Here is a 144,179-nt window from a genome sequence, read left to right as displayed (position 1 = left end):
AAAAAGAGTGACGTCTTACAAAACATGTTCTCTGACTACAATGGAATTAAATCAGAGATCAATAAAAGATATCTGGGAAAATCTCAAATATTTGGAAATCAAACCATAAACTTCCAAATAACCTATAAGTAAAGTATAAACATCACAAAAAGAGTTTTAAAATATTTTGAACAGAATGAAAAAAATCCCACAACATAAACAAATTTATGGGATGCAGCTAAAGTAATGCTTTTAGAAAACTTATAACTTTAAATACCTATATCAGAAAAAAAAAAAGAAAGGGTCCAAGAGCCTAAGTTTTCACCCTAAGAAAGAAGCAAAAGAAGAGCAAACGAAATCCAAGAGAAACAGGAGAAAGGAAACAATAAAGATCAAAGCAGAAATCAATGAACTAGAAAACAGCAATAGAAAAAGTCAATGAAACCAAAAGTTTTTTTTTTTTTAAAGATCAATTACATTGACAAATCTTAGCAGCCCTAGGAGGTAGGTGCTATTAATTCAACTAAATAGATGAAGATACTGAGGATGGGAAGGTGAAGTGACTTTCTCAAGGTCACAAAGCCAATCTGGGGGGAGACAGAATTTGAACCTGGAACTGACTCGAGAGCCCTAAGAATAACTAAGACACCTGCTCCCTATCCTGGGGGTTACAGTCCCTCCCCCACGCTGAGGCTGCATATTCGGGCACTGGGGTAGGTGAATCAGCCATCTGGGGTGCCATGTGGGTTGGCAATATGGTACAAAGCAAACTATCTCTAATCCCCACTCTCCTTTTTTCCCACATTCTGGAAAATCCTTCCTGCAAAAAGGGCTGGGAATTCCCGGCAACAAAAACTCACCTGGCCCCCCGCTCAGGTTCCTGACCTCCGCACAGCTCCCCATTCAATCCCCAATCCTCAGGTCCTGCGAAGGATTCTGATGTCACCTGGACTCTCTAAATGCCACACTGAATGGGCACCGTTTTGCCAACCGTGGTTCGCCCACTTTTCAATTGGGAATAATGACAGTCCCTCTCACTAGTGATCATGCTTGAATGAGTCCTACAGAAGGTCCTGCAGGGTTCGACGCTGGGACATATTAAAGGTGATGAGATTTCCACCCAGCTCCCCTAATTGACCAAGGTAACTGGGACCCCAGCGTTAGGAAAGACACACCTTCTTTCCTTGTCTCCAAGCTCACTTGAATTTTGTGACTTCGGGGTCTGAGAAGCACCTACCAAAGAGGCTGGATGAGCCTGAACGCCTGGCTCGAGATGTGGGGGCTGTCGCGTCCAGTGGGTGCTGCGCTTCTCTGCCTGGGTGAGCTGGGGGGCTCTGCTCCCTTGGAGTCATATTCCCTTTGCCATCAGGGGCCTCGGGGCTCCCCGAGTCCTGATACAGCTGATGGGAACTTAATGTCCTCATAAGCGCCTCTGTGTGGTGGCTTCTCCACCTGTAAAATCAACCTCATGGATTTCTCCAAGGGCTAAAATGATGGAACAGATCTGGTGCCATGGAAGTACCCAATATATGTCACAGTCGTAGTAATAGTGGAACAGATTTTCAACTTTCCAGTTTGGCCATGACACTTGGCTGGCGGCTCTGGCCATCCTGGAAGCCTGAGTGGGGAGGCCCGGAGTAAAGGATATTTCCAAGCATTCCTCCAAATTCCTCTTTGATGTGGTTCTTGGCCCCAGGGAAGGTGACAGGATAGCTTATATACTGCTGAATGTCTGACCACTTCTCACCCAGCCCCTCATCTGCTGCATTTATTCAGACATTCTAAGCGTGTTTCTCCACAATCTCCATTAGCAATCTGCGCTGGGCCAGTCAGGCGGCCGCTCCAGCCTGGCTCTCTTGTCTAACTGGCATTCATATAGGCAGAGGCAGCGAGCAGGTTTTAAAAGGAAAGAAATGAACACTGTTGAACATCTAATATGCCCCAGGTAGTGTGTGATAGGTGCTTTATTTCCATTAGTGCGGCCTCTTATTTCAACTCTCTAAGGGAGAACTTCTGCTGATTCAAAGATAAAGAAGATGGGGCTCGGAGAAAGGAAGTGACTTGCCCAAGGTCACCCAGTTAGCTAGGAGCAGGGCTGTGGTTTACACCCAGACCTAAGTGGTAACTGTGTGTGTGTGTGTGTGTGTGACTTTTCTGCTCTCTGGATGCCCTGGGTTGTGTTACAATCTTCTGTTGATTACTGTGTCTTCCTCACTAGGCTTTGGGCTCCCTGAGAGTAGGCACTGAGGGTGGCTGGTTCTGTGAGACAGCCCCCTAGCAGCTCTGCTTTTAATTTTCCAGGGCTTCTCATTTGCCTCAGACTTTGGCAGGATTCTCAAGAACAAATTAGGTTGAAGTCACGTTAATCTGCACTCTGAAACAGCCATCTGGTACATGCCGGCTGTTATTTATTCAACTGCCTGATATACTTGTCATGCCCTGTCTCTTTCCACAAACAAAATGAGGGACTTGCAAGAGGGCATTAACAACAAGTTGAAGAGATTCTGAATTGAAAGGGTAAATGAGAATTGAATGAAGAATGAAAATTTGAGAACAATGGGGATTAACATGGTTGCTGTGATCAAGGGTAAAATGTGTCAAGAGCTTCCCTGCAGCCAGGGCAAAGAGGGAAACAGGATCATGCCCCTGCACTACCAGAGAGAATTTTTGATTACATGGATCTTGGTGCCTACAGATCAGGGCACTCACTAGCTTTGTGAGCACTACAGCAACTTCTTTACAGAGGCTAAACCCAATCTAGAAATCTGGAAGGCCCCTTCACCACATGTCTAGTCAATCATCAAGGTCTGCTGACTCAGTTCTAGTTAGTCCTTAAACCTCACCCCTCCTTTAAGAGTGCCTTGGTTTGGCTCTCATTGCTGCCCCTGAATGATCTTCTAGTCTCCAGCCTGGCCACTCACCCTCTGATCGCCTTTTATGTCTGTGCTGGTTTGAAAGGAAGTATGCCCCCTAAGAAAAGCCATGTTTTAATAAAAATCCCATTTCATAAAGGTAGAATAATCTCTATTCAATACTGTATGTTTGAAACTGTAATGAGATCATCTCCCTGATTGATGAGATTTAGTTAAGCATGGTTGGATTAGGGGATGACATGTCTCCACCCATTTGAGTGGGTCTTGATTAGTTTCTGAAGTCCTATAAAAGAGGAAACCTTTTGGAGAGAGAGACTAAGAGAGAGCAGAGAATGCTGCAGCACCACAAAGCAGAGAGTTCACCAGCCAGCGACCTTTGGAAATGAAGGAAAACGCCTCCCGGGGAGCTTTATGAAACCGGAAGCCAGGAGAGAAACCTAGCAGATGACGCTGTATTCGCCATGTGCCCTTCCAGCTGAGAGAGAAGCCCTGACTGTGTTTGCCATGTGCCTTCTCACTTGAGAGAGAAACCCTGAATTTCATCGGCCTTCTTGAACCAAGGTATCTCTCCCTGGATGCCTTTGATTGGACATTTCTATAGCCTTGTTGTGATTGGGACAGTTCCTCAGCCTTAGAACTGTAAACTAGCAACTCATTAAATTCCCCTTTTTAAAAGCAATTCTGTTTCTGGTATACTGCATTCCAGCAACTAGCAAACCAGAACAATGTCTGATGACAGAGTTCTCTGCCTTATGAGTCTTGGAGGAAGGCTGAGCTTGCCTCCCACTAGAGAAGCTGAAAATGCCAGATACCCACTTTACAGCCTGTCTTGCAGCTAAGACACAACTGGGCTCCACCATCAGGTACAACATTACAGAAGACCTTCCCACAGGGTGGAGAGAAGGTCCAACTCCAGTGATGCCAGTGGCACACACTGCTGCGGGGCGCAGTGGAAGCTGCAGCAGTTTGGGCATGATTTTTGGCTTTCACCTTAGGTAAGTAGTCTCAGGGTCTGATACTTCACGCCACCTTCCCAGGGAATTGTTGAGTGGCCATGCATCCCTTAGATGAACTACTTTTCTGCCCGTAGCATTCAGAGTTGGTTTGCAGAGCTTGCAACTAAGAGCTCACCTGGTTCAGTGTCCTCAAAGACCCTCCTCCCAATCCTTCTTCCCCACCCCATTCTCCAAGGGAGCCACATAAAATGTATGAGCCACTGCCCACGATGGGAATCATCCAAAGGTAACCACCCACCTGGTGATTCTTGTTAAAAAAAAAATACAGAGTCCCGGGGCCCCACTCAGTCTGTTTAGATTAAAAACTTGTGAGTAAGGAACCTAGGAATCTGCATTTAGCAATATTTCCAGGTGATTCGATGGACCACAAAAGTTTGAGCATGACGGATCTACAGAGTAAGCTTCAGTCTCTCTTCCAGGCACCCAAGACCCTCCGTGGCTGGTCCTGCTTGCCCCCTTACTTAATTACTCTTCACCCTTGCCATTTCCTTTCCTTCTTGTTCTCTTTTCTTCCAGCAAAGGTGAATCCCTTCTAGATCACTGCACGTGTGATGCTGTTTCTCACTTCTATGTTTCACTCCTGAGCTACCCTATGCCTCAAATGCCCTTCCTAACATTTCTCACCTGGCTAATTCGTCCCTGGATTCTTCCCAAACCTCAGTGAACATTAAAACAAAATTGGTCCAGTGAACCAAAAGCCTCCAGTGAATTCTCCAAGGCAAAAGTTAAGCATATCACCTTTTCTGACCATAATATAATGATTGTAAACCGGTAGAAAAAGTTAAATTAACAAAAACCTGTACCATTCCGAAATAGAAAAGGAAATTAAAATTGCATAAATATATACTATTTAGAAAACACTGAAAACGAGAATAATATGCCTAAAAATGTATAGAACATTAACAAAGCTGTACTAACATATAAACCCATAGTCCTAAATAATTTTCCTATAGAAAAAGAAAGAATGAAAATGAAAACATGAATCAAGTATGAGAAGTTGGAAAAGAAAGCAAAATTTTGGGAAAATGTGTGTGTGTGGGAGTACAAAAGCAGGAAAGGATTTAGAAAATGAAAAAATAGTAAAATTAAGCAAACAAATCCAGGAGAGTGCACATATGTATTTAAAGTATAATCAAGGGAAAAAAAAAACAAACACAGAAAGCAGTAAGTCAGGCATGAGATTAGAGACCTCTAAGAGAAATGGTTAAACTCTTCAGTGTCAGGAATCCTTTAAATTCTTAAAAGTTATCAAGAATCCTAAAGAACTTTTGATTACATGGGTTATAGTGATCTATGTTTACTCTATTAGAAATAAAAATAGAAATTTATAAACACTAGAATACTCTAGTATACATTTCATTAATCTTCTGGAAAAGACATCAGCAGTTGTCATGCAGCTTCCAGAAAACTCCACGGTTCACTTGTAAGAGAATGAGAGTGAAAAAGGCAAATATTGTCTTAGTATTATTACAAAAACAGTTTTGACCAGGTTCCCAGAAGTGTCTAGACCACACTATGAGAACTGCTGTCTGAGACATACCACCAGAATCATGGGGAAAAATAAAATAGGAGAGCATTTTATGTATGCCTGTAAACTTCAAAATTTTGCTAATCAGTACTTTTCTGGGAAAATATAAATAATCAAAAGTGACTGAAAAAATAGACAACAAAAGGTAAATTGAATGAGTATAAAGAATTCCCTTCAAAGGGTCCCACATCCAGTAAGTATCAAACGCAACTCTCTGAAACGATCAAGGCACAGATAATTCCAGAGTATAGGAGATGGCATGTTTAATAACTGATTTCGCAAAAATAAGAAGACTGCAAGCCAACTTATGATTATAGCCATTTAGATCTCATATGAAGTCCTAAAATGCCACCTTACAGTATATTAAAAACAATATCCTATAACAGGGCTTATTCCAGGAATGCAAGAATGATTTAATATCAGGAAATCTATTAACGTAATATATCATTTCCGTAAGTAAGATGAGAAAAACTTAGTAGACTAGGAAAAGACAGATACTTCTTTGCCACGATAAATCCTGAGGATCTCAACTGACTCCTAACAGTATTCCAAACCATAGCATTTCAGAGTAGAGTTTGCTAGCATGTGGTTCCTGGAACACAGATTCCCAAAAATGGTATGGGGTGTTTGGGGATAAGCCTTTCTCTCCCTCCCCATTGGACTGATTTGCAGTCCTGAGCTGGTCTTTGGAGCCAAATCAGCCCTAGTCTTGGGCCTTTTGTTCACCAACGTTTGGGATCCTGAGAAGCTAAGTGGCCCTAAGGCCCTTGAGGTAGGGATGAGGAAGCTACCTTCCTCAAGGGCAGCCCTGGGAGCAGAGCCAGGTCAGCCAAAGCCCAGCGCTCCTTCGCTGGAGCTGACCTGCATCTTATCCTAGGAAAGCATTCGGGCTAAGTAGGACACAGACAGCCCTAGGTTCAAATACTGGCCTTGCTTTCGCTGCCAGTGCCCAGTGAGCAGGCCACCTCTCGGAGCCTCGATGATCTCATCCGCAAAACAGGAGAAAGAGTCTCTGACAGGAGTTAATCAGAGTAATCTGCCTAGCAGGAAGCCTGGCACGCAGAAGGTACTCAATATGTGACATCCAGACCTTTACAATCTTAAACGTGATTCCTAGGCACAGATGTCAATGTGAAAAGCAAATCAGTGAATCTTTAAGAGGAAAACATTGGAGAATGATTTTGTGACCTTGGGTTTCTTAAACAGCACACAAAACTTTCTTCAACAGCATACAAAAGGCACTAGTCATAAAAAAAATTGACAAATTGGGCTACATTAAAATAAAGAGCTTTGGTGGGAATTTGGTCTGTGAGCGGCCAGGGAGCCGCAGAACTGAGCTGGGGTTGAGATGCGAACAGAGTGAAGACCAGACCACGTCTGCAACAAGCAGACAGCTTTGTAAGCAGACTTCCCAAATACATCCATCGTTTGCAAACGGCCCCGGGGCTCTGGAGAGTGCTGCTGCGGGAGGCGTCTGTGCTGCTACTGATGCCTGGGGCTGCTTAACAGATCCCCAAACACATCTTTCTGGAATCATCCATGTTTTTCAAAATTAGCTGTTTCACTCTAATAGATTTTTCTTTGCTGGTTACCCAAGAGAGTTGGTGCGCCATCAATCATAGCAGCTCAATGTCAAACAGGATTAGAGTATAATAAGTCTTATGATGATGCAGGAAAACTCATTTTGAAACCTAGGCCTTATGTTTAATGAAGGGACGTAAAAAAAAAATACCTCTTTCAACTAAGTGATAAGTAAAAACCCCACAGGATTCCTTTTCAGTCTGAAATATGCAAAGCTTAGCAGCAGCCGACAAGAAATCTGCGCTATATACCCAGCCTGTCTTTTGGTAATGACTCCCATTATCAGTATGTCTCATTACCTGTTTTTCAGGATTGGTGTCATTTTAGCATTTCCAAGCCTGTAAGGAGTTTTATAGTGGAAGTCGGCTTCTGGGTTACTGAATTAAACTTAGAAACAGACTCTCATTCAATTTTTATAATATATATATACATATATATAAATTTATTTATTAATTAAAAACTTAATAAATGAACTAAAACATTAACATATATAATCAGTAATTCACAATATCATCACTTAGTTGCATATTCATCATTTCTTATAACATTTGCATCAATTCAGAAAAAGAAATAAAAAGACAACAGAAAAAGAAATAAAACGAAAACAGAAAAAAAAAAGATTATACATACCATACTCCTTACCCCTTGCTTTCATTAGCATTTCAAACTAAACTTATTTTAACATTTGTTCCCCCTATTATTTATTTTTATTCCATATGTTCTACTTGTCTGTTGACAAGGTAGATAAAAGGAGCATTAGACACAAGGTTTTCACAATCACACAGTCACACTGTGAAAGCTATATCATTATTCAATCATCCTCAAGAAACATGGCTACTGGAACACAGCTCTACATTTTCAGGCAGTTCCCTCCAGCCTCTCCATTACATCTTGAATAACAACGTGATATCTACTTAATGCGTAAGAATAACCTCCAGGATAACCTCTAGACTCTGTTTGGAATCTCTCAGCCATTGACACTTTGTCTCATTTCACTCTTCCCCCTTTTGGTTGAAAAGGTTTTCTCAGTCCCTTGATGCTGAGTCTCAGCTCATTCTAGGGTTTTTCTCAATTCCTTGATGCTGAGTCTCAGCTCATTCTAGGATTTCTTTCCCATGTTGCCAGGAAGGTCCACACCCCTGGGAGTCATGTCCCACGTAGACATGGGGAGGGTGATAAGATTGCTTGTTGTATTGGCTGGAGAGAGGGGCCACATCTGAGCAACAAAAGAGGCTCTCTTGGGGGTGACTTTTAGGGCTAATTTTAAGTAGACTTGACCTATCCTTTGTGGGGTTAAGCTTCATATGAATGAACCCCAAGACTGGGTGCTCAGCCTATACCTTTGGTTGTCCACACTGCTTGTGAAAATATCAAGAATTCAACTTGGGGAAGTTGAATTTCTCCCTGTTCTCACCATTCCCCAAAGGGGACTTTGCAAATACTTTTCCACTCACTGATCGAATCACTCTGGGATTCATCAGGGCATCACTCTGGACAAACCAACAAAATCTCACGTCCTACCCGAGATTCCAAGTACTTATGGTGTTCAATCAAACTATCTACATAAGTTATATTAGGAAATGCATTAGTCAAATATAAATTTTGTACCAAATAAACATTTTTTTGCTTTAGTCTCACACATAAGGTGAGATTTTAAAATATTAATTACCATCTATTTTCAGCATCCTGCAGTAATGACATTCCTTTGTTCTTCCTCGTGCAAAAACATTTAATTTTTATAATATATTTTTGCAAACTACTCTGAACAGTAAACCAAAGCCAATATTAAGCCATGGGGAAAATGCCGTGTGTGCATTTGTCCCCTTGCACCAGTGTTTTATCACCTTGCCACCCCCCACAGCTCTCTTAGTAGAGGCATTATGTATACCTGGGCCTCTCATTCTTTTTTGTGCATGCATTTTAGAGAAAGTAGGTTTACAGAAAAATCATGCAGAAAATACAGAGTTCTCATAAATACCCCTGTGCTGGTTTCAAAATATTATGTACCCCAGAAAAAGCCATGTTTTAATCCTGACTCAGTCTTGGGGAGCAGCCATTTCTTTTAATCCTGATTCAACAATGTAGGTTGGAATCTTTTGATTCTATTATCTCATGAAGATGTAACACACCCATTTGTGGGTATTAACTTTTGATTAGATGGAGAAGTGATTCTAACCCATTCCAGGTGGGTATTGTTTAGTTTACTGGAATCCTTTAAAAGAGGGAACGTTTTGGAAAGAGTCAGAAATGACAGAGCTGACAAATGGAAGAAATGACAGAAAGGACAGATCCTAGAGAAACGACAGAAGCCTCAGAGTCAAAAGAAACTTCACAGAAGAGCTGACACAGATGCTGACACTTGGAGAAAAGAGACATGGGTGTTGGGAGATGCTTGGAGCCCAGCAGATATCACCATGAGATGTTAAGCAAGCCAGAACCTGGAGAGAGTCAAGGGATGCCAAGAGATGAAAGCCAGCCCTGAAGAAGTAAAGTGAGGAGCCCCCACAGGAACAGAGGCTGAAAGCAATGCAGCCCAGGAGCAAGGGACCAGTGTGCCTTCCCAGCTGACAGAGGTGTTGCAGATGGGTTGGCATTCCTTGAATTAAGGTATCCTTCCCTGATTGCCTTAGTGTGGACACTTTCATTTCCTTAGAACTGTAAACTTGCAATTTATTAAATTCCCCTTTTATAAAAGCCGTTCCAGTTCTGGTATACTGCATTCTGGCAGCTAGCAAACTAACACAAACCCTCTCAACAGTTTTCTCTATTATTAACAGTTTGCATTAGTGTGGTAACTTTGTTACAACTGATGAAGCAATATTATTATAGTTACACTATTACCTATAGTCCATAGTTTATGGACTATAAATGGGTCCACCGTTTAGGTTACACTGTCCTAGATTTTTGTTTTTTTTAATGCTTATTCTAGGAACATATATACAATCTTATTTCCCCCTTTTAATCACATTCAAATATATAATTCAGTGGTGCTAAATACATTCACAATGTTGTGCTACCATCACCACCATCCATTACCAAAATTGTTCTATCATCCCAAAACAGAAACTCTACACCCATTAAGCTGTAAGTCCCCACTCCCTACACCCACTTCAGACCCTGATAATCTCTATTCTAGTTTCTGACTCTATGAATTTGCTAATCCTGATTATTTCATATCAGTGAGATCATACTATATTTGTCCTTTTGAGGCTCTGGCTTATTTCACTCAACATGGTATCTTCCAGATTCAACCATGTTGTCATATATCAGAACTTCATCCCTTTTTTATGGCTAAATAGTATTCTATTGTCTGTATATAATACATTTTGCTACTCATTCATCAGTTTACTCATGTATGGGTAAACCCAGTTCACCCATTTATGGACAGTTGGGTTGCTTCCATCTTTTGGCAATTGGGAATAAGGCTGCTATGAAAATTGGTGTGCAAATATCTGTTTAAATACCTGCTTTCAATTCTTTTGTATATACAGACCTAGAAGTTGGACTGCTGAGTCCTATGATAATTCTATATTTAACTTTATGAGGAACCACCAAACTGTTTTCAGTGGTGGCTGCACCATTTTCATTCCCACCAACAATAAACAAGTGTTCCTATTTCTCTCTATCCTCTTCAACAATGATTATTTTCCTTTTTAAATTTTTTAACACATTTATTATTCCCCTGATTGGGGGGGGGGTGCACCATTCTTGGAAGTACTGCAATACCAGGTTGATGCATGGAGTGGACGGAGCAAGCTCCTATTCCATCTCCCAACTCCAAAAATCCATTCAATATATTGTCCTTGGATAGAGGACGTATCAGATATTAAACTGGTAAGAACAGATACTACACTTGATCTTAGCCAAAAGGCCGAGAAGCGATTTTTCCATTTTTTAATAGTAGCCCTTCTAGTGAGTGTGAACTCGTATCTCACGGATTTCATTTACATTTCCCTAATGGCTACATTGAGCACGTCTTCATGTGCTTTTGGCCATTTTTAGATCTTCATTGGAGAAACTTTTATTCTTGTCTTTTGCCCATTTTTAAGTTGGGTTATTTGTTTTTTTGTTGTTGTTGTTGAATTATAGGATTTTTAAAATATATTTTGGATATTAAACTCTTATCTGATATGTGGTTTCCAAGTATCTTCTCCCATTCTGTAGGTTGTCTTTTTTTTGGCATGGGCAGGCACCAGGAACCTAATTTGGGTCTCCAGCATGGCAGGTGAGAACTCTGCCTGCTGAGCTACCATGGTCCACCCTCTTTAGGTTGTCTTTTTACTTTCACAATGAAATACTTTGATGCATTAAAGTTTTTAATTTTGATGAGATCCCATTTTTCTATTTTTTTTCTTGTGCTCTTGCTGTAAAGTCTGAGGAACCATTACCTAACACAAAGTTCTGAAGATGCTTTCCTTTTCTTGTAGGAGTTTGATAGTTTTGTTCTTGAATGCAAGTCTTCAATCTATTTTGAGTTCATTTTTGTATGAGGCGTGAGGTAGGGGTTCACCTTCATTTTTTGGCAATCAACATCCAGTTTTCCCAGCACTATTTGCTGAAGAGACTATTCTTTCTCCATTGAGTGGACTTAGCACCCTTGTCAAAAATCGAATGGCCATAAATGTAAGGGCTTATTTCTGAACTCTCAATTTGATTCCATTGTTTCATACATCTGTCTTCACACCAAATATCATGGTATTTTGATTACTATAGCTTTGTAATAAAGTTTAAAATTGGAAAGCGTGAGTTCTCCAACTTCATTCTTCTTCAAAATGTTTTTGGCTATTTGCAACCCATACCCTTCCATATAAATTTGATGACTGGATTTTCCATTTCTGCAAAGAAGGCTGTTGGACTTTTGATTGGGATTGCATTGACTCTATAAATTGCTTAGGGGAGAACTGACAACTTAACAATATTTAGCCTTCCCATGAAGAATGTCATGGCTGGGAAATGTCCTTCCATTTATTTGTCATATTTGATTTCTTTAGTTTTATAGTTTTCTGTGTAGAAGTTCTTCACATCCTTGGTTAAATTTATTTCTAAGTATTTGATTGTTTTAGTTACTATTGTCCTTAGTCTTAGTTTTGATTTCCTCATCAAATTGTTCATTACAGGCATACCTCAGTGATATTGTGGGTTCAGTTCCAGCTTACTGCAATAAAGCAAATGCCACAATAAAACAAGTCACATGAAGTTTTTGGTTTCCTAGTAAATATAAAGTTATATCTACACTGTATTGTTACCTATGAAACATGGAATAGAACTATGTTTAAAAAATAACGTACATACCTTAATTAAAATGTGACACAGAGACAGGGAGTGAGAACATGCTGTTGGATAAATGTTGCTGATAGACTTGCTCGACTCAGGGTTGCCACAAACCTCTGATTTGTAAAAGATGAAATATTTGCAAAATGCAAGAAAATGAAGCACAATAAAACAAGGTATGCCTGTACCTGTGTGGAGAAACACTAATGATTTTGGAGTGTTGATCTTTTATCCTACCACTTTGCTGAATTCATATATTAGCTCTAGTAACCTTTTGTGGATTTTTCAGGATTTTCAGATCATGTCATCTGTAAACAGGGGAAGCTTTATTTCTTCATTTCCGATCTGGATGCCTTTTATTTATTTTTCTTGCCTAATTGCACTGGCTAGAACTCCTAGTACAATGCCAAATAATAGTGGTGACAGTGGGCGTCCCTATCGTATATTTTATCTTGGAAAGCTTTGGACTTTCACCATTATATATGATCTCAGCTGTTGGATTTTCATATTTTCTCTTTACCATGTTGAGGCAGTATTCTTCTATTCCTAGTTTCCTGCATGTTTTTATTAAGAAGGGGTGCTACTAATATAAATCAACCTCTTTGGATAACTCATTTAAACAACCCAAACTTCTGGAGTCTAGAATAGGAATGAGGCCTTGTAATTCTCTATAGCTTACAGAAAACCAGGATACATCTCAGACTATGGTGGCTGATAAGTAAAAAGTATTGGTAGAGTTCCTTGAGGATCTGAAGGGAGAAAAACATATATATATGGAACTGTTAAACTCTCCCATTGGGAAAACTCCAGGTACTCTCCCAGCCATTGGCGATTGCAAGAAAAGAAAGAAAATAGGCTGAGCCCTGGATTTTGAGGCTTGCTCTTATGAAATTTATTTCTGTAGGGGAGAAGTTAAGACTACCCATAAGGAGGCCTAAGAGTTGCTTCCAGGAAACCTCTTTGTTGCTCAGATATGACCTCTCTCTCTCTCTAAGCCCCACTCAGCAAGGAAAATCATTGCTTTCCCCCTACGTGGTATAAGCCATTCAAGGGTGAAAATCTCCCTGACAACATGGGGCATGACTCCCAGGGATGAGTCTGGCCCTGGCACTGTGGGATTGGCAACACTTTCCTGACCAAAATGGGAAAAACAAGTGTAATAAAATTAAGGCATCAGTGGCCAAGGGAGATCAAATGGAGTCAGGAGGCTGTTCTGGAGACTGCTCTTATGCAAGCTTCAGTCAGATAGTGCTAGTTGCCATGGTTTGCTAACCCCCAACCAACATCACTCCTGTTGAATCTTAAAAACACCTAGGGGCTTCCAGTTCAAGATGGTGGCTTAATAACGTGCGTGTTTTAGTTCGTCCTCCAGAACAACTACTAAATAACCAGAAACAGTACAGAACAGCTCCTGGGGCCACATCAGTAACCAGACACACAGCTGGGGTGTGGACCAGCTGGACCGGCTGCGAGCACCCCCCCCCAACCGTAAGTTCCCAAAGCTGCTGCGGTGGCCAGTGCCCCTCCCCCACAGGCTGCTTCCCAGAGGGGAAAGGAAAGGACTTTACCAGCAGCAGGGGCTGAGCACAATCAAACGCCAATTGTGGAACTAATCAACAAATTCTGAATACTAAAAATAGGCCCCCAGCTTAGGTGAACCTGATCAAAGTGGAGGTTGCTCATTTTTGCCCCGGTACCAAATGGGCAGGACTGACAGAAAAAGAGGGGAAAAAAAAGAAGGGAACAGAGGTTTTTGTGGCTGTGTATCTACAAAGGCTTGACTGCCTCTCGACACAGCGGCAGGACTTTTCAGGCTGCAACTGCCCCAGGCATAGGCAGAAGTAAGCTCTTTTGGGGGCTTGTCTGGAGCCTGTGCCTTCCCCAGGGGAGGGGTGAAGCTCCACCCAGGTGGAATTCCTCCATTAAGGAATTCAGACACCAGGGCTTGATAATTTGAAGCCATTAAAACCAGCCTACAACCTCTCCTCTGTCTCCACCACACCCCCAGCAAGGACAGTTTGCCAAAGTTAAAGGTACCGCATCATCTTATGCTGGTGGGACCAACAGTCAGACAAGCGCCACACACAGGGCAGGATAAGAAAAACAGAGTCCAGAGACTTTACAGGAAAGTCTTTCAACCTGCTGGGTCTCACCCTCAGGGAAAACCTATGCAGGTGACTCTTTCCTCCTGATAAGAGGCCAGTTTGTTCTGGGAAAATCTGGCTGGGGTCTATAATATCTAAGTAGACCCTCCTAAGTGTGTGTGAGGGGGGAAGGCACCATACAAGCAGGGCAAGAAACAAGAAAACAAGAACTGAAAAATTCTCCTCAGTTAAACAAAACTTAAGCTAAAGATCCAGATAAAGCTGAACAGAATGTCAAAGAACAGATAGACAACAAATTCATCCAGCAAGAAAATCCTAGATAAAAGAAGTGAAAGCAATCTCCAGAATAAACTAATTAAGGTAATTAAATGCCTAGATGCTAGCAAAAAATAACAAATCACACTAGGAAAATTGAAGATATGGCCCAGTCAAAGGAACAAACCAACAATGCAAATGACATACAGGAGTTGAAACAATTAATTCAGAATGTACGAAAAGACATGGAAAACCTCATCAAAAACAAAATCAATGAATTGAGGGAGGATGTAAAGAAGGCAAGGAAAGAACAAAAAGAAAAAACTGAAAGTCTGAAAAAACAAATCACAGAACTTATGGGAATGAAAGACAGTAGAAGAGATGAAAAAAACAATGGAAACCTACAATGGTAGATTTCGAGAGACAGAACATAGGATTTCTGAACTGGAGGATGGAACATCTGAAATCCGACAAGAAACAGAAACTATAGGGAAAAAATGGAAAAATATGAGCAGGGACTCAGGGAATTGAAAGACAATATGAAGCGCATGAATATACGTGTTGTGGGTGTCCCAGAAGGAGAAGAGAAGGGAAAAGGAGGAGAAAAACTAATGGAAGAAATTATCACTGGAAATTTCCCAACTCTTATGAAAGACTTAAAATTACAGATCCAAGAAGTGCAGCATACCCCAAAGAGAATAGATCCAAATAGACATACTCCAAGACATTTAATAATCAGAATGTCAGAGGTCAAAGAGAAAGAGAGGATCTTGAAAGCAGCAAGAAAAAAGCAATCCATCACATACAAGGGAAGCCCAATAAGACTATGCACAGATCTCTCAGCAGAAACCATGGAGGCGAGAAGACAGTGGGATAATATATTTAAATTATTAAAAGAGAAAAACTGCCAACAAAGAATTCTATATCCAGCAAAATTGTCCTTCAAAAATGAGGGAGAAATTAAAACATTTTCAGACAAAAAATCACTGAGAGAATTTGTGACAAGAGACAAGCTCTGCAAGAAATACTAAAGGGAACACTAGAGACAGATACGAAGACAGAAGAGAGAGGTATGGAGAAGAGTGTAGAAAGGAAGACTATGAGTAAAGGTAAAAAGAAGGAAAATTAGATATGACATATGTTCTAGTTTGCTAGCTGCTGGAATGCAATATACCAGAAACAGAATGGCTTTTAAAAGGGGTGATTTAATGAGTTGCTAGTTTACAGTTCTAAGGCCGAGAATTAAAACAAGTCTATAGAAAAGTCCAATCAAAGGCATCCAGGGAAAGATACCTTGGTTCAAGAAGGCCGATGAAGTTCAGGGTTTCTCTCTCATCTGGAAAGGCACATGGCGAACGCAGTCAGGGCTTCTCTCTCGGCTGGAAGGGCACATGGCAGACACGGCGTCATCTGCTAGCTTACTCTCCTGGCTTCTGGTTTCATAAAGCTCCCCGGGAGGCATTCCCCTTCTTCATCTCCAAAGGTTGCTGGCTGGTGGACTCTGCTTCATGGTACTGCAGCATTCTCTGCTCTCTCTGAGTCTCTCTCCGTGTCCAAAATATTTCCTCTTTTATAGGACTCCAGTAAACCAATCAAGACCCACTCAAATGGGTGGAGACATGTCATCCCCTAATCCAGTTTAACAACCGTTCTTAACTAAATCACATCAACTAGGGAGATGATCTCATTACAGTTTCAAATATACAGTACTGAGTAGGGATTATTCTACCTTTAAGTAATGAGATTTATATTAAAACATGGCTTTCTTAGGGGGCATATATCCTTTCAAACCAGCACAACATATAAAATCCAGAAGGCAACACAGTAGAAGAAAGTACTACCCATGCAGTAATAACACTGAATGTTAATGGATTAAACTCTCCAATCAAAAGACATAGTCTGGCAGAATGGATTAAAAAACAGGACCCATCTATATGCTGTCTCTACTCAAAGGACATGAGGCCAAGGACACAAATGGACATTTACACACCGATGTTTATAGCAGCATTATTAACAATTACCAAGAGATGGAAACAGCCAAAATGTCCATCAACAGACGGGTGGCTAAACAAACTGTGACATTTACATAAGATGGAATATTATGCAGCTGTAAGACAGAATAAAGTTATGAAGTATGTAACAACATGAATGACCTTAAGGACATTATGCTGAGTGTGATTAGCCAGAAACAAAAGGACAAATACTGTATGGTCTCACTGATATGAACTGACATTAGTGAATAAACTTGGAATATTTCCTTGGTAACAGAGACCATCAGGAGATAGAAATAGGGTGAGATATTGGGTAATTGGAGCTGAAGGGATACAGACTGTGCAACAGGACTGAATATAAAAACTCAGAAATGGACAGCACAATACTACCTAACTGTAATATAATTATGTTAAAACACTGAATGAAGCTGCATGTGAGAATGATAGAGGAGGGCTGGGGACATAAATGAAATCAGAAAGAAAGATAGATGGTAAAGATCGAGATGGTATAATCTAGGAATGCCTAGAGTGTATAATAATAGTGAAATGTACAATGTACAAATTTTAAAAATGTTTTTGCACGAGGAAGAACAAAGGAATGTCATTATTGCAGGGTGCTGAAAATAGACGATAATTAATACTTTAAAATGTCACCTTATGTGTGAGACTAAAGCAAAAAATGTTTATTTGTTACAAAATTTATATTTTGACTAGAGCATTTCCTAATATAACTCATGTAGATAGTTTGATTGAATGTCATAAGCACTTCGAATCTCAGGTAGAACATGAGATTTTGTTGGTTTGTCCAGAGTGATGCCCCGATGAATCCCAGAGTGATTTGATCAGTGACTGGAAAAGTATTTGCAAGCCCTCTTCAGGGAATGGTGAGAGCGGGGAGAAATTCAACTTCCTCAAGTTGAATTCTTGATATTCTCACAAGCAGTGTGGACAACCAAAGCTGTAGGCTGAGCCCCCAGTCTTGGGGTTTGTTCATATGAAACTTAACCCCACAAAGGATAGGTCAAGTCTACTTACAATTTAGGCCTAAGAGTCACCCCCAAGAGAGCCTCTTCTGTTGCTCAGATGTGGCCTCTCTCTCTAGCCAACATGACGAGCAGTCGCACCACCCTCCCCCTCTCTGCGTGGGACATGACTCCCAGGGATGTGGACCTTCCTGGCAACGTGGGACAGAGATCCTGGAATGAGCTGAGTCTCAGCATCAAGGGACTGAGAAAAACCCTAGAATGAGCTGAGAATTAACATCAAGGGATTGAGAGAAACTTCTCGACCAAAGGGGAAAGAGTGAAATGAGACTAAATGTCAATGGCTGAGAGATTCCAAACAGAGTTGAGAGGTTATCCTGGAGGTTATTCTTATGCATTAAGTAGATATCACCTTGTTGTTCAAGATGTAGTGGAGAGGCTGGAGGGAACTGCCTGAAAATGTAGAGCTGTGTTCCAGTAGCCATGTTTCTTGATGATGATTGAACAATGATAGAGCTTTCACAATGAGACTCTGTGAATGTGAAAACCTTGTGTCTGATGCTCCTTTTAGCTACTATATCAACAGAAGAGTAGAACATATGGAATAAAAATAAATAATAGGGGGAACAAATGTTAAAATAAATTTAGTTTGAAATGCTAGTGGTAAATGAAAGCGAGAGGTAAGGGGTATGGTATCTATAATCTTTTTTTCCCTCTGTTATCGTTTTATTTCTTTTTCTGTTGTCTTATTTCTTTTTCTAAATTGATGCAAATGTTCTAAGAAATGATGAATATGCAACTATGTGATGATATTAAGAATAACTGATTGTACATGTAGAATGGAATGATATCTTAATGTTTTGTTTGTTAATTTTTTTTAATTAATAAAAAAAGTTAAAAAAAACAACAAAAAACACCTAGGGCTCGAACTGAGACTCTATAAAGGTTTCATGCACTAGGTTTGCCTTCCTGGAACATATAATTCCCAGAGGGTTCCTAGGTCAGATAAATCCTGAAACTCAGAGGACCAGCCTCCCCAAGATTATCAATTAATTTCATCCCCTGTCCTTTAGTGTAGACACCTTTTCTCAACATGAAAATGTCAGAACAGTCAATGCTAAAGATCCTATAGATTGGGAGAAAGATTAAAGGAGAAGGAGGTATAACAGAAGAAATGTGATCTAATAAATGAGTATGGCTGCTGAATCACTATATTAATATTCCTTCTAGCATCCATAACTAGAAGGAAAAATCTCAGATGATGGAATAGGTAGCCCATGACAAACTCTGGAATCTGTTCTGTACTTGCTGAAGTGTGCTTTGAAAAGTATTGTTTTTTCTTTCTTTGCTTTGTATATATGTTATATTTTACAATAAAAATGTTAAAAAAAATAAGGGGTGCTAGATTTTGTCAAATGCCTTTTCCGCACCGATTGAGATGATCATGTAGCTTTTCTCACCCTATTGTATTAATGGGGGGTATTACATTAGTTGATTTTCTATGTTTAACCATCCTTGCATACCTGGGATAAATTCCACTGGATCATGGCATATGATTCTTTTGATGTTCTGTTGGATTTGGTTTGCTAGTATTTTGTTGAGGATTTTTGTATCTATATTCTTAAGAGATATTGGTCACAATTTTCTTTTCTTGTGGTGGCTTTTTCTGGCTTTAGTGTTAGGGTGATATTGGCCCCATAACGTGAGTTAGGAAGTGATCTCTTCTCTTCAAGTTTTTGGAAGAGTTTGAATAGAATTGGTATTAAATTTTTCTTGGAATGGTAAAATTCATTCAGTGAAGCCATCTGGTCCTGAACTTTTCTTATTTTATTCCATTAATTTATTGTTGGGAGGTTTCTGATTATTTATTCAATTTCTCTACTATTTATTGGTGTGTTGAGATCTTCTGTTCCTTCTTGAGTTAGTGTAGGTAGTTTGTGTTTCTCTGGGAATTTGTTCATTTCATAAGGTTATCTAATTTTGGTGTACAGTTGTTCATAATACTCTCTTATAATCCTTTTTATTTCTGTGGAGTTAAAAATAATGTCCCCCTTTCATTTCTGATTTTAGTTATTTGTGTGCCCCCCCTGTTTTTCTTTGTTAGTCTAGTTAAAAGTTTTTCAATTTTATTAATCTATTCAAAAACCAACTTTTGGTTTTGCTGATTCTCTCCATTGTTTTAAAAACTTTCGGGTGGGCCATGGTGGCTCAGCAGGTAAGAGTGCTTGACTGCCATGCCCGAGGACCCGGGTTCGATTCCCGGTGCCTGCCCATGTTAAAAACAAAACAAAAAAACTTTCTATTTTATTTATCTCCACTCTAATCTTTGATATTTCCTTCCTTCTTCTTCTTTTGGGTTTAGTTTGTTCTTTTTTTTCTACATTATCCAGATGTGAGGCTAAGCCTGTGACTTGAGATCTATCTTTTTCTTTAATGTAAGCATTTAGAGCTATAAATTTCCCTTTTAGCATTGCTCTTACTACATTTCATAAAATAACATAACATGTTGCTTTTCCCTCACAGCTTTCAGAACTTTTTCTATGTCCTTGGCATTCAACAGTTTGGCTACTGTATGTCCAGGTATAGTTCTCTTTGAGTGTATCTTGTTCGGAGTCTGGTGGGATTCTTGTATGTGCATATTCATGATAATCATTAACTTTTGGGACATTTTCTGCTGTTGTTTCTTTGGATACGCCTTCTGCCCCTTTCTCTTTGTTTTCTGCTTTTGAGACTTCCATAATATATATACTGGTACATTTGATGGTGTCCCACAGGTCTCTTCATCTCAGTTCATTTTTTCATTCCTTTTTCTTTTTGCCCCTCAGCTTGAATCATTTCAATTGTCATTGTCTTCAAGATCACTGATTCTTTTTTTCACCAGCTCCAACTTGCTGATGAAACACTCTAGGGAATTTTTCAATTCAATTATTATAGTCTTCAATTCCAGTAATTCTGTTTTATTCCTTCTAGAAATTTTTCTCTAATTATTGACATTCTCATATTTTTCATTCATTGTTTTCCTGATATCCTTTAGTTTTTTGTGTTTTCTTTTATCTCCTTGAGCATATTGAGGCACATTTAAAAAAAATCTTTGTCTGATATATCCAAAGATATATCATGGATGGTTTTTGGATTCTTATTTTGTTTCTTTGGATGGGTCATCATTTCCTCTTTGTCTTATAATCTTTTGTTGCACACTGTACGTTTTAGTATTTTCAAGAGTTAACTCTGGAATATAGTCTCTGAGCCATCTATTCCTTAAGTTTGTATCCAGCTAGTGTTATGTTTACAGGAATTCAAAATACCTCCATCTTATGAAATAGACTTTCTCCCACTCCTGGGTATTCTATTGTAAGACTTATAGCAGTAATCCTTTGCCCCAGGCTGCTTTGACTTACACCATTTTAGCTTACCCAAGCTGCTTCTGCTTGCAGAACAAGCTTTAAAGGGCAAGGCAGAGATGTGTTTCATGGCTCAGGTTTTCAGGCTGTCACTTGATTGATTGGCCCTGATATACAGGCACCCCAGTATGTGTCTAGGGGTTAGTCTGCTCCTGCCAGAACAGGGCCAGGGACCTACAACGGGAGTCAGCACACCCTGCACTGGGAAGGGCTGGTGCAGGGGGCAGCAAGGGTGCCACACGCTTCCTCTACCACTTTTTTTTTTTTTTCATGAACAGACACCGAGAATCGAACCTGGGTCTCTGGCATGGCAGGCAAGAATTCTGCCTGCTGAGTCACCACTGCACCACATTCTCCTACTATTTTTAAAGCTCTATTTTCTGGATTCAGCAGTTGCCCCATTGCTCCAACCCTTTAACTCTTTTCCAGAGTTCTGAGAAAGTTGGTGTTCACAGTTTTTGCTAGTTGTGCCAAGATTCTGTGAGGGAAAGACATCCTGGAGTGTCTTAAGTTGCCATCTTCATTGTTTTAGAGCTTCATCTGGGCAGCACACTAAAAAAAAAAAAATCCTACTGCAGGAGAAAAGCTGGATGTGCTAAGACAGAGGGAAAACTGATATTGAAACAATAGATATTTTGTGAATCAATTTTTAAATTAAATCTGATACTGAGCTTCAGCCACTATTGTGGTTCTACTAATTAGTTCAGTGTTTTTATTTAATGCTCAATATACGTTATATGTTAAAACAATTAAAAAATGTCTCACAGGTTTCTGAATATACAAATTCAGTTATTAATTACATAGTATCCAGGTATTTGACGGTTCTATGGTTCTGGATAATTGAATTTTACACTTGGAAGACATGTCAGCACACAGGCACTGGCCGCCCCACCCCGTCATGCATGGTGACTCCACATGCTTCAATTCTTAGAGTTCACAGCTGGGTGATGACATTTTTCATATGCAGAATAGCTACATGTACTATAATTGTTGTTAAAAATTAAATCCATGGGATCATTTTTCATCTGAAAGCATTAGAGTACCTTTTTATCTGTTTATGAGAAGATTTTGAAAAGGTTTAAATAGTGTTAGAAGAAGCCCTTTAAATTTCATTTAACCTAAAAACTTGAAATTTAAATAACAGACAAAAACCGCTTTAACAAAGCTGCTGCTCACGTTAAAATGTGTGCTTCTTGCCTTTTACATTTATACAACTTTATTCTTTGAACTGCAGGAATAAACCCTCTGCTGCTAAGAAGCCCAAGAGGGTATCTCAATAATATTATGTTCTATATTATTTTATTTTCTGTAAATTTTGAGGTTATATATGCATAAAATAATTATATATAAAAATGAATAAATAATTCACACATAAAAATTAAGAACATCTATTAATACAAAGCTACCATTATGAGAGTCAAAAGGTAACCTAGAGAGAGGGAGAAGATTTTTTGCAAAATTATATCCAACAGAAGATTCATATTCAGAATACATAAAGAACTACTGGAAATCAACAATAAAAAGACTCAATAGAAAATTGGGTAAAAGACATGTGCAATCACTTCATAAAAGAGGATATTCAAATGGCCAAGAAACATATGAAAAGGTGCTAAAAGATCATCCCCAGGAAAATTCAAATTGAAACCCCAATGTGATACCTCCACTAACCACCAGAATGGCTAAACAGCAGCCTGGGGCTGGCTGGGAACCGAGGGAGAAGACATGTTCTCCCCCTTGGAGCATCCTTGGGAGGACTCCACAGGGAAGATTGAGTGCCATTCAGCTCTGCTGTAGGGATTAAAGAAAAGAACATATGGTGCGCCTACTGGGCTCACCAAAAGCTCGTGGTTACACTGGAAACTGGGCATAATTATCCCTATTTTATACGTGAATAAACATAGGCTAAGATGATTTAAATAAAGTTGCTCTAAGACACACAGTGGTTTTTGAGCCTGGGTCTTTGAGCTCTTGCTATTTTTAACGCATGAGATTGCATCCACCTCCCCTCCCAAGGGAGACAAGCATGCTCCAGAGGCTGAGAGGTCTGGAGTACGGGCAGAGGAAAGCTCTGGAATGACTCTCCCTCACAAGGGCTGAAGAAGGAGGTGACCTTAAGACATGGAGTTGAAGCTGCGTCATCAGGGCAGAGGGCTGCATTTCCACCACTTTGAGGAGCAGTCGGAGAATTTGGTTGTTTGGGGAGAAATGGGGGATCTGCTGGTTTCAAATGCAGAAGGAAGTAAACAGGTGGAACTCTAGGAGGTGAAAATATACAGAAGCTCCCAGAGGGACTGGTGTGGGGAGTGCCCTGGACATGAACCCAGAAGCCCTGATTCTGAACCCCATCTCTCCTGGTGGTGGATTTGGGTGTATGCCTTCTCTCTGGGACCCTCTCTTACATCTCTGGGGCATGCAGGCCTGCAGATTATTGCAGTAACACCACAGACTTTCAAATCATCCTGGGCAAGGTCCAGGTCCAGGTGGAGCTGAGTTTTGGAGTGGCTTATCTGGGGTAACCCCTGGCAGAGAAACAGTGATGTCCTTACACATTCCTGTCTATAGGACCCACCCTTGCTGATACACTTAACTTTGGGATGCCATCACACCTTCCTTGGCAGGACTTCCAGATTGAGAAATCATTTTGCCCTCCACCAACCCAAGGCTCAATCTTTAGACTCTTCCTTTTCCCACACTCCTGGGTAATCACATCCAACCTCACAGCACTGAGCAGCACCCAGACACTGAAAGCCTCCAAATGTACATCTCCAGCTTCAGACCCTTCCCTGAAGTCAAGACTCGTATATCCAATCGCCCACCCCATTTCCAACCAGCTCTCTACCAGGCATCTCAGACATGTCCAAATCTTAAATCTGGATTCAGAGGCCCCACCAAACTCACCCATAATCTTCCCCATCTCAGTAAATGGCAACTCAGTCCTTCCATGTGCAGAGGCCCCAGACATGTCATTCTGGACTTCTCTCCTCCTCATCCACCCCACATCCAATTACTCTACAAATCTCAACAATTTCGCCTTCAAATCTGACCCCATCTCATCACCTCCTCTGCTAACGCCCTGGTCTTAGAGGCCATCATCACTCATCTGGACTACCAACCCAGCCTCCTAACTGACCTCCTCTTTGTTCCCTTGAAGCCAGGGTGAATAGGCCCTTTCTTGGCTCAAAAACCCTCTAATGATCCCCTACCTCCCCTCCATTACTTGAATGGAAACCAAAGTCCTTCCCAGCCTTCAGCAACCTGGGGATTTGACTTCTGCTATTTCTCATCTCCTCTCCAGCCACTCTGGCCTTCCTAATGTTGCTGGAAAAGTCAAGCCCACTCCCACTTCAGAATCCCTCTGCCTGTACTTCTCTTCCTACAAATACCTTCCTGGTTCCCTCTCTTCCTTCTAGAAGCTTCTGTTCCAGTGTTACCTGCTCAGTCAGCCTATGCCCCTACCCATCACCTCACCTCACCCTCCTTTATCTGTTTTCATAGTTCTTCCCACCGCTCAGCATTGTACGTGCTCATGTTTGTTTATTGTCTGTCTCCCCTGACTAGACTGTCAGCTCCAGAAGAGCTGGGACTTTCCTTTGTTCAGGTTGTAATCCTGGTACCTAGGAGAGTTGCGAGCAGGTAGCAAATCCTCAATAAATATTTCTTGAATGAATGAATAAATGAATGGCAGAAGAAGCTGGACGTTAGGGATGAGTGGCTACCACTTACAAAGGGTACCACGATGCAGTGCACAGCTGGTCAACAAGCACAGACTCAGTTCAGCCTCAAGCTACATTCTGGCTCATGCAAACTACAACCACCTTTAACCCGGGGGCTGCCATGCTTTGCCACATCATCTCAAACCCGAACAGTAGGTAATCCTTATAGCATCTACTGACGTGGGCATCAAAGATATCTGCATTTTAGGATAACATCATCAACATGGCAATGTAAGCTATCCCCTGGAAAAGACTCCCCAGAGATTCAGTGAAAAAAAAAAAAAGGACACATCCCACTTGCTTTGGACTCTGGAGGACAGTAGAGACTGGAGGAAGACTCCACAAATGCTGAAGAAAAAAGAAAATGGCAGGTAGGAAATTTCCATCCTGGACCTGCTGGTCCGTTCCCCTCCACCTCACTTGGCCCTGCACAGATTGGGAGTCACTCAAAGGCAGCAGCCCGGGTCCTTCCCATCACAGACACAGACTACAGAACCACACACAGCACTGACGCATATCCAGGTGAGGGACCCAGGTCTGGAGACTCAGAATGGAAAACAAGCTGCTGAGGAACGGTGCATACAAAAGCGCCACTCCCTGGCCCCTGGGGTGCTGGTAGAGAGCTTGAGGGCACAAACTAGAACTACAGCTGATCAGAGGTGCACTCACTTAATCCAGTTACTGTCTGCTGGATCACTTAAACACAAAACAGACTATTCTGGAGTGGCCCACCTTTCTGGACTGACCCCGCTGGCTCTCTGGGGTAGGATTCTCTAACAAGCAAGAACCTGGAGGCAGAGAGCCTCACAGAAAAAAAGGCGCGGGTGGGGAGTTAAACTGAATTCCTTTAAGATAGGGTGGGTTCCAGAACTGAAAACTGTAAGGAAAATGGGACACTGAATGAGAGAGATAATTTAAGCAAATTATAGGAACTTGGAAGAAAATTTGCATAAAACCAAACAGAACAGATCAAGATTCCCAGAGAAGCAATAGATGAAAGGAAGCTTTCTCTTGGAGGTTAAAGAATTGTACAAAAAGTACAATCTTAAAAACTGTACCATATACAGGGTAAGACTCAGATGAAGAAGAACTGAGAGAATTGAACAGTTACAAGGGATATTCTAAAGATCTAGAATAAAATTGGACCAAGAATCAAAGAAGAGGCTTAGCAGAAAGCCAATCAACAATAAAATACTAGAAAAGAGCGAGAAATTGACCTGAAGAATGAATACATCAAGATAATCAGATGCCTACCTATCAGGAAAATTTACAAGCCATACTAAAAAGCAGAAAGATATGGTTCAGTCAAGGGAACAAATGAAAACTTCAGAGGAAACACAGAATTTGGAACTAATCAAAGAAGTTAAAACAAATCTCCTAAAACAATTCAAGAAGATCAAAGGGAAATATGAGTAAAGAGCTAAAGGATATTAAGAAGATACTGTGTAAGCATAAAGAATAATTTATCATTTATTTAATAATTAAAAAGTATAAGAAGAAATGTAACAGATATGAGTGAGGCTGATCTGGTTGGGACTAAGGTAAATCTGAATACAGGATAAAGAATGATACTGCTGTATTCTAAAGCTCCACCTTCTGTGTGAGACCAAAGGAGGAGATGCTTATTTTGTCCAAAATTTAAATTTTCTGTAGCACACAATTTGGCTTAATCTGTCTGGCCAGTTTGTTCATACAACCTAAACACCTGAAGCCTAGAGTAGGGAATGAGATCTTGTAATTCTGTATTGCTTAATGTAGTGCCCTGATACATTCTGGAGTGTGTTGGGAAGATACTAAAAATGTATTTGCAAAGTCCCTTGAGGACTGGAAAAAAAATATGGATCTATCAAACTCTCCAACCTGAGAAATTACTGATACTCTCTCAAACGTTAGGGACTCCCAGGTTGATAGGCCAAGTCCTTGATCTTGCGGTTTGCTTATATGAGACTAATTTCTGTAACTAAAGCTAAGCCTACCTATAATCATGCCTAAGAGGAGCCCCCAGAGAACTTCTTTTGTTGTTGCTCCCCTCTCCAAACTAAACTCTGCAAGTGAACTCATTACCCTCCCCCTTATATGGGACATGATTTTCGGGGGCATGGGGTCTCCAGGGCAACATGGGACATGATTTCCAGGGATGAACCTAGCCCTGGCATTGTGGGATTGACAGTGCCTTCTTGACCAAAAGGGGGAAAAGGAATTGTAACAAAATAAGGCTTCAGTGGCTAGGAGTTTTCAAATAGAGTCAAGAGACTATTCTGAAGGTTGCTCTTAATGCAAGTTTCAGCCAGATATTGAAAAATGACAAGAAATGCCAAGCCCCAACCAGCAGCACTCCTGAAAACCCTAAAGAATATTCAGGGCTCTGCCTGAGACTCTGTAAAAGTTTCATTCATTAAGTTTATTTTTTGGAAACCTAAAACCTCCAGATTGTTCTTATGCCAGAAAAGTCCTGAAACCCAGAGATGCCAGTATCCTCAAGAATATCAAGCAGTTGCAGCCCCCTATCCTCGCAATGTCAACACCCTTTTCAACACGAAGAAGTTAGAGTGGTCAATGCCCAGATATTCCTAAAGATTGACAGAAGGGTTAAATGAGAAGGACGAGTTGTAACAGAGGAGATAAGATTTAACAAATGAGTATGACTATTGAATATTATATTGACATTTCTGTTTAGTCTTCATCGACTTGGAGTAGCTAGAAGGAAATGCCTGAAATTGTGGAAATGTAACCCATACCATACTTTGAAATTTGTTTTATAACTACTTGTTAAAATGTACTTTGAAATGTATCAGTTTTTTGCATATATGCTATATTTCACAATAAATGTTTTTTTTTTTAAAGAAACATAAATGAAATTATGGGGATGAAAGGCACAATAGCAGAACTTAAAAATACACTAGAGGCATACATTCTAGTTTGCTAGCTGCTGGAATGCAACATACCAGAAACAGTTGCAAGTTTACAGTTCTAAGGCCGTGAAAATGTCTCAATTAAAGCAAGCTATAAAAATGTCCAAATTAAGGCACCAACAAGAGATTACTGTCACTCAAGAAAGTCTGATGAAGTTCAGGGTTTCTCTCTCAACTGGAAAGGCACATGGTGAACACGGCAACATCTGATAGTTTTCTCTCCAGGCTTCTTGTATCATGAAGCTCCACTGGGGGCATTTTCCTTCTTCATCTCCAAAGGTCTCTGGCTGTGTGGACTCTCGTGGCCCTCATGGCTCTTGTGCTCTCTTGTGGGTCTCAAGCTCTCTCCAAAAATGTTTCCTCTTTTAAAGGATTCCAGTTAAGTAATTATAGACCCATCTGGAATGGGTGGAGTCACATCTCTGTCTAATCAAAAGATTCCAACCTACATTATTAAATTACTGAGTTGCTTCCACAAGATTGGATCAGTATTAAAGCTTTTCCAGGGTACATAATCCTTTCAAACCGGCACAGCATACTTCAGCAGATTTGAACAGAAGAAGAAAGAATCGCAAACTAGAAGACAGGACACCTGAAATCATACAGTCAGAAGAACAGATAGAGAAAAGAATAGAACAAATTGAGCAGTCTTTCAGGGATTTGAGTGGCAGCATGAAATATGCAAACATCATGAGCGTCCCAGAAGGAGAACAGAATGGAAAAGAGGCAGAAAGAATATTTGAGGAAATAATGGCAGAAAACTTCTCATGGCTTATAAAAGTGTAACATACTCCAAACAAAATAAATCCTAATAGACCTTTTCCAAGATACATATTAATCAGAATGTCAAATGCCAAAGATAGAGAATTCTAAAAGCAACAAGAGAAAAGCAACTCATCACATACAAGGGATCCTCAATAAACGTACATGCTGATTTCACATCTAAAACTATAGCGGCAAGAAGGCAGCGGTATGATATAATTAAAGTACTGAAAAAAAAAACTGCCAACCCCAAATTATTTATTGGGCAAAATCATCCTTCAAAAAAATAGAGGGAGAGTTTGAAATATTCACATATAAACAGAAACTGAAAGAGTTTGTCAACAAATGTTATCCTACAAGAATTACTAAAGTGAGTTCTGCAAATTGAAAGGAAAAGACAGGAGAGAATAGCTTGGAGCTGTGTGAAGAAGCGAAGATCACCAGTGAGGGTAACTAAAAGGGTCAGTGCAAAACCCCATAGCGCCGTATCCTCAATATACAGCTCTACTTTTTAATTCCTATAAGAGTCAGACTGAAATTGAACAGAAAAAGGCATATTTCCTGATAATGGACACACAAAATAAAGAGTGGTAAAGTAGGACAAAAACAACATAAAAAGGGGAAACAGGGGGATATGGGAGCAGAGAATGTGTATGTTATTGATGTTGAAGTTGGTATCTTTTCAAATGAGTAGGTTATAATGTAGGCAGTGTAATATAAACCATAAAGAAAGTATTTAAAAATATACAGAAACAGAAATGAGAAAGAGACCAGTCATATACATAAAAAGATAAATTATGCAGTAAAAGAGGTCACAATAAATGAAAAGAGAGACAAAAAAAGATATGACATATAAAAATCAAAGGACAAAATGGCTGAAGTAAGTATTGCCTTTAGAGTAATCATACTGAATGCTAATGGATGAAAATACCCACTCGAAAGACACTGATTGGCAGAATGAATAAAAAAGTATGATCCACTATATGTTGCTTACAAGAGATCCACCACAGACCCAAAGAAACAAAGAGGTTGAAAGTGACAGGATGGAAAAAGATATTCTATGTAAATAATAACTGAAAAAGAGGTGGGGTAGCAATACGAATAGACAAAATAGACTTCAAGTGAAAAGTTGTTATAAAAGACAATGAATGACATTATACACTAATAAAAGGGACACCACTAAGAAGAAATAACAATCATTAATATGAATGCACCTAACAACAGTGCCCCAAAATACTGGCAAACATTGGTAAAACTGAAGGGAGAAACAGCTACCTCCAAGATAACAGGCTGAACATTACTCTCATCAATAGACAGAACATCTAGACAGATCAATAAGGAAACAGAGAACTTGAATAATATGATAAATATGCTCTGTAACAGAAACATGCAGAGCACTGCACTCCTAACAGCATGACATACATTCTTCTCAAGTGCACATGGGTTATTTCCCAGGTTAGACCACATGTTGGCTCACAAAACACGTCTCAATCAATTTTAAAAGGCTGACATTATACAAAGCATCTTCTCTAACAATAATGAAATGAAGTTGGAAATCATTAACAGGTGGAGAACTGAAAAATGCACAAATAGATGAAAGTTTTACCAGTGGGTCAAAGAAGAAATTGCAAGAGAAATCAGTAAATATCTTGAGATGAATAAAAATGGTGAGGCAACATATCAAAACTGATGGGATGAAGCAAAAACAGGGCTGAGATAGAAATTTTTATCTCTACAGGCTTACATTAAAAAAGAAGAAACAGCTAAAATCAAAGGCTTAACTGCATAACTGAAGGAACTAGTAAAAGAACAGCAAACTAATTTCCAAACAAATAGAAGGACAGAAATAAAAATTAGAGTAGAAATAAATGAAATTGAGAATAAAAAAACAAGAGAGAGAAATATCAAAATCAAAAGTTGGTTATTTTAAAAAAATCAATAAAACTGACAAACCCTTAACTAAACTGACAAAGAAAAAAAAGAGAAGACACAAATGAATAAAATCAGAAATGAGAGGGGGTACATTACTACTGACCCCATAGACATAAAAAAAGATTATAAGAGGATACTATGAACAACTGTAAGTCAACAAATTAGACCACCTAGATGAAATGCACAAATTCTTAGAAACACACAAACAACCTACCCTGACTCTAGAAGAAACAGAAGACGTCAACAGACCAATTACAAGTAAAGAGATTGAGCCAGTCATCAAAAATCTCTGAACAAAGAAAAGCTCAGGACCAGATGGCATCACACGTGACTTCTCCCAATCATTCCAAGTATTAATACCAATCCTGTAAGAACTCTTCAAAAAAAATTAAAGAGGAGAGAACACCACCTAACTTATTCTATGAGGTAAACATCACCCCAATACCAAAACCAGGTAAAGATACTGCAAGAAAAGACAATTACAGACCAATTTATCTTAAAAATATAAATGCAAAAATCCACAACAAAATACTTGTAAACTGAATCCAAGAGCTTGTTAAAGGAATTATACACCATGGCCAAGTGGATTTTATCTCAGGTATGCAAGGGTGGTTCAATGTAAGAAAATCAATTAATTTTAATACACCACATTAACAAAATGAGGGGAAAAGAACATGTCATCACAATTGATGCAGAAAAGCATTTGACAAAATACAGCATTCTTTCTTGATAAAAACACTTAGAAAAATAGGAATACTTCCTCAACATGATAAAGGGCATACATGCCAGTTTGGATCTATTGTATATCTCCAGAAAAGCCATGTTTTCTAATCCTCATTCAGTATTGCTGGGTGGGATCTCTTTGATGGTTTCCATGGAGATGTGACCCACCCAATTATGGATGATTCCTTTTGATTAGGTGGTTTCCATGGAGATTGTGTCTCCACCCATTCAAGGTGAAGTTGCTTATTACAGCCCTTTAAGAGGGAACAATTTTGGAAAAAGCTTTAGTGCTGATAGAGCCCACACAGCCAAAGATCTTTGGAGATGCAGAAGGAAAATGCCCCAAGGGAAGCCTTATGAAATGAGGAGAGAAAGTTAGCAGAGTTCACCATTTGCCTTCCCCACTGAGAGAGAAATCCCAACTTCATCGGCCCTTTCCTTTCTTTGGAGTTAAGAATCTTTCTCTGGATGCCTTAGTTTGGACATTTCCATGGCCTTAGAACTGTAAACTTGCAACCTAATAAATTCCCTTTTAAAAATCCATTCTCTTTCTGGTATAGTGCATTCCAGCAGCTTTAACAAATGGAAACAGCATATATAAAAACCTCACAGCTAACATCGTACTCAATAGTGAAAGACTGAAAGCTTTTATTGTAGGATCAAGTATAATACAAAGATGTCCACTATCACCACTGTGATTCAAAATTGTACTGGAAGTTCTAGCCATAGCAATTAGGCAAGAAAGAGAAAAGAAAGGAAGAAATAAAACTTCTACTTTTTGCAGATGACACGATCCTATGTAAATGACCCCCAAATTTTACAACAAAGCTACTAGGACTAATAAATTCATCAAAGTGGTAGGGTACAATATCAACATGCAAAAATCAGTAGTGTTTCTTTATACTAGTAATGAGAAATCTGAGTGGAAATCATGAAAAAAGTCCATTTACAACAGCCAACTAAAAGAATAAAATATCTAGGAATAAATTTAACCAAGGATGTAAAGGAGTTGTACACAGAAAGCTACAATACACTGCTAAAATAAATCAAAGAAGACACAAACAAATGAAAGGATATTCTATGTTCATGGATTGGAAGACTAAATATCATGATGATGTCAGTTCTACCCAAAGTGATTTAAAGATTCAGCACAATCCCAACGAAAATTCCAATAGCCTACTTTACAGACATGGAAAAGTCAATTATCAAATTTATTTGGAAGAGTATGGGGCCCCAAATAGCCAAGACATCTTGAAAATTAAGAACAAAGTTGGAGGACTCAAAGTTCTTAACTTTAAAGCATAACACAAAACTACAGTGGTCAAAAACAGTATGGTACTAGCACAAGTATAGATATATTGACCAACGGAATAGAATTGAGAGTTCAGAAGTAGAGCTTAATATCTATGGCCAACTGATTTTTTTTTTTAATTTCATTAATAAAACTTAACATGCAAACATTCCATAGATGGTGTACAATTAATGGTTCTCAATATCATCACATAGTTGTGTCCTCATCACCACTACTATTTTTTTTTAGCATTTGCATCACTCCAGAAAAAGAAACAAAAAAGAAAAAAATCTACACATACCACACTGCCTACCCCTCCCTCTGATTGATTACCAGCAATTCCGTCCACCCAATTCATTTTAACCTTTGTCTCCACTATTATTTGTTTATTTTTATCCATTTTTAAACCCATCTGTCCATATCCTAGATAAAAGGAGCATCAGACACAAGGTTTTCACAATCACACAATCACATTGTAAAAACTATATCATTATGGAGTAATTTTCAAGAAACAAAGCTACTGGAACAAAGCTCTACAGTTTCAAATACTTTTCTCTAACCACTCCAGTACACTATAAACTAAAAAGGGGTATCTATACAATGTATAGGAATAACCTCTTGGATAATCTCTTGACTCTGCTTGGAATCTCTCAGTCACTGACACTTTATTTTTTTCTCATTTCTCTCTTCCTGCTTTGGTCAAAAAGGTTTTCTCAATCCCTTGATGCCGGGTCTTGGCTCATTCCAGGATTTCTGTCCCATGTTGCCAGGGAGATTTATACCCCTGAGAGTCATGTCTCACATGGGAGGGAGGGCAGTGAGTTCACTTGCTGTGTCAGCTAAGAGAGAGAGGTCACATCTGAGCAACAAAAGAAGTTCTCTGGGCATGACTCTTAGGCCTAATTTTAAGTCGGCTTAGACTATCCCTTGTAGGAATAAGTTTCATAGGGGCAAACCCCAGGATCAAGGGCTTGGCCTATTTGATTTGGCTGTCCCCACTGCTTGCAAGAATATGAGAAATTCTCCAAATGGGGAAGTTGAATATTTTCCCCTTTCTCCCCACCCCTACAAGGGGACTTTGCAAATACTTCTTTATTCACTGTCCAAATCACTCTGGGATTTATCAGGGTTTCACACTAACCTGGACAAACCAACAAAATCTCATGCCCTATTCAAGATTCCATGTACTTATTGTTGGTCAACTGAGTTTTGGCAAGTCTGCCAAGTCCATGCAATTGGGAAAGAAGAGTCTCTTCCATAAATGGTGCCAGGAGAACTGGATATCCATATGCAAAAGAATGAAAGAGGACCCCTAACTTACACTATATACAAAAACTTGAAATAGATCAAAGACCTAAATATAAAAGCCAGAATCAGGAAACTCCTAGAAGAAAATGTAGGGAAGCATCTTCAGGAATGTATCAGACAACGGTTTCTTAGACTTTGTATCCCAAGTACACACAATGAAAGAAAAAAAATAGATAAGTGAGATCTCAAAATTAAACACTTCTGTGCATCAAAGGACTTCACCATGAATGTGAAAAGAAAACCTGCTCAATGGGAGAAAATATTGGAAACCACATATCCAGGAAGAATCTAGTATCTCGAATATATAAAAAAATCTTAGAACTTAATAATAAAAAGACAAACAACCCAAGTAAAAATTAGGCAAAGCCTCTTGCCACTCACCACTTTCTCTGTGAGAGTGCCTGCATGTCCTTGCATGCATACTCAATAGATTTTCTGCCTGCTTACTCTCTGTGCTGTACCCTTGAATTCTTTCTTGCTGCATGGCCAAGAACGTAGGAAGCCAAATCTGGTAACATATTTTGGCAAGAAGACACTTCTCCTCTCCAACTGTCTGGACTGGTAAGTCATGGCTATTGAGGGGAGGCTTGGCATCGTGCTTTTGCTTTTTCCTCTCACTTGGCTCATTGCCATCCTCTCCTACGTCTTCATGCAACTCCATGTCTCTAGGAATCTGGGGGATCTGATCTGGCTCTCCCAGGACATAAACTTGGTCTCCTCTGAGTTTTCTGGCTTCCTACTTGGAGGTGGCAGAAGTCCCATCTTCATACTGTGCAGACCCAAAGAGACGCAGAGCGGCAGGTCATGTTGCCTTGAGATATGACTGGGGGCTTCTCCCTGTTTGGGTAGGGGGCCAATGGAGGCCAAAACTAGTCCCTCCCTAACCTGCTTCTCCTCAGCTCTCAGAGACATCCTCACACTCTTTCCTCTGGGGATACCGACCCGCCCTCCTGTTAGGTCTGTACCTCTTTTTACATCTTTGATAGAAGTCCTCTCCCTTGCTTCTGCGACAGTCTCCTTTCTCCTGTCTGCCTTTAGATACCTGTTGAGACATTCTGCCTATTGTAACCCAGGACTCTGGGCTAAGGATTCTTGTACCAAACGAGGTGTTCTCCTTGACATTCTAGGGCGCCACCTCTGGTCTATGCTCATGGGAATTGAGTATTTTCCAAAAGGCGTGTCTCCCTTCCAGGCCTTGATCATTTAGTCCCTATTGAAACCCACTGCCACTGAATACAAAGCTCCCCTTCTAGGGCATCCTTGCTTTTTAGCCCTCAGGAAACAGGAAACTAGAGAACAAAGGTATGCCTGGGAGCATTGTCCTCCATTTCTCTCAGATGGAGAAAATGACCACCTTGGGAGTGTAGGTCTAGACAACTCCTGGCAGGAACAGGCGGGGACTCTGGTGACATGTCCCAGGGATGCCCAGCGACTGTACTTCCCATGTTTCTAAGAGATTGGGCTGACGGAGAGGGAAATGCTCAGCTCTGACATGTGCTGGGATGACAAGCTTCACACTGGCGCTAGTGAGGCTCCTCTATTTGCTTTTCCAGAGAAAAAGGAAAACTCCAACAGTTAATGTAATGTGAAAAATGGCGAAGCACAGCCTTCCAATGGGACTCCAGTGACAATACTATCCTCCAGTTTGTAAAAGACGGGGAAAGTACTCAGAAATTCCCTATACCTAGATGTTTATGGCTTTATCAATACAAAGAGCTGAGATGATCTTGATGCTTCAATTTCCATTAGAGGAACAGTTTCCTTAATGATATCCTTTTAAAAGTTGTTTGCTAAAAGGCATGAAACAATGTACCACCAAGCCGGTTAATTGTAATAAGCTAAAAGAGGTCACTCAGCAGAAAGAGGAAAACCTGGTCCTGTTGCAGGGGAGGTTAGTGGAAGCCCTAAAGAAGTCTACTAATGTAAGCCCAGATTCCTAGGAAAGTCAGAGTTTGCTGGGCACCCATTTCATTGGCCAGTCTGCTCCTGACATTCAGAGAAAGCTGAAAAAGCTCTCCACGGGCATTTAAACTCCCACTATTAAAACTGCCTTTCCTGTCCTTAACAGTGGAGACAAGGCCAAGGAAGAGGAGAAGACAGAGGTAAGCAGAAAATCAGAGACCAGGCTCAACTTATTGCAGTCCCTATTAAAAGCACCCTGTTCCCTTGAGGTCACCCAAATTGTGACCTTTAAGGGCTTGCTTCAATTGCGGGTCAGAGGGCCACTGGCAGAGAGGGTGTCAGAAACCTCAAAACAACCCTTGACCTCAGGACCCACCAGTGTCTTGCCCCAAGTGCCACCAACATAAGCACTGGGCCCAGGAACTGCACCATCTCCTGAAGGGGGGCAGGAGAGCCCCCTGAGCCCTGCTTGAGGCAAGTGAAGAAGACTGAGGGTGCCTGAGGCCACTTAGAGTTCCACTGACTTTGTATCTGACCATCAACCTAGAGGAACCTCAGGTGACACTTGGCATGGCAGGTAAGACTGATTTCTTAATTAAATAATAGAGCCACTTGCTTGGTTTTCAACTGTCACTTTGTACCGACCTCCACTTGGACTTGCCTAGTTATGGGAGCTGACAGTAAAGCCTGAATTAGAACTTTCAGTACTTCTCTCCACTGTAAGCTTGGAGACATCCTAGTGTCTCATCAATTTTTCATTGTCCCTGAATGCCATACCCCACTTCTGGGAGGGATCCTCTTTACTCCTTTGTGCCACTTTAAGACTAGTAAACCCAGTTAGTTAGGCCCCTACTAGATCAAAGCCTCTTGGCATCCCAAAGGAGATCTTTAAGTAAATAAATGCATCCTAATGGAATGAAGGCATCCTGGAGCAAGTAGCTCTTGCCTGCATTCAAGTTCTCAGGTGTAGAGCTAAAAGACACATTTTTTGTTTTTATTCTTCACCCTGGCTCTCAATACCTATTTGCTTTTAAATGGCAGGGACTTAATGATAAGATTCACGCCCTGCTTACTTAGACAGTCCTGCCTCAAGGGTTTCAAAACCCGTATCTTCAAGAATGCCTTAGCAGCAGACCTTACTGACCTCCAGCTGTCTCAGAGGATAGTCTTGCAATGTGTTAAGTTTGTGAACTAACATACGAAAGTGAATTTCGTTTGTTGTAGTCATTGCTGACTGAATGGATATGGAAAGTTATAGAAAGTTGTGAAGGTAAATCTTGTTTGTAGTCATTGCTGACTAACAACCTTAGTTTGGAGGTAGAAAGTCCAAGAAAGTAAGTTTTATTAGTAGTAAGTTTTATTCTTATAAACTACAAAGAGTTTATAAGAATGACTTCTGTCATAGTCAATGCTGCTCTCTGGTAAACTGCTCTTGAAGAAAGGTTATAAAAAGTTTTTCTTAACCATCGAGTACTCTGTCTAGAAAGCAAAGATTTTATATCATATCAGAATTATGTCCTTGTTGATGATTATGTTGACCTTATCATCTTTTATTTCACAAGACAAGTATTTTCACTCTTAAAGGAAAACTGTTACAATTTCTCACTGTTCATGTTATATCCTAATACTGATCTGTATGATTTTAAATGTTGTTACTCATGGTTTTAGCCATTTTTAGAAAAATTACAATTAAAACAACTAAATTTACTTGTCAGTTATACTACTGTTCTCTAAAGCTTCCAAAATGTAAATTTCTTGTAGCATACTACCTAATTTACCAGGTTTATTCAGTTTCTTTAAACAACCTAATTCAGCTTTATTTGACATGGAACTAGAATAAAGACTGAAATCTTAATCAGAAAACGAAAATATTTGCCAAGTCCCTTAAGTGACTAGAGAAAAACGTAGAACTGTTGAACTTCCCCACTGGGGGAATTCTTGCTATTCTCTTAAGCAACAGGGGCTTCCAGTGTAATAGGCCAAGCCCTGGATCTTGAGGCTTGCCCTTACAAAATTCATCTCTGTAACAGCAAAGCTAATGGCAGAGATAAGCCCACTTATAATTAACGCCTGAGTCACCCTCAGAGAACCTCTTTTGGTGCTCACATGTGGCCTCTCTCTCTCTCTAAGTCAAACTCTACAAATAAACTCACTACCTTCCTGCCCTATATTGTGGGACATGACTTCCAGGGGTGTAAGTCTCCCTAGCAACATGAGACATGATTCCCAGGGATGAGCCTGGCCCTTGCATCATAGAATTAGGTTAACCAAAAGAGGGGAATGAAATTTCAGTGACTAAGTAATTTCAAATAGAGTCAAGAAGTCATTCTAGAAATGTTTCTCATATGATTTCAGTCATAGTTTGCAAACTGCCACAGTATGCCAATTCCAGTGTTCCAAAAAACTCTGAAGAATAACCTGAACTCCATCTTGCTCCTGCTTCTGTTCAGACCATGTATACAATTTCTCACCCAGTTTATTTCTTCCAGATCAAAAGTCTTTTGCAACAAACTTCTCCTCGCCAGAGGCTATGCTCCTGCTCCCCACGCCCAACCAGCCACACTCAAGAGCAGAGCCAGAAATTTCTATGCTCCCACAAGCAGGGACTACAACCCCCTGACATCTTGAAGCAGCTACAGAAGATGGAACACCAGCTCAAATTCCCTTAAGACTAAGAGCTAGAAATCTCTGAGGGGGAAATCAAGGCAGGGTTAGAATTAGGGCAGTGGCTGGATGATGACGAAGAACAAATTCCAGGAAAGGGTCAGGACTCAAGGAGGACGATATCTCTGAGAGAAACAGCAATAAACAGCACCTGGGGGCCAAACGACCCCCCCCCCCACCCCGAGTGGGTCATCTCCTGTGAAGCATCCACAAAGAGGGAAAAGGTGAGGGTAGTAAAATAGTTAATAAAAATTACAAAAGGAACAAAAATCTGTAAAGGCAGATGGCCCCACAGTACTGGTGCATCTCACCTCTCACAACTCTTTTCTTGTGAGTGTGCCTGCATGTCCTCTTACATGCGTTCTTAATAAACGTTCTACCTGCTTACTCTAAAAAATGTATATATTAGCAAATGACTTGAAGAGACATGATTCAAAGAAGTTATGCAAATACTTAAAAACCACATGAAAAAATGCTCAACATCTCTAGCTATTAGGGAAATGCAAATCAAAACCACAATGAGCATGTCAGTAGCTGAGAGATTTCAAACAAAGTTGAGAGGCTCTCCTGGAGGTTATTCTTACACATTATAAAGATAACCCCTTTTTAGTTTATGGTGTATTAGAGGGACTAGAGGGAAGTACTTCAAACTGTAGAATAGTGTTCCAGTAGCCGTGTTTCTTGAAGATGATTATACAATGATAAAGCTTTCACAATGTGACTGTGCGATTGTGAAAACCTTGTGTCTGATGCTCCTTTTATCTATGGTACAGACAGAAGAGTAAAAAATATGGATAAGAAATATACAAATAATAAGGGGAACAAAGGTTAAAATAAATTGAGAAAGATTGAAATACTAGTGGTCAATGAGAGGGAGGGGTAAGGAGTATGGCATATATGAGCGTTTTTTCTTTTTTCTTTTTTCTTTTTTTTGCTGGAGAGATGCAAATATTAAAAAAAATGATCATGGTGATGAATACACAACTATGTGATGATAGTGTGAGCCAGTCATTGATTGTAACCATGTCAAGAATGTATGCTTGTTTGTTGTTTTATTAATAAAAATATGTACAAAAAATCCACAATGAGATATCATTTCACAACCATTAGAATGGCCACTGTCAAAAAAACCAGAAAATTACAATGCTGGAGAGTATGAAGAGAAATGGGAACACTCATTCATTGCTGAAGGGAATGTAAAACGGCACACCCACTGCAGAAGACAGTTTGGCAGTTCCCCAGAAAGTTAAGTACAGAATTGCCATGCGACCTGGAAATCCCACTTATAGGTAAGCAAGGAATTGAATAGATATTTGCACACTGACATTCATAGCGGCATTATTCACAATTGGCAAAAGATGGAAGCAACCCAAGTTTCTATCAACCAAGTAATGGACAAATAAAACGTGGTATACATACAATGGAACGTTATTCAGCTGTAAAAAGGAATGAAGTTCTAATACATGTGACAACATTGATGAGCCGTGAAGACACCAGATTGAGTGAAAGAAACCAGACACAAAAGGACAGATATTATATAAGCTCACTGACATGAACTAATTGGAAAAAGCAATCTCACAGAGTTAGCATCTAGAATATAGGTTACCAGGGGATAGATTGGGGGAAGAAATGGGGAGTTGATGCTTAATTTGTACAGAATTTCTATTTAGGTTGATTGTGAAGATTTAGAAATGGATAATGGTAGTGATTGTAGCACATACTTGTGAGTGTAATTAAGAGCACTGATTTATATATGTAAATGTGATTAAAAGGAGAAATTTTATTCGTATATGTAACTAGAACACAAATTAAGAGATAGAACAGGACTGGATAACACAGTGAACCCGACAGTACAGGATGGGCTTCAGTTAATGGTACAAGTATAAGAATGATCTTTCATGAATGATAACAAATGTATGACACTAATATAAGGTGTTAATAATAGGATGGCATATAGGAAAAAATATACCTAATGTCAAGTACAGACTGTAGTTATTACTACTATTTCGATATTCTTTCAAACACTGTCACAAAGGTACCACACTAATGCAAAGTGTCAACTGTAGGGTGGTATATGTGAATCCTATTTTGTATATGATTTTTCCATAAACCTACAACTTCTCTAATTTAAAAGTAAAATAATTTTTAAAAAGATCTATTTCACAGGCCTGCATATTGGGTGTTTGAAATGAGGTGATCCATGCAAGTTGTTTCACACAGTACCTAGGACATAGAATCTCAATAAATGCTGGCTACTACCACTAAAACAAAAATAGGACAATTACAAAAAAGTGCTATCATCCATTGTAACAAAATTTCCAAACCCAAGCGAGGTGTTGGTGGAGGGGTGGGTCTGGGAATCCTGTGTCTTAAGCATTGATTGTCTATAAACCCACAGCTTCCCTAATAAAAAAAAATTCTTCTTGATCTGCATTTTCTGCCCCAGAAAGTGAGACTCAGGGAGGTCAGACAGTGAGTAGGTGACGCAGCCACGATTCAGACTCAGGTCAGTATGATCTGCCCAAGCTCTCACCCTTTTCCAGGCTGTTGGTAAGAAATAAAGAGATCAAATCCCTGTCCCCAAGCCCAGTACCCAGGGGGGAACCGCTGCTGACTGAAACGTCCTCAGAGCCATCAGGTCTGCCACTCGCTGTCCCAGCCCACTCCCGACCCTGTGCTGAGATCAGCAGGGACAGCTGAGCAGACCTCCTCCAGCTGCAGGGTCATCTGTGACGGGCCGCCCCTCTCTGCATCCTCAAGACCCTTTGATGCCTCACAGAAGGCAAGGGGAGCCGCTGTTCACTTTACCTGCAGCCATGGCCAGCTCTGTGCCCTGGGGGGTGGGGGAGGGGCGAAGGACAGGAGGGAAGGGTTGAGACACCCCTAAGAAAAAGGGGAAGGGCCAGCTTGGAGAAGGTCAAGACAAAGCTCAACAAAGGAAGAGCTGGGGGAGAGCCTGGCAAGCCCTTCCAGCAGGGTCTGGTGGACAGAGGGGCAAAGCCACTCTACAGGGGCAGTGAGCTCACCACCAGGGGACAGTGAAATGCAAGAGCTGTGCCACTGGGGAGTACTGCCACTGTTATTGTTATTACCACATTGAGTGCTCAAGCCGAGGACTCTAGCATGAAAATGAGTGTGCACTTAAAATTAAAATTAGCTACATCAGATGCTCGGCACTTGCTACGGTCAGACTCTGTGCTAGCCCCAGAGAACTCTGAGGAGGGGTAGCCCGGACATTGTGTGGGTCACAAAGTCCTGCCACAGTGGGCTCGCCACCTAAGGGGGGTGGACGTGAAGGGGTGGGCTTGACTCTACATTCATCCTTTGGTCCAGCTGGGGTTTAGCTGAAAGAGTCCAGGACAGATGAACCTGGGTAGAGCCCTGGTCTCACTATGTTCCAGCTGTGTGACCCAGAGTAGTTACTTCGGGTCCTTGAGCCTCAGTTTCCTCATGCATGGAATGGGCACACTGACCTCTCCCTTGTAGGGCTGCTTCCGGGAAGCAAGGAGGTCATGGAAAGACATGATCACTGGCCTTGTACACCCTTTACCTGTGCTATCTCATTGCTTCTCATCAACTCCTGCTTCACAGATCAAGAAACAGGTTCAGAGAGAAGCTAATAGTCAAAGCCACTGTTTTATTCTCTTGCCCATTCCAAGGTCAAACCTCAGCAAGGGATGGACAATAGTTTCATTTTACAGGCTAATAAACATTGTGTAGTTCTTCCCTGTGTTGATGTGCAGGGGGGAAAAGGGCTACTGGGAGGGGGAGGGAGTGGGGAGAAGGAAAGAGTCACAAAGGTTGCATCCAAGCTCAGCTGGGAAGAGTGCTGCAATCAATTAGTGATGTCTGCTCTGGGCACAGAAGTAACCAATGGTGGTGTTTGCTCCACCATTTGCCCTTATTGCTCTCAAGTTCTTCCTCCTCTTGGTACTTAAGTCTCTGCAGAGGTAAGTGTCACAATAGTAGAGCAGAAAACAGTAGTATCTTGTCCAAACCCCAAATTCATCTCCAAAGCCACCCATGCCTTTCCTTTTCCCCTCTTCATCACTAAAGACCTGGGTAATACTAAACTGGATGAAAAGTAGGGGGCCATAAGGACAAGGCTATCAAAAAGCTTGACTCTCTCTGTGCCATTTCAAATCTAAACCTCAAATCAAAGGTTGGTATTACTATCTCCATTTTATAAATGAATCAACTGAGGTTCCTAGAAGCTGAGTAGCTTGCCCAGATCACACAGTCGGCAAGTGTCAGTGCCAAGCTATACTCAAACTCAAGCTGGCCTGACCTGGAGTCCATGCACCATCCACCACCTCATTCTGACTCTGAGGGAGACCCCCCCCCATATACCCAGAGGCACTACCAGGCTGCCAATCACGCCAACCCGCAAGCAGCCAACTGTGAGCACAGCAGACAAGCTCTGCCTCGCTTCTCCTGATCCCTGGATGCCACACACACCTTCTGCCCTCCTCCTCCTCCTTGCTTTGCTACCAGCTCAGTCTCTCCCAAAGCCCCTCCTTCCTCAGATTGGTCCCCAGAGGCCAGAGGGAGGCAGGCCGCCCCCACTCGAAAGGAGCTTCATGGAGCTGCCATCTGCTGGGTAGTGAAGAAGAGGTTGTAAACCATCTGTTCTTGGAAGACTGGATCCCAAGGGGAAATCCTGGGCAACTCTGCCCAGCTGAGGCCGGATGGAGAAGGCCCCCAACCCCGGCCTCTCTGAGGATGAGGACTGGGGGTTGGGCCTCCTCCTTCCATGAGTGCCCGAGGCAGGTTCTCTTAAGGTTGGAAAATGCCTCACAGGTTTGGCATTTGCAAGTAGAAGGTCTGCTTTCCCTCTCACAGCATTCAGCCTCCATCCCTCCCTTGGGGCATCCTTCCCCTCCCTGCCTTGCCTTCTCCCTGTGCATTAGTCTTCTCACCTGCCAAGGCGGTGATGGAGGTGGCACTGAGGCCTGCTGGAGCTGTCTCTAGGAGGGGAAGAAAGGAGCTGAACTCTGGAAGGGGTGATGGGGCTGGGATGCTGGGTGTGGGCGGTGCCTGCGAGGACTCGGCCCGGGCTGGTCTGGCCAAGTCCTGCCGGACCGCCACAGGCCAGTGGACCATCCCCCTCCACCCAGGCGGTGGGCTGTCACTACGGCTGCAGCTGGCGTGGCTGGGCAGGTATGTGCCCATGGCGGGGGGGTTGGTCAGCACAGCTCAGCTTGGCCCCCCTGCCCACTCCCCCCCACCCCAGCCCCTGCACTGGGCCACGTTTACCATTGGCTCTCTCCAGGCCATGAGAGAGTGCTGACTCATGGGGTAGGGTCTCACTTGGGAAACTCTGAGGCTTGGTTTTCCTTCTAGGGACTTTTCTGCTTGCCCTTCCAAACTGGCCAAGCTAGGGATGTGGAAAATAAATTGTGACCCCATCTGAAATTTTCCTGTTTCTAAGGGGCTTTGGTATTTTTACATGTATTTAGCAAGATGACTTTGTGAGTTAAGAATATTAAAGTAACTCCCTCTTTTGTTTCTAAATTCACAGGGCAGCTCCAGATGTGGAAGGAGATGCCTTTCTGAGCATCTATGGTGCAGGCACTGAGCAAGGGGCTGGGGGTAAAACGGGGAGCGCAGCAGGAAAGGTCTCTGATTTCTGGTGTCATGGACAAGTAGACAGTATAACAGCTAGTAAATTAACAAGCAAGCTCTAGGTTAGCTCTAAGAGAGGCCTGGATGGCGGCGATGTCAGGATGGTGCTCTGTTGACCCAGTTCAGCCCTTTTAGGCAGTTGCTAGTGATGGGTGGACAGAAAGGAGTGTGGGGATCACCCCCACGTTTCTGGCCCAAGGGGCTGGGAGAACTGTGAAGCCCTAAACCAGTACTGAAAACAAGCAAAGTCAGCTTGGGAGGGAAGGAGACAAGGTGTTCCATGTGAAATGGGTTGAAGTTAAGATGCAGGAGGTGGGCTGCCAGGGGAGACAGGAGCAGAAGGTGGAGGAAGAAGTCTGAAGCCCAGGAAAATGCAAAGGTGGGACAGAGCCTTGGAAGCTGCCGGCGGTGAGGCTGCAGGATGGAGGAGAAGGTCTGGAGTGCACAAAGCCAGAAGGGCAGTGACTGGGTTGGAACCTGGGGTCCAGCATCTCCAGGCAAGTGCGGGAGGAAACCACCATCATCACCACCACGGAAGGAGACCAGGAATAGATGGTCAGATGGCCAAGGGGCCTGGAGGAGGTTTGGGGCAAATTGGAGTCAGGGAGTCCAAAGGAGAAGGAATTGTCAAGAGAGTCTGAGCAACCCTCAGGGTCAGATGCTGCTGAGAGCTGGAAACCAGAGGTCAATGGAGTCCTGGGGGTGGGGGTGCAGAAGCCAGACTGAAGCAGGCTGGGGGTGCTGAAAAGGGACAGTGAGCACTTATTAGACAAGTTTGGCTGAACAGAAGGAGCTGGAGTGAGGAGAAGAATCCAGGAGAGAAGGAGAGAGATGCTGGAAGAGGGGAGGGCCCAGGTAACCACACAGCACCCGGCCTGCCGCTGCCTGGGACCCTTCTCCAAAGGGAATCTGAGCAGACCCCAACCTGTACACAGATATAAGCAGAACTGTGCTGGCTGAAGCAATAGTGGGTGGGAGACTCAGGGTCCCACCTGCCTGGGCTTCCCTCACCCTTCCTGGAGCCTTACAAGCAGGCCCAAGTCCTGTGGAACCTACTGGCTCTGGGCTATCCCTCGGTCTTAGAGATGAGGACTCTGTAGCCACATGGTCTAAGCTAAAGTCGTGCAGAGAACTTGGTGGCACTCAGGAGCTTCAGCTTTCCCCACACACCTCCAGCTGCTCCTCCAGAAGCATTTGATTATGCATTTATTCATTCAAAGAACACCTGCTGAGTGCCCGCTGCATGCCAGGTGCTGGGTCTGTGGGGGAGGGGGTGGTGTTGCAGAGCTGTGTGGGTACCACCCAGAATAGTCCAGAATGCCACTCCCTGAAGTTATCAGGAGGTGAACGCGCTGAGGCCTGTCTTGTGGTGCAGATGGACAGGGTTCCAAACGGCCTGCTTGACCTCAGGAGATTCTGGAAACCCCAGCCTGTCCTTCTCCAGCCTTTTCCACTCCCTGGTGGTCCCTGCTCCATCAGCAGATGGGGAACAGGGCATGATCAGCTCAGCCCTCTGGGGGACAGGTGTCTGTGGGCTTCGGGTACACCTGGAGCCAATGGCCTTCTCACACCTCTCCATACTGGCGAACCTGGCCTGAGCCCTGGGCTCTGATTTCCTGATTATGCCACAACGATAGCAACCACAACTACAGTGACAATGTATTGAGTTCTTAGTATCCATCAGAGATGATCTTATTAGCTCTTGACCTGCACCCTCTGTGGGTACCATGGCAGCCAGAGGCCAGGCTGAGCTCCCATCGCCCTGGACACCAATTTATGGACACTGACTCCCAGGCCCCTGGGGCCAGCTTATCACCCACCCGGGTGGAGTAAGCCAACTTTCCCTACCTCCCACTGCAGCAGCAACCTGATGCTCAATGACTTTATTAGAGTTTTGAATATTTGGAAGAGATGCTTCACCCCAAAGTGCATGACAGGTAATCAGTGGTACCAGTGTGGACAGGTGGTGGAGAGCAGGGGTGAGGCAGGAGCCACAAAAAGCACAGGAGAGGGGAGATGACAAGCAGCTAATGCAGGACTGAGGTGGGGGGGGCCCTCAGAGCCCCAACTAACAAGAAGGGGTGGGGAGGTTGGGCATGTCCTCCAAATGGCAGAAAGTGTTGGTAGTTTTGGGGAGCTCAGGAAATATCAAAGAGAAAAGCAGGTGGCTGCCGTGAGGAAAGACGCAGGGGGACCCTGGAGCAGGGGTGGCTGGCATGAGTGGGTGAAGGGGAGGCTGGGGAGGCAAAAGGAGTAATTCAAAGGGGCCTTGGGCCCCCATGGGTACACCTGGCTGAGTCCATCATGGAGGTTTGCAGGCACAGGGGAGCCATGAGAAAAATGTGATGGGACAAATCATCTCACAGCTTCAGGAGATGAGGGACTTCACAGCAGGGGTGCTCCAGGAAGTGGTCTGTTTTCTGCAGACCGTTCATCCCGTGAGACAGTCCATGCGGCAAGTTAAGCTTGGGAACAGCAGTGGGCTCTCCCCTATGGGAGCCTCAGAACACAAACCACGGCATTAAAGGCTCTGAGAAGTCCTGCAGCAGCAAAACCTATGTAGTATGTCTCAAGCACCATTTCCCAAGCTCATTTGGCCATGGAGCTGTATTTTTCAAGTAACCTTCATTAATATACTTCAGAGGACCTACCAACTACACTTTGGGAAGTGCAGATATAAAGGAATTGGCCAAAGTAGGATTTTCGGTTTTCAGAAAGCATCTTTCACACATCAGGGATCTTCCAAGCTGCCCACCATGCCACTTCAGCCCCTGGTTGGACACATGGAGTCCTTTGGCTTAATATCCTAGAGCCATTCTCTGCAAACCTGACTCCAAGCTCTGCCCTGTGCCCGGCTAAGGGCTGCGAAAGGATGCAGGGAGAAGACTTACAGGGGCAGGGGCGTTTGAAGGGCATGTCATCCTTGGAGCAGAACAGTGGAGCCAGCCTGCCCACGCACAGCTCTGACTTCTCCCAGGGAAGGACCCTCCGCACACCTGCAGAAACACAAACAGGCAGATGATGCTGGCGCTCACCCCGCACTCACTGTCCCTGCAGGCTGGGTGCTCATGTCCCCTGGGCTGCCCACCTCTGGAGGAGATGATGGTAACCTTGAAAGCATGTGCAAGAGCAATGGAAGTCTGGGCTAGGGTCTGGAGGAGCGCTGGGCTGCAGAGCACGGGAGTTTTAAGGCAGGGGTGGGGGCAAGTACTCACTGGGTTCCAGGGGTGGGGGAAGGGGAAATTTCCCCTGGGTGGACTTTGAGTGGAAACGAGAGATCCCCACAGAGCTCTCTATCTCAAGAACCTGCAAGATCTCATGGCCGTGGATAACTGCAGACCCAGCCCACGGACGCTGGTAACCCGAGCAGAGGACCCTTTAAAGATTAGCCTAGTGTCCTCATCTCAGAGAAGAGGAAACAGAGACTCAGAGAGGGTAAGAAGCTAATTCCAAGGTCCACGGCTGGCTGTGAAAGGGGGTACACAGATGCCTAGTTCAAACCATTATTCACACCATTACCCCAGCAACTTTAAGAGCAGGATGCTCTTACCATCCTCATTTTATAAATAAGTTTACTCAACTTCAGTGAGTAAAGAATTTGAAGCTCAGAGAGGTTATGTAGCTTGTGCAAGGTCACACAGCTTCTAATTATTGGCTGGGACTAGAATCTAGGTATGTTCTACTCCAAAGCCCACACTGTTAGCCAGCACCCTTTCCTTAGAAAGCACCTCATATATTAATTTACCAACTGAGAAATAAAGGCCTGTAAATGAAAGTGCCCCTCCCAACTCTTCCTGCCACACACAAGTGAATGCCATGTGGAAGTTAGATGTCCAGAGCAGCGAGGGAATGCCAGGTCCACTCTAACAGGGGCTAGCCCCAGACTCACCTGTCCCTGGTGAATCTTACCTCCCCTCCCCACCCTCCATCCCCCACCCTCGGCAACTTTCCTTCCACTGTGTGAGGGAGTCTGGCATACCCATTTGCAATGGAGGAAACATTTTTTTAAAAAGTACCCCACCCTCCTACACTGCTAAAGATCAGAATCAGTTTGGTCCCTCCTGTATGTCCCCAAGTGGCATGAGATTGCAGGAATAAGAGGGAAATGCGGTTTTAGCTTCCTAGGGAGTGTGGTCACTGGGCTTGCAGAAACCAAATGGAACCTTTGGGGCTGCTGAGCTGGAACCTTGGAGAAGACGACCTTGCAGGGAAAAGCTGGCAGCCACAAGCCAAAGAGCCCAGAGCCTGGCTCCTTAGGTCTCAGGAGGCAGTCAGTTGTTCCTAACCTAGAGATGGTGGCACTGTGGATGGGAACTATTGCTGGAGGCAGGCCCAGAGGTTCCTGCCCTTGTATCCCCCAGAGACCCCCTCTATTATGTATTTTTTCCTCCGATGCGTTCCATGTTTTGATGGAATAAACTGCATTCATAAAAAAATCAGATACTTATCTTTGGAGTGGTGACAGGCTATTGTAAATAGAGCCTGTGCTCAGAAGTCCAATACCCCCAAGTGCTAATATCAGCCTTGCTATTTCCTGGCTGTGTGGAATTGGGTGAAGCACTTCACCTCTCTGAGCTTCAGCATCACGACATGTAAAGCAGAGATAAGGGGGCCTTGCATGCAAGAGGATGAGGGGCATGTACTGGGAAGCCCCCAGCCTGAGGTGCACGGCTGCAGCTTCGACGTTCATTCTGCTCCCCAAGGGGGTGGGAGGGAAGAGGGAGCCATCCTTGCTGCAGACCTGCAAATTCTTGGACCGGGATGCAGCCTCTCTCCAGTGGCTCCTTCAGCCCACTCCTGACATGGCTCAGCCTTGCCTGGTGTGAACCCTGGGGCTGGCCTGACGCCCACTCCCAGTCCCCATAGAAACCATCTGGAGAGTTCTGACCTGGGGAGTGTGGGTAGGATGTGCTGTCCCCAGGCCTGATAGGAAAGTCTCCCTGCTGCGGCAGGCAGCTTAGGAAAATGTGATTTTGCACCAGAAAATTCAAGAATCTCAGGGCCTGAGATCTAGGCTTTCTAAAATTACATGTGTACACACGTCTGCATTCACGCCTGTGGGTACTGTGGCTGTGCTTGCGTGCACATGGCACATATCTGTGGGGGGCATAAGTGGGCTGAGAAGCCGTCTCTTATGCTGCTGCAGGAGAGGTCTTTAGTAAAGGCAAAATGGATCAAGTCACTCCTTTGCTGAAAACCTTTCCATAGCTTCCGAATACCTCCAGGAAAAAATGCCAGCTTCTTATCACAACCTCCACGGTCCTGGAGCCCTGGAAAGCCCACCTCTCTAGTAAATTGGTGTAAGGTAGGTGCTTAATAAATGCATGCTGAATGCACACTTCCCATAGGGCTGCCTCTCGTGGCACCTGATGCCGTGCAGAGTGCTGACCACCCCTCAGGCACATGGGCTATCCCAGAGGCCCCCTGCTTCCTTCATCCCTCACTGGGCCCAGTGACTCCAGGGGGTGCGGGAGAGGCGAGAGAGGACTTCCAGGGCAAGGGGCCACTGAGAATTCCTGCATTATCTATGGTTTCCCATAGCCAGTTGGGGTGTCAGGTAGGCAATGAATTAAGCTCTATATGTCTGGGAAGGCTGGTGAGGAGCCGGTTGGTCTGGCCTTGGTCAGGCAGATGATTCCATCCTCTTGGTACAAGCCCTGAGGTGTGGCTCACACGCGCCAGGTAACATGGCCAACATGACTGCAACAGCTCCCTTGAGGTGGGGAACATCGTTCCCATTTTGCAGATGTGGAAACTGAGGCTCAGGGAGATAACCCACCTGAGGTCACCGAGAAGAGATGGAAGACAAGCAGTACAGGAAGGGACCCTATCACTGTAGGGTCCCTTGGTTAGGGCGACCCCACATGAATCTGCCACCCCCGGTGCTCTGCCACCTCCCTGCTTCCTGGACACATGAGGTCTTTCATACCTCCAGGCTGTTCCCTCTCCCTGGCATACCATTCCTTTTCATTCCACTTGGCAAACTCCTATTTAGCTGTCAACACCCAGCTCAAGAAACCTCCTCAATGAACGCCTCCTTGACTGCTGGAGACATAGCAGTCACTCTGGCTTTGCCTCTGAAGCAGCTGACCATTCCTCCAGGGCTGCGCTGGTCCTAAACTATTCTAGGCTACTACCTTCTCGACGGCAGGGACGGCCAGCGCGGCCTCTGCCAACTTGCCCAGGGCCGAGCCCAGAAGGACATTCAAAATTCCACAGAAAGTCTAGAATATGCCAATCTTGGCCTGATGCTAAGATATGGTGCATGTGTCGAGGCTGCCTTTCAGTGATGCTCAATTTCCTGAGAAGAAGGACAACACTCAAGGAGCCAAGACGCTTCTGAGCCGTGACCAGAGCTGCTGTGAGGATGTTGTAATGAGGGCAGAGGACGAGTCCGGCATGGATGGGCTGAGACCGAGTTCTGGAGGAGAGAGTCCTGGAACAGGGAGCGCCGGGGTGCCTGGCCCCTGCTACAGGGGACGCCACTGCCCCCGGCCCGCCTCTCCCTGAGCCCAGCATCCGAGGCTGGCTCCTGCTGGGGACTCACCCCTGCCTGGACCGGCTGCCTGGGAATGGGAGGGCGGGCGTGGCAGGGGGCGGTAAAGTGGCTGAGCCCTGGGTAGCATGCCCGTGCCACGCCCACCCCTCTTCCGGCTCCCGCTTCCCTGGGGCCATCCACGCTGGGCCTGCAGGGAGCTGAGTCTGCGGTTAAGGGGAGCAGCCCTGGGGCGGGGAAGGTGGGTCCACTGAGGAAGCCATGTGAGGGGACCCAGGCCCTAGACTCACCGTAGCCGAAAGACACCTGGGAGGGCTCAGCCCCACCACGGGGGTCACAGCCAGCCAGCGGCTGCAGCCCCATGCCCCACACATGAAGTGCCTGCTCGGTGTGGGACCGCCCTGTCCCCAGTGCTGTCAGCTTATTGGATCCTCAAAACAGGATCCCCACTTAACAGATGACAACACTGAGGCTCAGAAGGGTGAAGCGGTGTGCTTTTGGCCTGAGACATCCCACCCCTAGTGAGGCCCTGAACTTCCCATCCCAAGAGGGCACGTTGGAGGATTTTTAGCAGGAGAGCAATATGGTTGGATTTTATCTTTTGAGAAGGTCTCCAGTCTCAACGTGGAGGTGCCAGCCGTGGGCAGCAGAGGCAGGGGAGCAGGGAGGAGCCGGAAAGAGGCAGGGAACGAGGCTGCAGTCACGGCTCAACAGCTATGTCTTGCAAGTGCCTGTGTTCCAGGTGTTGGGTGCTGGGCCAGAGCAGTGAACAAAACAATCCCAGTGCCTGTCTGCACGGGGTTTTCTTGCTAGAGGTGGAGATGCCCACAGAAATGGCAGTATGTGGCAGACAGCGGTGGGGAAAGGAACAGAGACCGTGTGTGCAGGTGGGGTTTGCACGTTTAGATACAGCCACTGGGCAAGGCCTCGGGAAGGGAGCGAGCTGAGCAGGAATGTGGGCGAAGAGAATTCTAGGTAAAGGAAACAAAGGGCCTTGGGCAGGAGGACACTGAGTGAGTTTGAGGAAAGGAGCAGGCAGTGTAAGGGACAGTACCTGCCCTAGGTGGCTGGGGATGTGCTGCTACCAGGTCTAGACAGTCCCAGACAGCTGGTGTCCTTGCTGCCTAGCCCGTGGCCTGGCACATGGAGAGTGCTCAGTGACTATCGAATGAATGAATGAATGAATAAATGAATGAATGAATGATGTCACCTCCCAGGAGCTGGAAAACCCATGGATATAAATGTGATTGCCTAGACCCAGAAGGAAGTCAGGAATTCCAGGGACTTGGGTGGCACCCATTGATCTCAAAAGGGCTACCTCTGCAGCACCAAGGCAGGGGCTGACTCTTGGGGCTACAGGTGGAGGTGGGGGGCTCAGGTGGTAGGGAGCTGTTCTCCTCCACAGAAAAGGCCTTGTGTGAGGCTGGAGTTCAGCTGGTGACTTCCCCAATGGAGAGGAATGCCATTACACGTTCGTCATACGTTTGAATGAACGAATCTGGGAGGAGAGGGGAGGAGGGAGAACAGTGGCCAAGGGATAGGCAGGAGGCATCAAATATGCAAATAGGCAATTTGTTCCTGGTATCAGCAAATGGATCCAAACGTGTGGCAGCCTGCCTCCATGTGCTCCAGACATCCATCTGGCCAGACATGTGCTCCCCTGGGGTCAGTCAGAATTAGCGAGATGTTACTAGGCGTCCATGTGACCTCTGTTTACCTGGAGTAGACTTCTACACGATGAACTGCTACATCCTTTCCCGCTGCCACCATGGTCCACCTTCTAGGGCTTGATTTAATGTCTAACTACAGAAGGACAGGAGCCTGACCCAGGCAGGACTTAGAAAACCCTAAAGGAGGTGCTAACAGATGTTACTTCTAGCCTATAACGTGGGAGGCAACTCTAGTGCCCAATAAGAGAGGATAGGTTGGGCAGATCACAGCAGACACTTATAATGGAATATTATATAGTCATGAAGTCATGGCTTTGTTTTGTTTTGTTTTGCATGGGCAGGCACTGGGAATCGATCCCGGGTCTCCAGCATGGCAGGCGAGAACTCTGCCTGCTGAGCCACCGTGACCCTCCCTGAAGTCATGTTTTAAAAGAAATTTCAATAACATAGGTTAAGACTTGCGGTGTAATGTTAAGGAAAATAAAAAGGAGGTTGTAAAAAAAAGCAGGTTATAGAACCATGATCCTGATTTTATAAAAGAAAAAATAAAAAGCCCTACAGAATATATCCACACATTGAAAAAGATTAAAAAAGAAGTGGACTACAATGTTCACAGCTATTGTGCTCTCTGGGTGGTGGCAAAATTAAGGAGGATTTCTATGTGCTTTATATTTCTTAGGATTTTCCAAAATTTCTGCAACGAACATGTTACTTCCTTAATCTGAAAAACCACTAAAAGGAAGATTTTAAAAATCCTTCACGCTAACAAAATGAAAAGTAATTCAGTGAATAAGTTAGTGAGAATTAACTCATTGAAAAAAAAAATTTTCAAACTAATTTAGTTATCTTTGAACATGTCATATGTATTGCAAGGATTTTTAAAAAATAACCTGTCTTTGAACGCACTAGTAAGTTTTACTAAATGTTAGAAAAAATAATATCCATTGTGATTTAACTTTCATCGCTTTTTCCCCAGTGCTTGAATCCTATGCGCCAAATTTTTGAGGGAATGGTTTCCGCCTACGAACCTTCATGTTTTATTTTCAGGCAATCCACACATTTGGCAAAAAAAATAACAATAGCAATAATAATTTGTAAAGCACTTTATAATATGCAGAACATGCCAAGTGCTGGGTGCTATTCCAGGTTCCGGGGATAGCACAGGGAATAAAATGGTCAAAAATCCCTGCTCTTGGGGAACTTATCCCAGGAATGGAAGACAATAAACAAATAAATCAGATCTACAGCCACCGGGAGGTGGGGGGTGGGGGGAAATAAAGCAGAGAAGAGGGATAAGGAATGAATGGGAACTATTTTAAGTCCTTTGATTACTGTTTGAGTAGGGGAAAAAAACGAAGCTGTCTGTATAGCTCATGGACAATTAATATTTTCCTCGTCAGTTCTCAGATATGAAATGTCTGTAACTGTCATCTAAGTTGCAGTATCAGATGCGCTAATTATGAATTTTACAAGCTCATATAAAATTCTGATGAGTCACAGTGATGTTTTAAGTATTCTATACTAGCAAAGTTAGACAGCCCTCAATCTTTCTAGGCCTCAGTGCTCTCATCTATAAAATGGGAGCAGTAATAGTGCCTAGGTCAGAGGGCTGTAAGAATTCAAAAACAAAATGCTTATGCCTGGAAAACAGCATGTGTTCAAGTACATCTGTGATGCAAACACAGCAGAGCCTCTGCAAGAATCCATCTGACCTTGCTGTATGTTTCCTATATATTGTGTCTTCAGTCCTCATAACTGTCACAGATGCCAAATAGTTATTCCCCTTTCCAAGATGAAATCGAGGCTTTGAAAGGTAAGTCATCTGTCCAGAGCCAAATGCCATAAACCTCAGCAGCCCATCTCCAAAAAGCTGCTCTACACCGAGACTCGATCTCGTGCTCACTTTCCAGTGGGATCCAAAACCCTCCTTGCCTCAGTTGCTCTCTCTGAGGCTCTGAGACATTTACACCTTCCCACCCTCACCGGGGCTGAGAGCACTTCCAGGGTAGGGGTTTCAGGTAACGGGTTCAGGTAACCGGCTCTGAGAGCGTACAGTTGATGATTCCCAAAGACTGGTGAAAATATGTGTCCTCAGCACATTCCCTATCTTGTTTTCCAAATACTGTGTGAACCAGAATTTGCAAGTTTAAATAGACATAAGCCTCCTAATTAGTTTCCAATGAACTCCTTTAGGAAAAAGAGGACGGAGGATGTGCCACCCTAGTGGGTGAATGGAGGCAGAGTAGGGTGGGCTACAGAGGAATAAGAGAGGAGAGGGGGTTTCTGTGTAGAAGGGGCCCCCAGGAGGCAGCCCATTCTGTGGGTCTCAACAGGTCCCACCAAGCAGTGTATGGCCGGACCTCCCCTTCTCCCTGCTCTGGACAGTGGGGCCCTAGTTGGCCAGGCACTGTCATGTGTGTTCTCAAGCTGGACCGTTGCTTTCTTCCTGCCATCCTCTGGCCACCTACACAGGGCATGCCACTCCAGGGGTCTGAGCATCTTCTCCCAGCCTCTGGGCTTTGGTCTGCTGTGGTCTGCATTTGAGGTTCCCACTGCACAGTCTGGGAAAGATAACTTCCGGGGGACCTTCCACCCCTGAAATTCTAACCTTTCAGTCGGCCTCTGGCATTACTCCCTCCTTGAGATCTGTCCTTTCTGGTGCCTCATTGCCAAATTGCTGAACCAACACACCAGTTAGCAAGAAATCAGGGCAGGGACTTGTCAGACCTCCCGTCTATCCTGCCCTGGCCGCCGCTCTCTCACTTGCTGCCAGCCTGAGCCATTATCATCGCAATGTCCAGTGCACCTGATAGCCCGGTCACTCTTCAAGGAAAGCAATTCTTCCTGTTTCCCACCCCCCAAACCTAGGAGTAGAAGGAGGTGTGCAGACTTCCCCTCGCAGAGCGTGACCAATATGTGGGGAGCCTCAACTCCCAATCTGGGGCAGCAGGCATCAGCCAAGGGCAAAAAGGGAAGGGGGCAGCCTTCTCCAACCTTGATGGAGATGGGGGGATAGGGAGGGAAGAACTGAGTGGGCTGGGCAGAGACAGTGGGGAGGAGTCCCCCAAAAGGGAAGGCACTGGAGAGAGTTTGGATTTGGAGTTAGATGTCAAGGCCTTGGAGAGTCAAAGTCCTCTTTGGAGGGGGCCTGTCATGCTCCCATCACCCCAGAGAAAGTCACTCTGCCCCAGCATCTACTGTGTGTTGGACATGGCACAAAAAAGCCACCTGTAGCCAATCAGGATGATGCTGGCTGTGTGCCAGCCCCCTCCAAGCATCATCTCACCCAATCCTCCCAACTTACCTTCCCCATTTTTCAGATGGGGAAACTAAGGCTCAGAGAGGTTAAGGGTGTTAGCCTAAGGTCACACAGCTAAGATGTCCATGGATCTGCTGTCTGGTTCCAAAGCCAGTAAACAACCCACTCACAACAGCATCCTGCCTACTTTTCAGATGAGGAAACTAAGGTTCAAGGTAGTGAAGTCACCTGCTCAAGTACATTAGTCAGTCGTTAGAGGAGATGTACTAGGTAGGGCAACCTCTCGGCAGGTGCCCATGGACTGCGTGGATGCAATGACCAAGGGCCCCTCCAGCCCCTGCCTCTGACGCCTCCTTAGCTTGGGCTTGGTCCCTGCTGGCATCAGCCCGGGGACAGATGGGCAGCCCCGGGTCCTCTCCCAGTACCAGCCTCCCGACCTCTGAGCCCGTTGGCGAGAGAGGAGGGGCCGCGGGAATCAGCCAGGAGTGGGGTGGGCACTACCCGGCTTCCGAGGGCACTTGAGGAGAGGCGGCTATGCTGCCCAGCCCGCCGGGGCCGCCGCCCTCGAACTCTGCCTCGGGTCTCTCCTATTGCGTAGGGGAAGAAGGAGCGATCGGACCCCCGCCGCCACTTCCCACCCTCTGCGCAGAGACGTGCCGGCGCGCATGGAGGCAGAGGCAAGGCCCGGGAGACCCGCCCGTCAGGGGTCAAACTTCCTGACTCAAGGCTGGGGGAGTGGAGAGTTCTGGCGCCAAACTCCGCAATGTCTTGGTCCCTTCCCTCTCCCACCCGGCCAAGAGTGCGCCCTAGTTCCCCCTTCTTGGGTGGGTTGCTCAGGTGCCCCTGAAACCGAGGGGGCGGGGCCAAGGGAGATTGTCTAAGTCCTGCACTAAGGGTGGACGCTCGGCTGGGACCCACGCCCCCAAGTCAGACAGGAACCCCGGACACCTCCCCTTCCCCGCGGCCCGAGGGCGTGCTCAGGGGCAGCCTCGGCCTGCGCGGGTCCCAGTGGCCTCTCCGGGGCGCAGGAGCTGGGGCGGGGTGGACGGGAATCGGGGATTCCCGCTGGGTTCTGAGCTCGCTGCGGTTCCGCTCCGGACCGCGCGTCCGCCAGCTCTGCGCGCCGAGGCTCAGAGCGCAGCGCGCCCGGGTGTGTGCGTGCGCCGGGGCCGCCGCCAAGCGCGGGAACCAGGGACCGGCACCCCCTTCTCCCCTGCTCCAGCGTCGCGCCCGGCCCTGCGCTCCTTACTCGGCTTGGCTGCTTCGCTCCGATCGGTACGCCGCAGTGCCGGCTCCAGCTTCGGCTCCAGCTCCGGCTCGCGCTCGGGTTCCCGCTCGGATGCCGCTGCGCTCCGACTCTTGCGTCGCGGGGGGCGCGCCGCTCCGCCTCGGCCTGCTCGGCGCTCAGAGGCGGGGCGGGACGGGGACCGGCCGCTCGGATCCGTGCGATCCACTGCCCGGGAGGCGGGGGCGGCGGCGGCGACCGCTTCCCAGGGTCGGGCCCTGGCAGTGCCCTGCCGCAGCCCCGCCCGGCCGCTCGCCGTCCCCGCACCGCCACCCACGCCACCGCTGCCCGCTCCAGCGCACCTTGGGCGGCGGCGCCACTACTGGGCCTCAGACCTGCTGCGCAGCGGCCTGGGTCAGGCCTGAGATGGGGGACGCCGGTGAAGGGGGAGGGCCGAGCCGCGCCCCTCTGCGCACAGCCGGCCCGACACCCACACAGCGCGGGCGGGGCAGGCGTGGCGGGGAGGCTGAGAGATGCAGCTAGGCCAGCGCGCCAGCCAGATGTGAGTGGAGGACTACAGACAGACAGAAAACAGAGAAGGATAGACACACAGACACTTGCAGACAAGGGTGGACATACGATATTGCGCAGGGGAGGACAGACAGGTTGCACAGAGGGAAGGCTGGGCACTTGGGCCGGGTACACTGTCACAGAAAAAGAGCAGAGTGCAGAATGGAGAGGGGCGGGGGAAGCACAATGTGGCTGGGTCGCTAGGAGCGGCTGGGTTCTGGCCTGGCTGGGGCCTTTTCCTCCTGGGGGACCAGCAGGCTGCCTCACTCCTTTCTGTGCCCTTCCCTCTGCCCTCTGCCCGGCTGTCTCAACCTCGGGCTCCCAGCTGAATCTTGCTCGATGCTAGCCTTCCACTCCAGAGCCCCAAGGGATGCCTGACCCAGAAGAGGTCTCCTGGCTTCAGAACCTTCTCCCTCCCACCCCCACCTCCCACCTTTCCACTTTGGGAACTTGAACAAGTAACAGACCCTGTCCAGATCACCCTTTCTTCATAATCATACAGCTTCCGTTTATTGCACCCCTAATAGGTTAGATCCTGGTGCTTCACAGTTATCTGTGGCATCTTTTATTTAGTCTCCTCCACTTAACTGGGAGCCCCATGAAGACAGCATCTGGGGCTGTTGAGATCACCCCAGACTCCAATAGGAGTCTATACAGAGTGGGCACTCTGTACATTTGATGAATGAATTGCAGAAATATCATTACTAACTCTTCTAGTCCCTCTCCATTTTGTTGATGAGGACATTGGAGCTTAAAGAATCAAAGTGATTTGACAAAGTCATGTTGGGAGGGTCAAAGCTAGATCTGTTTTGAAATCCAAGGGCTTGCCACAAGCTGGAAAGTGATTCTCAAAAATAAAACATGGTGACCAAGCTCTCTGCCTTGCTGATGAACCTTGGGGCAGTAGAGAAGCAATGGAGCTGGCCTGTGGGAAGTGAGCAGGCAGCTGGCCCTGCGGGGAGGGGAGCACCAAGGGAAACACCCTTGCTCTGCCCAGCCCTGCCAGCCACCACGCCTTGGCCTTCTCTGGGTTGGGGCCGGTGGAGGTGCTTGGTCCAAGCCTTGGTAAGTGAGGATAGCTTCCATCTCCCTTTGGTAACTATTCATTCTGGGCTCTACCCCTGGGACTGATTCCTCCAGCCCTGGGAGAGATCTCCAAGTGTTGAAGTGTAAAAGACAGCTTCTCTTCTCCTAGCCCCAGGGGCAACTCTAGGGAAACTTATTTCTGGGCCTGTTAAGGATTTGTAGAACTTATTTCAGGAGTGAGCTGGCCAAGGGGTGAGCAGGGACTGTGTTCCGGTCTTTTTACTGCTATTCCCAGACCATGACATCTCCTGGTAGAGACTAGCCATGCTGTATGCATTATTTAATTCCATCCTCTTTCATCCTGAAGAGGTAGGTGATATTTTCTCTGATTTCCATATGCAGCAACAATGCTTATGGAAGTCAGGTAACTTGCCCAAAGGTACGTGGTTAATTATGGGCAGAACCCAGGTTTATACCTAAGCCAGGCTGACCTCAGAATAGGCCAAAATCAACGTGGTCTTTCCTTTATGGGGCTCACCTCCTAGATGGCACAACAGACATTAACCAAAGGGTCATAGAGATAAATGTAAAGTTACAATGATGAGACATTCCACAAAGGAGAGAGTGTTATGGAAAGTCTGACGTTGTCAGGGTATAGGTTGAGGCAGGAGAAGTTGGCAGGAGCCGGGACTGATTCTGATCCAAAGGGCAATGGGAAGATACTGGAATGTTTTCAACACTATTGGAGGAACGATGGTAGCACAATCCGATCTGAATTTTGAAAAGGCACGTTTATTGGAGGGAATGAGATGGTTGGGGGCAAGACAGAATGGAGGGAGGGAGGCTGGCTAGGTAGAAATCACCTTAACCCAGGAGACAGTAAGGTGATCCTGGAAATGGAGAGATATATCAGAGGAAATAACAGGACTTGATGATGTGGTGGGTAAACAGATCGAAAGTCTGGAAGGAGTGAAGGATGATGCCTAGATTTCCAGCTGGTGCAGCTGGATAGATGGTGCATTAGTTTGCTAATGCTGCTGAAATGCAGTACACCAGAAAAAATTTGGCTTTTATAAAGGGGGTTCAGTCAGTTACAAGTTTACAGTTTTAAAACCATAAAAATGTCCAAACTAAGGCATCCAGAGAAAGATACCTGGACCTAAGAAAGTCTGATGGTGTCCAGAACACCTCTTTCAGCTGGGAAGGCACATGGCTGTATTTGCTGGTCCTTTGGCTTCTGGTTTCAAATATTTTTGCCAGGGGCGTTTTCTTGCTGTACCTCCAAATGTCTCTGCTATGGTGGCTCTGAGCACTTTCCAAAATGGTTCCCTCCTAAAAGACTCCAGTAAGCAGATTAAGATCTACATTGAATGGGCAGAGACACATCTCCAGTGAAAAGGTCTCACCCACAATTGGGTGGGTCATGTCTCCATGGAAACAAACTAATAAAAAAGATCCCACCCAAACAGTAGGTCTGCCCCCACAAGATTGGATTAGGATAAAGAACATGACTTTTCTGGGGTATGTAACAGTTTCAAAACCAGCACAGATGGCATTGCCATTCACTGAGAAGCTGAACACTGGAAGAGGATCAAGCCTGGTGTATTAGTTAGGGTTCTCTAGAGAAACAGAATCAACAGGGAACACTTGCAAATATAAAATTTATAAAAGTGTCTCACGTGACCGTAGGAACGCAGAGTCCAAAATCCACAGGGCAGGCTGCGAAGCTGATGACTCCAATGGATGGCCTGGATGAACTCCACAGGAGAGGCTCGCCAGCCAAAGCAGGAATGCAACTTATCTCCTCTGAGTCCTCCTTAAAAGGCTTCCCATGATTGCATTTAGCATCACTAATTGCAGAAGACACTCCCCTTTGGCTGATCACAAATGGAATCAGCTGTGGATGTAGCTAACGTGATCATAACCTAATCCTATGAAATGTCCTCATTGCAACAGACAGGCCAGTGCTTACCCAATCAGACGAACAGGTACCACAACATGGCCAAGTTGACACCTGTCCCTAACCATGACAGTCCACCCCTTGTCAACTTGGCACCTATACCTTAGATTTCCAAATGAAAACAAAAATAAGCACACATTTTTTCTTTTACCTGACAATACTCAACTGTCCTGCATATAACTGGAAACACATTAAATCTCTCCAGAATAGGGTGCAAATCCTTGGACAACATTCATTCTTAAACTTGATATCTTACAACTTAAATAGTATAACACAAACAAAACAGCATTACAGTCCTCGTTTCTGTAACTGATCACGTGGTCGAAGTTCATATTTATCACTACCTTCTTCCACTACCCATTCCATGTTCCCTTTCCCCTCAGCAAGCACTTCAGCTGGCCGTGGTTCTTTGCCTGGTGGGGTGACCCAAACCTTCATTCCTGAAGTCTCAGAGCCATTAGTGGTCCTGCCTGGATTGTGTTGTTGCAGTTTTCCATTGATTTTAATCACAGGGCACGGTAGTACTAATAGACGCCCCAGGGGATCTCCTATATTCCAAGAAAACTCTTCTTTACCTCCATTATGTAGTTGCAGTCCTACTTCCTTCTGATAGTCAGGGTCAATTACCCCAGACAATAATGTAATTCCCTTCTTGGTGTGTTGATCCAGAGGCATAAGTAGCCCAAAGTGGCCAGGTGGCAATCTTAACTTCCAGTTCAGTGGTATCACTGTTGTTTCTCCTGGAGAAAGCACACCCCGTTTTGGAACTAAAACCTGTAGACCAGCAGAACTCAGGGTAGCAGGGACAGGAAGCAAAAATTTTCCCAGTGGATCACTAGGAGTAATAGTGAGTGGCACCACACCCATTTCCACCCCTTGGTTCCTGGACCCATGGATCCTGGCTATGGGAGAAACAGCACCATACAGTGGACGCTGATTCAGAGCATACATAGCTTCCTGGAGAACATTACCCCAGCCTTTCAAGTTTTTGCCACCTAGTTGGCACCGTAATTGAGTTTTCAAAAGGCCATTCCACCGTTCTATCAATCCAGCTGCTTCTGGATGATGGGGAACATGGTAAGACCAGAGAATTCCATGAGCATGTGCCCATTCCCGCACTTCATTTGCTGTGAAGTGTGTTCCTTGATCCGAAGCAATGCTATGTGGAATACCATGGCGATGGATAAGGCATTCTGTAAGCCCACGAATAGTAGTTTTGGCAGAAGCATTGCGTGCAGGGAAAGCAAACCCATATCCAGAGTATGTGTCTATTCCAGTTAGAACAAATCGCTGCCCCTTCCATGAAGGGAGTGGTCCAATGTAATCAACCTGCCACCATGTAGCTGGCTGGTCACCTCGGGGAATGGTGCCATATCGGGGGCTGAGTGTGGGTCTCTGCTGCTGGCAGATTGGGCACTCAGCAGTGGCTGTAGCCAGGTCAGCCTTGGTGAGTGGAAGTCCATGCTGCTGAGCCCATGCATAACCTCCATCCCTACCACCATGACCACTTTGTTCATGAGCCCATTGGGCAATAACAGGAGTTGCTGGGGAAACAGGCTGACTGGTATCCATAGAACGGGTCATCTTATCCACTTGATTATTAAAATCTTCCTCTGCTGAAGTCACCCTCTGGTGTGCATTCACATGGGACACAAATATCTTCATGTTTTTAGCCCACTCAGAAAGGTCTATCCACATACTTCTTCCCCAGACCTCTTTGTCACCAATTTTCCAATTATGGTCTTTCCAAGTCCCTGACCATCCAGCCAAACCATTAGCAACAGCCCATGAGTCAGTATACAAACGCACCTCTGGCCAGTTTTCCTTCCAAGCAAAATGAACAACCAGGTGCACTGCTCGAAGTTCTGCCCACTGGGAGGATTTCCCCTCACCACTGTCCTTTAAAGACACCCCAGAAAGGGGTTGTAATGCTGCAGCTGTCCACTTTCGGGTGGTACCTGCATATCGTGCTGAACCATCTGTAAACCAGGCCCGAGTTTTCTCTTCCTCAGTCAATTCACTGTAAGGAACTCCCCAAGAGGCCATAGCTCTGGTCTGGGAAAGAGAAGGTAATGTGGCAGCAGGAGTGGAAACCATGGGCATCTGTGCCACTTCTTCATGTAACTTACTTGTGCCTTCAGGACCTGCTCTGGCTCTATCTCGTATATACCATTTCCACTTTACAATAGAGTGCTGCTGTGCACGCCCAACTTTATGGCTTGGTGGGTCAGACAACACCCAACTCATGATAGGCAACTCAGGTCTCATGGTAACTTGGTGGCCCATGGTTAAGCGTTCAGTCTCTACTAAGGCCCAGTAGCAGGCCAAAAGCTGTTTCTCAAAAGGAGAGTAGTTATCTGCAGCAGATGGTAAGGCTTTGCTCCAAAATCCTAAGGGTCTGCGTTGTGATTCTCCTACTGGGGCCTGCCAAAGGCTCCAGACAGCATCTCTATTTGCCACTGACACTTCCAGCACCATTGGATCTGCTGAATCATATGGCCCAAGTGGCAGAGCAGCTTGCACAGCAGCCTGGACCTGTCGCAGAGCCTCCTCTTGTTCAGGTCCCCACTCAAAATTGGCAGCTTTTCTGGTCACTCGATAAATGGGCCGGAGTAGCACACCCAAATGAGGAATATGTTGTCGCCAAAATCCAAAAAGACCAACTAGGCGTTGTGCCTCTTTTTTGGTTGTGGGAGGGGCCAGATGCAGCAATTTATCCTTCACCTTAGAAGGGATATCTCGACAAGCCCCACACCACTGGACACCTAGAAATTTTACTGAGGTGGAAGGCCCCTGTATTTTTGTTGGATTTATCTCCCATCCTCTGACACGCAAATGCCTTACCAGTAAATCTAGAGTAGTTGCTACTTCTTGTTCACTAGGTCCAATCAACATGATATCATCAATATAATGGACCAGTGTGATGTCTTGTGGGAGGCAGAAACGATCAAGGTCTCTGCGAACAAGATTATGACATAGGGCTGGAGAGTTGATATACCCCTGAGGTAGGACAGTGAAAGTATATTGCTGACCTTGCCAGCTGAAAGCAAACTGTTTCTGGTGGTCCTTACTAATAGCTATTGAGAAAAAAGCATTTGCCAGATCAATAGCTGCATACCAGGTACCAGGGGATGTATTGATTTGCTCAAGCAATGATACTACATCTGGAACAGCAGCTGCAATTGGAGTTACCACCTGGTTGAGTTTACGATAATCCACTGTCATTCTCCAAGACCCATCTGTTTTCTGCACAGGCCAAATGGGAGAGTTGAATGGGGATGTGGTGGGAATCACCACCCCTGCATCTTTCAAGTCCTTAAGAGTGGCAGTAATCTCTGCAATCCCTCCAGGAATACGGTATTGCTTTTGATTTACTATTTTGCTTGGTAGGGGCAGTTCTAGTGGCTTCCACTTGGCCTTTCCCACCATAATAGCCCTCACTGCACGAGTTAGAGAACCAACGTGGGGATTCTGCCAGTTGCTCAGTATGTCTATGCCAATTATACATTCCGGAACTGGGGAAATAACTACAGGATGGGTCTGGGGGCCCACTGGACCCACTGTGAGACGGACCTGAGCTAAAACTCCATTGATCACCTGGCCTCCATAAGCCCCCACTCTGACTGGTGGTCCAGAGTGACGTTTTGGGTCCCCTGGAATTAATGTCACTTCTGAACCAGTGTCTAATAATCCCCGAAATATCTGATCATTTCCTTTTCCCCAATGCACAGTTACCCTGGTAAAAGGCCGTCGGTCTCCTTGAGGAAGACTTAGAGGAAGGTCAACAGTATAAATTTGTGGCAGTGTAACAGGTTTCTTCCCCATAGGGACCTGGCCTCCCCTTCATTCAAGGGGCTCAGGGTCTGTAAACTGTTTCAAGTCTGGAAATTGATTAAGGGGCCGTGATTCTGTGTTTTTGTAATTCAGGTTAGACTTCTGTTCCCTTGACCTAGAACTCTTTTGTTTATACAGCTCCAACAAGAATTTAGTAGACTGCCCTTCTATTGTATTTCTAGGCACCCCATGATTTACTAGCCAATGCCACAAATCTCTGCGTGTCATATAATTTTGATGCCTCCTTTGAGTTTGTTGTCTATTATAATACCCACGTCTACCCTGTCTTTGGTGATTAAGTGCTGCCACCTGGCTTCTGCCAACTCGGGATCCTGTCATCCCCATTGTGTTTAAGGATTCCAGCTCAGTGACAGCAGTTCCTACAGTAATATCTGACCTACAGAGAATTGCAACCACAGAGCTCTTGAGGGATGATGGTGCTAGTCTCACAAACTTATTTCTCACTGTTCTGGTAAAAGGTGCATCTTCTGGACATTCCTGGGGTGTAAGAGCAGGCTTTGCATGATAAATCCACTCTAACATCCCAATCTCTCTAAGCCTCTGGATCCCCTCATCTACATTATACCAGGGCAGTTCTGGCATTTCAACCTCAGGTAATGTTGGCCACCTTTTGATCCATGTTTCAACCAACCACCCAAACAAGCTGTTAACACCTTTTCTAACTGCTCGAGCTATAACACTGAATGCAGAATCTCTGCTTAGTGGGCCCATATCAATAAATTCAGCCTGATCCAGCCTTATATTCCTCCCACCATTATCCCACACTCTTAAAATCCATTGCCACACATATTCCCCTGATTTCTGTCTATATAAATTGGAAAACTCACACAGTTCTTTTGGAGTATAACGTACCTCCTCATGTGTGATACTTTGTACCTCACCTTTAGGGGCCTGTTGGGACTTTAGTCTAGTTATAGGTCTAGAAGAAATGAGGGGTGGTGGGGGTGGGTCATGAAAAGAATTAGAAATATCTTCCAAGCCATTTGCTTCAGGGCTTTCATTTGCAGTTTCATCTGGTGAAACAGGATTAATAACTCTAGGGCTAATCCCTTCAGGAGGAGGTTGGGTGGCCAATTCCTCAAGGCAGGCTGAAGGTGGGGCGGCTATGTCCTCAGGGCAGACTATTACAGGGTTATCTAAAGAAGGCTCAGCATGGTCTAGGGTTTCAACCTCACCCCCAACATCATTATCAATCCATATGTCACCATCCCATTTTTCAGGGTCCCACTCCTTTCCAATCAATGCCCTCACTTTAACGGCAGACACCATGCAAGACTGAGATTTCAGTTTACGTTGTAAAGTTGCTACTCTAACAATAAGATTCTGAGTCTGATTTTCAGAGATCTCAAGTCTACGGCTACAGGAAATAAAATTTTCCTTGAGGATACTCATAGAAACCTCTACATCTTTCAGACGGCACTTAAGCTTCTTGTTTGAAGCCTTAAGCCCATCCCTTTCACCCTTTAATGCAGACAGTGTATCTAACAACAACCAACCAACATCTCTATAACTCTTATTTCTACAAAACTCTGTAAAGGTGTCAAGAACATTATCCCCCAGAGTCTGGCTTCGTACAAGCGAAGCATTAGGAGAATCGAATGATGATATTTTGACTATCTCCTTTGCCAACTCAGTCCATGGATTGGGAGTGTCATTCTGATTATGGGAATCAGAGTCCTTAGTGTCTCTGAGCCCAGTCAGAGTAGAAAACCATTCATAAAAACCCATTTTAAGATTCTGTTCCTTAAGAACCACTCCTGGTACCAAGATGTATTAGTTAGGGTTCTCTAGAGAAACAGAATCAACAGGGAACACTTGCAAATATAAAATTTATAAAAGTGTCTCACGTGACCGTAGGAACGCAGAGTCCAAAATCCACAGGGCAGGCTGCGAAGCTGATGACTCCAATGGATGGCCTGGATGAACTCCACAGGAGAGGCTCGCCAGCCAAAGCAGGAATGCAACTTATCTCCTCTGAGTCCTCCTTAAAAGGCTTCCCATGATTGCATTTAGCATCACTAATTGCAGAAGACACTCCCCTTTGGCTGATCACAAATGGAATCAGCTGTGGATGTAGCTAACGTGATCATAACCTAATCCTATGAAATGTCCTCATTGCAACAGACAGGCCAGTGCTTACCCAATCAGACGAACAGGTACCACAACATGGCCAAGTTGACACCTGTCCCTAACCATGACACCTGGGAAAGAAGGTATTGGTTTGATTTTATACTTGTATTTCAGGAGCCATTGGCAGACAACAGATCTCTGAGAGGAATCCAGGCCATAAAGACAACCTGAGGACTGAATTCTATTTTGAGGTTTGGACACGTTGTCACCAGAGATGATTAATTCATCTGTCTACATCTCCATCTATCCATCTATCTACCTTCCTGCTAATCCATCTATCCATCCTTTGGTTTTCTTCATCCATCCATCCATCCATCCATCCACCCATCCACCCATCCATCCATCCCTCCATCCATCCATCCATCCATCCACCCACCCACCCACCCATCCATCCATCCATCCATCCATCCATCCATCCATCCATCCACCCACCCATCCATCCATCCATCCATCCATCCATCCATCCATCCACCCATCCATCCATCCATCTCTTCCATCCATCTAGCCTTCCTCTCATCTACCCACCTCCTTATCCTCCTATACATCCATTTATTCTTCTTCTCATACATTCTCCCATTCATACATCAATCATCCATCATCCACTCATCCATCCATACAAATTCTCTCCACACATCCTTCTCCCCATCGGCATCCATCTACCCATACGTGACATTCAAACTTACTATTGCCTACTGCAGGCCCAGTGCTCTGCTATGTACTGGCAAAAAAAATGATGTGGAAGACCTGATCCTTATCCTTGAGACCACAGACTGTTTGCAGAGGCAGATGTATAAACAAAATGGAAATTAAACAATATATTTCCTGTACCAGACTTGTGCAAAAAGAAAGGGCACTTAACCCAACCTTTGGAGGTAAGGAAAGACTTATTTGAGGGTGTCTTTCTTGAGTTGAGTTTAAAGTTCAATCGATGTCACTAGATGAATGGGGGCTAGGAAGATGCTCCAGAAAGGAGAACAGCTTGTATGTACAATGATGGCCTAGGTGTTGAGAGACCAAGGTGATTCCCGGGATACAGGTAACTTGGAATATGGTGAATGAAGTTGAGTGTGAATGAGTGTTGTTTCATGAGAGAAGGCTAAAAAGGCAGGTCGTAAAAGCCTTGAATGACAGGCTAAGGATTTAGACTTTGTCTTGTTCTTGGGGAACATGTAAAAACTTTCAGGAGGGTGTGACATAGGTCAGGCTTATGCTTTGGAAAGATCTCTCTGGCTACAGCTGTCTTTGGAAGATGGGGTAAGTATATATTTGCAGAGGGGATCAAGAGGTCCAGCACCTGCTGAATGGGGGCTTAGTCATTGATTGCTCTCTGTGCCCAGCCCCTGGGGTCATCTCAGACCCCACATTTGGCCTGGATCCAAACAATATATTTCCAGTTCTCACCCCAGTGACCCTGCCAAGGCTGAGGTCAAGACAACCAGACTGAGGGTTATAAGCATGAGAAAGATTTAGATGGTCCCCATTTCCCAGGATGGCTATACCACCCCCACCAAGTTCTCTAGTCCTGTGGTAGGCCCAATCCAGCTGTAGGGCTGCCATGGACTTTGCCAATTGCTCGCTGGCTTGTCTGTCAAGGTCATCAGGGACTATCTCAGTTTCATGCCCCACTTTTCTGCCTCTACGATTTGCATTCACAAATCCCATTAACTCCCCATCAGTCATGTCATTATGCTTCCGCTGGCCCTGTGAAATCTCCATCCTGGGAGCTTGTGAGTGACACCTGACAGCCTTCAGCTCAATCAGAGCTGCTACAGTAAGTCAGACAGGAACCCAGTCCTCAAAAAACCTGCACTGGGGGTGAAAGGCAGATGTCCCACTGATGTGAATCCAGGAACACTAGAGTGTGGGAGGAGAAACAGATCAAGCTGCAGAGGTAGATGGACTTGACTTCAAGTCTTCGCTCTGCTAATCACTGGCTATGTCTTGAACAAGTCTCTTTACTTGCTGTGAGCTTCAGTTCCTTCATCTGTGAAATGGGAAAAATAATATTTACCTATCTTACTTTAGAATTTTTTTTTGGTGGCAACTAACGGGAACCGACTAATGGGAACAGAGAAGCAGACAGGAACCCAGGCAGGACTCTGGCTGTTGTCACTGTACCTCTCTGCTTAGTCACGTAATTTTCTTTCTTTGCATACCTCTTTCTCTGTTCCATAAAAGTAAGATGCAGTGAAGCTTTGAGAGTGAGTTCACAGTGCTTCAGTTTTAGCCACAAGCAGAACTAATACACTGTCTTTCAACCACTGTCCAAAGTCCCAAGGTACAATCTGACTGGCTGAGCTGCATTAGGTGTCCATTACTGGTCCAATCAATTGTGGACGAAGAAGTGAGGCATAGAGCGTGGAAATGTCAGCTAGAGGATGTATGCATGAGCAAGGGGCTTGTTTTCAGAGAAAGTGGGGGCTTGTGAGCTGGGCAAAACCCCCAAAGATCTCTCCTTTATGAACTCCTGGGATTTTTGAGAAGATTAAATAGGGTAATAAATGTAAACATTTGGCACAACACCTGGTATAGACTAAGGACTCGATAAATGGTAGCTGTTATTGTTCATTCTTTGCCTTGTTTAATAAACGTTGAGTCCCTTGTTTGTACTGGACACTACACTAGATGTTGAGGATAAAGGACTGGACAGAACAGGCCCAAACTATATACAAAATCAACTCTAAGTGGATCAAAGGCCTAAATTTAAGAGCCAGAACTATAGAACTCCTGGAAGAAGATATAGGCAAGTATCTTCAGGACCGTGTGTTAGGTAATTGTTTCTTAGACTTTATACCCAAAACACAAGCCGCAAAAGAAAACAATAGGTAAGTGAGACCTCATCAAAATTAAAAAAATTTGTTCTGCTGAAGAGTTTATCACGAAAATAAAATGATAGTCTACATAATGGGAGAAAATATTTGGAAACAACATTTCTGAAATAGTTTAATATCCAGAATATATAAAAAATCCTTCAACTCAACAACCAAAAGACAAACAACCCAATCAAAAAACAGGCAAAAGACTTGAATAGACACTTCTCCAAAGAAGATATGCAAATGACAAAAAAGCACATGAAAAGATGCTCAACATCATTAGCCATCAGGGAAGTACAAAGCAAAACACAGTAAGATACCATTTCCTATGCACTAGAGGGACAGCTATTAAAAAAAACAATATTGCCATGTTGCAGAGGATGCAGACACATGGATATACTCTATTCATTGCTGGTGGGAATGTGCAATGGTGCAGCCACTGTGGAAGACGGTTCTCTAGTTTCCCAGAAAATTAAGTATAGAATTGCCATGTGACTTAGCAATCCCATGTCTACGTGTTTACCCAAAAGAATAGAAAGCAGGGACTCAGGTATTTTTACACTGATGTGGCATATTGCCAATTGCTAAAAGGTGAAGCAACCCAAGTGTTCATCAATCAATGAATAATAAAGAAAATATGATATATGCAGGCACAATGGAATATTATTCAGCTGTGAAAAGGAATGAAGTTCTGATACATGCAACAGCATGGATGAACCTTGGAGATATCATGCTGACTTAAATAAACAAGCACAAAAGAATAAATATTGTATGAAATAATTAGAATAAGCAAACTCATAGTGACAATATCCAGAATATGGGTTACCAGGGAATGGTATGAGGGTAGGGAATAGGGTGTTCAGGCTTAAAATGCACAGAGTTTCTGTTTGGAATGATAGAAAAGTTTTGGTAATGGCTGATGGTGATGGTAGCACAACATTGTGAATGTCATTAACAGCCCTGAATTATACATTTGAATGTGGTAAAGGAAGGGGGAATTTTAGGTTGTATATATGTCACTAGAATAAAATTTTTAAAAAATCCATGGAACTGCACAGCACAAACTGTGAGTGCGAAGTTAAATTATGGATTATAGTTCAAAGTATAATTATAAAATGTGCTTTCATCAATTTAACAAAAGTACCACACCAATGCAAGGTGTTAATAATAGGGTGGTATATGCATGCTTTTTCTCTAAACCCACAACTTCCTTAAAAAAAAAATGAAGAAAAAAAGGCCCAGCTTGGAAAAGGAGAATAATAAAACTATGTCACAGTGTTGACGTCAGGATTAAAATAACGCAGGCTAAGTGTTTAGTACAGTTACTGACATATAGTAAATCTCAGCGTGGCCTACAAGCATTGATTGTCTACTTGCAAAAGAGAACACAACACCACAAAAATCCCTCTAACCAAACCAAACCAAGCCATTTCTTATGGCTTTGTTGTTCTTTTTTTTTTTTTGTTCCCCTGACCACAGGGCTGGGCTATCCTCGGTTATAAAAATAGACTTCAGTGATCAAAATTATGTCAGCTGCTGGACCGACAGTTTTCAGATGCTGTATTTGAGTCTAATTTAAAAGTTTAGAAAAATAACGTTGGCGTCTTCTGAACCCAAGCACTTGATCGAACTATGAACAGAGTTAAGTCAAGTAAATATACTCGTGTGATCATCTTTCCTTTGCTGACCGCAGTGGAGGGGACTGCCTGTGAACAGAAGAATAAGCAGTGATGTCACAGGCAGAATACGCCACAGCAGTGAGAACGGACGCCCTACAACTTCGTACGACAATACGGTTGACGCCTACAGACTAGGACCCAGTGAAGGAAACGAGGCACTGCATGATTCCATTTATATGAAATTCCCAAACTGGCAAAGCAGATCTAAGAAATTGGGAGTCTGGGCAGCGTTTAACCCTTGTGGGGTGGTAGTGACAAGGAAGGGTTTTCAGGCCCACTGGTTCTTGATCTGGGTTGATACAACAACACTTAGTGTGTGAAAAATCATTGAACAGCCCACTCAGGTGCTTTTTTTTTTTTTTTAGTTTAGTTTATTTATTAAAATACCAACATACAAACACAAACATTCTTACCATATGATCATTTCAGTCTACATGTATAATCAGTAACTCACAATACCATCTCATAGTTGTATATTCATCATCATGATCATTTCTTAGAACATTTGCCTCAATTCAGAAAAAAGAAATGAAAAGAAAATAGAAAAAAATTCATATATACCATACCTCTTACCTCTCCTTCTCATTGATCACTAGCATTTCAATCACTAAATTTATTTTAACATCTGTTCCCCCTATTATTTATTTATTTTTAATCCATATGTTTTACTCATCTGTCCATAAGGAAGATAAAAGGAGCACCAGACACAAGCTTTTCACAATCACACAGTCACATTGTGAAAGCTATATCATTATACAATCATCTTCAAGAAACATGGCTACTGGAGCACAGCTCTACGTTTTCAGGCAGTTCCCTCCAGCTTCTTCATTGCACCTTAATTAAACGGGTGATATCTATATTATGTGTAAGAATAACCTCCAGGATAACCTCTCAAATCTGTTTGGAATCTATTAGCCATTGACACTTTATTTTGTCTCATTTCTCTCTTCTCCCTTTCGGGTGAGAAGGTTTTCTCAATCCCTTGGTGCTGACTCCCAGCCCATTCTAGTATTTCTGTCCCATGTTGCCAGGAAGGTCCACACCCCTGGGAGTCATGTCCCACGTAGATGGGGGGTGGGGGGAGGTGTGCAATGAGTTTGCTTGTTTTCTTGGCTGAGAGGGAAAAGACACATCTGAGCAACAGAAGAGGTTCTCTTGGGGGTGACTCTTAGGTCTAATTTTAAGTAGGCTTAGCCTATCTTTTGTGGGGTTAAGTTTCATATGAACAAACCCCAGGATTGGGGCTCAGCCTATTGCTCTGGTTGTCCCCACTGCTTGACTCAGGTACTTTTTAATGTACATATGCTATACGTTGATAAAAAGTGCTTTATTTTTTATAAGGAGTGCCTCATTTTTATGCACACGTCCCGCTGAGAGAAGAGTCAGGCTCCCAGCTTGAAGATGGAGAAGGAATTTGGATTTCTGGGCAGATGGAACAATAGAGAAAGGATCTAATACTAATATTTATTCAGTCCCTGAGAGAACTTTCTTTCCAGGCTCAGTAATCAAAATAGTTTCATTTCTTCTGAACACCAGTTTCTTGTTTCTTTTGTTTACTTTAAAATATCTCTTGAATATTGTGGATCTGCTTTGCACAGGCCCTGCATCCCTTGGCATCGGCTGCTGGCAAACTTAAAATCAATTTTTTGGGTCTGTCTCCGACAAGTGCAGGAATTTTGACGTTCACTGTCATTTCTGGCTTTTTCTTTTATTTCCTAGCCTTATTTTTCCTTTTTCCCAATTCACTCACTCATTTAAAAAACAAACAAACAAACATTATAATACATGTGTTTCCTTTAGTCCTCTTTACTTCAAGAGTGCGTGGTGGTATGTGTGTGTTTTAAGTGGCTTTGATTCTTTTAGGAAGAAGATGGCGTATGAATACATGAAATGGTGCAGAAAACATTTATAGAAAACCTGCAAGTGTGCCAGGCATTTCAACAGTTCATTTCAGAGGATAGTTAAGGGGGCAGAAGGCTCCACATGGATATTCACAGCAACTTTATTCATGACAGCCAAAAGGTGAGAACAAATCAGGTGCCCATCAAAGATGAATGGATGAGCAATTTGTGGTATATCCATACAATAGAATATTATTCAGATCTAAAAAGGAATGAAGTACTGATACATGTGACAACACCATGAACCTCGAAAGCATTATGTGGAGTGAAAGAAGCCAGACCAAAAGGTCACATGTTGTATGATTCTTTTTATATGAAATATCCAGAATAAGCAAGCCGGTAGAGACTGATAAGCAGACTAGTGGCTGTTGGGATGGGAAGAAGGGAGAATGGGGAATGACTGCTGAAAAGGGTGAAAACGTATTGAAACTCCCTGAATCATACACTTTAAAATGGTCCATTGTGTGTTATGTGAATTGCGCTCAATAAAATAAAAGGGGGGAAGGTCCTTGTTTCGGAAGGGTCAGGGGCTGGCTTGGCACAAAGTACCCACTCCATGTACTTGGGAGGCACTGACCAGGGGACACAGGTGGCGAACCCAGGGTCCCCGAGGTGGGGGTGGGGTGGGGTCTCTGGCTTCTTTACATTGGGGAAAGCACAGAATTTCACTCTGGACCGGGTTGGGGCCTCTGGATTTGGAATCGGAATACCTGGGTTCAAGCCCTCCCTCTGTCATTTGGCCGCTGTGTGTCCTGGGACAAATCACTTGTCCTTTCTGAACCTCGGTCCAGCACAGGCGCCGCCGGAGGCCGGGGGTCTCCTTCCAGCATCATCCGCCCGTGGGCTCCTCTGCTGGACTCAACCCTGCGTCTCCTTCCTGTCCTGGCCCTCCCTCCCCGAGCGCTGGGGACCTTTGGGAACTCGAGGACCTGCCTGTCACCCGCGCACATCCACAACTCCCAGCAAGGAGGGAACCCCAGAGCCCAGTGCCCCTGCTGTGGACGCTTCGCCTCCCCCTGCCGCAGCTGGGGCCCGGTGGGCAGGGGCGGCCGCGAAACCTGGCAGGGCAGCAGAGATGGGGCTCCTGCTTTTCTCTCCCTCCAGGGCAGTGTGTCTGTTTATTCACTTTGAGTTGACGCCTGCGGACTGCTGGGAGAAATCGTCCCCAAGAGGCGAGTCAGTCACCGAGCTCGGCTCTGCGCTGTGAACAATTCACCCCCACGGGCGGGTCGGGGCAGCCGAGCCCTTGCGGGTGGGGAAAGGCAGGCGCCCGAGCGGGCAGCGGCGCCCCGTGCATTCAGCGCTGGGAGGAAGAAGCTGTTTTCTCAAGAGCCCTGTGTGGGGTTTGCTCACTTTCGCCATTCCACGATGGGCTGCAGGGCCTGGACTGGCCTCCGAGTAACCTCCCCTTGACTCAGAGTCTTGAAGAAAGGAACCCCCTCCACACTGCAGCCGCGAGAATTTCCTTAAATCAAGCTGCATGCCTGCTTCGGCCCTTCTGTAGCTCCCCATAGCTCCGGGGGCAAGTCCATGCCCAGCAGCAGGACAGTCATGGGTGGCCCTTTCTGATCTGGTCCCTGCCCACCTCTCTGGGTTCTGTTCCATCCACTCTTCCTCTCAGACCCTGAGCTTGGCCACCAAGCTTCCTCCCGTTCTCAGCTGCTCCGAGTGTTCTCTGCCCTCGACCCCTTACCTGGCAAATGCTGGCTGTTCCTCCACCATCCAGACACTCCCTGCCCCCTTCTTTGGGGGGTCTCTGGCATTGTATTCCCCCAGGCTGAATTGAGAACTCCTTCTGGAGGTCTGCAGCACACTTCACATTTCAAAATGATACAAATCGGTAATGATTTCCTTTTGTGTTTGTGCATACCTGCCTAGACCTTCGCGAGCCCTGGGAGGGCAGGGACTGTGTCTTGCTCATGGCGGTGTCCCCAGCCCAGGGTCCAGCTCAGGGCTCCAAAAATGTTTGCTGCACAAATGGGGTCGGCTCACGAAGGCACCGTCTTCGGGCTGGAACAGAGGGCCTGGAGAGGGCCTTCAAATGCACGGGCCGATCTTGCTCTAAATGGCCCCAAATTGCATTTCTCCTTTATTACGTCGCTTCCAGCTCTCCACTTCCTTCCCCTTGATACTCATGAGCTTCATGGAAGCACTTTAGGTTCTTGAGAGAACAATATTCATGATTGCTTAAATGAATACAAGCTGGATTCACAAGCAATTCCTCAAAACCAAGTTCATTGAGAAAGGCTTTCATTCTTACCAGAATGTGGCTGGGCCAGGTGCTGAGGCAGACACAGGGCCCCACAAGGGGAGTCAGAGTTGGCTCTCCCCAGGGAGCTCATAGTCAGGACAGGGAGATAGTTATCATGAGGATGGAAATATAGGCAGAGGCTTGGGGCAGGGGGAAGGGAGGGAGGGACTGAGCTGCCTGATGAGAGCAAGATTTTAAAATGTGGATATAATCCAACTTACATATTTTTTCTTTTTATGCATTAAGCTTTTGGTGTCATTTATGAATCCTAACTTAACTTCAGGTCAGGAGGATTTTTTTTTCTATGTTTTCAAAAAGTTTTATTGTTTGTTTTACATTTAGGTCTATGATTAGCTTTAATTTTTGTATAAGGTTTGATATATAGATTAAGGCATATTTGTTTGTTTGTTTTGCCTATGGACGTCCAGGTGTTCCAGCACCACTTATTGCAAATGCTTTCCTTTTCAGATGGACTTGCCGCGATGGTTAGGTTCTGGTGTCAGCTTGGCCCGGTGATGATGCCCAGTTGTCTGGTCACACAAGCACTGGCTTAACCGTTGCTGCAGGGATATTTTGTGGCTGGTTAATAAACTGGGAGGCTGATTTATTAAATCAACTAAGGGCGTGTCTCCCACAAACAAGATAATCCAGTCAGCTGAAGTTTGATCCAATCAGTTGAAGACTATTAAGGAAGAAGAATTTCCACTTCTTCAGCCAGCGAGCCTCTCCTTGGAGGTCATCCAGACCCCTCATGGGAGTTGCCACTTTCACAGCCTGCTCTACAGATTTGGGACTCTTCCATTCCCACGGTTGCATGAGACACTTTTATAAACCTCACATTTAAGACAGCTCCTGTTGGTTCTGTTTCTCTAGAGAACCCTGACTAATCCATTTGCCTTCTTAGCTTTGTCAGAGTTCGATTGGCCTTATTTGTCTGGATTTATTTCTGAACTGACTTTTCTGTTTTACGTAGATGCACATACGAGATAGGCACATATAGAGACACACTCTGTGTGTATGTGCTTTTGCCAACACTTACACTTGATGATTGTAGCCTTGTAATGAGTCTTCATGTCATGCATTGCAAGTCCTCCAACTTTGTTTTTTTCAATGTTGGCTCTTCTTGGCTCTTTGCATTTCCATAGGAATTTGAGAATCAGTGTGTCTCTACATTAAAGCTTCTGGGATTTTGATTGGAATTGGGCTGAATCCACAGATCAGTCGGAAGAGAATATGCGTTTTAGTAATATTGAGTCTGCCAATTCATAAACATGGCACATCTCTGCATTTATTTAGGTCTTTGATTTCTTTCATCAGTGTTTTGTAGTTTTTCCGCATACAGCTCCTCCACACATTGCATTAGGGTTGTAACTAGGAATTTCACTTTTTTTTGTATTCCTCCATTCTTAACATTTCTTCTGTCCTGATTTATCACCTCACATATCTTTGCTTGCAATCTTTCACTTACAGTAGGATGCTTATTGAAAGGGAAATTACAAATCTTGGAAAAGATGCAGGAATTCATGAAGTGGATGAGAGTATTATGGGGGAATTGCTCTAATCCCACACAGCCAGGGACAAATGAGGGTAGAGGTGAATTTGACAAATCAACAACAAAGAGAAAATTTCCACGGAAGATAACAAAAAGTGGCTTAAAGACAGAATAATTTGAATGTAAAAGGATTGTGGTAAGCCTTTGGGAAAATTAACAAGCCTGGAATGTTTTTCAAAAATTGTCCTTTGTGTAAATCAAAGAAAGTAAAGGAAGTTACCTTATGCTTTTATATATTTTTGTAGGGAAAATGTCAGTACTGGAACCATCCTTTCATTGCTGTAAGAGTCAGAAAATAATTGTAATAAATGCCTAAACTTAAATCAAATAAATGAATATTTAAAAATTTTCATTTCATTTTTTTCGATAAAGCCCCAATCAACCCTTACCCTACAGTAATTATGATAAATTATTCATTTTTAGTGAGGTGGTATTTCTTCCTTCTCCAGACAGTAGACAAGCCCTGGGTTTATTAATTCACCCACATTGATGTCGAGAAAGACAACAGGCCTCTCATTTTGTAAATAGCAGATGCCAAGTCCTAGATTCAGAGAGCAGGGGATTCCTGTGTGGCTGGCAAACTCTTAAGACGACCCCAATTTTACCCACCTCCTGGTACTCACACGCCTCTGATGTGGGTAGGTCCTGTAACTTGTTTCTAACCAATAGACTATGGCAAAGGTGACAGATTATTTCTTCGATGATTATATTATGTAAGATGGGAGCATTCATCTTGCTGGCAGACTTTCTTTCTTGCTGGCTTTGCTGAAGCAAATGATCAGGTTGGGGAGGTTCGTCTAGGAAGAAACTGGGGATGGCCCATGGCCCAGGAGAGACTGAGACTCTTTTCCAGCAGGCTGCAAGCCTCTGAATTCTTTCAGCCATGTGAGCTTCGAGTTAGACCCATCACCAGCATGGAATTGGATCCGTCACCAGTCAAGCCTTGAGATGAGGCTGCAGCCCTGGCTGACGTCTTGGTGGCAGCTTTCATAGGAGGTCCTGAAGAGATGACATGGCAAAGTCATGCCTGGACTCCCAATTGTGAGATAATAAGTGAATGTTTTAAGCCACTAAGTTTGTGGTAATTTGTTTCAGAGCAATAGCTAACTAATACACCATGCTGCATTTAGCCACTTTTATACACAGTTACTGCAAATATTCATTCAGTTCTGATATTGGCTTCTCATTAAAGATTTTTCTTTCCCCACCCACCCATAGCCTGCCCTTGGGCGATGGACTCTCAGTCTACTGGGTAGCCCTTTCTGTGGTGTCTGCCACAGCTCCTGCTTTCTAGGGGAACTCTTTGTTGGTGCCCCTTCCCCCCAAGTAGGCATAAGAGACCCCAAATTTACTTGTCCATGTCCCACCCATCAGAGTCCTGCTGGATCACACAAGGATCTCCAGGGACCACAAAGTGAGAATGGAATTTAAGGACCAAATGATTGTCCTGCCGCAATTGATTTCTCAGGAAGTGAGGGCACCCACAGAGTGAATTTGCTGCAGAAATGAATCTCAAAAAAATCCCTGTCATCTGGCACCACGTCTGTCCTTTCCACAGAAACATCTGCAGAATAACAACCTTAGCCAGGGCTCATTCCAGCCAGCCGAGCGCTTTCACAAATGTGCATAACAAATTCTTGTGACAGTGCTGTAAGCAGGAATCAATAACCCATTTTATAGATGAGTCCGTGGGAGGCAAGAGGACTTGTTCTGGGAAGGGGTGGGCAGAGACTCAGGGACACCTGGCAGAGTCCTATGGCTGGCAGCACATGCCTTAGGTAGGGCAAGGGTCCTGCGCTCAGCAAGCTGGTGTCTTGGTTGCTGGTTGGGCCTTCAGTTCCAGTTACGCTGTTCTAGTTTGGTTTGTTTTGAGAACAGGGGGATATGGTTCAGCAACTCTCTGCACACCCAGAATGTAACCTGGTGCTAGTATGAAGTTGTTAAACTGAATGAATTTCAAAGGGGACTCTCTGGGTGGGAGACTTCAGACTGAATGTGGAACGGGCTGGGCTGTCCTTCAAGACTCTGTGCAGGTCTCACCTCCACCAGGAAGCTTTCCTTGGCCCGTTGGGTGGGGTTAATGGCTCCTGTTCTGGACTCTCCTTCCCCACTGGTCTTATTCCATCCTAATTGCTATGATGGCTCATATTACACGAGCTTTGTTTACGTGTTTCTTTCCAGGATGAGGTGTGTGAGTGTTGAGACTGTATCTCTGGTTTCTAGGGTGACCATGCAATTTATTGTCACCAACAGTATGTTTTTGTGAGTGAAATGGGAAGTCTAATTTCTAATTCAGCCAAGATAACAGGCAAAAAGTAGGACTTTCCTGGGAAAACTGTGCCTTCACCTTACCCATGACTAGCCTAGGGCTGAGTCCAAAGCACGATCTGGTGAATGAATGAAGGCATAAGTGATAAAATGAATGAAGGAGCAAGTAACTACACCACAGACAAAGAGGCAGCAGCTCAGAGAGGTCGGTGTAGCCACACGGGTGGTTTCTGTGGCTGTTGGGGCTGCCACGGGCCAGGTCCCTTGAGACGCTTTGACACATGAGGACAAGGAGATTTCCCATAGACTCTCCAGAGTGACACTCATTAGAGCTGCAGCCAGAAATGCCCAAAATGCCACTCCGTCTCTGGATCGCCACGTGCCCCTAAAAGTAGTTACTCCCCCCTCGCCCCCACTTCCTCACCCCAGTGGCCCAGTTTTCTCACCTATGCAATGGGAAAATAAGAATAAGAAACTCACAGGGCTGCTGTGACTCCTAGAGGCCGCCCAGAGGCAGCAGTTAATAAACAAAGTGTAGATATTATTATTGCAATGACAGTGAGTTTGAAAACTGCAGGTATGGGTGTGTGAGCATACACCATCTTGGCTCTATTTTGCAAACCAAAAACTCAGAGCCTTGAAAGTTTTATAAAAGTTAACATTAAATTCTCATTTAAACCAAATGAATTGCATTTAATGATACTGGGACTTTCCCAGGGACCTGTGAAACCCCATAATAACAAAGTTGATAGGAAAAATTTGGTTCATTTATGTATCAGGACACTTTAGACCAACTTCAAAGTAATGCTTTAGGAAGTTACAAAAAAAAAAAAAAACTCATAACATTAATCAACCTCCAATAACGGTTTTGTTGGATTCAAAAGCAATTGCCTCGAAAGCAATTTAATTTTTTTTCCAGGAAGCAATTTAATTTTAAAAGTCCTATTGCATTAATGCATAGTGAACTCAACACAACCTTTTTTTCAACAAAAATCTTTCAGTGCTGTTTTAGAAAAATGATATTTGGAAAAAACTTTATCAAGACACTGTTTTTCAATTAGAAGAAGGTGTTTAAAATTTAATTTTAAAGTAACGTTTTTTCTGCTTATAAAAGTAACAATACTGATTTATAGAAACAAACTAAAGAAAGAAGAAATGAAAAATTATTGATAATTTTGTGACAGAGACGTGTATCTATCTGCTAGTTAAAAAAGAATGGGTTTGGACTGTAAATAACGCATTGGGTTCTGCTTTTAGACTTGACCTTGAATTCATCTTATGGTCACCACTCACAACATGCCTTTTAAGGGCTGCCTAGTATTCCGCTATGGATCTGCTATAATTTATCTAACCCATCCCTTATTGTTGGACATTTATTACAGTTTCTAGTTTTTTTGTTGTTGAAATTGGCGTCACAGCAGATACAACCTACGCACGCAGTCTCTTAAGCCAAACCCCTTAGTAAAAGGTTTTCGAGACGTTTGGGGCTTTGGTGATGAAAATTAGAGACTCGTCATCTAAAGGAAAGTAGGGTTTATCGTAAAGATTCATAACGTGATTTGTGCCGGGAACGAGGACGCTCAGGGACCCCGGCTTGGTTTCTTGTCCAGAGTCCCCTGGGGAGAGAATTGGTGAGTGCAGGGTCGAGCGGAGCAGGGAGGCTGGGTGTGGACACCCAGGCAGGGGCCCTCCGTGCAGGGAGGGGTGATGGAGTGCGCTGTGACCCCGCAAGCCCAGGGCGTCCGCGGTCAGGGTCAACCACGCGCGTCCCCCTCCCCGCGGTGAGTTGCAATTTCTCGTGAGGTTTGGGTTCCTCGAGGCCGCAGGCATCCCAGATTCAAGAAGGGTAGAGGACCCTGTCTCTTCTCCATCAGAGCCCGTCGCTTGTGAGGCACGGAGCAGAAACGGGACTGGAGCAGCATTTCGAGGTCGGATCCCGAGGCCACTTCTTTGACCGGAGTTTTCTGTCCAGGGCGACCACAGCCTGCGGTCAACGCTAAAATGCCCCCCTGCAAACCGCACTTGGATGCTGGTAAGTAATGAGCATCAGTTGACGCAGGGCGCCCTCTGGCGTTCATTTTCCCCATCGACCAGCGCAATTGGCACGGGAGGTATTTCCTGGTCCAACCTCCAGCCTTAACCCAGGAGCGTGGAGAACCCCCCCCCCCCCTCGAGCTGGTCTGTTTCCAGCAGATGCGCATTCTCCTGGGAGGCAGGAGGCCGGTTCCAGCCCTGACTCTTCCTTTAACTTGCTGTGTGGCCCTGGTCCCGAGGCACTCTTCTTTTGGGTCTCACTTTGCTTACCAGTGTGGTCAGCAGATTCCAGGGAGCCTATCTTGTGCTCTCTCTTGGTGTCTGCTGAAGTCTCCAAACCCAGTGTCCAGCCTTGGGTGGCATGAGGGCTGCTCCTCCTTGTCTCAGGGCAAACAGGAGCCAAAGAGTAGAGGTGGTCAGGGGGACTAAGAGCCCAGAGTCAGGCTCCATTCAGGGGGTGGAGGGCCAGGGACTGTCTTATCAGAAGATGACTCAGGGGCGTGGAGGGCTTCTAGGAGGAGGAGGTAGCAGACATCTCATGGACAGTAGGGTTTGGGGGAGCAGACACTTCAGACGGGACCTTGGAAAACTCCTTTTCTCCATAAAAGCAATGAGAACAGTGGCCAAAATTGTCAAGATTAACTATTCCAGAACTCTGGAAATTAACCAAATTAGGGAGTGTTTATTCAAGAAAAATGGCTAAATCTTGGTGAGTACATGGAATTTTGTGATATTTTAACTTGCCCTAGTCACATTCCATTTTTCCCTGCTCTGGAGTAGCCTTGAAACCCAGCAGCCCTGCAACCATAGTGAGTCGCTGGGGGAGGGGATCTCAATTCCCAAACAACTGTCATTATTTGACCTGCTGGTGGCTGGAAGGCCCCACTGACAAGCCTGTTATTTGATCTGACTTGGAGCTCACGCAGTGTGAACAGCTTAGGCACTGGGGGCATTTGTTGAAAATTATTAGTGACAGTTGTTTAACATTACAGTGCCTGAGGTGCTAACAGTTGGGGCAAACAAGAAACTGACCAAAAATCTTAAAAAGAAAACCTGGGGAATGAGCGGTCCATAGGGGGCTTTGAAAAGCTTTGATGTATTCCTGGGACTCTAGAAGGCTAAGCACATGTGCAGAGCTGGGTACATGCCCAGGAAAAACCTGGAAAGATTCTAAGCTCTCACCTCCGGCTGTCCTTGAGGTTTTGCCCAAGCAGGCAGTGAAGGTGCAGGCTGAGTTGTAAACCGCCTGTCTGAGCCTTAAAGTCTCCTTGGCAAAGGCCAAAAAGGCTTTTTGATTTCAGGCATTTAAGGAAACCTCTGTCCAATCATTAGCTGACCGCTACCAAGCACAGTCTTCAGTGGCCACATGTGACAAAGAGTACAAATATTCTCCACGACAGACCATAGATTAGGCTATAAACAAGACTCAATAAATGTAAGAGGACTGACCTCATACTTTGTGCGTTCTCGAACCACGATGGAATGAAATTAGAAATCAATAACAGAAGGGAATTTGGAAAATTTCCAAGGATGTGAAAATTAAACAACACATTCCTAAATAACTAATGGATCCCAAAAGAAATCAAAAGGGAAAGAAGCTGTGTTTGTCCAGGGCAGGGGCCGCACTGCCGGGGAGATCCTGCTGGTGGGGGTGGAGGAGCAGAGGCTGTGCTGAAGTGGGCTCCATCCACTGCCTCCCAACTCAAGATCTGTGTCTGGCGAGGAGGCCTTTTGTTCTCATTTTGATTGTGAGGATTTCCTACAGGGACCCCAGGAGCTGGGGCCCATAACCCAATAAGGTGCCAGCTGCTGTTGTCAACCGGTTGTCACTCTTGTCAACTGGTTAATTGGAGCTTGATTTCCTTCCTCGTCACTGATGGGTCTCATCCCCTGGTTTCTCATTTGCCAAGTGGAAATTGGTGTTGCAGCCCCCGCTTCCAGAGGTCCTGCCTGTTGTGTAGAGTAAGGGCAGGGACGGGGACATGTACAGATTGGTGAAAGTATGGGGCTTCAGGGGCAGAGGGGGCTGGAATAGGGGGTCCTTTGTTTTTCTGGGTTCCACTCCCTTTCCTGTGGTGAATGTCTCTGAAATCTTGACTGCAAATGCCTCTTGCCTTCTGAGTTCTTTTGATGATGGCAGTGGTGGCAGCAGTGTGTGTCTTTGTGTCGGTGTGTATGTGACTGTATGTGTGTGTGTATTTCACATAGGTTCTTTCAGCTCTGTGGTGCTTTGATTTAATGTCACAGACATGGAAAGCTTTCCAGGTTTTTCTTTATTTAGGTATAAAAAAAAATTACAGTACGTCCCATGCACCATTGTGGCCAATATATAATCAGTATCTCTAAAGAAATTACTACAGTGATAGGAAATAGAAGGTTACAGGAATTTGTTTACCCAGCTTAAAAAAAACCTGAATTAAAATTGTTAACCTAAAAAGCAACCTGTTTATTATACAAAAAGTCCTTATTCTAAATGTTTGTGAGAGCTAGAAACTTTGTAAGTATTATTAGTAAAAAACGTCATTATGAAAAACTAATCACTGCTTGGTGGTTGGTATATAAAAATTAATTTAAAACATCAACATTAAAAAAACCACTAATTTTTGGTTTAAAAAAAATCAGTGCTATCTACAATCCCCTGCTGCGTGTGGGGTGTGGCCGCTGGGGCTCTGCCCAGAGGGGGACTCGGTCCACGAGGAGTGAGCTGGAGGTTACACTTCCTTCACTGCCCACACTCTTTCTCAATTGATGCCACTTTCCCAAGGCATGTTCGCAGTGGAACGTTCCATACGTGGCTGAGTGTGGGAGATGCACAGGTGACTGCAGGGCTGGGGTGGGCAGAGGCCTCGTCTTCCGTGGGGAGCGGAGCCGGAGTGGTGGGGTCCTGCCAGACTTCCCTGAGATGTGGCAACAATGAGGTGCAAAGGCAGCTGCCATGGCTCCATGCTGCAGCTGTACTTGGGTTTGGGCATTGACCAGAGTTGCTGTGAGCCACATCCTAGGCTCCTCCAAGTCAAGAGGTGAGGAGAGAGAGATGGAGAGAGAGAAAGAGTGAAGAGGCCTGAGAGGTGGAGGTCGAGAACCACAGGCAGAGACACAGACATGGAGAGCCGGGGATAGAAAGGAGAGAGTGAGCCAGTGATGAGGGGAGACAGAGCTGGGGAGCGTTTTCTATGCCAGGACGATCCGGCGGGACTGGAGGGGTGTCGGTGAGTGTCATTAGGGGTTCCAGCTGCTGATCCTCCAGGTCCTCTCTGGAGGTGACGGGCATGGAGGTGGCCCTCGCCCTGTAATCTGTCACACTTGGTCTCCACTGTTTCCTCCAGGACAAATTCACAGTTGCTTCAAAGTTCAACAAGCCATTTCCCTGAATCTGGCTCAACTGGTCAACGCTCAGTACAGCAGTGGCAGGCCAGCTGGGTCATCTCAGGACCGGAGGTCAGAGCTGCCAAGTGGGCCCTTCCTCCAGGAACCCTGGCAGGCTTGGGGAGGGGCTGGAGGGTGCGGTGTGGCAGGGTGGGAGGGGGGACTTGGGAGGGTCCGAGGAGGCCGGGAGGGGCTGGGGCTCCTGGACACAGGTGCGCTGGAAGCCTCAGTCTCCCTTGGGGCTGGGCTGCACAGTCCCGCCTCCACCATCACCTCCACCCTCAGCTCATGCTGTCCCCTCCAGTTCTTTGCCTCCAGGCCCCAGGACTGCTGTGGCTTCACCAGTGGGTTTGGGGACCTCAGGGGAAGACTCTGGCTGTTGAGCACAAGCTGCTTTGCTTGCAGCTTTGAGGAGCCAGAGGAAGCCCCTGAGTTAGGCGGGTGGGGTGGGGGGCTGTATGTGTGTGTACGTGTTTGTGTCTGTAACAGGCTTGTGGCAGAGTGTGTGTGTGTGTGTGTGTGTGTGTGTGTGTGTAACAGGCTTGTGGCAATTCCCAAGCCCAGTCAGAACACTAACCTGAGTTTTCCAGCCCGTGGGGGTTAGTGATCACTGAAACGCATTTCGGGCCATTTCAGGGACCTAGATTTCGCAACCCTGGGGGGGTGGGTGGGGCGGTTCGTGGGTTCCACGAGGAAGAGGTGCTGGGCTGGGGGCCTCCAGGCCACACCTCGAGGGCCTCGTGCCTGGCTTCTGGCGGCCTGGGAGGCAACGGTCTGGGTCCCCAGGCCCCGAGGGCGGCGGCCCCCTAGTACCCCAGCTCCTCCCGGGGGTCCGAGCCGTACAGCTGGGCCAGCATCTTGAACCTGGGCCCCCAGTCATTGAGGAAGTCGTAGTCGACGTCCGAGTCGGACGAGTCGGTGCCCAGGGAGCTGAGGGACTCGGCGATGGACTCGGCGCCCTCGTAGCCGTAGATGTGCAGCGTGTCGTAGGGGGGCCCGCCGCCGTCGTGGTCGGCCTCGTCCTTCTTCACCTCGATCATGGCCGCCATCTCCCCGGGCCGGTGCGCGCCGGGGCCCAGGCGCGGCGGCTTCTGCACCTGCGCGTAGAGGGCGGGCCGGGCCTCGGGGCCGGGCCGCGGGGACTTGGCCTCGCCGCGCCGCGCCGAGTTGAGCACCGACACGTCGTAGCTGGTGGTGTCCATCTCGCCGCCGCCCTCCTCGTCGTAGGTGACCAGCTGCTCGTGGATCTCGGGCACGCTCTTGCCGTGGGCGCGGGCCTGCTTCCGGAGCCGCCGCCGCAGGACGATGAGGAGGGTGATCACTGCGGGGCGGGGGTGCAGAACCGATGGTGCAAGGGCCCCCCCGCGAAGCTCATCTGCAGCCTCCACCCCCCCCCCCGCCCCCCTCGGATTCCCGCGCCGGCCCGGACCCCCCATGCCACGGCCGGGACCCGGACCACACTGAAGGTTTGGTTTGGTCCCGGCCCTCACGCCACAGCTCGGTGCTCAGGGTCCCCAGCCCGCTCTTGGCCCGGGCGTGGGTATGGGGAAAGAGAGGGTGGATGGAATTTGAGCTGAAAGATTGCAGCCCTTCCGTGGTGCTGGTGGAGATGGTATCCACGGCGGCAGCCGCAGCCGCCCCCTGGAGCACCTACTGGGCGTTGCCCAGCACGGATCTGGGCATGTTGTCCTGTTATATCACGCAAGGTGGGGATCGTTATCCCTCTTTTACAGTTAGGGAGACTGAGGCTCAGAGCTTCACCATCAGGGGGTGGTGTGGGGCAGAAAGCGCCTAGAATTAGGTTCCGACCTCCCCTTGGCCTGGGTCCTTCCAGCCTCGAGTTACTGAACGCACTGTTACATACATAAATAAGTGAAGCAGACACCCAGGGGAGACGCCCTCTCTGACCCTTAGTTTCTACGTCTGTAAAATGGAAACATGATTTTTCTGCTCTGTTTATCGTGTAAAGGGATTATGCAGTTAAATGCATTTCCACCTGTGTGAGAGCAATGCTGTTATTATTATGAATTATTATTAAAAGGGGAATTATCTGGGCCTGGGCTCTGTGGCAGGAGCCCCTGAAGGGGGAACATGCAGGGAGCCTGTTGGGGACCCCTTGGCAGAAAAGGCCTGGAGCAGGTGTGGGTGCCCTCCCCCCCCACCATGGGCCTCATCTTTGTGTGCACTGGGTGATGTCCAACCACCTGAGGCCTGAAGGTCAGTCCTGACCCTCTCATGGCATATGAAGTGCAGGAGAATTTAGAGCCCTGGACTGATGGGAGTTGGTGGATAAACATGGGCTGGGGGGGTGGAGAGGTGAGTTCTGCACCGCCCCCCAGGGTCCTTCCCTCGCACCTCCCAGCTCTGTCTCACTCCCTCAGGCTCATGGTGCTCCCCAAATCCTTCTCCTACAGTCTGTTTCCTGGGGAACCCAAACTGAGGCAAGGGTTAAAATGCTCTTAAACTTTCTGGGGTCCAAACAAGAAGAAAGGAAATAACAAAGCTGGAGGAATCCTATAAAGGGAAAAAAAGCTCATGGAAACAATCTGAAAGAGCTATCTTTAAACTTTCCACTTTAGAATGGACTCCTCCTTTTACAAAATAGGTCTTACGCAAATAAGTGCCTAAGACAGTGCCTGGCACACACTATGGGTTCAGAATACATGAGCTAAAGGAATGAATGGTGTGCAGGGTATTTTAAAGTGGACCTGGCTTGGTGAGCCTTGCCCCCTCCTCCTCCCACCCTCCCCCTTTGGCCTCAAGGGAGATGGAGATGTGTCCCTTATTCTAAACATGGAGCCCTGAGGCCTAGGGTGGGTCCTGGCCCGGAGCTGCCCAGGGGACCAGAGCAGGGATGGGACTGGATCCCAGGCCCCTTCCCTGCCTGTGAAGCCTCCAGGCTCCCTGTCCCCACGGGACCCTGCACTGACCGGTGATGGTGAGGATGCAAAGGAAGATGGCCACCAGCGCCTGGATGCTGACGCCCACTTGGGTGGCCGCCTCTTCGCAGAAAGTGAACTCGCCGTGCTCGTCACACTTGCACACGGTCACGGCCAGGGTGTTGGTGCCTGTGAGGCTGGGCCTCCCGTTGTCCGAGATGAGCACTGGCAGGAGGTGGACCTTGGCTCGTTCCCGGTCGAACTGCCCGTACTTGACGGTGATGTTGGCCGTATTGTCTGGAAACGCCGAGGCCGCAGAGTTAGGCTTTGCTCGGGAAGCCGCCCCTTCGGCCACACAGACAGCAGAGGCTGCCTCCTCCAGGGAGCCCTCCCTGACTGTCCCAGACCATGTGCGGCCTGGGCTGCGTCTATGCCCTGTGCATCCTCTGTTTCACGTTTCAGCCATCTGGGCACAGGCCTGTTTCTCCTTTGGGGGTGGGGTGGGGGAGCTGCTTTGAGCCAGTCTCTAAGAATGGCTGGGTGGGAATGTGAAATTCATGCTTTCTGTTTCTGTAGGCCACTGAGATGCCTGACCCCTTCTCCTTCCCTAACCTCGAACCTCACTCCAATAATTACAGGCACATTCTCTTTTGATTCAATTAATTACTGTATTGCTTTGACAAGTAATCAGGGGGAAAATAAAGCCTTAAAATGTCATTTAGCATTGGACTAACTTCTGAGGGTATTTCTGCTGTCTCTGAAAATCCATCATTACAGAAGAGTTTTACAACTGTAGAGACAGTGCAGATGCTCCCTGAGGTACAGAGAATGGTTGTGGGTGTGACTCAGGATATCCTGGGCAGTCTGGAATTGGAAGGGTGCTTTGGCCCAAATATTGCCCCTCGCCCCCAACTCCAGTCAGTGTCTAATAGAGGGGTTTCGTGCACTGAAGAATCTCCGGGGAGTTCCCCGCCCCCACCCTGTCCCCCTCACTGACCTCAGTGTCTGTGGCAGTTTGGCCAGGGCGGCACTGACCAGTAAAGTGTGCAGCGTGTGTCGTACAACATATCCTGTAACTCATGAACCCCACTGAGGACCCAGCCCTGATCTGTTGGCCTGGCCCCCCCCACACACTTCCCGGCCCCCCTAAACTCCAGGCTGACTTCTCTGATGCTCACCGTGATTATTCGTGAGGGTGAAGTTGCTGTCCTCAGTGCCCAGGGAGAACCGCAACTTCACGTCGCGCGGCGTTATGTCCTTGTCTATTGCCGAGACGCGCACGACCAGCTGGAACGAGTCAGAAGGTGGCCATCAGTGGTGGCATTGGGGAGGCCTGGGGGCCGGTGCTCGAGACCTGGGGTTGAGCCCTCATCGGGGCTGCCTCTCACCTGCAGCTCTGACCTCAGTGGTCTCTGCAGAGCCACTTTCTACTAGCTGTCCCTACCCCCCATCCACTCTCCACAGGTTCTCTCTGAGCCTCAGTTTCTCCATCTGTAAAACGGGGATAATGTAGCCATTCCTCGAGGCTGTTGTGCAGGCCACTTTAAGCATGGGACTCCAGGTGACTGTCAGTGAAGAGGGCTGAGGGGCAGAAGCATGGCACACACCTTCCTACCTGAGCCATACTCACCTTGCCGGGGACAGCGTTCTCACACACTTTTGGCTCGTAGGGCTGGGCAAACTCTGGGGCATTGTCATTTTCATCCAGGACTTCGATGTGGACCTGCACAATGGATTCCTTGCCCGTGGAGACCCCTACCAAGTAAAAGGACCTTCACCACAGTGGCTCAGGTGACGCCAGCCCTGAGGATAGGGAATCCTGGAGGGCTGCCCAGTAGAGGCCCTTTTTTGCCGGAAGAGGGACTATGGACTGGCTGAAAGGGGCGTGGAAGAGGGGGAGGTAAAGCCTCAAGCACAAGGTTTACTGAAGCATTGCTTACAAAAGTTAAAAAGTAAAGAACTAAGAGGTTGAGTTAACAAGTTACATCTATTTAAAAGTATGGACTATGTGTGACTCTTTACAGTGCCCACATGAAGGCATTTCAATGCCATGGGAAAATGGTCATGGAATGAGGTTGAGTAAAAATGCAGAGTGTGATATTTTATATAAGTATTATAAATATGTATAGAAAAACTGTAAGAATATATATAGAAAAAAGACACTAAAATGCTAACCGCAGTTGTCTCTTGGTGGTGACATTATGGAAAGATAATTATCTCCTTCTTTTCTGTATCTCCCAGTTTTTCAAATGAACATTTATTGATTTTAAAGTTAACACAAATTCTATGAATGAGATTAGGTGGGAAAGAAAGGGGCACAGGCTGATCTGGGAAATATGTGGGAGTCCAGCGAGGTTGGGGTACAGCTGCCATGGTGGGAGAAGTGAGAGTCTGGGTGGGCGCAGCAGGAAGCAAGTAACCCCTGTGCGGCCTCGTCCAAGCCACCCCCTCTCTGGGCAAAATGTGAATATTAATCCTTCTCCCAGAGAGTTCTTGGGATTTTTCTCCTGTAGGTAAAGGATGCAAAACTCTAACACCTGCCCCTCCCTCTGGCTGAAGTAAAACCAAATGCCGGAGAGCCTAACCATCTCAGGGTTGGATCTGCTTCAGATTTTGAATCCACCCTGCTCACTAGAGCATAAAGACCCCCCCCCCCCCGCAACGCAGCATTTTACAAACATCCATGAAAATAAGAATCATGACACACTTGTTAAATGCACATCCCTTGGCCTCATCTCAGGATCTCTGAGCCAAGCCTCCAGGGAGGGACCTGAGAACTGTGTGTTTAATAGGTGATTTATTTTGCTTTGTAAAAGACCTTGTTAAGAGTTTGAAAATATACGTTATAGATTGGAAGAAAATATTTGCAAATCACTTATCTGACAAAGGACTTGTATCTAGAATATATAAAGAACTCTCGTAAACAGACAATCCAGTTAGAAAATGGGCAAAAGAGATGTACAGACATTTCACTGAAAACAGTATGCAGGTAGAAAATATGCAAATGAGATGTTCAGCCTTAGCCACTAGAGAAATACAGACAAATACCACAGTGCAATATCACTCTACATTCCACACCTGTCAGAATGGCTACAATAAAAAATAGTGGTCACACAAGTGCTGGTTAGGATGCTGAGAAATTGAATCTCTTATATATCACTGTTGGGAGTATAAAATAGTACTGGCACTCTGAAAAAACAATTTGGCAATTCCTTTTAAAGTTAAAAGGAGTCTTAGCATATGGCCCAACAACTGCACTCTTGGGCATTTATGCCCCAAAAATTAAAACTTATTTTCACATTAAAAGAAAATAGATGATTTAGTTGATTCACATCACTGGGGCATCTGGGTAGTCTGCTTTATCACAGTGCTTCTCAAACTATAATGAAATTGTGATTTAGTCTGGGGGTGGGACCTGAGAATATATACTTCTAGTAAATGCTATTGGTCCAAAGACCCCATTTGGGTATGGAAGCTCCATAGTTTCAGCAGGTGCTTACAATACCGCCAGGGACCTAAAATGATAGATGATGTCAGTTTTGAAAGAATGAATGAAAAGGAGAAATGCCCAGGTTCCCTGGGTGGTGGGGCCACTCACCTTTGGAATCCAGTTCCTTGGCCTCCACGGTCAGGTTATACCAGGGGTAGGTTTCTCTGTCGAGTTCTTTCTCATTGTGAATGTTCCCCTGTTTGTTTATTTGGAAGAACTGGCCCTTGTCACTGGTCCTGCGGATGGAGTATCTGTCCAGGGGAGAGGGTAAGGGTTTCATAGCTTTCCATGGTCCTTTGCTGGGGTCCAAACTCCTCAGCATGACAGAAAAGGCCCTTTGGATCCATCTCCTGCATCCCTCTCCATCCTTCTTCCTGTTGCTGGCCCGCGGTCCTTTGCTACCCAGCACAATGAGAAACCCCCGTCTCCACACAGAGGGGTCTAGGATGGAGAGAGCATCCTTTCTGTCTTAGTGCTGTTGTCATCCTGGGATTGATGGTGTCTGAGAGCCCATCAGTATCCCTGGTGGGCTAAGGCCGGTGACCCCATGATCAACTGATGCCACTTATCTGATGAATGAAGAGATTATTGGCCAAGGAGAAATTAGGAAAAAAAAAAAAAAAGGAGCTGAGAAAGGTCAGAAGTAGTTGAAAGGAAATTAAATTTGTGAAGAAAGATTTGAAGAGTTCTTCCAGAGGTCAGGAAAAAAAATATCAAGATAAGAAACAGAGAGAGGAATATATATTTATTTATACATATAGTGGAAAAATAGGTGTTTTCTACTACTGAGGAAAATTCCAGAACAAGTTGAACAGAAGAAATAATGAAAGATATAATAAAAGAAAATATTCCTGATCTGAAGAATGGCCCAAATGTACTGATTAGAAGAGGTCATTGATATCAGGCATAATTTTAAAAGAGATCCATAATTCATATTTAGGCATATCCCGATGTAAATTTGAATTTCAAAGCTATGTGAAGAAACTGAAAAGAATGCAGGCAAGAAAAAATTCCTTATACAAAAAGAGAAATTAGATTCAGTCCCCACAAAATTAGCTGCTGGAAAACATTGATAGTATCTTTGAAGGGAAGTACCTGGGTTGTAAGGATTATATTAGCACATCCAGGTGTTCTTAATATAAGAAGGCAAAATAAAGAAACAAAAATCTCTAGATACGTTATAGCTCAGAAAGTTTATCACCCACAACGTTGGTTCCTGACAAAAGGTTTTTGAACAATTACTCCAGCTAACTAACAAATGTCTCAATATAAAGTCAAACCCTCGTTTGGAATGAATTAAAATTAACCTGTAGGTTTCTATATATTGATACATAGGAAAGAAATGTTTTTTTGTACGTATAATATTTGTAACTAGAAAATATAGATTCAGGAAAAAATAGATTTTACAGTTGGAAGTAAATCCCATTGGTAAAAGTAAGAATAACAGTACTCCATCTAAATCTCTAAGAGAAAAAAAGAAATTGTATAACCAAGATGGGTGGAAAGAAAACATCCATTAAGTCTGAGAAATGGAAAATGGAAAACAAGTTAAAAACAGTAAAATCAAATGTATGTTATGATGAAAACTAGGTTAAACACAAAACATCTCAGGCTGGATTAAAAAGCAAAACTCTGGGGGACATCATCAAAATGGCAATGTAAGCAGCTACTGAAAATCTCTCCCCAGGGATTTAATGATAAAAAAGGACAATTCTGAATTCTTCAGAGCTCTGGAGGGAGATAGAGACTAGAGAAGGACATAAATTCTCTCACAATAGTGAGACAGACCCCTGGCATTTGCACACCCAGGGGACAGGGGAGGGCATCTCAAGATTCAGGTCAGCGAGGAATAGAGTCTGAGAAAATGTGGACATGGATTCTATTTTCCAACCCTGGTCCAAAAGCCATTGCCCCAACCCTGAAAGAAACAGCAGCCGATGGTCTGATCCTTGCTCGGTGATCAGCCGAATACTAAGTCAGCAGGGGGAATCTTCTGCCACACATAAGGTGGAGGATACAGCCCCACATTGAGCCAGATTTTGACCAGCAAAGCGAGGGCACAGGAAAACTGCAATTCCGGCCCCTTCTGGTCAGAGGTAGCCTGAGCTACGAGGTAGGCAGCCTCTGAGGGTGATTAAGTTGTCAAACAGCACCATCAGCTTGTCAGGATAGAGAGTGCAAGAAAACTGAGGGGCTTTTTCAGATGCCCTCCGGAAGATATATCTGAACCATTGGGACTGCTCTAGGACCTCTGTACAAGAATCTGCCCTTGTGTCATCTGAGAAATATGGGTGACCCAACTGTTAAAGAAGTGACTTAAAATAAGCCCAAGTCTCATGGGCCAGTGAAAAAACAGCACCTTGGGGACCCTGCAGACTTGTTTTACCCATAGAGACCTTGCTGTGATGCCTAGTGCCTACTGAGGCAGGCCTCTGGGGGCATCCGTTTTGGGGAAGTGACCGAGGACAGAGACCACAAGAACCAGGAAAACAAAGAGCTGAAAAATTCGGAGCAGTTAAACAGAAGCTATGCTAGAGGTATAGAATATGCTGACCTGAATATCAAAGAACAGATAGAGAACAAAGTCAACTAAGAAGAAAACCTTAGACAAAAGACTGGAAATGAACTTCAGAATAAACTAATCTAGGAAATCAGCTGCCTGAACACCAGCAAAAAATTAGGAGTCACACTAGGAAAAATGAAGATATGGCCCAGTCAAAGGAACAAACTGACAATTTAAACAAGATACAGGAGTTGAAACTAATTAAAGATTTTCAAACAAGCATGCTAAATCAATTAAAAAGTCAAATCAAAGAGTTGAAAGAAGATATGGCAAAAGACATGGAGGATATAAAGAAGACACTGGATGACCATAAAGAAGAACTCAAAAGGTTGAAAAAATAAATGGCAGAACTTGTGGAAATGAAAGGCACAATAGAAGAGATGAAAAACACAAAGGAGACATACAATAACAGGTTTGAAGAGGCAATAAAAAGGATTAGTGAATTAGAGGACAGAATGTCTGAGCTCCTACACACAACAGATAGGGAAAAGAATGGAAAAATATGAGCAGAGTCTGTTTAATTGAATGACAACATGAAGCACATGAATATATGTGTTATGGGTGCTCCAGAAGGAGAAGAGAAGGGAAAAGAGGCAGAAAGAATAATGGAGGAAATAATCACTGGAAATTTTCCATCTCTTATGAAAGACATAAAGTTACAGATCCAAGAAGCGCAGAGTACCCCAAACAATACAGATGCAAATAGACCAACTCCATGACACTTACTAATCAGATTGTCAAAGGTGAAAGCCTAAGAGAGAGTTCTGAAAGCAGTAAGAGAAAAGCAATCCATCACATACAAGGGAAGCTCGATAAGACTGCAGATTTCTCAGCAGGAACCACAGAGGTGAGAAGACAGTGGTACGATATATTTAAGATACTGACAGAGTAAAGCTGCCAACCAAGAACTTTCTATCTGGCGAAACTGTTCTTCAAAAATGAGAAAGACTTTAAAATATTTTCAGACAAACAGTCACGGAGAGGGTTTGTGAACAAGAAATAGTAAAGGGAACACTACAGGGAGATAGGAAAAGACAGGAGAGAGAGAGAGGTCTGGAGAAGAGTGTAGAAGTGAAGAGTATCAGTAAGGGAAAAAGAGAGAAAAGATAATAAGCTGTGATGTGTCACAAAGCCATGATGCATCTGTGGTTTGGGGAGGACAAATTTAAAAACCCATGTCTAGTGAAGGAGAGTTGGGCGTGTCATCTGGCTATTTGCTCTTTTGACTGTTACATGCCTCAGATGGGACCATGGGAGCTGTGGTCCGAAGAACAGGCCCTTCACGGTAGAGCAGGTGATGGGCAGTTGTGGATGGCAGGGACTAGGCTGGGTGGAAGTGCCCAGCTGGCTAAATGGGTGAGCAGAAGAGCTCAGCCTCCTACTCCCATCCCTGAGAATTCCCAGGTGAACGCCTGGAGAAGACAGTTTCCCTCTCCAAGCCCTTATCTCAGTCCGGCAGGGACTGTCACATCATTGTCACCAATGTGTCAAACATGCTCTTACCCAATGCTGTGCTGGGCTACGTCGGGGTCTGTGGCGAGCACTGAGCCGATCAGGGGCTTCTTCAGATTTTCCCGCAGCTGGAAGTGGTAGAAGGGCTGCTGGAAATTGGGGGGCTCATCCACATCTTTGATGTTAATGATGACGCGGGCAGTGTTTTTTGGTGGGGGGCTGTTCAGGTAGCGGAGATTGATTGTGGGGTCCGTGGCCTCGATGGTGAAGCTGTACTGTTGGATGTTTTCATAGTCCAGGGGCTGTGGGAAGGGAGAATATGGTGAGCACCTTCTCTGAGCTAAGCACATGGCTTGTGACTTTCATAGCAGCCCTTCAAGTTTGCACTAGGATGACCCCTTTTTACAGATAGGAGCCTGTGGCCCACTGGGGTTAAGTGATGTTTCAAAGATCATCGAGAGAGGCTGGGCCTGGGCTGTTTGTCTTCCATTGCCCCCCATTTAATATCAGCAGCCTAACAGCCACCTCTCGAACCCCTGTCTCCATGCCTGGCCCTGTCCAGCTCTCTAGGACATGCAATCGAACAGCCATGGTCCTGCTAAGGGTGTCATGGGCTAGTGGTTCCATCCATAGCTCCCCAGGACATGGCTTCTCTTTATGCCTTTGCTCACAATGCTTCTCCTGCCCTTGTCTGCTTAGCAAACTCCTACTCATCCCTCAAGAAGCCATCAGCTATTCTCATGGAACCCATGCCTACCCTGCCTGATAAAGGAAATAATTGCTTCTTGTATAGTATTGCCATAGCACTTATCACACTGGCTAAAAATCTTTATCTTCCCAGCTGGCCAAAGGCTTCACTGACTGTGGTGTTTCTCTCCTTAGTGTCTCCAGTCACTAGCATGGGGCTGGGGCAGACGACTCAGGAAAGATTTACTGGAGGAATGGTGTAGCTCAGGCAGAAAGGCTCGACCCAACTTGAGGTGGGTGACCCATGGCCCAGGACCCCCAGTCCTTTCCATGGTCATTCCTATTCCCCTGACAAGACCTCTCCCTCCTCTGCCAGGTTCAGATGAACGAATTCTGTCAGCAGCAGACACTGTCAATGGCCACCCATTTTCTACTGCAAGTACGTGTACATTTGTCAGAGCTCTCTGGCTGGTGCACAGGACAGGTTAGAAAGTGCCTGTGTCTGTGGAGTTAGCAAACTTGCAGCAGCCCACGAGCAGCACTTGCAGGGAGCTGGTGAATAGATAACTCAGTGCCTTCACCTGCAGCTGCTGCAGCTCTTGAGGTGTGTCCCATACTGTCACCCCAATGACTTCAGGGAGATTGGTCCCCCGTTGTGCCCACAGTGATAACCTACTCATTCATGAGCTTCCCTCTTTTCACATGTCACTGCTACTGGGACTTCCTGGGATCGCCTCCCATGTAAACTTTAAACCCAAGTGCTTGCCTTGAGGTTGGCTTCTTGAGGAACCGGACCCAAGACATTGACTTTTTCCTCCTGGTTCCTCCTCCCAGCTCCAGGGTCCCCAACCCCACGAACACATGGCCAACTCTGCGCTGAGGCAGAACATGCACCTGGTGACCTGTGTCCCTGAAGCAGCCACCGCATGGGCCGTGCACATGCTTGGAGCCCCAAACACTGCCTGGGACCCCATGGCCTCCAAACCTTCATGGGCTTGATGATGCCCTCATTGCGTGTGGGGTCCGTCTCGATGGTGAAGGTGTCCCTGTATTCGCCCTGCACAATGCTGTACTTGGTCATCCTGTTCTGGGGCTCGTCTGGGTCCTCAACAAATAGAGAGCCCACGGGGCTGCCCACGCGGATGTCTTCAGGCACCGTGAACGTGTACTTGGCTGATGCAAACAGGGAAGCCCAGAGGGCAGTGGGTTAATGGAATAGGAAAGGTGATTGTCCCTTATTACTTTGCTGACACATTTTGCTGTAAGTATTGGGCATGGCAAAGCAACAACAGTAATACCCTGGCATTCTGGGTCTTATGGCAAAGAGGTTCTGTTCTATCTGTCCGTCCATCCATCCCTCTGTGCATCCAGCAAGTAGTTATTAAGCACCTACTGTATACCAGGCACTTTGCTAGGGGTCAGGAAACCTATCAGTTGACAAGAGAGACAAGTCCTGCCTTCAGGGAGTTTATACCATGCACGATCAGGCCACTTCAGAAAAACCAGCCCGTTCTTGGGGTGACTGAGCCTCTGAATTATACATTCACCACCGGAAGATGCAAGAGAACAGGCATCTGAAGTTTCTGCCAGCCTCACCCAAGATGTGAAAAACTTTGCTGGACAACTTTTGGGGGGCCGACGGAGGGAGAAGGAAGAATCAGCATGGGGAGAAGGGCAGGGCTCAGCCCAGGCTCTGGATATAGAGCTTTGTTCTACCCCAGCTCCCTGGCTCATGGGGATTTTGTATCTGGGGCCTGGCTCTCAGGGCCTGAACTTTCCATAGCCCACGGGCTCTGGGTGAGACGGCTCCTATCAGGTAGGGGGTTCTGGGCACAGTGGTGGTATCCAGCCGGGAGTGTGATTTCCCTGTGACCAGTGCGGGGCTACGGCAGGGGAAGCTGGACCTCTGGGAATGTGGTGGGGGGTGGGAAGCGGGGCCCTCCTCCCACCAGAAGGAAGAGGGTGGGAAAGAGATGGAGGGGAGGGATTCAGGGCTTCTCCCCCAGAGCCTCCCCAAGATCCTCCAAGTCACTGAGTCAGGGGCATCCCAACCCTCACCCCACACTGGGGCCCCAAGGGAGAGGCTCACTCTGGGTGAAGATGGGGAAGTTGTCGTTGACATCCTGCAGCGTGATCAGCACGGTGGCTGTGCCCGAAGCCCCCCGGAGGCCCTCGGCATCTCGTGCCTCCACCACGACTTCGTATGTGGCCTGCTTTTCCCGGTCCAAGTTGTTGGTTGTTGTGAAAATGAGTCCTGCACAAAGTGTCCAGTGGCAAACGTTACATAGGGAGCTTTTAAAAAATGCTGATGCCCAGGCCCTACCCAGAAAGAACCTGACACAAGAGCTTCCCAGGGGTTCCAGTGTGCACCCAGGGCTGAGAAGCACAGATCTACAAACCACTGCCTCCACAGCCTGCCCTGCAAGGCCCTAATCACCAGACAGTCCATTTCCAGACTGGTCCTAGCCACCAGGGCACTGCACTGGGCAAGCTCACGAGGCTACATCTGGGCTGGAGGTGGAAGAGTGCTGTGATGGATTGGTGATGTCTGCCTGCACACTGCATTTGCCATCCCTCTGAAAGAATGTGCCCCAGGGGGCCAGAACAGTGGGGTTCTGCCTTGCTCCCAGGACTCAGTCTTTACAGTTTATTTTTTTGTCACATTGATTGAACAATTACTGTCAGCTAGGCTCTCTCCATACATTATCTAATTCAAACTTCCTAGCTATTAAGCAAGGAAGATAAGGAATCTAAGGCTCACAGAGATTAATTGACTTGCCCCAGGTCTCTGGAGGTGGTGAGTAGGAGAGCTGGGTTTGGAAACCAGGTTTGTCGGAACCTGCAGCTAGAGCTGCTAGTCAGCATTCTCCTCTGCTTGGGTCACAAGACCCTGCTCTTGTTCTCTGGACTTGAGTCCGTGTCTTGGGCATCTGTCTGCTTCCTTCTCCGCCTTGTCACCTTCTCCCCCCAGCCACCTTGTCTTAGTGTATATACCGACTTCCCCTCGGGATGCGTGGCTTGGTGGTTGGTGGTCCCTTTGGAGGCAGGTGACCAGTGTCAGGCTGTACTTCCCTCAGCACCTGTACCTGGAATGCCCCCTCCCCACCTCGCAAACCGGTGCCTGCCCAAGATGGGTTGTCACACAGACCAGAATTATCAATGGCGAAATCGTCCCCCTTCAGGATATGGTACATGACAGAGGCGTGGTCTGCCACCGTGGGGTCATCTGCGTCCACCGCTGTGACACGGGTGACCGAAGTCCCTGCAGAGAGAATCCTGGAGGTACTGCCTGGTGCCTGCGGGTCCTTGCCTCATTCCTGGATGTAGGAGGTAGAGGGACTCAGGCTGTTCCCTGTCCCCTTTGCCCCCAGGCTCTGAAGGAGGAAAGACTTCTTTGCTTTTTGAGCAGCCTGCACAGGTGACAAAGTGCTGGCAGAGGCAGGACCCAGACAGGTTAACCTTAAAGGGGGCAGAGAGAGCAGGAATTACATTTATGGGGGACATGATGGCAGGAGTGGAGGGTTGGGTCACCAGGAGACACGTAGGGGTGCAATGGGCTGTCCCCCCTCTCCTGGAAGGGTGAGAGCACAGGAGTGGAAAAGGGCTTCCATGCGTGGCATGAGCAGCTCTGCTCTCATCTCCTTGACCTCCAGGGTCCCCAACCCTGACAGGAAGGTCTGGTCCCAGGACCTTTCCCAGGGACTCTGGACTGAAGGAGGGGAGGGGAACCCCGTTCTGGCACCTTCTGGAGGCTAGGGTAAGGATAGAAGAAAGAGTGATAACAACCTGAGACCTGGGGTTCAGGCTGGTGACATGCCGGGGTGTGACAGTTCCCCCTGCCCACCCCCACATACACCTCCAAATGGCCCCGAGAGACAACTCTTCTTGCCTTGGTGGCGGGATATAGTGTGCTAGTCCTGAGAATCAGAGGTAGTGGATGATGTTGCCCAAAGATTAATGAGATGTTTGATTCTTGGATGGTCAGGGATGACAAGGGTCAGGGCTCAGTCCATGATCAGGATCAGGGCTCAGTCTGTGACCCAACCAGGACTCAGACTATGAGCAGGGTCAGGGCTGAGTCCATGATCAGGATTAGGGCTCAGTCTATGACACGACCAGGATTGAGACTATGAGAAGGATCAGGGCTCAGTCCATGATCAGGATCAGGGCTCAGTCCATGACCCAACCAGCACTCAGTCTGTGATCAGGATCAGGGCTCAGTCTGGGGCCAGGCCAGAATTCAGTTTTTAGGGACCAGTGTTTCTTCCAAGTCATATAAAGTGCCAACATGGGCTCTGGCCTGGCTGCCCTGGATGCTGACCCCAGGCAGTGAGGTGGTTGACATGAGGGGCCACCAGACTGGGGATGAGGGAGGGAAGAGGGAGAGGAACGGATGGGGCACATACCTGCGGTCGACATCTCGGGCACGGATGCATTGAACAACCGGCGTGTGAACACAGGCCAGTTGTCGTTCACGTCGTGAACTTTGATGGTGAAGCTGGAAGGAGACTCCAAGTTCTTGTTGGTGTCCTTATCTACAATGACGGCAATGAGGTGGTATTCAGAGATCTTCTCCCGGTCCAGCCTCTCAAAAGCATACACATCCCCCGTGTCGGCGTTAACTCGGAAGACCTTGCCGGCGGACTCTCCCTGGAGCAGGTACTTGGCATTCTTGCGGTTCACACTCGACTTGATCTAGGAAAGGAGAGGTGCCTTTTGCTGAGAAAAAGGTGGTGGTGCCTGTGTGCCTGTGTGCGAATGTGCACACATGTGCATGGGAGTGTGTGCATGTAGGCATGTGTGCCTGCGCATCGGGCATATCTGTGTGCTTGCACATTTGTATATGCACACATACATGTATACAGGTTATACACATGTACACACATGCATGCATGTGTGCATATGTGCTTATGTTTTTATGTACACACGTGTGTGTATATGCACGTGTGAGCGTTGACTAGGGAATCTAAAGATGAAAATGCAGTTTTTAATAAAAACCTCTGATTGACCAGGAATGAGTTGCTTTCCCCAGCTTGCTGCCATTATCCCTTTAAGGTGAGTTGCCTGGGACGGTGCCTCAGTGTGCCTAGACCAGTGCCTGGAATAGAGGGAGTGCTTAGAAAACTTTTTTTTTAAGTGAAAGAATATCTGGTTGCCAGTGGAAGGCAAAGACTTTAGAGCTGATAAACCTGCGTAATTTTGCCTCTTAGAAATCACTTAACATCTCTGAGTTGTAGTTACCTCATCTGTAAAATGGAGATGCTTTTACTTTTGATGTTGAGTTGTTCCAAGGAGCAGAGCAGCGTTTTTGAAAATGAGTTCTAAGGAACACTGGTCTCTTTTAATGGTCCATGCAGTGGAGACTCGGTCAGTGAAGCTGGGCTTACAAGGTGCCCTTAAATTCTCAGGAATTGATGTGAGCTGATTGTTAAATGCAGCCATTATTAAAAATTAAATTATATAAACCTGCAATGAAATAATTCATCTTAAAAGCAAAGGTGATAAGGTGTACGGGTAATTCAGTGGTTAGAACACACGCCTTCCACGCGGGAGACCTGGGTTTGATTCCTGGACCATGCACCCTCCAAAAAAGAAAAAGAAACACACAAAAGTAATATATGTGCAAACTTCATTGTTTCCTAATTATTCTACTCTTTGACTATGTCTGTGCTCTTAGGTTATTTTTGTCTATTGGATCAGTTTGATGGAAATACAGATGACAGTGTGTTAATGCATATCTTTGCTATCAGTGACATCATGTGGGTGGCTTGAAATCAGACATAGTGGGAGCATTGACACCGTGGAAATTGGTGAATGCTACAAATCAGAAACTTTCCCTTGGAGAGACGGGTATCAAATGTTTCTGAACACCCACTGGTCCTGGGCAACTTAGCTTTGGAAGGTACATAACGTGACCTCTTCTTGGAGACCTCCAGTGCACGATCTGGCAGTGAGGAACTGCAGTGATCTTGTTTAACTCCAGATTTCCTGTCCTTATTACCACAGGATTCTTTTCTTTGTAACGTGCCCTATTAATGTCCCAAGGAACAAGATTAAGAAAATAATATATGTAAAATTACTTGCATAGTACAGGCTCTTGGTGAATGCTAGTTGTTATGAATGACAGGTCCACAAGTTAAGGGATATTAGAAGGTTAGAATTGCTGAACTTTCCATTTTTCAACTCCTCGACTCAGAGAATACTAAGAATATATGTCATGCATGTAAAATGGTACCATCATAGAAGACTAGAATTTCTGAAAAATGTAATTCAATTCAACTTGACAAAAAAAACCGGGATGCCAACCAGCACTTGCACAGAGTTGTGCAAACCCCATCCTTGCTCCCAAGACCTAGGTTTGAAGCCTCAGAGGCGGACCCAGGGCATCAGTTGGATGGTGGGTGACAAGCCAGATGGTAGAGCACAGAGAAGAAATCTAGAAGGTGAGGAAGTGGAAACAGAGAGGGAGGATCCTCTCTTGAGCAGCTTGGCAGGGCCGGTGGGGAGAGAGTTGGGGCAGCAGCTAGAGGTGTGGAGACCCCTTGGAGCAGGGCTGCAGTGGGCAAGGGGCAGGGGCTCGTGAGGAGGTCCCAAGACTCTGTGGTCATGATGTCGTGATGATCCACTAGACAGGAGAGAGTGGGGGAGGTGCCCCAGCTCTGTGTCGTGCAGCCTTGGGGGCTGGGATCCAGGGAGGAGGAATGGGCTGGGGTCCTGTGTGAGCCACTTAGGGTTAAGATGAGATGGCAGTTCTCAAACGTGATTCCGGGTGGGTGCCTTAGGGCCCCCGTGGGCAGAGGTGCTGACGGGGAGCAAGTCAGCTTTGCTCTATTTTTTTGAGTTCTGCTTAAGATTTCTTTTGAAAGTATGTTTCTGCTATCCTTTCCCTATATTATATGTAAATATCACTGCCATTGGATGTAGCATTTTTGCTGCCAAAAGGCAGGCTGCCCCACATTTGTGTATTCACAAGTCCGCTCAGGGACACTCCCATTGTCCATTCAGATCTGTAAACAAAGACTCTGGTTTCTCGCCTTGATAAACAGGGACTTCCTTCTCTGATTACGTCCTTGGGAGCTGGGAGGGGATCCTTGGAATGCTCTGGTTTCTCCCCAGGGTGGGGACTGCATGTTGGCTCCTCTGTCCCCTCATCCCCCAGTGCCACGTCAGGGGCCAAGAGAATGCTGTTGGTGGGTGGCAGCAGGCCTGACACTCTTCCTGCCCCTTGCAAGGACCCTGGGCGAGCCTCTGCATGTGGCCTTACCAGGGCTGTGATGATGCAGGTGGCCCCGGCTTTCCGCTGACTCTCACTGACTCACCCACAGATTTTCCTTGGGCAGCCATCCTCTAGATGGCTGATTCACGCCACAATCACCCCACTGGCAAGGATGGAGGTGGGTCGATGACTGCTCCTCTATGACAGAGTTCTTATTTTGGAAGTCAGAGCCCTGCATTTTCCTGGAATGCTTTCCTGCAGTGCTGTGTGACTCTGGGCAAGTGTCTTCCCTCTCTGGGCCTAGGTTGCTGACTGGCCTTGCTGAAATGAAGGACTTAAATTTTCTAGGCCTTCTTGGGAGGTGGAGGAACCCATGGGTACAGCCAGCTGGCTGTGGGCAGGGCTGTGAGTGGAGATTATGCAGCTGATCACCTTCTTTTGCTTGCTGTGGTGTTTCTGGTGCTGAGGCAAGACTGGACCCACCCCTCAAAGGTCCTTTCCAGTCCATTTCCCTATAACCAGAGGGCTCCCCCATCACCCTTTGTGTGATGTACGCTTGCCCTGCTAGACCAGAATTGGCAAACTGCTTCCGTAAAGGGTCAGCTAGTAAATATTATCAGCTTTGCTGGCCATACAGTCTCCGTCACAACTCCTGAATGCTGCCATTCTAGCATGACAATAGTTGTAAGCAATTAATAAAATAAATGGGCATGGATGTGTGCCAATAAAGCTTTATTTATAAAAACAAGCAGAGGGCCAGCTTTCATCTGTAAGTCAAAGTTTGCCGACGCCTGTTCTAGATCACACATTCCATGAGGGTGGGGACCGTGTCTATTTTGTTTCCATGTCGTACTGCTTCCTCTCACCAGTGCATTAATCCTTTTTCTTTCGTAGTCTGTGTTTAGATTCCAAGAAGCCAGTGTTGTCATTGAAAACTCTCAGAATACCTACATTCCACCACTAAGGCCATTCCTTGGAATTAGAATGGATTTTTTTTTTATCATGGGCAGGCACCAGGAATCGAACCCGGGTCTCCAGCATGGCAGGCGAGAACTCTGAGTCACTGTGGCCTGCCCTAGAATGGTGGTTTTGACATCAATAACAATTTTTTGTAGGACAATTCAATAGTCCCTCAGTTTAGCTCTAAGCTATAGGAAAGTGGGTTTAGGATGGATAAGTTTTTAAGGAGAATGGAAGAGAATTAGAGCCTCAGGCACAGCCCTGGAGGGCAGGATTAGGTCAGGCACCTCTTTATGAATCTCTTGAAATCTGGGGCATTGTGTTGGGTCACAGGGATCCAGTAAGAGATAGTCTGAAAGAAGGGTTTTTTGTGGATGTTCGGAGTCCTAGACCAAGGTTTCAAAAGCTATGGCTGGATGATTAATTTTGTCATCAACACAGTTTTGCAGAAGGCTGCGAAGCTTTTACTGTGTAAGCCTTCCCCAACCACTCAGGCTGGGAAAATTGAATGGCAGCCTTGGCTAGCTCCCGTTCAAGTCCTGAACCCAGAGGCCATGCTGGTGTCCTCAGCCTGTGCATGGTGTGGCTGTTCTGTTAGTGATATGTAGACCACAGGCCAAGGGCTGGGAGAAGATGAACCATGGTGTTCACCATCACCTCCACTACATGGCCATCAATGCTACCATTACCACTGCTGCCATCACCTCTGTGATCATGTTCACCTCCTTTATCTCCACCTTCCCCTTCACTATCACCACCACCACCACCAGCACCCCTATCATCACCATCACTATCACCACCACCACATCACCACCACCATCATCACCACCTTCCCCTTCACTATCACCACCACCACCACCACCACCACCACCACCACCACGACCACCACCATAACCATCACCATCATCACCACCACCACCACCACCAGCACCCCTACCACCACCACCACCAAGACCACCACCATCACCATCACCATCACCATCACCATCATCACCACCACCACCAGCACCCCTACCATCACCATCACCACCACCACCACCACCACCACAACTATCACCACCACCACCACCAGCACCCCTATCATCACCATCACTATCACCACCACCACCACCACAACTATCACCACCACCACCACCAGCACCCCTATCATCACCATCACTATCACCATCACCACATCACCATCACCATCATCACCACCACCACCAGCACCCCTACCATCACCATCACCACCACCACCACCATGACCATCACCACCATCACCATCATTACCGTCATCACCATCACCACCACCACCATTACCATCACTACCGCCGTTTTTATCACCTCTTCCCTCTCTACACTATCACCATCACCACTGACACCATCACCTCCGTGATCACCTCCACCACCACCACCACCACCATCCATCCCATCACCAGCATCACCACCAGCACCACCAGCACCATCATCACCTTTCCCTTCACTATCACCAGCACCACCATATCTATCACCCCTTCCCTCTGTCACTATTACCATCTCTCTTAACCATCATCTCCACTCCTACAACCACCATAATATCTAGCATTATCCTTCCCACCATTTCCACTTTCTCCTTCACCGTCCTATGAGCCAGTTGATTATGGCGTCTCCTGCCCTGGGGCCTGCTTACCTTTCCCACATAGTGGGGGAGTGAGGTATTTTTCTCTTCGTCTATGTGCATCTGGTTCCAAATCCAGTCTCTCTTCTGGCGCTGGTGGGCAGGCAGCCTGCTGGGGCTGTCTAACTGGGCAGTGTTAGCACCTGCTGCTGCTGCAGCTGCTGCCATCAGACTCAAGCAGGTGCCCAATGTGGCAACCAGTATCATGAGTGTCTGCATCTTCCCACGAGGGTCAGACCTAAGGCAAAAAGAGAGACACAGTCAGGGGACAGTGGTCACTGCCCCAGAGTGTGGGAAGCTCTTAGTGAGAAGGGGTCTTCTTTTATCTGTTCATTTCTTCATTCTTCAGTCTCTGCTGATACCAGCAGAACCAGACCCCGTTCTTACCCCCAAGGAGCTCCCAGTCTGGAGTGGGTGGGAGAGATGACACAGAAACAATTCCTACTTAGGTGTCACATGTGCAGGGATGGAAGCAAGGGCAGAGGACTGGGAGTCCAGAGGAGGGGCCTAGCCCATCCTGGGGCTGAAGGGAAGGTTTCCTGGGTGAGGGGATAGAGCTGACACTGATGGTCACTCCCAAAGCCTTGTGCAGGGTGCTCAGATTATCCTCATTTTATGGTGGGTAAACTGAGGCACAGGGAGGTTAAGCTCACATTGGGGTAAATGTGGGTCTAAGAACAGAACCTTGGTATCTGGTTCAAATAGCTACCTTTGATTGAGTGTTCATTATTTGTGGATGCAGTGCCAAGCATTTAATACATATTTATTAAATACATATTATTTAATGAGATAATTAAATCTTCCCATTAAGCTTTGGGTGGTGTGCTGGTTTGAAAGGATTATGTACCCTAGAAAACCAATGTTTTAATCCAGATCCAATCTTGTGGGAGCAACCGTTTCTTTTAATCCCTATTCAGTGACGCAGGTTAGAATCTTTTGATTAGATTATTCTCGCGGAGATGTGACTCACTCAATTGTGGGTAAATACATTTGATTAGATGGAGTTGTAACTCCACCCATTCCTGGTGGGGTTTGATTAGTTTATTGGAATCCTTTAAAAGAAGGAGCATTTTGAAGAAAGCTTCAGAACATCGAGATAGCCATGAGAACTACCAGAGCTCACACAGCCAGAACCCTTTGGAGATGAAGGAAAACGCCCCTAGGGAAGTTTCATGAAAGCTAGCAGACATCGCCGTGCTTGCTATGTGCCTTTCCAGTTGAGGGAGAAACCCTGAACTTCATTGACCTTTCTTGAATGAAGGTAACCTCTTGTTGATGCCTTAATTTGGACATTTTTATGCACTTGCTTTAACTGGGACATTTTCATGGCCTTAGAACTGTAAACTAGCAACTTAATAGATTCCTCTTTTAAAAAGTCATTCTGTTTCTGGTATATTGCATTTTGGCAGCTAGCAAGACAGCCAGGGTGGTACAATTGTAACCCTCATTTTCAACACCAGCTGAGGAGCAGAGAGGTTTTATAACGTTCCTGAGATCACCCAGTCAGAGCCAGGATTGGAACTGAGTCTGTTTGGCCCCAAAATTTATGCTCTCGCCTCTGCCCTCCCTTGCCCCAGTGGCTGCCCTGGGGTGGGACTTAAGGGGATTCTAAGGGCTTCCTCTGAACAAAATGCATTCCCCCCTTCACCGCTGCCCACAGTCTGAGAGGCCGTGTGGCAGATTTTCTTCAATGCTGGTTTCAGAGGGCTCTAAGAGGAAGCCAAATACCTTAAACCGGAGGGTCAGGCCCACACCCTAGAACTCACAGAGGTGATCAGTTCAGGAGCCGTCCCAGGAGCAGCAGCGGAGTGGGGCGTGGACGAGCTGGGCTCACAGGATCAGCCTGAACACTGGAGAACCTGTGCAAAATGAAGATTTGGGACATTTGTTAACAAATCATTAAGAATTTCAGCATTAACGTTCAACATTAAATTCCACGCATGGGGGCTTGCTAAGGGCAAGGCCGTATGTGACTGCACAGGTCACACACTCTTGGGGCAAACCCCAGGGCTTGGAACTTGAGGATCGTACTGGGCCAGAGTCTGGGGTCACCCAGAGACCAGGACCGGCTTCATCCTGAATTTCAAGAACAGGGATAGCCCTCCTGCCCCATGGGGCATGGAGGCTGTGACCTTGGCCGTCACTGTGCCCTCTCAGCTGGGACTCCTTCAGTCTATCCACCCGGGACCCTGTGCCAATGACCTGCGGCTCCCAGGATGGTGCAGGGGACGAAGGCGGGTGGGTGACTTGTGTCTGGGGAAGCCAGTGCCCATAGGGTGCTTGGTGGGGAGGCCTCCTCTCTCATCTGTCCACCACCTCAGGCTAAGGGGGAGGTTTCTAAACTCTAGTGACATTTCCTCTGAGCCACCAGCGCCAGACTGGCCTCAGGGAAGGCTGAGGGTGTCTGTACTGGGCCAGCCTGGCCCCTAGGCTTGCTGACCTTAGCATCCTGGGCCCCCACCCTCTGGCCCCTGCCTCTGGACCAGGAGGAACTGGACTCCCAGGGGTGGGGTGGGGCAGAGGCACACAAGCAGGTCCCCAGAATGTGGGAGTCCCTTCTTCCTCCAAGCCTCAGTTTCCTCAGCCATAAACAAAGGTGTGGAACAGAAAGGTACCCGATGTGCTTTGAGGTAGGAGGTGGAAATGGCAGGCAGTCCAGGCCAGAGGAAGATGGAGAGCCAAGGCATGAAGGAGGGAGAGGGGCTGGGGTTCCGAGCCAGGAAGCTGGTTCCGACTCGGGGAATGCAGTAGGATGACACTTGCCCCAGCCTCGCTGGGCCCAGGTCCTCTGAGTCATTTCCTTCTTTGCCCAGAAAGGAACTGTGAATCTTGGCTGTTTCTTCCTCTCAAGTGAGAATTGACTAAAAAAAAGCAAAGCAAAGCAAGCAGAAGTGAAACCGAGAAATAGAGAAGGAGAGTTCTTCAGCCTCTGGGGCAGCCAGAGAGAGAGCCCAGGCACCCAGCTGATAGCACTGAACACGTCACTGTCAGGCCCCCGGATAAGTATTGGGGTGCAACAGTGAGTGAGACAAGCAGGACCTGCCCTCAGGGACAGCATACTGTATAGTGGGGACAAGAGAGAGATGAGTAAATGAGGATAAACCTCAGCTGATGGTCAGAGGTGAATGGGGGATGCAGCAGAGAGTGGGGGAGAGAGGTGGTGACTGGCTGAGATGGCAATTAAAAAATCACAATTAAGCCAACATCTCAGTGACACAAAGAGTTAGCTCTAGTCAGGCCAGGGGAAGGAAGGACATTGCAGGAGGATGGCATAGCAGATGCAAAGGCTGCGAGGTGGGAAAGCTGCAAGTGTGTTTGAGGAATCAAAAAAAGGCCTCTGGGTTGGAGACCAGTGAACAAGATGGAGTGAGGTACAAGAAGAGGTGTTAGGTTGGTGTGGTGGGCTGAGTGACAGCTGCCTCCCACCCCCCAACAAGATGCTTATGTCCTCATCTCCAGAACCTGTGAAGAGACTTTGCAGATGTGATTAAATTTAGGATATTGAGATGAGGAGAGGATCCTGGATTATCTAGATGGAGCCAATAAGGATCCTTGTAAGAGGGAGGCAGGAGAGTGAGAGTCAGGAAAAAGGAGATGTGCTGATGGAAGCAGAGGTTGGAGTGATGTGGGGCCACAAGCCAAGGAATGCAGGCAGCCTCTCGAAGCTGGAAGCAGCCTGGATGGTCCTCCCTAAACCCTCCAGGAGGAAGCAGTCTGGATGGTCCTCTGTAGAACTTCCAGGAGGAAGCAGCCCTTCCCACACCTTGACGTTACCTGCTGAGACTGAAGTTGGATTTCTGGCCTCCAGAACTGTCCAAAAATACATTTGTGTTGTAGGCCACAAAATTGGTGCTTATTTGTTACTGCAGCCATGGGAAACTAACACAGCTGGGTTGTGTGGAGGCTTGCAAGGTGAGCTGGGGCGTCAGCATGAGGGAAAGTGACATGAACTGGATTAAAGCTGGTGAGGTGTCAAGGGTGAGCATAGGGAGAGCAGCTTCCCTCCTTCCCACGACCCACACATGGATCTTTCCTCTTGGTACAGTGCAGAGTATCTATTATGGTCACAGGCTCTGTAGGGTCTCAGATCCACTGCTTTGTTGCTGTGTGACTATGGGTAAGATATTCTACCTCTCTGAGCCTCGATTTCCCTGTCTGTATGATGGCAACACTAGTACCCACCTCTCAGAGTTGTTTTCAGGCTTGAATTAATAAGTATTTGCAATGCAGCCCATAAAAAGTAGCTAAAGAAAAAACCAAAGCCATATGATTCCTTGTGACTACTGGGCTTCTTCCCAATATATTGACATATATTCTCACATATCATATATTCATCCAAAGCATACAACAATGTGTAATGGTATCATCATATAGTTGTTCATTCATCACCATGATCAATTTTAGAACATTTTTCATTACTCCAAGAACAATAAAAATAAAAAAGAACACCCAAAACTTCCCATCCCCCCTACCCCCCATAATTTATTTATTTTTTGTCTTTATTTTCTTACTCATCTTTCAATACTTGGATGAAGAGAGTGTCAGTCACAAGGTTTTCTTAATCACTTAGTCACATCTTAAAACCTCTATAGTCATACAATCACTTTCAAGAATCAAGGCTAGAATTACAGTTCAACAGTTTCAGGTATTTCCCTCTAGCTACTGCAATACACCAAAAACTGAAAAGGAAAATCTATATAGTCACAGGAATAGCTTCCTGAATGACCTCTCCACTCTCTTTGAAATCTCTCAGCCCTTGAAACTTTATTTTGTTTCATTTCTTTCCCCCATTTTGGTCAAGAAAGCTTTCTCGATCCCATGATTCCAGGACCAGGCTCATCCCTGGGAGACATGTTCCACATTTCCAGGGAGAATTAGACTCCTAGGAGTCATGTTCCATGTAGAGAGGAGGGTAGTGAGTTTATTTGCAGAACTGGCTTAGAGAGAGAGGGCATATCTGAGCAACGAAAGAGGTTCTCTGTAGGTGACGCTGAGGCATAATTGGAAGTTGTCTTAGCTTCACCTGTTCATGCATAAGTTTTCATCAGAGCAAGCCCCAAGACTGAGGGCTTGACTTATTAAATTGGTAATCTCCAACGCTCGTGAAAGCATCAAGTCTTCCCCAGAAGGGGAAGTTTAATATTTTCATATTTTCCCCAGTCCCTCAATGGGACTTCGCAAATACTTTTTTTTTTATCTTCTGCCAAGATCACTCTGGGATGTATCAGGGCATCACACTAACCTGTACAAACCGACAAGATCTCACTCGCTATTCAAGGTTATATGTAACTATGGTGTTCGAATAAACTGACCATGCAAGTTAAATTAAACATTGTGCTACATAAAATACAAATTTTGTACCAAATAAATATGTCTTATTTTGGTCTCATACAGAAGTTGAGGCTTTAAAATAAAGTCCACACACACACACACACACACACACACACACACACACACACACACACACACACACACACAAATACAGCCCACAGCATCCTTTAACCTGTATTCCGATTTACCTTAGTCCCAGCCAGATCAACCTTATTCAGATTTCTAATTGAAGTCTGATCTCTTTACCAGCATCTTTAACAGTTGCTGTATAGGGTAATGCTGAATTTCAATGCTGAGGAACTCTAGCTCTGAGTCTCAGGTGTTATACAGATGCCCAAATTTCCAGAGAATGACCAGGTTATACACAAACAGTCAACATCTCTGAATTTACAAAGGACAGTTATAACTCTGGAATAGACATGACTGTAAGAGCCTACAATCTAGGAAACTTTACAATAAGCCTTATTGAACATTCTGCACTCCTCAATCGTTGATTGCCCAATCTCTGCCCATATTCTATCACCTGATAACCTATACTCTTGAATTCAATTCTCAGAGTTTGTGCATTATAGTTAGTCCATATTAGTGAGGTCTTAAAATATCAGTTTTTTTTTGTTTGTTTCAGGTTTATTTAACTCAACATACTGTCTCAGGTTTGATTCACTTAGTTGCATGTGTCACAGCTTCATTCCTTCTTTTTTTTGTATGCTGTGTGGTGAGTGTCACGCTTCATTTTTTTTTCATTGGAATATCCCATTATTGCAGCACCATTTTTAAAATATTTGTGTGTGTGTGTGTGTGTAGTGCATGGCTTGGGAATCAAACCCAGGTCTGGAAAGGAGGGAAATCTACCACTGAACTACTGGTGCACTCCCACTTCCTTCCTTCTTGTAGCCATTCAGTACTCCATTGTGTGTATATACTACAGTTTGCCCTTCCGTTCAACAGTGGATGTACTCTTAAGCCACCTCCAATCCATTGCAAAGTGTGAATACTGCTGCCATTAACACCCGTGTGTGAAAATGTCCATTTATGCCTCTACTTTAAGTTCTTCCCAGTATATACCTAATAACGGGGTTGCAAGATCATGTGGCAACCCTAGTTAGCTTCCAGTGGAACCACCACACCCTCCTGCGGGGCTGCACCATTCACCTACCAGTAGTGAATAGGCACATCTCTCTTTATCCACATTTTCTCCAGCAGGTGTATCTTTCTGTTTATGTTTCAAACAATTTTATTCACACACTATACAATCTATCTTAAGTAAGCAATCAATGATTCCTGGTATAATCACATAGTTATGCATTTACCACCACAATCTATATGAGGACATTGCCATTTCTTCCTCAAAGAAAGAGGGGAAAAAAGAATAAAAAATGAAATAAAATTAAAAAGGAGAACCACTACCACCACCAAGTATCCCATACCCTTATATCCCCTCTTATGGATATCTAGCTTTGACATATTGCCTCTGTTACAATTAATGGAAGCAATTACAATGTTACTGTTAACTATTGACTCTAGTTTGCATGGATTATATTTTTCCCACATACATTTCCATTTTTAACACCTTGTTCTGTTAACATTCATTTGTTCTCCCTGATGTAGAAACTCTCTTATATTTGTACATTTACTCACTCTAGGTCTTGCTAAGTTATACAGAACCAGTTTTTATCCTCTATATTTCCTTCTGATGCCACACATGCCCCTAGCTTTCCTCTTTCAACCATACTCACACTCAGCTTTGTTTCTTATACTTACAGAATTGTGCTCTGTTTTTACCCTTACTGATAGTCTTCATTTCTACACTCTTCTTCAGGTCTCTCTCTCCTGTTTTTTCCTATGTGCTTGAGTGTTCCCTGTAGTATTTCTTGTAGAGTAGGTCTCTTGTTCACAAACTCTCTCCGTGTCTGTTTGTCTGAAAATATTTTTCAATAAAAAGTCTCTTTTATTTTTGAAGGATAGTTTTGCTGGATATAGAATTTTGGTTGGCAGCTTTTCTCTTTCAGTATCTTAAATATATCACTTAAATATACTACTGTCTTCTCGCCTCCATGGTTTCTGCTGAGAAATCCACACGGTCTTATCAAGCTTCTCTTGCATGTGATGGATTGCTTTTCTCTTGCTGCTTTCAGAATTTTCTCTATAGCTTCACATTTAAGTCTGATTAGAAAGTGTGTTGTAATTGGTCTATTTGGATCTATTCTGTTTGGGGTATTTTGTGCTTTTTGGATCTGTAATTTTATGGCTTTCATAAGAGATGAAAAATTCCAGTGATTATTCCCTCCATTATAATTTCTGTCCCTTTTCCCTTCTCTTCTCTTTTTGGGACACCTGTAACATGTATATTCATGTGCTTCATGCTGTCATTCAGTTCCCTGAGATCCTGCTCATATTTTTCCATTCTTTTCCCTATCTGTTCTTCTGTGTGTAAAATTTCAGATGTTCTGTCCTCCACTTCACTAATCCTTTCTTCTGCCTCTTCAAACCTGTTGTTGTATGTCTCTATTGTGTTTTTCATCTCTTCTATTGTGGCTTTCATTCCAGTAAGTTCTGCAATTTGCTTTTTCAAGATTTTGAATTCTTTTTTATTGTTGCTCAATATCTTCTTTATATCCTTCCTCTCTTTTGCCATATTTTCCTCCAACTCAATTCAATTTAGAAGGCTTGTTTGAACATCTTCAATTAGTTCTTTCAACTCCTGCATCTTGTTTGAAGTGTTAGTTTGTTCCTTTGACTGGGCCGTATCTTTGTGCTTCCTAGTATGACTCACTTTTTTTTTGCTGGTGCCTAGGCATCTGATTTCCTTGATTCATTTATTCTGGAGGTCATTTTCTCTCTTTTATGTAGGGTTTTATATTTGGTTGTCTTTATTCTCTATCTGTTCTTTGACATTCAGTTCAACTTTTTCTAGACCTCTAGCATGGCTTCTGTTTAACTGATAAGATTTTTTCAGCACTTGTTTTTCAGGTTCTTGCCCTGGCTATATGGAACATTTTTTTGAAGAGGATCTTCCCAGACATGATTGATCCCAATCAGATTTCCCAGACAAAGAAGGTCCAGGTCTCAGGGTGAGCTTGTAATTAGTATCAAGTTTCCCTGAGGATGAGACCCAGCAGGTTTCCTTTCTTTCCTTTGGAGCTTCTGGATCTTGTGCATTAGCACTTGTTAGCCTTCAGCTTCCCACTGGCATAAAGTGGTACAGTGTGTTTAATTCTCAGCAGACCCTGTGTCTGCTTGAGGGTGGTTGAGACAGAGGCTGAGGGAGAAGGCAGGCTTAAGCTATTTCTGTTTTCCAGCCCCTGGGGTCTGAATTCTCTGATGAGAGCCACCACTTGTGCTTGGCCCTGCCACCCCTCCCCCACTTTTTCTTTGGGCAGATAGTTCCGTTAGGGAATTACCTCCTTAACCTGACTAGTTATTTTGCCTTTCAGATATACCTTAACTCCACCTTTGTCTGGATCTTTGCTGACAGTTGAAAATGCCTAGAGCTTTATTTACTGGGCTGCTAAAAAATGTTAAAAAAATTCCTTTTCAGAGCTTGTCCCGAGCCCGCCCCCCCCCCCCCCGCCACAGTTTTTCCAGTTAAGGTCAGGAGTTGATACAGAGCTCTATGTGCCCTATTTCTTGGGGCAAAGCCCTTTTCCAGTATTCTGAGCTCAGCTGACTCCAAAAGCCTCTGTTTTTTTTTTTTTTTTTTTTTTCCATCAGCCTTACTTCCTCTCTGCTGGGAGAGACCTCTGGGTTCCTTTCGTGCTTGCTCTGGGTTCATCTGTGCTTGGAGCTTGTATTCAGCAGTACATATCTGTTAATTAAAACCATACTTGGAGCTTGATTGAGCTACCTTCCCTTACTCTTCCTTTTCCCATGAGAAAGTAGTTCCCAAACTGCCATGCCAGTGGGAGAGGTGTATCAGCCTCCATGGTTTAGGATACTTACTTACAGTTCTGCATTGTGATCTCAGCTTGTCCACCCGTTCCATGTGTGTCCAGTCACAGAGGTGCCCCAAATAGTTTTCCAGACAGTTTCTGCCTGTTTATTAGCTGCCCTAGAGGACAAACTGAATTCCACACCTCCCCACACTGCCATCTTGCCCCACCCACTGAGTTATCTCTTATTTACATTTTTGCTCCTTAAGGTCCATTCACAAGGTTGGAGGATTTTCAGGTTTTCTTTTTATCTTCCCTCCTCCCCTGCCAGACGCACATACATACACACACTCACACACGGACTCCATCTCCTGAGCTCCATGACCCTCTGGATAATGCTTGTATTTTGAACAGCAGGGGCTCAGCCAGGAGCTCAAGTGGGAGAGGAAAAGTGGGAGTATTTCTTCCCTTTCTCTCTCTGTTCTGGACCACTTTCAGTGACTGTATCCTTCCCTGAAGACACCCCCTACTGGACAGCTCTTCCATGCTTCCATCCTTCACTGTATTCCAGAAACACCTTTCCCTTCCCTTTGTCCCTGAGGTGGTAAGAGTTTCCCGGTCTCTGGATGTCTCAACATCCCATTTGTTCCCTTGACTAAGCTCAGGCCCCTGTACATAGTCCCTTCATAAAGTCTCTTTATGTGGACTTCCCAGAGAAAATTCTGTTTCTTGCTGGGCCCTGTTTAGATGGGCTAGTTGTTCCCAGGGCTGACAGCCACCATTAGTTAAAAAAAATCAACAGTTGCACTGGATTTAAAAAAGAGATTTCACCAGCCAAAGGTTATGACCATGTGGCTCAATGGGCCTTGGCTGGTCCCATACATAAACTGTTCTTGGAGATGATTTTGTTCCCTGTCCTGGAAGAGAAGCCCATTGTCCCTCCCTGGTCATCTTCAAGCTCCTGTACTCTGACCAGACTGCACTGGCTCTCCGGGCCACCCCACATCACCAGTATGTCACTTTGGAGGTAAGAAGGCCTGGTGCTTTGCTCTCTTGTCAGCTACCAGTGGGTGAGGAGGCAGGATCTCGGAGCTGGAGCCTTTGGGAGATGGTGATATTGAGACACATCATCCCTTCCTCCCATCCCAGGCAGGAAGATTGAGTGTCCTTCCAAGACAGCCCTTTCTGTCTGGGGCAGTGCTGAGAAGAGATTTGGGGGTTAATATTCCCAGCACCCCCTCTGTGGTATAATTATCTCATTTAAACTTTGCAAAAACCCTGTGTGGTAGTTGTCATAATCCCATTTTGCAGGTAAAGAAATGGGTGCTCAGAGAGGTAGAGTGAGTCATCCCAGGTCACACAGCAGCAAGAGATGGAGCTAGCACTTGAATGTAGGATTCCTTTCATCCAAGATAGTGCTTTTTGCTCCAAGCTACCCTATCTCTATCTCTTTGGTCACATTCTCATGCAATAAGAACTGTTCTCAGTGCTTGGCTTTTATATAGACAACCTCACTTCTCACACTATTCCCAGAGTGTAGGAACTATCACCTTTTCTCACAGGTGAAAAACTGAGGCTCAGAGATGAACAACTCTATAACTAAAAGGAACTTCCATGTGAAAGACCACATTTATTTGTCTTGCCTTTTGTGTTAGACATGTGGCCACCAAAATGGGGGCTGAAGGGCAGGGCTTTACTGGACAATGGTTCCACTCCTACTGCTGATGGAGAGGAAGTCGGAACTGGCAGCATTTGCTGTGCCACAGCTGGAAACAGAATTCCCCTTGGCCCCAGCCTCTGAAGGTGTGGCCAGGGCCACAGCTGGGGCAGGACTTACATTTGTCCCTTTCCTTTCAATGAGTGAGTCATGTCTCTTGATTGCTCTCACCAAGGTTTTGGAAAAATTCAGGTTGTTGCTGGGTGGATTTGGGAGGTCATTGAAGCCCATAGCATCTGAGACTCAAAAATCCCTAGCTGAGCAGCCCCTGAGACTTTCTCAACAACAGTGGTGAGTCGAAAGAGTTCCCACATGGCTACTCAGATGTGCATGCTGGGCACACAGAGAGAGGTGCCTGCCCACGTCCCTGTCACCCAGCATCAGTGATGATGCCCCATTCCTGGCAGCTGTGTTAGAGGCCTCAGTTAGTCTGGGAAGGTCCTGAGAACAGAGCGAGTTGCCCAAAGCTCCTGTTGGTGGGGGCTAGGGTGGGGGGCATGGAGCCCAGAAAAAGGGACAGAGGAGCCTTGAAAAATCCAGGGCAGAGTCAGGACCCTGGAGAGCTCCGATGGGGTGGGTGGTGGTCAGGATCTCTGTGTTCACAGTGGGCGGGACTCCGGGTCAGAGCCTGGGTACCTGGGCTGGGCCTGATGACCAAGGGAGGATGCCGAAGGATGAGCCAACAGGAAGGGCAAGACAGGGGGCCTAAGCCCATGGCTGCTCCTCTCCAGTTACCAGCCTGGGTCTCCAGGGGCCTGGTGACCATCCCGAGCAGCCCAAGCCCCAGGACACAGAGCTCTCCGGGAATCTCCCCACACCCACCAGGCTCATTCACACCTTCCTGGCCTTTGCTACTTGCTGTTCCCTCTCCTCTGCCTGGAAAAATTCTACTCATCTTTCAAGCTATAAGTCACCACTTCTCTGAAGCCTTCTCGGGAGCCCCTGGAGTTACACAGGCACTCTGAAGAGATGTACGGAGCCCCTACTATGTTCCAGGCATGGACTACACATGGGGAGTAGGCACAGGCTCCAGCGGTGGGGGAGATGGACACTAATCCCACCATGAAACAGACGTGGTTTCAAATTGCCACGAAGGCACTGATGGAGGGTCTGGGAAGCTGTGAGAGGCTGGCGAGTGGGAGGAGGGCTGAACGGTTAGAGGGGTGAAGCCTGCCTCTCTCGTGGACATGCTGTGGGACATCAGGCATGTCCTTTTCTCTTTGTGGCCCCCATCTGTTTCTGGGGTTCAGACTTGAAAGGCTGTAAGTTCCCCTCATCTCTGTGCTCTCTAAATTACACTGTGGAAAGTGGAATTAGGAGCGCAGAGGGGAGAGGAAGAGGGGAGGGGCAGGAGTGGCTCCTCTTGGGATTCCCTGGGAGCCCCTGACTTTGTAGCTAAGTAGACCTTAGGGAACCTGGAGCCAGGAGGGCCACCTGGCCAACCCGCCGGGGCTGGTCCTGCCCGCACCCATGGGCTGCCCCCTGCTTGGCTTGTCCAGAGCCCTGCTCAGGTCTCAGGTCCTAAGAGCCATGTTTGGACTCTGGGAGGTTGTTAAGCAATCTGAGAGCCCTGCGGGGGGAGAGGTAGTTACAGGGAAAGGCTCCAGGTCAAGAATTTTACACATCCTGTCCTCAATTCTCACAGACCCACAATGTCGTTAAACATACCTACACAAGTACACACACCCCCGTCCACAAGCATCTGCCCATGCCAGCTCCTGCAGAGCCTCCCCCGTGCAGGGCTGGCCCCTGGGCCCCGGCCCACACACCCACCTTCAGCTGGGAGGAGATCTGGCAGCTGAGTCCAGCTCCAGTGAAAGCGGCAGCAGACGAATGGCCAGGACGTTCCATCCAACCCAGCCTCCTGCTGGCTCTGGAATCCAGCACAGAGGCCCCAGGTCAGGGTTTAGGGGCTGGGCAGTGGGAGGAGATGGTCCAGAACATGTGGGAGGTGTGCCTGCGGGAGGAGGAGGGATTCGGATCCCAGCTCTATGGGTGGCCCTGGCCACTCTTCCCACTGCCCCCTGCCCCTCCCGCCTCCTGTCTCAGTCCAGGACGGAGGTTGGACCCAGCGATCTCCACACTCCTTCAGGGAGCCCCAGATTGTCTGCTTTGAGCTCCAGTGTTTACAGTTGCAGACCCTGGGAGCATGAGGGTGAGACCCTGATTATCCCCAGGATGGGGGTCGTTCTCGTCTGCTAGCTGCTGGAACGCGGCATACCAGGACGGGAACGGCTCTTAAAAAGGGGAATGTAATAAGTGACAAGTTTACAGTTCTAAGTCCATGAAAATGTCCCAATTAAAGCAAGTCCATAAAAATGTCCAAGTTGAGGCAACAACAAGAAGTTACCTTCACTCAAGCAAGGCCGATGAAGTTCAAGGTTTCTCTGTCAACTGGAAAGACACATACATGGCAAACACGGCAGCGTCTGCTAGCTTTCTCTCCAGGCCTCTTGCTTCATGAAGCTCCCCCGGGGATGATTTCTTTCTTCATCCCCAAAGGTCTCTGGCCGCGTGGGCTCTCATGGTTCTCGTCACTCTGTCGTCACTCTCTGCTCTCTCAGAAACGCAAGCCTTTTCCAAAATGCTTCCTCTTTTAAAGGATTCCAGTAAACTAATCAAAACCCACGTGGAATGGGTGGAGTCACGTCTCCCTCTATTCAAAAGTTAATATCCACAATTGGGTGAGTCACGTCTTCATGGAGATAACCTAATTAAGTTTCCAACATATGGTACTGAAAAGAGTTTAAAAGAAATGGTGGCTCCTACAAAACTGATTAGGATTGAAACGTGGCTTTTCGAGGGTACGTAAATCCTTTCAAACCAGCACAGGCATGCTGGGGGTGGGGCCAGGCAGCAGGAAGTGGTCCTGGTTTGTGGCTCCCATGGGTCCCAGGCCTGACGGCTTCCCTTAAGGGTTCTACCGACAGTCTCCCTGTCTTGACCCCTGTTATGGCCAATCATGCTACTCCCTGCTGACCACTGCCTCCTGATTGCCTACCTCCTACAGGATGACATCTAGCTCCTGAGCCGGTGTTAGAATCCCCCTCCAGCTCTCCTCTCTCTTTCCTGCCTCTTCCAGCCATGAGAAATACTATAAGTTTCTTAAATGCAAAATGATTTCCCTCTCACAGCAGGATTTTGCACAGTCTTTTCCCTCTGTCTGTAACACCCTTCCTTGCTGTATTCCCTGGGCAGATGCTAATTTTTTTTTTCAAGTCACACTTCCTTCTCAATGTCTTCTGATTGACTGCTGTCCCCCAGCATACCCCCTGCCTCCTGGCCTGGGTGTCTGTCTTGTGCCCTTCCAGGGTAGGCAGGACCTGGGGCCTAGTTTCCCCTCTGTCCCAGCATCCAGTGCAGTTACATAACTCAAGACCCCAGACCTTAGGGTGTTAGCATCCCGACTGCTGTCTGTCAACCTGGCTTGGTCTCCACGTCTCATCTTGCCACTGGGTCCTTCCTACCTACTGGATTTAAGAATAAGTCTCCATATTTGTAGACAGCACCTTGTGTGGCCAAAACAGAGTTGCTCCACCCTCTCCCCAAATAGCTCCTCTGTTAGCCCATCACATTGTTAGACACACTGCCATTAGAATTTTGATCCTTTGGGGACAATGAAATTATACTTCTTAAGAGTTCCCGATGAACATGCATATACCCGTGTGCAGGCGGCCTCTAAGATCTGATTGGCAGAACAGCTCATGGATTACCTCTCACCCCTTCCCACACCTGTGACAGACATCACTAATCAATCAGTGTTGGTACCCACTGAACTTATACTCAGTCTCTGAATCTTTCTCAATGCAACTTTAGAGGTAGATTCCATCAATTCATCAGACCTTGTTTGCAATTTGAAATAAATTGTGCCAGGGTCTTTGAGTCCCAGAGGTCATCTAATCCAACCTCCTGTCTCCTAATAGGACAGCTCCTTAGCTTCAAGAGGAGAACACCCATTGTAGCAAGCTCCTCTGGGGCTTTCCTGACTGGGAACCTGTGTTGGGGTTCCTGACTCACCTGCTACACTCCCCACAGGACTGAGAGTTGAGGGATTGGGAGGTGTAACAGAACAACTCCAAAGACTTGCCTATTGGAACTTGTTAATGAGCTGTGTGACCTTGAGTCCTGCCCTTGCCCTCTCTGAACAAGAGACCTCATTTGTGATGGAGGCAACAATAACTGCCTCTCTGGTCAGGAGGACTCAATGAGATCATGCGTGTGAAGCCCAGCTTGCAGTGGGTCCTCAGTAAGTGGGTGATGTCGGGACCCCCGTCTACCTACCCATTCCAGCCTGAGGCCTGCGGGCTCAGCTGGTTGACTCACACCCAACCCTATTTCCTGCTTCTATCCTCACCCACCTCCTACTGCCCTCTGTTCTCCAGAAGGAAACTTCATTCACTTTCTGCCTGTCCCTGTCCCCATGGGCCCCACTTCCTTCTCTTTCCAGCATCTGCACTTGCCTGCATGTGACTGTTACTGCTGTGGCCCAAAGCAAAAAATTTGGGGGTCCCTGAATGAGCTTAGAAACTTTGGGGTCCATCCCTTGCTCTAGAGAGATAGGAAAACTGAGGCCCAGAGTGTGGAAGGGCTGTCCAAGGCCCCATGGCATCTGAAGCTCCTGTTCTTCCTCCAGGCAGCCCTCTGTGATTTCTCCATGTGACACCAGCTTAGGCCTGGGTTGGCATGGTGTTTTGTCATCTCCTTAGCCAGACCCCAAGCCCCTGTGTGCAGACCCAGTCCCCTAGGACATTCCTTCCTCAGCATCGTCAGGTTCCTGGCTCGTCCTCCTGCCTGCTTCTGTGGCCTGAACAATCAGGTTCATGTTTCCCTGACTTTCTTTCTCTTTGAGTTCCATCTGGGAGTGTGGCAATGGCTGTGGGGTCAGAAGGGACAGAGACTCATTTGTGTCCTGCTCCCGCCTTGTACTAGCCGTGTGGCCTCAGACTGTCCCATCTGTCAAATGCAACTTCTTGCAGGCATGCCTGGGGTTGCAGAGAGGTGATGGAAGTAGGAGGGATGGGTCCACCCAGGCAAGAGCCCTGAGAATTTTCCTGGGCTGGTGGCCGCTGTGTCCACTGTGCGTCCCCAGGCCAGCAGCAGAGCTATGAGTCATCCGACTTTGGGAGAAAATACGTATGGCCCCTGCAGCTTCCTGCCTTCATGTCCGGCTCTTGTTCAGCAGCACAATTGGTCAGGTGGAGACCGTAGGCAGCTTAACCCCTTCCCAGGCGGTAGACACTTCTTCCCCATCAGCTGGGATTGGCAGTGCTGTTTGGGGGCTCAGCAGCTCCTTAGACCCTCAGAGGGGCACCTGCTGCCCTCCAGGGTGGGGGTTTACAGGTGAGCTGGGTGCAGGCCGGGCAGAGGAGACACTCATGGCTGCCTGGGCTGGAGGGTGAACCAAAGCTCCTGGTCCTGGCATGTGTGGTCTGCAGTGCCACCAGTCCTGCCTCCTCTCTCCCTGGTCTAAAGAACACTTTGGCTACACCAGACTCCCGAGTCCTCTCAGCGGCCTGGGCTTTCCCGGCTCCCCAGGCATGCCCTTTGTCTCCTGCCAGATCCTATATGCCCAGCACACGCGGCAGGAACCGTGTCCTGCCCTCGCCCCCTCCGGAGGATGAAGGTGGGTGCTGAGTACAGGGCCGGGCATGGAATAGTTGCCCTCCTGAAGTGCCTGCCAAGGAACGGGTGACTGGCCAGCGTCTCACCCGCATCTCCCAGCGACCCCCTTGCCAGGGGCGGGCCTGGGGACCAGTCACGACACCCTGGGCCGTGCCTCAGGTGCCAAAAACACCTTTACAACATTCACAACCATGCCAGCCACCAGCCACGATTCCTTAAAGGTCCCCCTTCTGTGCACTACTCACATGCGGGGGGCTGAGCACCCCATCATTTAACTGACTCCTGAAAAGACTCTTTCCTCCGTTTTACAGAAAACGGACTTGTAGAAGCTACGGGGTGCTGGAAGAAGCCTGAATTTAGGGTTCTAGTTCGAATCCCCCTCCACTTCTTACGTCTCCACAGCTCTGCTGCCTCCACCAAGAAGGCTGATCATAGTAAAATAACGAACCCCATTTCGGTGGGCGTCACCTCTAGTTCTCACAATGGATTGCAACAAGAGTCTGTCTCTCTGTTGTTCAGACAAGCAGACTGAGGTTTGGAGGCTTCAGGTGACTTTCCCGAGGTCCTGGGGGAAGTGAGGGGAAGGCTGAGCTCTGCTCCCAGGTCCACTGTCCCCAAGCTGGGGCCCTGCAGGTCTTCCGGGCCTCCTGGAGAAGTGAGGCCACAGGGCCTCAGGCCCCAGCCCTGGGGATCTGCACTTTGGGGGGGGAGGGGTAGGGGTGGGCGGCTTTCCTGACAGCAGCTCTCATGGCCTGAGGGGACCTCTGTGGCGTTGGGGGCAGGGAGAAACCACAGGTAGGGCCTCAGGAGCTCAGTGCTGAGCCTCGGCTTGCCTATCCTGAAAATAGGGGCACTGGCTAGTAGAGATGGCTGAGGCTTAGAGCTCCCCCTTTGGGGCTCCTTCGCCCATCCTTGTGCAGACCTGAGACCAGTGGGAGGGAGTGAACGGGGCTACAGGCCGAGGTAAATCCTTTCCTGTCGGGGAAGGAAGGGACGGGGAAGCCAGGCCCTGGGTGCCAGTCTTCTACCCTTGGTGTGCCCGGTGACTCGGGGACAGTCCCATTCTCTCTGGGCACCAATAGAACCAGTGGTCTTCGAGGCTCAGTGGGCCCCGGGGACCACGCCGAGCTGGGGAGCCCATCTGTGGGTGGGCTGAATGCGCCCCCCCCCAGCACCTAGAACCGCTGTGTGTACCTGCGGCAGGCACCCTTCCCAGCTGAGCCTGGGGAGGCCCCTTCTGCCCTGGGGGAACCCAGCAGTGTCCATTCCACAGATCGGGAAGCTGAGGAGCCTCCATCCTGGGCTGGGGGTGGGGTGGGGTGCGGGAAGCCCTCACTCACCGTGCCTGGGGGCCGAGCAGGGCCTCTGTTCTGTCTGACCGTCTGTCCTGGGCTGTGTGTGCTGTGGAGCTCGGCCGACCGCCTCTCGAGGGGAGCCACACCCGGCCCGGCGAGGGAGGCCGGGCCGCCGCCCCTTCAGGTTTTCCAGCTGGCCTGGACCCACTTCCCCCTGGGATGGCTTCCTGTTATTGTTCCTTTGTGAGCCGGGGCTGGCTGCAGATAGGCAGGCCCGGCCGGGCTGTCCCCCCGAGGCCGAGCCTGGGACCTGGCTGAGGGAGCTGAACTCAGACCCCCACCTCCAGACTTCAGGCTCCGGAGTCCAAGCACGGCACTTGCCGAGGGCCTGGCCTAACCCTCACTGTCACCCTGAATGCAGGAATCCTCACCCTCGATTTACAGCTCAGCGAGTTTAGGACGCTTGTCCACCTAGCTGGGGTAACGTAGAGCTCCAAATCAAGCTTGAGACTTCTTCTGGGACCTAGGATATGCTGGGGAGCAGGGGAATGAAGAGGGGTGACTCCAGGCAATGGGGAGAGTTCAGGGGCCTCAGGGTTGGGGTGAGTGGGAGGCAGGAAACAGCCACTTTTGGCTCTGGAGAGACCGGTGGGCCCCTGATGGGGATGGGGGTGAGTGCCAGCTCTGAGGCGCCCACCACTGTTGGGGTTTAGTAATATTGGGTGGGAGCCAAGCGTACTGGCTTTGCTTCTGGTGTTCCATGGCCTAGTAGTACCCCTCCCTGAGCCTCAGCTTCCTCATCTGTAAAATGGGCATATATATATATGCCTCAACTTCACAGGTTATTGGGATAAATAAGAATCAGAGCAGGGCTTAGAACATAGTGATGCTGAGGGTGGGAGGGGTGCCTGCCTGGGGCCTGGGGGGTGCAGTGGAGGTCCAGATTCTGTTAGCTGTGAGAGCCATCTGGGGGCTTTTAGAAACCACAGGTACCTAGACCTGCCGCTCCCTCCCCCCAACCAGCTGATCTGGAATCTCCCTGGCCAGGCCCTGGGAATCTGTCCTTGGCCTAGAGGCCCCTGGCTTTCCATAGATGAACGGTGGGAAATCCTGAGCTTGTCCCATCATACAGCTGGATAAACAGAGGCCCTGAGAGGGGGGCCCGGCCCCAGGACTGTATGGAGATGCGGGATGGGCTGAATTGGTGTTTGGGGGCGGGGAGGGGATATAGATTTTTCTGTTCTGGGCATGTTAACTTGAGGATGCTTGTGAGACGTCCCCTGGGAGAGGGCAGGTTGGCAGCTGGATACGCCGGCGGGGTTGGGCCTGGACAGGAGCTCTGGAAGCCTCGGGCTCGCGGCCGGCACCCGGGGCCTGGGAACGCACGCGATTTCGCGGAGAGAGGCTCAGATCGCACGGTCGAGAGGGACCCGCGGGGAAGGTGGAAACGCAGCAGCGGGAAGCTGCCGAGGCCGCGTGGATGGGCGCTGCGGGAAGCGAAGGGCTCAGAGCTGACCGCTGGATTGGAAGATGGAGGTCATCGATGACTTTGACCAGAGCAGTTTGAACGGAAAGAGGTAGGCAAGAGCGAGCGGAGGGGCTAGTGACGGGGGGCGCGGCAGTGAGAGGCCATGATTTCCGCTCCTCCCCCAAGCCTTGCAGTGAGCGGGAGCACGGGCCCGGGAGGTGGGTTTTGTTGTTGTTGAAGCAGAAAGCACGGGCAGCCTGTTTGCGAGCTGAGGGAAGACGGTGACGCTGGAGAGGAAAGAGCCACCTGCTGGAAGGAGAACGGTCCTCGAGGCGGGACTTGGAGTGGGATTCAGTAGGGCCAATCAAACGGTCAATCACTGTTTGTGGAATGAGCAAACAACAGCTCAGCGTTTCCTTCCCCTGCAGGATTAACTCTGCCTTCTCCTGCCTGGAGCGCGGAGTGGTCCCGGAGGAGCCAGGCCAGGCCCGCCGGCGCGCCAGCCTCTCGTGCGCAGCCGGTGCCTGCCCCCACCCCCGCCGCTGCCGCCTGCTGTGGCCCTGGACCGCGTGCCCATGGGGACACGTCTGGCCTGAGCGTCGCCTCCTGCCGGGGCTCAGATTAGGCGCTGCTGGCAGACAGGGACGGCCCGTCCTGGCACTGTCGGCCAATTCCCTTTGTACTCCCTGTCCAGGGGGAAGTTGATCCTGCCCTGAAAACCTGCAGTTCCTGCCAGGAGCAAGGGTATGGCCAGCCTGAAACTTGCCCACTGGACCCAGGGGGATCTGGGTCATGGCAGCCAGGGTAGCCGCGGGAGGGGCCCCCTGAGGATCTCGGCCTGATTCCTGGCACTACCCAGCCCCTGCCCCAACCCTTCTCGAGGCAGAGGAGGTAACGGGAGGGATCAAGGCCAGGAAGTGCCATCTGGAGTGAAGGAGGCAGGAAACGGGATGGTCTGCAGAGACCTGATTAGCAGCCGGAGGAAGTGGGGGGTGGGAGAGGGCAACAGCAAGGCCCAGGGACGCCCACCCACCCTCTGCCAGGACAAAAGCTGACTGGGGGTGGGGGGAGTCCGTGGCACCCCACTTGGATAGGTTCAGGCTGGGGGGCTTGGCAGACCCAAGCTCAGACCCAACCGGGCCCGGTCGCTGCCTGCCGTGTGACCTCGGTGGCCAGTTTGCCTCTTGGAGCCTCTGTTCCTCACCCATGCCACGGGCTGTCCATTCATACTTTGCAGGACTGTCTGGAGGATTAAAGGAAAGCATGAAAATCATGACAACAAATGTTTATTGAGCAGGTGTTTCTTGACGTGTGGTGGTTGACCAACTGCCTCAGAATCTCTTGGGGAGGGACGAGTGTGCGTATGTTACCAATGCAGATTCCTGGGCACCACCTCAGCCAACCAATGGAACCCCGAGACCTGCATGTTGCGGCTTCCCAGGTAGTGTGTTTACATGCTCCCATGGGGGGGCCATGGCCTGTGGTGTGCTGCCACTCCTCATTCAGCCCTCCAGCCAGTCCCATGAGGCGGTACCATGGTCATCCCCATGCTGCAGATGGGGAAACAGAGGCTGGGAGTCGAGTGCCTCTCCCAAGCTCACAGAGCTCACCAGTGGTGGAACGGACATCCAAAACCAGGCCTCTGACTCCAGAAGCCCTCTCCTTCCCCACCCAGCTCTCCTGCCCATGACAGTCGAGTGACTGGCCCCCTGTCTCGTGCACAAACCAGGACTCATCAAACAAGAGCTTGCTTTCTTTTCCCGCAGCAGGGGAGGTCCGAGGTTGGGGCAGGGATGCGATGCCGTGGGCTCTAGCAGAGGTGGTGGTGGGAAAGCCGTGCAACCTCATAGGTCTGGGATTTTGCCCAGGCTGTCCCACCTTCCTGCACCTCCCTCACCCCTCCCCTGCCTGCTCACGCAGCCCCCATCAGCCTTCTCTGCCCAGGTCCCATGGCCCCTGCTCAGTCCTCTTCTCTGCTGCTCCACTTCCTTTGTGCTCCCGCGGCATTTTATAGACTCCCCTTCGCAACCCCTCACCTGGCTTCACATCTGCTCTCTGGCTCCCCTGCCACCTGTGTCTTATTTGTACCCAGCCCAGGTGAAATGCTAAGTGTGGACTTGAAATCGTGGGCTCACCTGCACAGCCAGGCCACTGCGGCGCAGATCTGCGGCCTTCTCAGAGATGGCATAAGTGTGCGAGTGTGTGTATGTGTGTGTGTGTGTGCTGGGGAGCTTCCACCCTTGTGCAGAACGGCCCAGACTCACATCAAAGTGCTCAGCAGAGAGCTGTAATCACAGGGACCCCCGCATCCACCTTGCTTCTTGCCTTCCAGTCCATTTTCTTGTCTTGCCTGGAAGTCAGGATGTCACCTTTTGCTGTGGCCATCGTTCCTGCCATCACCTTTCTTTCCCATTTACGATCTTTTACCTCCTGTGGGCCGAGTGCCAGATACTCACAGTGGTTTGAGCTGAATATCAGAAAACACATAGAGAAAATCACGTGAGGATTCTCCTGTGAGAAAGCATCTAGAATTTACTCGGTGGGTTCTGTTGGGAGCTTGATTTGGTTGCTGAAGTATTTTTCGTTTCCTTCCTCTTTTCAACAAATAATTGCTCCAGAGAGCTGTGGCTGCCGTGTTTGTGAACCCCCACGAGGAGCCTGGGTTTCGGGGTTCAGAATTTCCCTGCACTGTTTGGACTCACAGGCTGCCCTTTGGAGCCGTCTGTACAGGACAGGAGGTGGCAGGAGGTGATGTTGTTGGCCACAGAGGGCTTTGGGAACTGGTCTGCTTCATAGTGAACAAAGGAAAACCTTTTTGCCCAGCAAGGTTTGGGGGTAGGCTCCCTGGCTGTGGTGAAGGAATGGACCCAAGCTTTAGGGAAAATAAAATAGGGGTTCATGTGGGTGGGCTGGGGGGCTCAGGAGGGAGGATGAGCGTAGGGTGGGGGTCTTCACCCAGCCATGGTCCTACAATGCCCCGGCATCTGGGATGGGGAGCTACGGGGCAGCAGACAACTTCCTGGAGCAGGGACTGGGCCGGGCTCAGGGTGGGGTGCCTAGAGCTGAGCGCAGGGTGGGCACGGAGCAGGGCCTGGGTGCCTGCTTTTGGAATGAGTGAAGGCGTGTGGAAGGAATGCCCGGACGTGTGGGGAGCCCCTGCATACAGAGACAGACCCGAGGCAGGGGGGGTCTGCCTGTGTTCTGGGGTCTGTTCCAGTGCAACAGGGGGGCTTTTCCTCAAAGGCTGCAAGGAGGCACCCAATCAATCAATCAATCAATCAATCCATCCATCTCTCACTCTGCTGGGTGCCTAGCCCAGGGCAGGCTGTGAGTGGGGAACCAGGGAAGTAAGGAGGCGTCCCTGGATGAGCTCTGAGGCCGGGCTGCCCGATTACTGTCACCAAGACTCCCATAAGCTGAGCGCCTCCTACCTGCCAGCCCTGGCCCCAGGCTCTCTACCTTATTTCTAATTCTCCTAGTGACTTTGAGAGGAGGGTGTGAACCTGCCCATCTTACAGCAGGCACACTGGGGCACTGCCCCATCCAGACCCTGGCTGCTGTGAGTCTGCTGAGCCTGGCTGAACCTCCAGACCCAATCTCAGGCCGAGCTTCTCTGACTCACTTCCCCAGACCGTTTGCCGCCCCTCCCTCCCTCACCCCCAGGCCTCCCCAGGCGGGAGGGGTGTGCATTGGGCCCAGCTCCAGTGCACACCCCTCCTGCCATCTTCCTGGATCACTACTCTGGAAATATCTTCCCCTCTGGGAAACTTCTGCCTCACTCTCATCTGCTTGTTCAGCTTTGATGTGCAATGAATTCCCACAAGAGCCCTGTGAAGCACAACTGTTGTTACTAATCCCATTTCTCTGATGAGGGATCGAGGCTCAGAGAGGCTGAGTAATCTCTGCAAGGTCACACAGCTGCTGAGTGGCAGAACCAGGTTCTAACCTTGGTCTTCCTTTCCTAGTTCAGGGCTCACTTTACAGCGCTGTCCACTCCTGCCAACCTGCCATTATTCAGCAATGTTTATACTTACTGTTATTTAATAATACCAGGCTCTGCCTAGCAGTGTGCTGGGTCCAGGGGAACCAGAAGCGACCCAGCCCCATCCCTACCCTTGATGTACCCCTATTCTGGTGTGAGCCGCACTGGATGAGGCCAGGAGGTGACAGAGGTGTGTGCCCTGTGCTGGGGGTGCTTAGAGGAGGTGGTCGGGGAGCTGCCATAGCAGAAGGCTCCTAAGATGCTCTGAAAAGGGGACAGGAGGTTTCTCAGGCACAACAGGAAGTTGGCCTTCCCAGGAGAAGGGCCCGCAGTGCCAAGACATGGAGGCTTATTTTGGGAAGGAGAAGACCTGCCATGAGTGGCACCTGGTGGGGGGGGGCAATGAGGTGCCTGGAGGGGGAAACAGGGACTGGCTGGCATGAGGCCAGGGGGGGACCTTGTGTACCCACTGAAGGCTGGGGCAGGGGTCACTGGGGGCTTCATGCTGGGGAGAGAAAAGGGGCCCTGGGTTTAGGAGAATCACTCGGGAATGGCTGTAGGGGGCCGTGTTCAGGCCGGGAAGGGGCTGAAGGCTGGACCACAACCCACGCGGCTGAGGATGCAGCTACTGCAGCTGGGGGAAGAGGCACGAAATGCAGGAAAGGACCGTGGTCAAGCAGGACTGAATTCCAGAGAGTGAGAACAATACCCTGTAGGCAGGACCTGGGAGGGTGGGGGGCGGCGAGCACTTTCCCAGATGTGTTTCACTTTTCTGTCCCAACATCCAGGGAAGGCTGTCAGGGGCTCTGAGTTCTGCAGGGCCCAGGAAAGCACTGAGGGGGGCAAGCGAAGGGGCAAGAGTGGCATCCTGGGGTTGTGTGCCTCGGTACTCCCACCTCTGCCACTTACAGGTGGCTGGTCCTGGACAAGTTGTGTGGCCGCCGGGGTCTTCGTTCCCCCTTCTATGCAAGGGGCCGACTGTAAGGCCTTCTCACGGGGCTGCGGGGAGGTGTCATTGAGAAGATGCACATAAAGTGCCCAGAACAGTCTCTTGTATACAGTTGGTGCTCAATAAATATCAGCCATGACAATGGTGGCACAGAGAAGCTGAAGGTGGGGCATGCTCGAGTGTATGTGGACACGCGGGTGAGGGTGTGGGCAGGGGTGTGGCATGGGCACAGTGTCTGACAGCTCCACATGCACGTGCAAGGACATGTGTGGAGTGAATAAGACACGGGTGGCTTGGACCACATGTGTAGTGTCAAAGGGTGCTTGAGTGGGCTCAGGGTGCGGCTGGGGCCGAGGGGGATCAGGCCTTGGGGCAGCACCTGCCTCCTCCATCATCTGGAATCATCTGCCCCCAGTCACCCCATTGACCTTCTGTGTCCCATTCCTTACAGAGGCCCAGAGACGGGAAGCCTTGCTCGGGGTTGCACAGCGACCAAGGCCCCTGCCTCCCTGTCTGGAGGGCAGGCCTGAGTCTGGCAGAGACCTCATCTTGCGGAAGTACGGACTTCCTGTCTCCAGGCCCACATTCTTTGCGTGTTCTGTCCAAGTGTCCTAGAGAACAATGGGTTGGAGTTTTCATCATCTGCAGGGCAGGAAAGTGGGTCAGGGGCCGGCCGTCCTGCTTCTTGATGGGGCAAACAGATGCACAAGAGGCAAGCTTGGATCCCTGCCTCCTTCCCGTCCTGCGTCCCTTCTCCAGATTGGAGCCAATCTGACTGCCCCCCCCCCCCCCATCGTTCCGGAGATCAGAATGATCTCCAGGCCCCTTGGGCCACAGGGGCTTTTTCTGTGTGAAGTCCAAGTAGGGGAGGGAGCTTCTGAGCTGGTCCTGGAGAGGAGGCTGCCAGGGAGAACCCACAGCAGATTGGATGGATCTGATCAGGCTACTGGGGTTCTTGGGGAACCCCCAGCCTCACTCACCATGCCCCTAAGAACCAAGAAAGAAACAAGAGATGTTCTGACTTACCAAAATAAATCCTTCGCTGTCCTGTAAAGCTCCTTGCTCATGGGTGTGTGCACCTTTTAACTCTTATTTTACTCGTAGTTCTAACAAGCCTGCTTCTCCAGGACAGAGGGCGCGGTGGCAAGGACAGCGCCCTGGGAGCCAGTGGCCCTGTGTTCTATCAAGCTCTGCCACCGACTTCTGCTCAGTGCGTTCACCTGCTTTCCTCCGTTGTGAGATGGTGGGGTCTCTGCACGCTCACTAATCATGGGCAGACCGAGAAGACTGCCCATGAGTAATAAATCTTAAAGTTCTATGTGAGCGCTGAAGCTCGCCTCCTCTCCACGCCCGCCCCTCCCTTCTTCTAATTGCTATTAAGCCCAGAGGAGTCCAAAAGGCCACAAAATAAAAGGGAGAGGATTTGAGGCTGGGAGAGCCCCCCAGAAGGGGCACTGAGCAAAGGCAAAGCAGGAGGAGAAGGCGGGCAGAGCTGCGACAACCCCCAGCCTAGCTGCCACGGGGCGGGGGGTGGGGGCTGGGGTTGCTTGGAGCCTGCTCGCCTGTGCAGGTGATTCCTTGACTGTGTCTGGGGAGCCGGGCCAGCCTCCGGGATTCCCCTGCCAGGGGCTGAGGGGCCATCTCTGAGAACAGCTCCCTCAGGCTTGTTTGTGCTTCTGGGGAAGTCTCCTTCTGCTTCTCAGCTGGGCCTCCGTGCACTGGAAACATAGTGGTCTTGGCTGGAGCAAGGAAGGCCAGGGGTCTGGTGGTCTGTGTGTGTGCGCAGTCCTGAGCCCTCCTTGGGTGAACCTTGAGTTCCTCTGGGGGCTGCAGAGACTCCACTGGGCATCTTGCCTCCCCATGCCCCCCCCCCCCCCCACATTTTCTCTGTCCGCTCTGGCCTGGGGACCCCACGATTGGCCTCACACCTGGGAGGTTCATGCATTGTCTTACCCCATTCCACCACCACCCTGCACCAGGCTGCTTTTTGGAGCCAGTTCCTGGGTGATGGCCACCACCTTTCACTCCCTGGGACATGGGCCTGGCATTCAGGGCTCTATTGCTTTCCCACGTCCCTTCCCCACCTCTCGATTCCAGCTGTGCAGGACGACTGCAGCCCCTATAAGCACAACGCTCTGTCATGCCTCCTGGCCTTTGCATGTGCTGTTCCATTGCCTGGATTTTTGCCTGCCCAAGCAACTCTACCCCTCCAACTCCCTGGAATTGCCTTAGGAGATGGGTACAACTATTAACCCCATTTTACATGTGCAGAAGCTCAGGGAGATTAAGGGACGTGACCAAGGTTATATCGCCATTTTGAGTCCCTACTTTGAATTGCACACCCTCCCATTCATTACTTTTTTGCTTAGTTTGGACTTGTTCGGGCCCTCCAAGCTGCCCTCTTTGGAAAGTAAATGGTGCTGATGTCTCCATCTGGTGGTGATCAGTGAGAACCAACGGCATCTTCAGGACTTGGAATGACTGAGTTCCCAAGGGATGCATGTGGGGAGAAGAAAAGTAAGAAGTCACAGTTGCTTGAACAGATGTTTTTAGGACTGTTGGACCCATTTTCCCAAAAGGTAACATTTGAAAAAGACAGTGGGTGCTGATAGGTTTCATGTTTAAGTGCTGCTGATTAGAGTTTACACTCAGACCTCAGGAGAGGAGTGGGGAGCTGGGTCCAAGCAGGGGCTGGAAGGAGAGGCAAAGAAGGACCCGAAATGATGGACAGGAGAGCTTGGTCTGTCACCAGACAAAGGCAGTGTGTTCTTTGCCCCATGTGCTCAATGAGCAATTCCTGAGACACTGGTATTTCAGAGAGAGAAAGAACTTATTACTAGGTGTGAAGCAGGAAAGCAGATGCCCTAGTGGCGTAAAAATCTGTCTCTCCAAACTGTAGTATTCTGATAGTTTTATAGTATTAAACAATGGGCAGGTTTTAGGATAATAGCACGATGGCCCTAGATGATGTAATTAGGGGTGATCTAATTATTGAGCATGTGCAGATTGATTACATGCTTAGTTTCAGACATATGTAAGAAAATGGTGGCCTTAATATAATGATGGTTATGAGTTTTAGCATTATAATGAGGTAAACTTGACTTATCAGTTAATGTTTAAGTTCCTGTGCATCTGAGGCAGGCCCATTTTGGTTAGCTCTAACTTCGGTTATCAAGATAACTTTGAACTTGGGTTGGGTTAGTTCTGGGATGACCCAAGACCAATCATTAATAAACATTAGGGGTTGTTTTTAGTGATCACAAGACTCAAAAAACTGTATAAATGGGTACAAGTGAAGGTTAGTCATAAGTTTTCATAATCATGAGGGCATATAATACAGACTGTACAATCATAATCAGAGATCAAGGCATCTGGATTACAACTAAAGACTTCAGGTATTACCCTCTGTCTACTCCAAAACACCAGAAAGTAAAAAGGAATATCTATAATCATTCCTTAACTCCTAACTTTTTGGTTATAATTCCTCCCTTTTATTTGATAGTTTTCTCTCAATCTTGAAGCATATCTGGGTGTCAACTCTTTCTAACTTTTTCATGCTGAAAGAAGGGCATTGACATTATGGGGCAGAGAGGGATGAAACTGGTTGTGGCTCTTGGAAAGTCCATTATTTCTTGGTTTCTAAATATATGAATAAACATTTTACCCATACAAATTTAGCTAATGAAAGGATAGAAAATTCACCTTAACCATTGTAATACTTCTTACGCACTTTTTAATGTAATATGTTAAACTTTTTGGGCACCTCACTTTTACATTGTGAAAGAACAAATCTTTTGTCACAGTTTTCCTTTAAAAGAAGATTTTTCTTCTAAAATAAAGGATGATAAGGTTGACATAAACATTAACAAGGACATTATTTTGGTATGAAATTTTTATCTTCTAGAAAGAGTACTCAGATGGCTAAGAAAAACTTTAAACTTTTCATTAGTAGATTAACAATTTACACTATTTTAACAGATAGAAAACTAAACTTTAGTTTTGTATGAATACATAGTATATTAGCTAGGGTTCTCTAGAGAAACAGAATCAGCACAAAAGCTCTTTTAAAAATATTATAAACAGGATTGTCAATTTTTGGTTAGCATTGACTATGGCAGACAGAATTCACTTAAAAACTTTTTACAACTTTTCCATATTCATTCAAGGCTTGTAGTCAACAAACAAATTCACTTTCTTAAACTTTCTACAACTTTCCATATTCCTTCAGGGCTTGTAGTCAACAATGGGTCTACAAACAAAATTCACTTTCTCAAACCTATAATTTTCCATATCCATTCAGGGCTTGTAGTCAGATATAAATAAGATTCACTTTAATTAGAAAATATGGTCATCTTAGAATGGAAAAAGAAAAAAATACTATCCACCCCATTTGTAGTTTTTATTTATCCAGGCTGCATGTAATCAGAAATAAATTTTATAACAAATCCATAAAGCTCTTTGAACATGCATGGTTCCTTCTAATAACAGTATTCATGAAGGGGAGAAGAGATTGAGATAGAGCCTAATGGAAAAAGGGAGAAATTTATGCTTGTGTTTGAAACACAAACTATTACTTTACAATATGCCTAAAATTTTTCAGTCCAATTCAGCACTACCTTGAAAGGTTAGAAGAGCCCAAGTTTGAAATGCAGTCAGCTTTTTAATAACTAAGGGATTTATATCCAGAAAAAAACCCTTAAATTTTCTCAACATTATTCCTAAGTGTTAAATAATACCAGGAATATGTTAGCATACAAAATTAAATTATGGCTTCAAAAAAACTTGGTTCAGAGCTCTATTTATTCAAATGCTGCTTTCTTATTTAAAGGTCTTACAAATGTCATCTCTTCTATGACATCTTCATAGGTCATTCTTTATCTACCTGCTTTTTAAATTCTTCCAGCATTATTATTCCTTTATTATTACTGTCTTATATTATGCCCTGGTACAAATATATTCTAACCAGGATATAAATTTTTTGAAGCAAAGAATTATGTCTTCCTCATTCATGACAGTACTTACTAAAAAAAATTGTACTGATTGACATTAACAAAGACACTACAAACTTAAATTCTTCCACAAACTGAGGAAACAAATGACAAAGTAACTAAAATGCCAGGTTCTTTGAAATCCAGGTAATCAAGATTATTAAAAACCTCATCTATATTTTTCATTAAACTTATTTCTTAAATAGAATATATTTAAAGAATTAGCATATTGTCACTTTATTATATCATATAAATGTTATTATTACCAGGTATACTGCTAAGGTTATTCAACTGCTCAGGCTATTTTTGAGAGGAATTTTAAGAATGTACTTATAATGCTAGATTATTTTATCAGTAAGTGTATTTAATTTAGGAGGAACATGCTTAAGTAGAACAAAATTGCATTTGTTCAATTTAAAAATTCATCATAAAAATAGGAATCAGACTAGACTTTGTCACTGCAAAATATTTTCCTTTTTAATCCTTCTATTGGAGGTTAAAAAATCTTTTTGTTTTCATAGTAACCTAAAATTACAAACAACCTTAAAAGTACATTGATTATCAAGCTCTGGAAAATATACTGTGATTGTTTAATTTGTCCCAAGCCTAAATCCAGAAAAACTTTCCCATATCTCTCAAAGATCTTTCATTTTACTTACTGTAATTTGGTAATTAGAATTTAGTCAATTACTCCTATCCCAAGGCTAGTCATATTTTAATAATGGTCTGGTTAGTACCGTTATCATTGCAAAAGTATTACAGGAAAAAAAATATAATTTTAACAAGCATGGCCTATTCCACAGCATTTTTTTCTATGCCTATTATTTCTAATCTCCAGTTCTAATAGAAAAGTTTTAAATGAGGGTGGTGGAATTTACCTACACCTTTCTTTCAATTATTAGATCTATTTCACTTAAAGCCATGATCCTGATAACTAGAAAAAGTCTTTGCCTTTTCCCTGAGTAAGGCCTCTGGTAGCCCTCTGCTGCCTTAGGGAAATTCCAAGGGCGGTTTCTTTCTAATTCCCAGGTTTGTTTACAGTAATTACAAAACTAAGGCTTTGAATTCTGCTGTCCAGAAGCTTTTTTCCCTTCTGGGACTCCAAGAGTACTAATTACTAAGTATATATATATGTATATATATGTGTGTGTGTGTGTGTGCTTAGTCATTTTTAAGCAATTCAAATAAGAATTTTTTTATTAATTTGATGTTACCATCCAGAGGTATGAGAATATACATTGACCAGACAGACAGACAGACATAACGCCAGTCACCAGAAACAGAAACACAGAAATACTTTTGAGAGGGACAAATAAAGGATTGAATATACGTCATCTTATCCCATTTCTACCTTTTCCAGAACAATTAAGGATCCATTCTCAGGCTATTTCTCCTGATTCTAAATTGTATTGAAGTCAGATTGTGTTACAGAAATAAATTTTTTTCTTATAGACTCATAACTGAACTTTTTCCAATTTTTCAATACCTTCCAAAGATTCCGATTTTAAAGAATTTCTGTAATCAGGAACCAATTAGGAACACTTGACCAATACAAATGCAGTAAGACATCAATTAACAAATTTGAAGACACAACACATTATATATTTGACTAATGCGCCCATTAATAATAGACCAACAGACTAATTAACAATTAAACAAGCATTAAGCACTTACTATATCTATGTAAGACACCAGTTAACGGTTAAACAGGTATAGTTAATTTCATTAAATACCAATGAATTGTTGGATGACTTATTTCCCAGGAGTGTACTCAACAGACAAGTTCAGGGCAGGGTTTTAAACTCTGTACAGACAAACACACGTCAGGGTCTCAAACCCTGTATAGAGTGGAACCCAGAAAACAGGTGTAGAGGTCCCAGCAAGGAGCAAGGGGAAGTGTTCTGGAAAAGGGACCCGCCGTCTAACTTTCTGATCTACTTTTACCCCCATGACCCACTCACCTGGTCAGATATCTGGGCTTGGAACTGGAGATGGGGTCTGGAGTGCCAGCAGAACAGAGAAAACCCCGATTATCAAGTCTCTGGGCTAAAGAATGTGTAGCGGTGGCAGAAGGCTTGGTTACTACATTTACCTGCTCTGCTGGGGTTCCAGAACTTCAGACAGTTGGACCCCTCAGGAATCTTTGTCCCATCTGGGTCGCCAAATTGCTACCGGCAGAAGAAGTGGATACTTTACCTGATGTGTTCAATGACCAATTCCTGAGACACTGGGTTTCAAAGAGAGAAAGAATTTATTGCTAGGCATGAAGCAGGAAAACAGATGGCCTAGTGCCCCAATTATCTGTCCCTGAACTGCAGTAATTTTTTTTTTTGTTTGAGTCATCACATTTTTTAAAAATTAATTAAAAAAATTTTTTTTAAATACCAAAAGCACCAAACAAATGCAAACATTTGTAACTTTTGATCATTCCTGAACTGCAGTAATTTTGATAATTTGACAGCATTAAACAATGGGCAGGTTTTAGGTAATGAGCACCATGGCCTTAGATGATGTAATTAGAGGCAATCTAATTATTGAGCCAGTGCAGACAGATTACATCTTAGTCATAGAATGTAGGAAAATGGAGGACTTCATATGGTGATGGGTGTGATTTTTAGTATTATAATGAGGTCCAGGAAACTTGTAGGTTAAAGTCTAAGCTACTGCACATGTCAGGTGGACCCATTTTGGGTATGTCCAGCTTTGGTTATCAAGATAACTTTGGCCTTGGGGTGGGTTCGTTCAGGGATGACCCAAGAACCCTCATTAATAAACATCAGGGGCTGTCTTCAGTGAGCACAAGACTCTAAAGTTGAAAAGCTGGATAAATGGGTACAAATGAAGGCTAGTCACAAGGTTTTACAATCACAAGAGCATAAAATGAAGGCTATACAACCATTATTAGAGATCAAGGAAGCCAGATTGCAGTTCAGAGATTTCAGGTATTTCTGTTTGTCTACTCAAATATATCAGAAAGTAAAGGCAATATCTATGTAATAGTTCAGAAATTATGATCATCTCTTAAATCCTCATTTTTCGGTTACAGACCCACCCTTAGAGGCTGACAGACTTAGCTTGGGCGTTGATGAACAGAAAGCTGCAGTGGGCCAGCCTTGGGTTGGCGGGCGAGAGGGCCTTGGTGGTGCAGGGGTCCGGGGACCCGAGAGGCTCTTGAGCATCATGGGGCGAAGCATAGAATCATCGGGGTGCTCAAGTGCCTGTCATTTAATCAGGGCTGTTCTTGGGCCTGGGAGGAGGCTCCAGGGGCATGTGGGCAAGGGGGGACGTCTGGGGCATGGGGCGAGTGGTGTTCCCAGCTGGGGGGCCTGAGATGGCTGTGGGGGGGGGTGGCCTTTTGGAGGTCACAGTGATGAGCCACACGGATGGCTGCTGCATGCCTTCTTGCTCCTGTGGGGCCAGACAAGACCCCTCCATGAAGTGTCTTGGCACCTCTTGGGGACTGGTATGGCTGGGCTTCTCTCCAGGGGCAGGGACAGTGAAAGAAATAAAGGCATCTGAGGATGCGGTGAGTGACTGGCTATTTCGGTTTGATAAAGCTGCCCAGATACAATATACTAGAAATGGATTGACTTTTATAAAGTAGATTTATTTAGGTACAAGTTACTATTCTAAGGCCATGAAAATGTCCAAATTAAGGCACCAAAAAGAGCATACCTTCTCAGAGGAAAGGCAGCACCCAAGTTCGTCTGTCACCTGGGAAGGCACATGGCGATGTCTGCTGGCCCCTTGGGTTGGTTTCAAAATGGCTCCCTCAGCTCCTGTGGGTCTTCTGGCTTCTGCCATGGAGCTTTCCTTCTGCATTTCCAAATGTCCGTGTCCAGGCATCTGCTCCCTGTGTCAGTTCTGAACCCTCTCTCTCTCCATGAGCTCTTTTAAGGACTCCAGTAAACTAATCAAGACCACCTGAAGATGCAGGGTCACATCCCCACAGAAACTATCTAATCAAAAGATCCCACCCCACACAACAGGCCTGCCCCCACAAGACTGGATTAGGATTAAAAAATATGGCTTTTCTGGGGTATATAACAGTTTCAAACCAGTACATTGGCTATGCACAGGGCACTCACAGGTTGGACTACTTATAAAAATGCATTTTAGTAGAAAAGCAGATTTAAGGCCTCATTGTAGGAAGGTGAACCATGTACTCTGGAAACTTACCGTTAGATACTGTCTTTGCTTTTTACATGCAAATGCTGTTTTAGCACCTGTTGCGTGTCAAATTCATCTGATCATAGCTCCCTTATTCCCAAACATGTACTTGCATCTTGTGGAAGACAAAAGTTCCTTGGAACACTGTTTGGGAAACACTGACCCTGAGGGAGGTCTCCGGTGGAATGCCCAGGGCTCCTTTCCCAGGCCCATCTAGATCATCATGCTCCATCGATGACTTAGAAGATGCTGATTGTCTAGGGATCCAATTCATGGGCTAGTCAAATCCTGACAGGTTAGAGAATGCCGAGCCAACAAGGTCAGGAGCCAAAGATGTCTTGACAGGATAAAGAAATCGCTCAAAATAATAATATGTGACATTACAAGGCTGAGTTGGAGATCCTGCACTTGAGTTAAGAAAAAAGGTAGAAGAGATGCATATGCAAGAGACTCAGGACACTTGGTCAATGGTTGGGATGATGATAATATTCATAAAAAAGAATAGCCTACTCAGACTAGCTTATCTGATCCTCACAATATCATATGAGGTAGGTATTCATCTTCATCCCCATTCAACAGATGGAAAAATTGATGTCCACAGCGATTAAGTAACTCGCCTGTGGTCATATAGCTAGTAGGTGAGACAACAATAATCAAGGGCGGGACCTCCACTGGCAGGTCTTCTTTCCTTTCAGAGCCAAAGTTAGGGTGCCTGGGGCACAGCTACAGGGAAGTTGAACCTGGAGTAGAAAGGAGCCGGGCAGCAGGTGCCTCACCATCGGGGAGGCTCCAGCACTGGCTGGAAGACCCTGTCAGGGCTGCAGCGGCAAGAATTCCCACATTGGAAGGGGATCAGAAGAAACAATATTTCAGGTCCCTCCTTCCTCTGCAATTCTATAATTCTGCCAAAGCCACTTATTACTTTAAAGTTTATGATACAGGAGAATTATATTTTTTGCACACTGAATGCATGCATTATTTATAACACTTTGGGGTTTCTCCTATGACAAATGCGTGCACCATATTTATTCCCACGTTCCAGGACTTGGGGCATAATTTTACATGACCATTTAGGGTTTACGTTTCAGCTGATTATTAAGACTTTTACGGTTACTGTACATTTATATTTATGACAGCGTTCGTCGTGCCCAGTCTACTGGGTGCCCAGTCATTGGTCAGGAACCCAAACTGAATTTCTGACATTGCTCCCGTGGGAAAACATGTCCTGCTTTATGACTATTCTTTTTATGATGCGCTTCTGGAAACTCAGCGAATTTATTGTGGGGGGAAAATCTCCCACAGCCACTGGGTTCAGGGAAGTCCGCATATTTACAAGTAGAAAAACCTGAGTCAGCAATGGAGAGTCTCAATTTTTTTGTGCCTCTGTTTCCTTGCTTAGAATAACCGAGGTGTGTGTGGCCACACCCAGAGCCTTGCTTGGCATGGGTGGGGGAGCGCTCAGCGACACGTCTTTCCTCCGTCCTGTCTCTTCGGTGTCCATGCTGCTACATTAGGTCCCACCAGCCTCAGAGTCTAGCAGCTCACGCAGAGGGGCTCCAGCTTTGGGGAGGCTTTCCAGGAATCCTCTTGCAAGCAGCGACTTTGCAGCACAGGATTTTGCTGTGGGCTTCCAAATGAAACCAGCTTCACATTATATAAAAGCAATCCTCATAGCTGAGCTATTGCCACGGCATTGATTTGGTATAAATTCTGAGGCAGACTGGCTAATAAATAAGCAGAAAGGCAAAAAGTGTTAGGGAGAATTATCTGCCAGGGAATCGGGCAGGCAGCTGGGCAGGGTGCTTGGTTCTTGCCTGTTTCGCCTGCCTCGGTTTCTGCTCTCAGCTTGAGACCCTTGTCAGTTGTGGGGCAGGCAGCAGAGATAGAGACCCCGGCAAGGAAGCCTGATGTGTGCAGTGGATTTGGGGATGTGGGTGAGGGTCTGGGATCCCCTAGGATTCTCCATTGTTTATATCAGCTGGGCAGAGGCAGGCGAGGCATGCCCCTCTTCAGTCCTTGATGCCCCTCTCCCCTTAAGTGTGAATTCCAGCTCCCAAGCTGTGTGATCACTGGCAGGTGAATTAACCTCTCTGATCCTTAGTTTTCTCACCTGTAAAATTGGGGGCACTTCTGGCAGGCATTGCGAGATGCAAAGATAGTGCCACTCACAGCATACACAGGCATCCTATAAATGGTGGTTGGTACTGTTTTGGGGGGTGCACTAATGAGCATTCAGGCTCCAAGCTCAAGTCCCCTTCTTCACCAAGAACGTGTCCTCCTGTGGCCCAGCTATGGCTGCAGGCTGATCCATCATCACCTTCCCTGTTGCCCCGCAAGCCCCTGAACCTTCCTCTGATTCCCAGTCCCAGACCTTTGACCTCCACTGGAAACCCCCTTTGCCCTGTCACCATGGACCTTTCTAGGGTCATGGGGTCACAGTCCCCACCTTGCCAGGTCCTGTGGAGGTCTCCAGTTGACCTTCCTGGGTGGAAAGATGTCCTCCTCTGCATAACTGCATTTTTCATAGTGTGTTAGCAACTCAATTACTGGTTAACGGGAACCTCAAATATATAACTTTGATTCCCATGTGCTCACTGGTAGGTGGGAGGAAAAATAACAAATGTGCATTTGAGAAGTAACACATTTCCCCTCACATGGTTTCTGTCTCGGGTCATAAATGTCAGAGATAAATGGGGTGTCTTATTAAGAATCGGCACATAGGCATGTGTGTGTGTGGGCAGGTAGCTGCTGGGCTATGAATCACGGAGCCCCTGGAGCCACTCCTACACCCCTGCATGCCAGGGGCTGAAAGGATGGCTTCCTGTTTGTGTACTAAGGGCCCTGGCAGAAAAGTGCTGGGGCAGCCTCTGCCATGAGGTCCCCCTCCCACCACCAGCCAGAGCCAGGCCCTCCCAGGTGCTGCATCCATTGGTGCCCCAGCCTGACCTCCCCCAGGGCCCTGACCTCAGCTGCTCAGCCCATCCCCAGGTTTGGAGTCAGGCAAAACTGAGCTGGCATCTCAGCTTCATGCTCCCCTGAGCTGCTTGTACTCTCTGAGTATTGTGGCAGGATAATGGCCTCCCAAAGATATCCACATCCTAATCCCTGGAACCCGTGAGTATGTTACCTTATATGACAAAGGGGAACGAGGGTTGCACCATGAGGTGGGGCCATTCTGCAGGGGCCATGCCTCGAGCTGGGAGCAGAAGGCCCCACTTCCTGACTCTGTCACTGATGCTTGGTCTGACTTTGTGTCCATCCCGGTCCTTCTCTGGACACACTCCTCTGTATTATGAAACAACTGGGCCTGGTGGCCAGATTTCCCATCTGAGGGCCTTTGCACATGCTGTGCCCTCTTCTTGGAGTGTGAGATACTTGGGTTGGGGCATAGCTCCTGGGGCCTGGTTGTCCCTCCAAGCAGATGAGGAAAAATGTGGGGGAGGGGGCATGGTGTGGGAAAGTCAATCTCCTGAAAGGACTGGAGTGGCAAGAGGGTAGGTGGGAGAGTAACACCTCCTTTGTGGGCATCATATTAAGGTCCCTCCCATGGATAAGCTGATGAGCTCTGCTAAGCAGTCTTTGCATCCCTACTGTCAGGTAAGGAAGCTGAACTCAGAGAGAGTGAGGGCGTGCCTGGGGTCACACAGCAAATCAGACAGAACTCCCCATCACGGCTGACTCCAAAAACTGTCCTTTGTCCTGCTTCTCATACTTCTCTTTGTCCTATGGGGTGGACTGGGACCTGGGGCTGCTGAGACAGCCTCTGGGACATGGAGAAACTGACTGAGCCCCCAGGTCAATATGGCCAGGCCCAGATTTGTCCCTTGGACAGGAAAATGTGTCTGGGTTGGGTCTGGTTTTCAACTTGCATGCAAACTGGGCTATGAGGGTTGTGAAGATGAGGTGGGGTCACCGTAAGAGCCACCTTTCCCCCCCGCTGTGGTGCACCTGGGCTCCCAGGCCTAGGCTGGGAGAGAGGAGGGCTAGGCCAAGCCGGGACAGCCTAGTCTCTACAGATTTGGCCCCATTCAGCCCATAGCTCACCCCTGCCTCAAAGCCCATGGCAGGGAGGGAAGTGCTGGGCTCTGAGCACCTCCCCCGCTAGGGGCAGAGCCCCAGCTGAAGTGCCTGCTCACAAAGCGCCTCCTGTGCATCAGGCACTGGGCTGGCCAAGGCCTCAGTTTCCCCCACCACAGCCTCACACTGTGCCTGGAATATAGTAAGAGCTCAGCCTACACTTGTATGAATGTTGGTAAGGATGGCTCAGAAGTGCATCTTCTTAGAATTGATTCTAGGAAGCTTACAGGGCTCAAATGCTCCTGGATCCTTTACTGCCTTGTTTCCTGATACTGAGTATGCCGGTTTGAAAGTATTATGTATTCTAGAAGTCATGTTTTATTCCTTCCTGATCCAGTCTTGTGGGGGCAGCTGTTTCTTTTAATCCTGATTCAATACTGTGGGTTGGAATCTTTTGATCAGATTATCTTCATGGACATGTGACATGCCCAATTGTGGGTATTAACTTCTGATTAGATGAAGATGTGACTCCACCCATTCCAAGTGGGGTCTGATTAGTTTACTGGAATCCTTTGAAAAAGGAAACATTTTGGAGACAGAAATGGCAGAAACCTCAGAGCTGACAGAGGGAGTGGATGTTGATGCTTAGAGAACAGTTGCTTTGGAGAACAGAGACACAGATGTTTGTAGATGCTTGGAGCCCAGCAGACGTCATCATGTGTCTTCCCATGAGGTGTTAAGCAAGCCAGGACCTGGAAAGAGCCAAGGGAAGTCAAGAGATAAAAGCCAGCCCCAGAGAAGCAAAGTGAGGAACCCCCACAGGAACAGAGGCTGAAAGCAATGGAGCCCAGGAGCAAGAGACCAGCAGATGCCAGCCATGTGACTACCCAGGTGACAGAGCTGTTCCTGGCTGATCGGCCTTCCTTGAGTTAAGGTATCTTTCCCCAGATACCTTAGCCTGGACATTTTATAGACTTAGATCTGTAAACTTGTAATTTATTAAATTCCCCTTCATAAAATCCATTCCATTTTTGGTATATTGCTTTCTGGTTGCTTGCAAGCTAACACACTGGCCAATGACTGAAATTCCATCATGTTTTAGTTTCTTATGGCTAAGGTAAAAAATACATATATATATACACTGCACATTGAGTGACTTAAAAGAATGTGAATTTATTCTGTTACAGTTCTGGAGGTCGGAAGTCTGACGTAGGTCTGTTTGGGCTAATGTCAAGGTGTCCGTGGGGCTGGTTCCTCCTGGGAGAAGAACCTGTTTCTTGCCTTTTTTTGGCTTCTAGGTCTGTGGCATTCCTCACAGCCCCTTTCCAACATCAAAGCTGGAAATTGCGTCACTCCATCCTCCACTTCATCTTCTCTGACTCTGCCTACCCTGTCTCCCTCCTTCACCTAGAGGGGCCCTTGTGACTCCACTGGGCCCACCCAGATAACCCATATCTCCATCTCACGGTCAGCTGATTAACAAACTTAAATCCACTTGCACTTTCATTTCCCCTGACCGGGTCACATAAAATATTCACACATTCTGGAGATTAGTGGGCATCATATTAAGGTCCCTCCCATGGGTAAGCCGATGAGCTCTGCTAGGCAGTCTTTGCATCCCTACTGTCAGGCAAGGAAGCTGAACTCAGAGAGGGTGGGGGTGTGCCTGGGGTCACACAGCAAATCAGACAGAACTCCCCATCATGGCTGACTCCAAAAACTGTCCTTTGTCCTGGATGTGGATGCCTTCGGATCCACCCACCCCACATCATAAAATCTTCGCCCCTTTAGCATCAACTTCAGTCAGGGAGAAGTGAGTGAGCTGAAAGGGAGGAGGTGTCTTGAGGGGCTGTCTATTCTAGAGCATCCTCAAAGGAGGACACTTTCTGGTTGATGAGGCTGTGATGCACGGGAGGCTGGAGGGGAGGAGAGAAGGGGCTGTGAAAGGAATGCTTCCTGTCTAAGAACTGGTTTCCATAATTGGAGTTGAAGTCTGTTCTTTGGAGAGGAGGCTGAGA

The 144,179-nt window shown here is 46.6% G+C and overlaps 1 protein-coding gene, 1 long non-coding RNA gene and 1 other non-coding gene across 6 annotated transcripts; all 3 read right to left on the bottom strand.

The window, feature by feature from the left end:
- Positions 1-10,669: 10,669 nt before the first annotated feature.
- LOC143660469 (U2 spliceosomal RNA) lies at positions 10,670-10,860 on the bottom strand. Its single transcript, XR_013164067.1, has one exon. It is a non-coding gene; the product is annotated as a U2 spliceosomal RNA (small nuclear RNA).
- Positions 10,861-67,466: 56,606 nt separating this feature from the next.
- Positions 67,467-77,217, bottom strand: LOC143660345 (uncharacterized). Its single transcript, XR_013163975.1, has 3 exons — positions 76,812-77,217; positions 76,423-76,481; positions 67,467-67,990 (listed from the first exon to the last, which is right to left on the bottom strand). It is a non-coding gene; the product is annotated as an uncharacterized LOC143660345 (long non-coding RNA).
- Positions 77,218-82,758: 5,541 nt separating this feature from the next.
- Positions 82,759-122,732, bottom strand: CDH5 (cadherin 5). 4 transcript variants are annotated; one of them, XM_077132629.1, is made up of 15 exons: positions 122,633-122,732; positions 118,021-118,326; positions 117,444-117,627; positions 106,520-106,612; positions 104,766-104,991; positions 99,348-99,636; positions 98,090-98,203; positions 97,031-97,195; positions 95,927-96,114; positions 94,306-94,556; positions 90,348-90,490; positions 88,380-88,504; positions 87,928-88,036; positions 86,801-87,046; positions 82,759-85,191 (listed from the first exon to the last, which is right to left on the bottom strand). In XM_077132629.1, the coding sequence occupies exons 5-15, from the start codon at positions 104,970-104,972 to the stop codon at positions 84,677-84,679; spliced, it is 2,352 nt and encodes a 783-aa protein (XP_076988744.1). In that variant the 5' UTR covers positions 104,973-104,991; positions 106,520-106,612; positions 117,444-117,627; positions 118,021-118,326; positions 122,633-122,732; the 3' UTR covers positions 82,759-84,676. The 4 variants fall into 4 exon arrangements, with proteins under 4 accessions (XP_076988744.1, XP_076988745.1, XP_076988743.1 ...); XM_077132630.1 differs by lacking the exon at positions 117,444-117,627; XM_077132628.1 differs by lacking the exon at positions 118,021-118,326.
- Between the last annotated feature and the right edge of the window lie 21,447 nt (positions 122,733-144,179).

Source organism: Tamandua tetradactyla, chromosome 16, assembly GCF_023851605.1.
Source record: "Tamandua tetradactyla isolate mTamTet1 chromosome 16, mTamTet1.pri, whole genome shotgun sequence".
In the NCBI taxonomy this organism is placed as follows: Eukaryota; Metazoa; Chordata; class Mammalia; order Pilosa; family Myrmecophagidae; genus Tamandua; species Tamandua tetradactyla.
This window is presented reverse-complemented; position numbering and strand designations above follow the sequence as displayed.

What these genes read in the sequence shown, in the direction of transcription:
- CDH5 (XM_077132629.1), bottom strand. Translation starts at nt 104,972, where the DNA reads ATGCAGACACTCATGATACTGGTTGCCACATTGGGCACCTGCTTGAGT. An exon ending in GTAGCCCAGCACAGCATTGG is followed by an intron (nt 90,491 to 94,305) that starts GTAAGAGCATGT and finishes TCCCCTGGACAG; the next exon opens with ATACTCCATCCGCAGGACCA. An exon ending in TTGCATCCTCACCATCACCG is followed by an intron (nt 85,192 to 86,800) that starts GTCAGTGCAGGG and finishes CCCGCCCCGCAG; the next exon opens with TGATCACCCTCCTCATCGTC.